This window comes from Drosophila yakuba, chromosome 2L (assembly GCF_016746365.2).
Source record: "Drosophila yakuba strain Tai18E2 chromosome 2L, Prin_Dyak_Tai18E2_2.1, whole genome shotgun sequence".
Classification (NCBI taxonomy): Eukaryota; Metazoa; Arthropoda; class Insecta; order Diptera; family Drosophilidae; genus Drosophila; species Drosophila yakuba.
In genome coordinates, this window is record NC_052527.2 from 14,821,379 (window position 1) to 14,961,216 (window position 139,838).

The window sequence follows — 139,838 nt, forward strand, 5'->3', positions numbered from 1 at the left end:
GTGAGCGTTTGACTGTTTTTCTCGGGTTTCTCAGTTTTTTTTCCCCACAGATCGGTCGTTGCGCCTCTTCCTCGAGTTGGCCATCCATCTACGAACGTATAATGTCTTGGCTTTCCGGTTGCCACAACATGTCAATCATGCTCCATGGCATATCAAACGCATTTCCCATTGATCGGTTTGATAATTTCTTGTTGACTCGCTTTTTTTTGCCATAATTTATTGTGATCGGTTCGTTTTGCAGCTCTGGCTGATGATTTTATAATGGGATTTGTGCTCATGGCGGCCGCTCGATGACGAGGCACGGTGCGGATGAGTTATGGCCGCAAAGTGTGACGAACTTGTCTTGATTGGAAGTAATTGTATATTTAGTTTAAGGAGAAAAACGTATTTTTCAAGATCATTAGCTAGCCAATGTATGCTTGGCTTTCAAAGTTAAAAAAGTGTACATGCTTAAAGTTTTTGATTTTATTATAGATAGCTAAAATAATATGTAATATACTTACTTATGGATCAATAGGCTTTAACATAGTCTACAGTATCAGATTAAACAGACATTATTTTAAGTTGAATTAACTGAAATGATGTTAAAAATGAAGACAAGATTCACTATACAAAAGAAATGCAAAAGCGAAAGGATATGTACAAAGTCATTAATCGAAAGCCCCCTTTACAAGCAAACCCAAATGAGAATAGACCGAATCGAGGAATAAACAATGGAATAAATACGGCATTCCAGATCATAAATAACCGAACATGTAAGAAATGGCGGAAAATGCCTCCGCATAATATCAAAGTTTTCGTTAAACGATTGCGGGTTTTGGGGGGCGAATAAACGCAATGGGGAAAATCCGTAGCCAGCCCAATCCCCCCGAGAACCACTTGTTTTATGGCCAGCAATATTTTTGCATGCTGAGGAGGGGGGGAAAAGCGGCGGGAAAAGGGGTGAGAAAACACCGCCGCCGCCTGAGAGCGACAAAAAGACGTTAATCACGTTGAGTTATGTGACATTCTTATATCTCTGCGCCACCAAAGTGTCACGTACGCATTTGTTCCAAGCCAACCGCTTCGGCGGCTCGTGTGTGGGTGTGGGTGGTTGGTTCAGTGGTCTGGTGGTTCGGTGGTTCAGTGGTTCAGTGGGTGGTTGGCAGTAGCTGTTGCTGCCGCTGTCAGTTTGCCATTGTTATTTGCTGCAATTTTGCAGTTTTCTTTTGCCTGCTCGCCGTCTCGTTTCTTTTCAGCCAGTTCGTTTGGGATTTTATCGCCAGGATAGCGAACAGAAACTGAAGTGAACTTCACTACTGGCAGTTTCATCTTCTTCTTCTGCAGCATATGTCACACTGCACAGCACTCTGCAGAAAAATTGTGTTTTTATTTTCCGCTCCTTACCCTTTTTCCCTGGCGAAATTTTCTGTTCTGTTCTGATTTTTCCACACACTCCTGTTACAAAACACAACACAACACGAGACAAAGGGGATTTTTCTTATTTCGCCTCCGACACGTGAGTGTGTGTGTTAGCTGGTTTGCTTGTTTGTTGATTTTTGCTGAATTTTGTTGTATTTGTTTGTTTGTCATTTCCTTTGTTGTCTCCCTGCTCTCTGCCATTGTCAACACTCTCTCCTCTTGTTTGCGGCTGTTTTGGGTGCAAATTGCACTTTTGTTGGAACAAATGCGATGGAAACAATGCCACCATTCAGAGCAAACGAAAGATAGACATAGGCAGCGGGTGTGGATCTGGGTGTGGGCCAAGACTCCTTTTCATTTCGCTTAACTTTTCACTTTTTCAACTCATTTCAAGCCATGGAACTTTACCCCTTCACCCCTTTACCACTCTTTCCACTCATTCCACAGGATCCGCTGCTGTTGTCTGATTGTCTGCCTGCCGCTGACAGTTTGACTTATGCGACTTATGCAATCTGGAAATTACTCTTTTAGTTGCTTCCCCGGTAAGTGACATTTTTCCACACAAGGGTGAATTTCCTTTAGGAAGCAATAAATTCTAAGGAGATCGGTTTTTGCAGAAAAACATTTATGTAAATTATGTAAATTCATTAATTCGTTAATTATAGTTAAATATATTATGAACAAAACAAATGAAATTCCAATCGTTTGTTTCCCGATTTTCCGCATCAAAGCGTGCCGCCAGTAGACGCTTTTCATATCTTGGTAGATTTGACAAATCGTTGCTCATCAGCGGCAGAAAGCGAATTGCCCCAAATGGTTTGGAAAAATGCCCGAGGCGCATGAAGTAAATTAATTACGCGCTTCAATCATTTTGAAATGTATCTTTTTCCTGGCCCAAATTGGGCGCATCATTTGTCAGAGGGCAATTCGCCCCCACCTTCCATAATTTGGGATCCCCGAAACATTTGCCTGTTCATGTCAGTTGGCCCAGTTGGTCAGAATGCGTCGATGGCGTCGAACAAAAATGGGAGTGAGTTAATCGAAAGCCAACAATTCGACGGCGGCAGAAGCAATAATCAAAAGCTGTAATTATGTATTATTTATTTTTTATTTATTGTGCATTACTCATGGCGAGAATCGCTACGAAGCCGATCGCCAGCTGATTTATTGTTGATAAATTTATGAAAAGATTTCCTTACCAACCGAGAACGACCCTTTTCTGGCCAGAACTTGCAGCGCGCCGGCAGGCTGGAACTCATCAATATCATTAATCATAAAATTAAGTATCATTTATATTAATTTATTATTGTGCCACAGAAATTTCAACAGAGCATTCGTTGCCGTCCTCCGCCGCCGCTGGCTCCACTGATTTATCATATAATGCTCATTATCGTCCTCATATTTATCATGATGATGTTGTGCTCATTTTCGTCAGTCTCACGTCTCTGTCTCGCTCTCACAGGCTACTCCATCTCTGTCTCTGTCTCATTCGCAGGCCATCATTAATCAGCGGCCAATCCCCCTCTCGCTCGCTCGCTCGCTCCTCATTAGCCCTCTCTCTCGCTCCTTTCGTGCCCAGCTCGAAGCGGTGTAATTAATTATGGTCTTTTGTATTCCGCCGACAATTTTCAGTGCTTTATGGCTCTCCTCTCTGCTGGGCTTATGAAATATTGTGTATAAATTGGAAGCACTTAATCATTTCGATTTACATTTTAATTAAAATATTATATATCAAAACGGGTCCCCGATGATCGGATTCCGGGTGCGGGCGCCGGTCGCCAGGGGGCGCTTAACCCAAAACATGTGTCGATGGGTAATGCCGCAAAGTGTCTGGCTTTTGCCATTGGGGTTCCCCATTACGGAGTAATTTGTAAGTTTTATTAACAGCCAAGAGCAGTCAATTAAATAAATAGCTCAAACTATGAATTTAATTCCACATCCGGCGTGTTTCTGTTTGAAGGACATTTTAATCTACAACATTGGGTGTCAAAGGGCATTCCAATGGAAAATAATAATGGAACCAAAGGGAACTCAAAGGCAAGGGCAGGCCAAAAGTCAGACAGGAGTCATTGCCGAACAAACAATAAATGGCATGAAAGGAGCGACTGTAAGCCAGAATAGGAGCCAATCTAACGACTGGCTAAAAAATTAAAACGAACTGCTTGGGCCAAGCCAACACGAATCGAAGAGGGAAAACGTCTGGGACTGGATCCTTGGCCAATTCACAATTTAACAAACTAATAAATATTTTGCTTTCGCCTTCCGGCGCTGCAGGCTCTGAGCAATGTGCTCGTCCAAAGGACATGGATTCCTGTGCCTGGAAAAATGGAGCAATTTCTTTGGCATCTCCAAAGTGCTGCGGCCCCAGGGGCGGGGGGAAGGCACTTGGGGGAAGGGAAAGGAGGGGCTGGGCGGAAATATATAAATCAAAGGTTGCACTAAACTTTAGCCTGCTCGATGTCGTTGCCAGGATAACAACAAGAACGATGAGTATTGCTGGTGAAATGCATCTGGAGATGGCAGCGTGAGTCGTGCAGAGGAGGTAACTTAAGGTGAATGAAAGTCAATGGTCTTGATAAACTTTGATTCAAACTCAACAATGCATAGATCTTTGATCTAAAGCAGTCAGACAGACTTTATTAAATAGAACCAATAACCCATTTAGATCCTATGCGATAAAGTGGGACATTTGAATGATTTTCTGAAAACTAGGAATGCTGTAAATTGTATCTATTTACTCCTAATCATCTAAGTCAAAAATCCCTAAAGTATATTCAAGTATGTATCAAGAAAGTTGCAATTCTTGCAATTGACTTAATTGGAAAGTAACTCAATACACTTATTATTCTCTGTGTATAAAGTGTGTTTCGTGGCACGCGGACATCGCCAATGGGATCAGCAGTGGGAAGCCTTTGGCTGCTTGATAACTTGATAGGTGCTGGCTGCATTGTTGGTGCCACCGTTGTAGTTATTTCTCCTGCTGTTGTTGTTGTTGTGCTGCTGCCAACAAGGACACTTCGGTGTTGGCCTCAAGAAGGAGCAAGGCGACGGGGGGGGGGGGGGCGGGATTGCGACTGGGGCTCCGGGATCCGCACATGGCTTGCAACTGCCAGGCTGTCGGATATGCACTGACATAAATTGCTTCAACTGACAACGCCAGCGGACAAGAGGAGCGTGGGGGCGAGACCTGCAGGATGGATACTGCCGTGCCCAGGACCTTGCCCCATGATTACTGCCTCTGTCTCTGTCTCTGTCTCGGTCTCGGCGCTGGCAATAACTTTTCTGTGTCCGGGGCCCCGTCTGCTGCTTTGGGGTAAAATTAATATTAAAATGGAAGCATCGCCTTCGCCCAATGTCCGACGCATTGCAATGCCAGCCAGGACCTCCGTTTGGAGGCACACATTTTGAAAAAGAGACTTTCTGAATTTTTGGACCTGTGACCAATAAATCGCTAGATAGAATTTCAAAGAAATGAGCTTGAATATTATTGATCAAGAAAAAGATCCTCCAAATATTTTTTGAAACAACACCATTACTTTTTACGACTGGTCCCCTTTTTTAAAATCATCTTTTCAGTGAACAAAATAATCGTTTTTCCCAGTGCCTTTTCGAATTTCCCTCTTCGTTGCTGATGGGGGCACTGCCAGGGCAAAGGACATTTCCAATTTATTTACGCTCAGAGGCACTTTGTCTGCTCCGCTCTTCTTGGCCAAACTCCTCTGATGCTCCTCGTGCACTACTTTCTCCTGGTCCTTTCCCGCTGTATATGACAGTATTTGTGTAGCTTGTCAGGGGGGAGCAGATTGGTAGAAAGGAGGGGGTCAGAGGTCGAATCTCTTTGCCTCTTTGCTTGTCTGCCTTTTATTTTTGACAGCAAAATGTTCCTTCTGGTCGTGTTAGCGTGGAAAGTGTTGAGAGGTGTGAAAATGAAAATTTACTACTTAGCCGTCAGGATTTATGCTGGCCAATATTTTCGCTTTTCCCTTTGAAATAGGAGCACGAAGGAAAGGGAATTTTTTTGAACCTATAGATGCGGAGAAATGATAATATCATAAATTGTATATCATCTTAACAGAATAATGTGCACTAACCACACACAAAAGTTGGAACATTAATGAACACACAACAATGATTTGTAATTATTTTCGCAAGTCACTCAACAATGACATCACTGTACTCCACTTAAGTAACATACGATATATTTAAGGATAAACCTTTCTTAGATAAAATGTACATGCTGCAACGCCTGTAATATCAATTTCCGCTTGCACACAGGATCCTTGCGAGTGTCCTTCCCCTGATTGTCATATCGATTGCCGGCAAGCTGATCCAATACTTCACTCCCGTCTGTCACTCGCACTGTCGTCGATTGGCATCCCGACTTGACATATCCCACAGCAGCAGCAACAAATCTTGTGTCAAGCATCCCGACACGCACTTGATAAATTATTATCTGCAGTCTGGGTGATGAAAGGCAATGAAGTTAGTGGCGAAGAACGGACGGAAGGAGTTCACATTGGTGCCCTCAGTGGCCTGCACTTTGCACTTTGGCGCAATTTATATTTAAAAGACAGGGAGTATTTGCAGTGCGATCTAAAGGATTGCAGTGCAGTGGAAAAAAGGGAAGCCATCGTTCCGGAAATTGGAACTGAACCCAGTTAATTCAGCCAATTCAGCTTAATCCAAGATGGACCATCTTACACTAATGATCTATCATTGGTCGATACTTTTAAATCTGCTTTTAAAAAACTAGCTAAATCAAAAAAGAAAAATCATCGATCTTTAAAATTCTTTTTATTGCGGTTGGAAAAATAAAGTGCATTTGTTTTCTATGGAAGAAAGCAATCTTTGAATTGCAATCGCAAAGCAGGGTGATATTGCTTAGACATCATTAATCTAAATCTGAGTGCAACATATTTCTTCGTGTTTCTAAGTAATGAAAAAATACATCAACAATTCAAAATAATCTCTTAGTTATATATTTTCTTGTCTGATTGATGTTCACAGTATTGATTGATGGTATAGTTTCGCTGAAGTCATGATTGTTTGCAAACATATTAAACACAGCTGTGATATTTGTTTCCAGTGCATCTAGGATGGACAACCTCTTGCAAGGACACGGGAAGGGGAAGGAGCTTCTGCAGGAGTGTCCGGAAAAGCGTCCAACATTTCTCGAGAGCGACGCGTAAGTGGAGCGGTAAACAAGTGACCCGACCACGCCCACTGGGCACCCACAAGGAGGCCGCAGGATGTTGGCAGTCGGAGACAGTGAAGGAATAAGGAATAAGGAATACGGAATAAGGAATCAGGATGCTGGGGAAGCTGTGGAAACTGTGGAAGCCGAGCGTCGTGGCCAAAATGTTGGCTGCAGTTGCTCAGCGGGCGGGCGCCATTTACCAAGTGTCAAAAGCAAAGCTAAAGCTATTGTCGACATGACTTTGGACGACAACAACAGCAAGAGGAGTGCTTTCCCACCGAAAAAGCGAACTGCTTTGTTGGCAATTGCCGAGGAGTTTCCCGGAGCAAGTCGGAGAACTTGCAGCTGTGCAGGATCTGTCCTCCTGCTGGAGAGGAAAGTGGACAAGGAGCGATGGCAGGAGCGGCAGCATGTGTCAACTTCTTTTCAGACCGAGAAAGGGATTTTCCTCTCCGGCGGGTCAAGACGAAGGCGGCCCCGATAGAAAAGTGGGTGACAAGTAACCGGAAAATGTATTTTATTGTTTGCATCCGGACATTTCGTTTTCCCGACCTCTGCCCTCTGACTGCTCGGTCATTTCACCCCGCAGCCTCGCCAACCGAAGCGACCAGAGGCTTGGACTTCTGGCACTAAATTTGTCGAGTAATTGATGATATTGCACTTTTTATCCGAACTCGTTCAAGAAGGAGAGCTGCAGATGTTCTGAGAGTTGTGGGCGTTATTGTGGTAATGTCCTGGCTGAGAAGAGTGACAGGGTAATGGAGGGAGATCCTATATGTAAGTACTCATGGATATTTGAAAAAGGAAATGCTGCTGCTATTGGCTACATGGAGTAGTAGGCATACAAACAGGCCGCAGTGGCTTAACAATGGTGTTTGAAGGAGTTTAGAATTCGATTTGTATTCTTTTATTGTAAAAATAAGCCAAATACTTTATTGCTGCATAGCAATAAACACCGATCTTCGGTGCTCAACGCCATGTTCTCTGTCTGCGTCCGCCTCCCACTTGCCACCCATTTGAACCAGTTCGAGTCAGGCCAACTTGATAGATTGTCTAAATGTGCTGCGTATGAATGAATGAATGAATGAATAAGCGAGTGCGAGTGCGAGTGCGAGTGGAGCCCCTTCTGCCAAGCAAACCCCCCCTTGTTCGCCAGCTGATGGCCACCTCGAATCCGCCCGTTGGGTCCGCCTGATGCTTCTGCGAGATTGATGGCCAAAATGGCTGTTGAAACAACGGCAAAGCGAACAGGCAGCAGTGACTGCCGCTCAATGAAGAAAAATAATCACCAACATCATTTATTTTCCGTTTTGCCTGCCGACGTCGTACAGCACACATCAATCTTTTGCAACAGCAACAGCAACAGAAACAGCAACAGCCAACTATCGACCATGACCAGGCCTGGACTCTGTCTGAAAGCAGGGGGATTGAGATTGGTAACTGGGAACGGGGAACTGGGAACTGGGCAGTGGGACTTTTGGCCGTGATGTATACTTTTGTGAGCCTGACAGCTTCTGACGTGGATGTGGACGTGGACGAGAAGCCAGGCTTCAGCTTGATGTTTGATGTTTGAAGCTTGATGGTTGGAGCCTCCAGGAGGTGGCAGGACTAGGGGGTTTCGGGACTGACAGACGACGACTTTTGACGTTTGCCTGCAATTAACGATGCCATCCCACTGGCTCAGTGTTGAAAAATGACTGCAGCTGCAGGTGAAAATGGCACGCCAGAGTGTTGGTTAATGACACGACAACAGTTCGAGTCAGCCAGTGAAGAGGAGAGAAGACAGAAGAGACCCCTTCCCCGCATTTAAATCATTAATCCCAAAGACAAGGACCCCACACACGCAGCCCCATCACTCAGCCAGAGTGATGGCAAAGATAGACGAGCAGCCCGGAGCAGCGGGGGATGTCTCTGGAAGTGGAAGTGGGATGTGTCCGGAGCAGGGGATGCTCATCCTCATAGACGGATCTGGGGTCGCAGTCGGAATCGGAGTCGGAGTCAGAGTTGGAGTCGGAGTCTAGGAGTCGCGTCCTCGTTTGCTGAGACTAATTTGTGGCTCTCTACTTCTGAGACGCCCACAAGCGAGCCTTTACACTGAGAGAAACTAATTGGATTTATGAAACGTAGTATTTTGATCCAATTTATATTCTTCCTCATTCATTGCTGAATTACTATTTTTATGGTTTTGTACCACAAATAGCTACTTTTCGATTTGCTTAATTTTAGCGTAACTAAAATGTACTTACAAGCTGATTTAAATGTTAGTACACAGAGCGTAGTATACTTTTCGGATTACTTTCGACTATACAAAACATCAGCATTTTGCACAGTGCAGCCACAATTTTTTGATCCTGGCTGAGGCTCGTTATGTGACTGGTGACTTGGTTTTGTTGCCAGTCACTTGAAAAGTCATTAATCATTTTGGGGGATTCCGCTTTTTGCGCCATTTGGGGCGTAGTTGTGCGCCGAGCTGTCGGAGTCGCTGGATTTCGACTCGTAGCGCTGCAGAAATCCATCACGCACCCAAATGGCAGCCACTCGCATCAGCCACTCGCATCAGCCACCACCCAAAACAGGCAACACAGGCAACTCAGGCAACCAACATTCAAAGAGGCAACAGCCAACAGCTAACAGCCAACATCAATGTCAACGTCAGGCGGCGGAGCAGGGCGCGGATGTGAGCGCGGATGTGTTCGCGGATGAAAACGCGGATGTGAGCGCGGACAAGGCGTCGGCAGCAACGTCTGACAGGCGGAAGAAAAGAGTCACCCATCAAGTGAGCTGGGCAAAAAGGACGAGGCGGGGCAACGCAGTCACTGAATGAAAGTGCTTTGTGATTAGGAGTCAAAGCATATGCTTTTTAATTTGCATGTCAGCTCGCGGTGCCAGATGATGTTCTACACGCGCGGCTTAGATTAGGCTGCCTGTCTATTCTACACTACCATGCCTGTCTACTACCCGCAAAATGGTGCTCTTGCCACGCGGGCTTTTGAGAAAACTGTGGCTTAAATGGATTCGTGAAAACTGAAAAGCAAAGGTTCAGATGGGCATATTTGTTGAACTGACATGCACATAACATGCAGTTGATCGCCAAAAGAGACAGCAAACGAGCATCAGCAAAACCATAAATATTTAGAGCAAAAAAACGTGAAAAAAATTGAACGTTTAGGTGACTTTCCCGGACATTACGGCTGGTAAAGGAAAACCATATAGTTAACTGAGTAAACAGCTATAAAAATCAACATTTCATATTTAAAAGACTTTTAAGCCCCTGAAATTAGGAATTAAATAAAATTTTACACACGCCTATTAAACATAATTTGGTTAAATTTCGAGCAAGTATCTAAGATATTGTTCACGACTCCACAAAGTCAGTTATCCAAGTATGTTTATCAATTATCGAATTCGCAAAGTGGCCGGTTGGACAAGAAACGAATGAGTACATTTTTTAAAAGTCTAGTCTGTTCATGTTTGGATGGATATTGAAAAGCAGACTGGGTATAAACCGCCCAGCCCAGTATTCCTGTTTAATAATGCAAAGGCTTCGTGTTACGATTTTAGAATTCGCTGTTTACTTTCACATGAGGTGGATTCTTTTCTATTTATGATTTATTAACCCCTATTTCTGGGATTTTGTCTTCCCTGGTACCCCAGCACTGTGATCGGATAGCTACCGCCTTGAGCGGCGTCGGCGGTGGTACTTGGTTGGCACTGCGGCAAGTTGCCGAAAACTGGAACGGCAGTCATCAGGACGACGGCCAAAACGGCGAAAAGAACAGCCTGATGAAATATATTTTGTGTTAAATAACAGCATTATTACTTTTCAGCATGTTAAACTCACCAACAACTTCATCTTGCAAGGTATTGATTTTAAGTATGAATTCTCTGCAGAACGCATCGCTTTTTATACCCACAGCAGCTTCTTATCGCTTTCACAAGAGGATCATTACTCGCTATGGCCGCGATAATCATCTGGTTCCTCGGTGGAAAAATAGCATCCATGTTTCTCAAGAAATGCTGTAATCAAGAATACCGTATTCCTTGTATTGTTTTGGTGGTTTTTTATGATAGTTAACTAAATCTAAACTAAAAATATGAACTATTTTTAATATATTACCAAATCAAATCATAAAGCACTAACACAATAAGGTAGGTTTTCTTAACTGAAGTCGGTTGTTTATAATCCAAATGTTAGAATTTATTTGGTGATGATCGGTTGATCCTTCCTCGACTATCAGATACCTGTTACTCAGCTCGAGAGAGTCCTCTCGAGAATTTTTTAAAGTATGCTTAGTTTTAACTTTCTAGCTTTTACAGTTCCCAAAAAGTCATCGCTCATACGGACGGACTAATTATTTTGGGTGTTGATTTGTGATTTTCTCTTTACCATACACAAAGAACTATATCTTTCTCCTGAGATGCGCTGTTTTATTATCACTTGAAGGAAATAATTTTCTTTCCATGATCAGATACCAAACCTAAAACGATTATTTATCCACATCGCCTTTGATCCAAAGTTCCTACCTTCTTGTTAGGTATGTTAACTATTTTTGTCGGCATTGCGCCAGCACATGTTCTTGTCTTTTGTTTTTTATATTATGCTAAGAGTTACATATTTAACTGAAATTTTCCATGTGGGAAATCGAAATTGACAACGGCAAACCGCTTACAGCCAATATTAATGTCAGTCCCACTAGAAACGACAAAATCATAGTTCTATATCCACTTTCCCCAATTCAGTAGAACTTATTGATCAAAGAATTTTATATGAGTGTAACCAAACGATATTTTAGGAACAATTTCATATAAAATTCATTCGTTTTACGACTGTTAAAGGAAAACCATCTAGTAAACCGAGAAAACAGATATAAAAATCTAAATTGCATAATTCAAAGATTTTTAAGCCCCTGAAACTAGGAATTAAACCAAGTTCTACGCACGCCTATTAAACATAATATGGTAAAATTTCGACCAATTATTTTTAAATAATATTCAGGACTCCACAAAGTCAGTTATCTAAGTATATAAGTTCTTATCAATTATCAAATTCGTAAAATGGCCGGTTGGACAAGAAAATATTTTGTTTTACTATGCCGAATGATTAAACTTTATTAAGTCAAGTCTTGTTCATATTTGAATGGAATTGAAAAGCAGACTTTAGAACCAACATACGTTTATGGGTATGGACCGCCCAGACCAGTGACTCTGTGTAATACTATTTATAATACAAAGGCTTCGTGTTACGATTTTAGAACTCGCTGTTTATTTTCACATGAGGTGGATTTTTTTTATATTGATGATTGATTAACCCCTACGTCTGGGACTTTGTCTTCCCTGGTACCCCAGCTCTGTGATCGGGTAGCTACCGCCTTGAGCGGCGTCGGCGGTGGTACTTGGTTGGCACTGCGGCAAGTTGCCGAAAACTGGAACGGCAGTCATCAGGACAACGGCCAAAACGGCGAAAAGAACAGCCTGATGAAATTTATTTTGTGTTAAATAACAGCATTATTACTTTTCAGTATGTTAAACTCACCAACAACTTCATCTTGCAAGGTATTGATTTTAAGTACGAATTCTCTGCAGAACGCACCGCTTTTTATACCCACAGCAGCTTCTTATCGCTCTCAGAAGAGGATCATTACTCGCTAAGGCCACGATAATCATTTGGTTCTTCGGTGGAAAAATAGCATCAATGTTTCTCAAGAAATTGTGTAATCAAGAATACCGTATTTCCTTGTATTACGGCATAGTTAGTTGCTGCTTATGCCTTGTATTCTTTTGGTGGTTTTCATGATAGAAAACTAAATCTAAACTGAAAATATGAACTTTTTTTAATATATTACCAAATCAAATCATAAAGCACTAGCACAATAAGGGCGGTTTTCTTAATATCATGCTATATCATTTAGGTTTCGAAAAACCTACCAATATTTTCTTATACTTTTAAAAATGTCATTACAAAATATGACGCCATCTAGCGGCAATGGACAGCAAGGAGCTAAAAGAGATTTATGTTACATGTAGATTTCAAATGGTTTGGCGAATAATAATTTACATTTAGCAAAGTTTCGAACTATCGGTTCATATATTGGCTAAATGAACTTAACGAAGTAGCAGCGACACCTCTAAAACTTACCGAAACGTTGACAGAACTGTTAAACTTCTGTTAACTGTGCAACATTTCATCCTGAAAGAAAAGAACAACCTTTTCGTAACAGAAATTAAGTTCGTTGCTGTGTTGTTTTGGGAAGAAACTCTTTAATTAAAGTGGAGCCTCTTAAAGATGAATAAAGGGAGAAAGAGACCACTTACTTAGAGAGACCACTGACATTCAACAAAAGCTGAGAGGAAGAATGAATGTCGAAAGACTTTGAATACCGGAACCGGAAGCTAACAATATGGACATGTTGTAAAATGTTATTTCCTATTTTCAAAGATTTAGGTGAACAAGAAACACAAGTTATGAAAATGATGATGAAAATGATTTGAAGGTATAAACATTAAGAATGTAAGTACAATATGAGGAATGCTTTCAAGTTATAAATAATGGCAGGTGACTTGTGACAAACAAAGTCACCAGAAACGTAAAGGGACTTAAAAGCTGCTGCTACCTGTCACCTGCCACTCGGCCATCGAAATGGTCAGCTAAAAGCCGGGCAATTAATAACGCGCACTCCCCCCGCCCACAAGAAACCCAAAGCCAGTCACTTAATGCTAATGATCTGGAGGCGCGGTAACTAATTAAAACAGCAGTTAAATTAGCAAAGTAAAGCTGGGCGAGTAACTGACAAATTGTCAGCCAGATCTGCATCTCCATCTCCATCTCCATTTCCACACAAACCAAACTGATGCTATTGGAATCGAAACCCGCCGCATCTATCAGCGGCGACAGAAACACTTTGCCTGTCGTCTGCCGGTTTGTAAGTTTGTTGGTTTGTTGGTTTGTTAGTTTGTTGGTTACTTGGTTTGTTTGGCTTGTTGGGTTGGCTTAAGCCAGCTGGCCGATACTATGAGTTGGCCAATTCTGCGCCATAAGATGCCGTTAAATGGACACGCAGCGCGAGCCACATCTGGACTCAACGAGCTAATGCCAAATCCAGACTCAGATTCAGATTCAGAGTCAGAGTAAGAGCCTCAGACTTGCTGCGAGTTCTCGCTCTGCGTAGCCAGAGATGCTTCCTGTTTGATAAATTTGAAAATCAATTGAAAATGCCTGAAAGGCCGACGCATCTTGGTGGCAGACAGACGGACACACACACACAAAAGCTGGGAGAGATTCGCGGAAAAGCAGCTGGAAGCTGTTCCGAGTGGAATCGGAGATGCTGCCCCCTGGGAAATGGAAACGCCATTCAGCTCTTGGCCAAGTGCACTGCTAATGTAGGACAGGAATTAAGTCGGATATTTTAAAGTAATTTGGTTTGAAACAGACTTTTGGAAGCTCTAAATATCTTGTCTCGTTTAATGAACTTCACATTCTGTAAAGGCAAAAATTAATAGCTGCCCAATACATTCAATACAAGCCACATAGTTAATAAACGTAATTAGATACAAACACCTATATTTTACTCATAGCAATGCACTGATCTCTCATTGCTATATGTATATGTACGATTTTCTCCACAATCTTTAAAGGCAAAAATTAATAGCTGTCCAATACATTCAATAGAAGCCATAATTAAATACATTAATAAAGGTAATTAGATACAAATAATTATATTTTAGGCGTAGCCATATAGTTAATAAAGGTAATTAGATACAAATAAATATATTTTAGTCATAGCAATGTGCAGTAGTTGAACTGATATCTCATTTCTATACTCTACACTGTATTAAAACTATAGTACTATATCAAGTGGTCACTTCATTCGATTCGCATCTCTGGCACTGGCCATAACCCAGAATATTTTAGTTTTTATTGATATTTTCTAGCCATCTATTTACCGCGGCTGGATCATCTGCCCCATGCTCCATGCTCCATGCTCGATAGGCGATGCTGGATCCTCCGCGCCGATCGATGCAAATAAATCACTATGGAAAATGCAGTCGATGAAAAAAAGCGACGCGTAAGTGCCGCCAAATAAATTTCGCAATTTATTTATTGCAGAGCCGCGCGGGCTGCCGTTCAATTTGGATGGTGATGGAGGATGAGGATTTGGATGGGGATGAGGATGGGGATGGGGACTTCCCCCTGCTGCAGTGCAACTCCAACTTCTTGGGGGCCAGCGTCCGTGGTCAGGTTTTTGGCTATCGGCAACAAGCAGGCGCGTCGCGGAAGAAAAGTATTTTATTTCATTGCCAGCAAATTGGCAATAAGTGAAATTTGTTGGCCCCACTCGGCAGGTGTGCGTATGCGAGTGTGTAAGCTGGCCAATGGCGATTGAGGGAAATGGAAATTTGAATCGCACGCAGATTCCCTTGCCGGGGGAAATTGGGTTAGCAATGCCAACATTTTTGGGGGGCGTGCTCGGGCATTTTAGCAGGTCCTAAAGAGCCACTTAATTTATCATCGGGCGGTTTAATTGGCCGATTTACTCGATTAAGCTGCGGCAGGCACCTGCGAAATTCCCGGGAAGCGCGAGCGTAACCGATCGACTCTGACCCATTTCGCCATTGTTAACATTCACTTTTGTGGCCGTAATTTATTGTTTTGCCCGCGCCTTCAACGGCGTCATTTTTGCATAAATAAATCAGCCAAATCAGCGGAATCAGTCGAATCAGTCGAGTCAGTCGAGCTGGCGGGCCAAAGTGCAAATGAATTAGCATTTGTATTCGCCCGATTCCCATACGCATCATTAGCCTAAGAGGCGGCATCAAGTGTAATTTAACCGTTAACAAAAGCCCATTGTGGGCTAACAACCCATTGTGAGGAGAGTGTGTGTGCGAGTGTGTGTGCGAGTGTGTGGAAAGCCTTTTACCCGCCAGCAGGCGGAGAGAAAAGAATCCGCGCAGACGCAAATTGAATGAACGCCGCGAAGGAGTCGCACTGCAAGATGCACTCGCAGCTCCAGCTGGAGATGGAGTTGGAGTTGGAGTTGAAGTCTAAGCGGGAGATTCTGGCTAATGACCGCAAATTAACACTGGCCAAGGAGCCGCAAGACGAGTGTCATTAACAGAAGTGTTTGCCAGGCGCTCGAGTGGCAGCCACTCACTTTGGTCTTCGGTTTGGTGCGGGCTTTTAGCATATCTTCTAATAGATCGCCAACTTGGCATACTTAACTTACGTTCGCAGTTAGTGTTTTCCTTAACTCTTTCTGGCCAGTTGACCGTGCTAAGTTGGGCCATAAATCGGCAGTTAACTCTGGACGATCTGCAGCTACCGTAGTCGCTGCGGGCACTCATAATTTAAAGATTCTTAAACTTCGGTTTTGGGTGGCGAGAAAAGTCTAGGAAAAAGAAAAAGTCTATCCATCTATCTGTCTGAATGCAGAAATGCAGTAGTTGATGCTATTACATTTTACTGTTAAATAATAACTCTCAATAAAAGTAATGTTTCCCATTTCATGAGTTGAGTGAATACAACATTCTGGAAATCACCGGAAATATTCCCAATATCATGATAATCCCATCCATATCCTGACTTTAATACACTCAACATCTAAGCCATGATAGACATTTATGTATGTGGGAAGTTTCACCAAACTAACCCAAATCTCGCCCAATTATCTTGCGCTATAAAAAGCAATTCAATTTGCAATTTGGAGGCGAAAATCCACCGAAAGTTCAGCATTTCGTTTGCAAATTGCTTGTGTGTAGGTTTTGGACAACTTTTTATTTCTGTTAGCATCTTTCTATTCCTATAATTACCACAGAAATCGCATAACAAGCTGCTGCAACAACGATAAAAAACGAAAAGTTCGCAATGGGGGGAGTAGCCGGGAAAACTGGGTCAGCTGTGTGGCATTATTGGTTTAGTGGATCAAACCCACAACGACTACGCAAAAGGCAATTTGAGTTGCAGACCAAAACGACATAAAACAAAAAGCATGGACCTCCACCGGCCACATTTATTAGATCAATGTCTCGGCAACCAGAGCGGCAGCCGTGGAGCAAAAGCTACCCACAAGACCAAGACTTGGACTGCTGAATAAATAGCAGAGGCTGTGGCTGCGGCTGCAACTGCGGCCTACTCGGGCAGCAAGGAAAACAAAAAACCTGGGGAAAACACAAAATCAAACGAATGACTAGCATGAGGCCAATATATAATAATGGTTAAACGCCCAGGCAGCGGTGCACTGCACTGCACTGCATTGCAGCAACATCTAATAACAGCAGCAGCAACAAGCAACATCTAACATCTGCAACATCTGCAACAACGGCCTCAAGAACAAGCAAACATCCAAACATCCAAACAAGCAGTGAGCTAGCAACTGCCCATTAAACGGAGCTACGGAGAATCCACCTCGATTGGCACTGGCGAAACAATTTAAATAGACTTCGCCGGCATCAATGGGAAATTCGAATTGAATTTGTTGCTGATGCATGTCCGCGTTGCTCCTGTGTTCATGTTCAATTTCCCAGCACCACCCAGCCAAAAAAAATCAGAGAGTGAAGATTATCATTAAAATATATTGCTGGCTAAATATGTGAGAGATTTATACACGATGCAGCGGCATATAGCCAAACTGCTTGAAATTACAGTTAAAGGAAATGGCAAGGCTATAGAGATTATAGTCTCCCAACCTGTGATTATCTACTTTAAATATAATTATTTTTGTTGTTTCAGTAATACCGCCTTGAAAGTATTTAGGATGGATATAGAATGGGTTACTTCATAGGCTAAGTACCTAGAAGCTTAGTTAATCTTCCATAAAATTGATTCCAAGTTTTAGTAGCTAGTGCGTAGTCAAATGGGACAAGTATCCATGGAAACCCCTTCTTCTTTTAGGGTAGCAAGCGGCGTTTGTAGGAAACGCATGGGCACACTTGCCGCAAGATTTATATGCATGCATGATCGGTATTAGAAAATTGTCTGAGCAAATGTTTTTGGCAAGCATGTTGCACATGTAGCTCATGCCACTGCCGCACTGCCACATACTTGTAGTTTCTCCAGCAAGATCAATAAAACCTGGCCGGCTACTGGCCTTGCCTCGGTCGGTTCCGCCTATTGCCGTTTGTTGTCTGCCAGCCAGCCTGCATATTAATTTATGTTTCGACATTTGCCTTGGCCCGGAGAATTTCCAAACCGCACCACACCAAACCACACCAAACCACACCAAACCACACCAAACCACACCAAACCACACCCAACCACAATTTGTTGCCTCCTGCATTTCGGCTGTTTGGTCAGTCGCCTGACGCCTGACAGGCGAAGCCTAAAATTCAATTAAAAATATTAAGGCTGAGCCTGGGCTACTACGGCTTATTAGACTTTTCGGCCGAACATTCTTCTTTATGGAAGCTGATTTGGGGTTCTTCCGCCCTGCCCTCGCCCCTGGGTCTGAGAACATTTTCGATCAGAGATACATATCTGATCGATCGACCCCTTAAGCCCCTTTAACCAATAGTTTGCTCGATTGCTTTGGCTACCGATCAACGACCGAAAGCATTCGCAAAGTGTATTTATCCCAGCTGAACCCTGAATTATCACTGCTCGTAAAGAAAAACAGCTAAGTTTTATGACTTAATGGCCAGCAATCACTCTCACAATCGATGCCCAAGATGTATTTCAAACTAAAATAAGAACAAGCGCATCCTAACTACACTGCTTAAGGATATTGGTATTTATAAAGACTCATACCTTGAATGATAAACATTTCAATTGGTTAAAAGATAGAAGGTACTCATGAAGTCTTATATCTCAACATCGAGTTAACTAATATTTAATTTTTTTGTTAATCATTTTGTTGTGCCATCTGAATATATAGAAACAATATGGGGCATTTTCACCAACCTAGAATAAGTATTTCAAGCTAAAATATGATCAAGCGCATCCTAACTATACTGCTTTAGAAAATTGGTACTGATAAAGATTTATTCCTTGAAACATAAACATTTCAATTGGTACTTATAAGGCTTTAAAAGATTAAATGTACTCATGAAAAGGTAAGCATTTTGTTGTGTCTGATTAATATTTAGAAACACTTTGAGACATTTCCCCCAACTTATCGCCTATAGAAGCTGTGTATTTTCGTAAGATTTACCCTGTTATTTTTCCAGGGACATCTACCTCCCGAGGGCTCCTCACTTCGCTTCGATCTTGAGGCCTTATGACTCGCGATGATCTTGACCATGTTAATTCCCTCGGGGTGTGTGCTCTGTTACGTTAACTTTAGCTACAAGCCGAAAAAAGACACGCACTGTGCGCTCTCCGTTAACGGGCCGAAACGAGAAACGGTCGACAAATTTATGACTTCACAGTTAAGCACGGCCGGAGATGCAGATCCCAGAAGGGGGATCTTTGACTGTGTGCCCAACTACCGCGCAATTTACGATCGGTTCATTTAGGTGGCCCATTGTCCACCGATGCACCGATGTTTATGCAATGTTTTTGTGATTTCATATCGGCCAGCTGGGAATTTGTAGCGGCAACGCCTTTGCCATCGCCATCTACATCGCCATCGCCATCGCCATCGCCTTTCATTGTGGGCGTTGGGATCTGGGATCTGGGATGAGCTCCCTTTTCCCCCAAGACTTTGGGCATTTCAGTGCCATCTCCGTTGGATCTTTCTCCACTTTTTATTCGCTGCTTATTCTGGGAGAAGCGCACCCTAGCCAAATATGTGCGAGCCAAAAACGTGAGCCGAACAAATTGTTACTGCCTTAAATAGCAAACAGATTTTGTCGTTCATTCCAGCCACGGCCAAAAACGGGCTCTGCGTATTACGGCAGCGACAGGCAAGAGCAAGAGCAAGAGCAAGAGGCTGGATTCGATTCGATTCTTCCCAGCCGATTCCCAGCGGGTTGAGCTGGGTCAATCCTCGCCAGAGGTCCCCAGGAGCATTTAAAAATCAATTTGGGCGCATTTATGTTTCACACGATGGCCCAACCAACCAAGTGGAGGAACCAAAACAGAAACGTCGCAATGTCTGAGACGGGGAAGTCTTGAGTTTGATGATTATCTCGGTTTGTGTGACTTTCGGTTTCCAAGCTCGTGTACGATCCATGTAGTAGTATATGGTGTGTGCCTGGAAAATGGATGGAAATGTGTGTCACCGGGTCTCTGTGTCTCATCCTCCTCCTCCTCCTGGCTGACTGGCTGGCAATCCTCCAGCTTTAGATGCAACTCCCATTCTCAATCTACTGGCATAGCCTTTACCATTTCCATTTCCATTCCCAATTCGAAACAATTACCAATTGTTTATTTGTTCTTACAACTTGTTGTCGACTTCCCCAGTGGCCTGGTGGTGCTGGTGGCCCCACCGATCTCTCGGCTTCCCCTTCGCCCCCACGAATTCATCAATTGCCACACTATCTTGATCTCGAGTCGGCGCATAGAAGTTGGCTCTGTCGAATCGGTCCCAAGTTTAAACTTTCCTTGGCCACTTTGACAGTCGGCACTTTATCTTCGTCGGCTTTTAATTTCACTAATGACAATTGATGATCGTAAACGTCTATGAAATGGAAAACCTAATGAAACCGAATTTCCCCATGTGAGCTGAGTTAAAAAGACCTCGCTCAGTCCGCAGTGAATTAAATCAATCAATGGCTTTAAAACATAAAACTAATGTTTATTGGAATCGGAGGAAGGTGTGTGGATATTGTTATATCTTAGGTGCAATGTAATTATGTCGCTGGACTGCATTCTTTACAAGGTAATAAATCCACTTTTGTACATTACTTTATTTACTTTTGATTTATGTATATCCTGTTTTTCCAATTCAATCTGAATACATTATAATTTTAAAAATCTATTCAGGAGCCATAAGTCTTTTTAACATTTTTGCTACTACTTGCAACTTTGTTGGCACATGTTCTATTAACTGACTAAAAACATTTCAAAATGTTGAACTTGAACTCTCTCAAGTGCTTGGTTGGCATCCAATTAGCTCAGTTATTGAATAAAATGTGGCACTGCCACACACATTTGGTAAATGCTCGCGGAGGCATTTCAAGATCGCGGCACTCGTAAATCGCCGACCAGCCCACAATGCGATTCCAAAGACAATCCGCAACAGGGATGACTAGAAAAGTATGCCAGCAGCCTTTTGGACTCGGATTGTTGCTGCTGCTGCGGCGGCACAGAAGTTGTCATCGTCAATTAGTTTAAAGGCAGTATAAATTTATGTTAACAGCAAGCAAACTTAATATCCCCCGAGAGCCAGAGCTGCAAGCAGAGCGAAAACGAATCGAATCGAAACGAAACGAAACAATTTTCCCTTTTCACCAAGATCAACGCCAGCTACCGTTTCTGCCACTGTTGCAAGTTGCCAAGTTGCAGATGTTACTGCTGCTGCTGCTGCTGCTGCTGCTGCTGCTGCTGCTGCTGCTGCTGCTGCTGCTGCTGCTGCTGCTGATCTTGTAGTTGCGGCATTGTTTTGGGGCGCGCGATTTCGTGGCCGTTATAACAGGCCCAAACAGACCCAAAGAATCCGAGGCAGACGTTATGCCTCAATGAAGTCAGAGTTGAAGTTGCAGATATCTGGGACGGGGAAGCAATCCCCCTGCCCTGTGAGAAGAAGGCCAATTGGGTCGTGGCTGGGCCTGGGCCTGGGCCTTTGATGTTGTCGCAGTTTGTTAGAATCTGTTGCAGCAAGGAGCCGCAATAAGAAACAAAAAATTGCACACGGGCCCAGGCGTAGCATTATTTAATGTAATCGATCGTGATGGGACTGTTCTAATTTGCGGTGATTTTGTTTTTGGCGCTTGTTAAGAACTGCCGAAGTGAAAGAGCCAGGCGAAATCTTTTGAAGTTGGTCAACGATTTAGTGTCGTATCTTTTATGGTGTATCATAAAAGTTTACTGCCCGAGTTTAATTAGTCGAGGGGCATGAGTGCTTAGTCGAATTTTTCACCGTATTAAATTGTGGTTTATTAACTGGATTAATGAAAATGATAACCAGCTGAGAAAAGCCTTTCAGTCGCATTGCTTCTTTCCATTAATAATAAACATTACAAAATAAGTACTAAGTTCGCATAAGTTTAAGTTTATGTGTTTGATAAGCCAATTGGGGATTCTTTCTGGATATATTACTGGTTTCAGTGCCATGTTCCTGATTCCAGTTGCGTATCACAGGCTAATCAGAGCTCGAACCAGCATTATACATACATATGTATATGCGAAGACTTTTCTCAATTTCAAGCTGGAAAATTGCATGGACAACTAGATGGTAATTGCAGGTGTGCAACATGGTAATGACCACTTTGGCCAGCGGCCTGGTATTGGGTGGAAATGGAGGCCCCAATTGGGGGATGATTGGATGGGATGGGCAGGAATAGGGGACGGGGCCGGGGTGCGATCGGGAATTGCGTTGGGAAGAGGCGGACGATTTCCACGCAACCATGGTCATTACTTGGGACTTGTTGTGGATGCCAATGATCAGATCGCTGCTCGTAGGTGACCCAAATACTGGGCAACATATTTCTATATATTCGTATACATGTATTAGTTTCGTGTTACTAAAGAGCGTAAAATATTATCAAATTAGCAAATTTACCTCAACTGGCCAAAATGACGGTTCAATGACCTGCGATGGAATCACCTGCCTGCGCTTAACCCCGCTTGTCGATCGATGCCACTGAAGTCGGCCTGCCAATCGCTTGAATTAAGTAATTTCGATTCCGTCACGTCAGTCGGCAATCCACGCGACGGCAGCTGAGCGGATAATCAAATAAAATGCATTGTTAGCCGGGTTTCCAAGTTGAAAGAAAAGCGCCACTCGGGGGATTATTTGCTTTCCTGAGTGTCCCCACAAGGGTCAGGGACAGACTCAATGAGAAGTCGGCCAGAGCGGAAAAGCAGGGGAAAAGCAAACGAATTGTATCGATGGCTTGCCAATAAAGTGAAAATCGTGATTGCAAAGTCAAACAGCGGCCTGTAATTTTCACTAATTTCTACACGTTTTGTTTTCCTTCGTCTTGAATTGGCTTGCTTTTCTAGTTTTTCCGTCGTCAACATTTTGTCGAATTGCTTCCCAAGTAGCTAAAACAATTATGCGAATTAATGGCGAACGACGGGGGAATGAGTCGCGCAATTTCAATAGTCATTCCAATTGCCAAAAGTTCAAATCAATTGCGACTCATTTAAAGTGACGTCACAATCGCTCTGCTGCCGCAAAAGGCAATCGATCCGATCCACAAGGAAAACACAGGCCGAGTGTCCAAAGCAGATTTTCCAGAGTTCTCGCGAAAAACTCCATAACAGCAAACGCTATCTGCATTTTAAACTGGCCGAAGCAAAGGGTTTTTTAGTCCATCACAAGTCGCACGTCCCAAGGGAACGTTAGCTGACGTTTATGGAATCGGACTTCTGTATTCTTCCATCGCTTGACCATGGGCGTAGTCATGAAATTCTCTAATTCAAGAGGCTTGAAAAATGTTGTTTCTAAGTGTTCCCTTTATAAGCAACATACATATGTATCAATGATTTCTCTCCCCCTCCGAATGAAAATTTTAGCTACGCTCTTGCCAAGTTGATTTTCTTTCTTAGTTTTCTGAGATCCATTTGGATGCGGCAGACTGCTTGGAACCATCGACGTCTGAACACGCTTATTTATTCAGTAGTTTCTGTTTTTGCTGCAGCAGCAGGAATTACTCGAAATGGCATGTAATGAGTCGAGTTCTCGTTGCCCTTTCGTTTTTTGCCAGCGTCTTCAGTTTTCCTGGAAAGCTTACGCCAAATTTAGACAGCGCTAAAGCTTTATTTGCACTTGCGCATGGAGTGGCCGCCATAACAAAACGGATTATTAGCAGTCGCTGTTCAACTGGCTCGTTGGTCTAGGGGTATGATTTCCGCTTAGGGTGCGGGAGGTCCCGGGTTCAAATCCCGGACGAGCCCAAGAAGGTTATCTTTTTTGCCAATCTTTTGATCTTCTACTTACATATTATGTATGCACACTCATATCGAGGATTTAGAAGATACTAGCAAATTGAAAAAACACGTTTCGCGATTCACAAAATCACACCAATTTTGTGCTGTAACAGTTGGTCGTGCTTACATTTTCCATTAAAACATTTTCAAAATTAATATAAACTGGTTTCATAGCTACTTTCAAGGCTGGAGCTTTCTGTTGACCATGAAAGAAACCTGCACAATTCGTGCGGAAAGATGACTAGGCATTTTGACCGTCATCGGGCAACTGGCTCGTTGGTCTAGGGGTATGATTTCCGCTTAGGGTGCGGGAGGTCCCGGGTTCAAATCCCGGACGAGCCCAAGAGAAAAGAACTTTTTTGTTTCAAATTATAAACTTTGCTTATAGTTTTTATTTTTGTTGCACAAATAACGACTTATGGGTAAATAATATTAACATTTGTTGTTTTGCCCCGCTTATTTAGTAAGATTAAAATTGCTTTAATTAAGGTAAAATATATTGATTAATACCAATGGTTAACAAAACAAAAATAAAATTAGACGATGTATTGTTTGTATTTTCTTTATGTATAATGCATTTACATGTATGTAAGCTGAAAAACAATTTCGATATATTTAATACAAACGAAAAAAGAAGCAACTAAGCTTGATTCTTGTTGCTCGCTTCAAAGTTGACCTATGAACTAGATAAACATAAATAAATGACACATTTTGTGGACATAGAGAATTGGATAAACGTACAGTAGAATAACATACAGTTACATTGATAGAATAGACGATAAATACATAAATTTGGCCCAAAATTGTTGTGGTTTTTGTAGCTGTTGATGACGCAGTGTATGCTGCCGTTGTTACTTTTGTGGAGGTTAGTTTCCATTGCTCGACGTCCCTTCCACTTTTCGCATTGGAGGGGGGTGAGCAGTCGTTGTTAGCTAAACTCCATTCGAAATCTGAAGCTCCTCATATATGTGTGTATATATTTCACTTGCCTGCTACATCACCAACATCATCATCATCATCATCTTAAATCATCTTAGTTATGATCTTCAACCAGTTTTGCGCTCTGTTAGAGAAATGTTATTCGGATTATGTACATACATCATGAATGCTGTGCCGTTCGATTTTGTCTTGCATTTGGTTGCTGGTTTAATTAATATACTTTAAATAGTTATAATTATTTAGTTATTATTAGCACTAATTATTCTTTGGTTGTTCCACTGGTTCTGTTTGTTGTTTTCTTGCTCTTGGTTATTGCATTTCATTTTCGATTTTATTTGTTCCATTTGTTCATTGTGCTTTTTCATCCTGGGCTACCTGTTGCTGAATGTTAATGACGGCAGCCGTTTTAAACATTTGCTTGTGACTGGGCTTTTTTGGATCGGTTGTGGGTGCTGTTGTTGTTGTTAGTTCTGATGATGCTGGTGATGTGTGTGCAGCGGATTTCCTCAAACTCTTGCCAAACGTGGAACTGCCCTTCAGACCTGCAAGGAGTCGCAAAAGAAGGAAACGTATCTAAAGTTAGTTCTCTTTCGATTTTTGGAGCAAGACAGATATACAAATGTGTGTTGATATATTAACAGGAGCACTGGGAAAGGGCCAGGAGTGAAATACGGAAAGACAGAAGACAAAAGCAGAGACAGCCGTGATGTTTACGATTACGTGTATATAGAGTGTAGATAGAAGAGTGCGCTGTCCCAGGAAGGAATAGAGTGGATCGAGAATGGCGTTTTTGCGTTTACCTTGGTAGCTCAAACGATTCTGATAGATGGCAAATATATCGAAGGGCCTGTAGCATGGCTCGTAACCATCCTCGGGCCCATCGAGATCTCGATAGAGTTGGGATCTCTGACTCTGATCAGAAGCGTTTGCGGCAGGCACGAGGGAACTGTTTAGCATATGGGAGGGTATCACGAAGAGACTTTGCTCCATTTTCTCGGGTGGCGCCCGCGATGAATCGGCGGTTTCTCTATCTCTATCGGAATCGGGATTGGACTTAGTGTCGCTCGGGGCCGCTGATGTAGTTTTGGCTGCGGTTGTAGTTGTGGTAGTGGTTGTGTTGGTTGTGGCAGTAGTTCTTGTTGCTGTGGCACCCAATTTTTGAGGTGCAGGCTTGGGTGGTTGGTTGTAGTTGTGGTGTGTTGTTTGTGTTGTGTGTTTTATATTTTTTGTATTTTTTTTTTTTGGGATAGTGGAAGATGGTAACAAAGTGGATTAGTTGTTGTCTGCTGTTGTAAAGGTTAGTGTTAGTCACAATTAATACTAATTGATCTAGGGTTAATTAAGGGGTTCTAGGTGATACGAGTACCACTCCAATTTCTTACCTCGCTATCTTCGCAATCAGCATCTTCTCGAGCGTCGGAGGTCAGGCCCTGCACGAAGTGAACATCATTTGATGGATCCTCGGAGGCCAAGTGAGCTCGAAATTGTTTGTTTCTACAAAATGTTAGTCATGTAAAGATGCCCAATAATGTCATATCAATTAGCGTACCTCAGCTCAAGTTGCTGCATCTGTTGGAAATGCCTCAGCTTGCTGTTGGCCATATGCAGTTTTTCCTCCAAGGCCGCGTTTTCCACACACTTGATGGAATACTTTTCGGAAAATGCGAGAATTTCCATTCGAAGATCCCCGAGATCCTCCCTAAAGAGTAAATAATTTCAATTTTAGTTATTAGTGTATAAAAGGATTTGTTATTTGAAGGTACGTCTTTTAGGTATTATCTGATAAAAATTAGATTCTTTACTTACTCTTTCAGTTTGGCGCCATCCCCTCGCATTTGTTCGCCTCTTTGGACCTGTCGCAGGAACTCCTGCTTGAATCGAGCCACCTCCCGCTGCACCTCACTCTGGTGTGCTTTTCTCATCGCATCCAGAGCAGCCAAAGTGGCCTATAAATGCAGTAAAAGTATCGAAATATGTAAAGAAACCACTAAAGGGGGCTGTCTGGCTATGAGTTTTACCTGAGTTTCCTCGGCCAGGGCAGTTTCCTTCTCGGCCAGCAGGCGCTCAATCTCCATCTTGTGCTTCTGCTCAAGATCCAAAGTAAGCCGCTTATGCGAAGTCTCCATGGCACTCAATCCCTTCTCGCAGAGGGTCTAGAATGCACAGTATTGTAGATAGTTTTTAAACGAATTAAAATGTTATTTATCCATATTTATGCTGCACTTGTATAAATATGATGGAACTCACCCTCAGCTGTTCGATCTCAGTTTGGTACCGCTTTCGGAAGCTCTGCTCATCGGCTGCGTTGGCGTGTTCGGTGTGGTAGACCTCCCTGAGGCACTCCAGTTGCTTGCCATGCTCCCGCTCGAGGAGCTCCAGTCGCTTTTCCAGTCGCCGACAACGCTCCTGCTGCCTTCCCAGTTCCTCACTCAGCTCGCGACGCTGCTGCAGGAGCAGCTCCTGTTCCTGCTCCTGGCTGGCACACTTTTCCAGAGCTTGGGCCAGGTCACTTTCCCGCTGCTCCAGCAGCTGCTCACTCCTTTGCAAATCCGTTTCGGTTTGCTGCTGCAGGGCGGATAGCTTTTCCACACGCTGGCGCAGATCGCAGCACTTGTGACAGGAGTCCTGCAAGCAAGTCAGCTCCATCTGCTCGCTGACCATCACGCAGGTTTCGGCCAGAGCTCTTTCCAGCTGGCGGAGGCCATCTTTGCGATCGTTCATGGGCGAGACGGAGCGACGGGTTCTTTGGCCGGCGCGAATTTGTTGCAATTGGGTGAGACTCTGCTCCAGGCGCTCCTTGCTGCCGAGGAGCACGTGCTCCAGGCTGTGCAATCGCTGCAAGAGGTGGGCATTCAGTGGTGACTGGCTGCTGGATTCACTGCTGGAGGATTCGGGTGGCGTACCCTCCTGTCTCTCCACCGTTTCGCGTTGCAACTCGCTTAGTTTCAGTTCCAGTTGCTCTTTTCCCTTCAAGGACAACGAACGCCTCCTCTCGGATTTGGCCAACTTCTGCTTCAGAGCACGCACCTGACGCTCCGAACTGCTGTACTTCAGGGTCAGATCCTGAATACGGGCTGCCATCAGCTGCAGTTGAGCTCCATCCTCGTGCTGCCGCCTCTCCAGCTTCTGCTGCAGAGCAGCTTGTGCCAGCTCCAAGGCATCGTACTGATTTTGCGACTGCTTCAGTTCCCGCTTCATGGCTCGAATTTCGTTGACGGCCTTCTCGAAGCGGGATCTCAGCTCATTGTACTCCTCGGCCAGGGAGTCGCGTTGCAGGCAGTAGGGATCAATATCGCTGATGGTGGTTAGATCGCTCAGTGAGTCCATGCGCTTAATTTTGTGACGCTGCAGGTTGCTGAGAGTGGCACCACCACTTTGATCCTGAGCCTGCAACTCCCTCAAACGCTTGTAAAGTCCTTCGTTCTCCTCGATTCCCTGCGCCAGGCGGTCCTCCAGCTGCTTGATCTGGCACTGACTCTCGGTAAGCTGCAGTCCCAGATTGTGCATCAGATCGGAGGCACTCTGCTTGGCCTGGGTAAGTTCGCTATTCAGCTGCTGTTGCTGCTCCTGCAGCCGGGCGGTCAACTGCTGTTCGGTTCTTTGGAGGGTCGCCAGTAACTCCGACATGCGGGCCTCCCGCAGTGAAGCCTCCGCCCGCAGGGTGTCGCATTGTTGCTTCAGCTCCCTGCTATCGGTTGGCTGCATTTCCTCGGGCACTACCAGGAGGGGCAACTCATCACTGGCCACACTGTCCACCGTACTGCGCCGTGAGCTTGGTGGCGAACTGCGACTCCTTTTGTGCAAACTGGCCAGGCTGCGGTTGCGCAGGCAACTTCTTAAAACAGGTGGCGAAGGTGACAACGGTGAGCCCCAGTCCAGGCTATCCCGCCTGCCACCTTCCGAAGCCGTTCGGTACTCCTCGTCCGAGGAGAAATGTGGACCTGCCGGGGTGCCTGGAGTGACAGGACTCGACGACGGCTGTTGCAGTTGAGCCTTGATAAAGTCCTGCTCTATGTCTGTCTGCTTGGGGGGTGTGTCTAGTTGGGGCAATCCGGCGGCACTTCTCAGTACAGCCAGCCAGCTATTTCTCGAACTGGGCGACAAGCTGGCCAAGACCAAGCGCTGTTTGTCCCAAGTAGTCAGTTGGAAAGCGTGCTGCTTGCTTGCCGCAGGTTCGGCTACAACGCTGGTTAGACTATTAACATCCAGGACGCCGTCGAGGACACCTCTTTCCTCGCACAGGGGATCTCTGTAGTAGAAGAGCGCCGCACCACTCAGGGTGAACCAGTGCTTGGACCACTCACCGGTGCGATTGTCCTGCTTCATAAGCCAACCCTTCTTGGCGTTCAGCGATTCCTCCTTAGCCGGAGGCTTGCCTTGACCAGAGGATGACTTACTGTCCCTTGTCGCCTTGCCCACCGATCGCAGCTCATCTGTTTTGGCCATGTAGTTCACGCACAGCTCGTCCAGATTGCATCCGCCATCGGGATCGCCCCTCTCGTGCTGGTAATGTTTCGGTGACTTGAGGTGCAGTTGCAGCCTGGCAGTGGGTTTCGTCTTGTCACCCTGCTCCATAACCGTGGGAATCTTCTTGACTATGGCCGAAACAATCGCAGGCGTGGAGTTGGATGCCAGGGGTAGGGATTTCGGTCGCTCGCTGGCTGGATTTTGGGGTTTGGTGCTGCTGCTGCTGTTGGAGGACACCTGGAAGTCCGTCTCATCCCTGGAGGTCACTTGGTACTGGCCGTGGTGGCCGAAGTGATGCTGGTTGTTCAAGGCATTGTTCACCGCCGTGGACCACCGTTTGTTCTGCTGCTGACTCAGATTCGTGATGGTGTTGGCAATGTCCTTGATCGTCTTTTCATCACGTCGAATATCCTCGATCAGCAAGCATGTTGTGGGCTGCGAAACTGAAAAAATATAAAAGGAAGAATATTATTTTCCTTGATATAATTATTTAAAGAAATTAGGAAACAAGTCAAATTATCTTTAGCTTAGCTTCTTCGCCAACGATCAAAGCAAACACTGTTTAGTATTATTAATTCAATGAACCAAAATCACCATTAACCACCATCTAAGAATAAAGAAAGATCGTTGATGCAGATAACCAGGCAATTATCGGCATGTGAGCTTGGCGGTGATCAAGGATCATAAATTGTCCATGGAGCATAGCCAAAAACAAAGCCCAACCAGCAATCTACGCATTCTTTTCTCATAATTGGCTCAGCGTCTTCATTAAATACTTTGAAATATGAGCATGTTGGTAATTTCATTTGGCTGGCTGTCGGGTATCTCTCTTGGCTAAGCAAACCATATCAATGCCATTGACTGAAATTAACTTAGACACGGGATCGCGTGGACGATGGACGGTGGATTGAGGACTTAGGACTAAGGACTGAGGATTCGGAGTGAGGATTCACTCCACCCCTAACAATATTTATGTTCAGCATAGGGCCGTAAAACGCGCAGAGAGAGCCAAGTTATGTGCGGGCAAATATAATAAAATTATTAAAACGGGCACACGGTGTATTGTAAGGGGATCCGAGGGATCGCGATAAGCCAGGCCGGCCAGGAAAGAGATCCCGAGAGCGCTGCAGAGTGCCATAATTTTATTAACACCCAAACAAGTCGAGGAGGACGAACCATCAAGTACAAGGCAGACGAACGAGAGGCAAGCACCGAGTTGTCCCATAAAATATGTGATTACAAAATATATATTTAGACCTGTTCCAGCCAGCCGCCACATTTAGGTTTATTATGATTATGATACAAATTTCCGACTGGCCATAAAGTCGAGCGTCTGAGCACTGGACTGAACCCGAGCCTCGAAGACTCAGCGCATCAATTCGGTCAGTCGAACAGGTTGGTCGCTTTTCGGCTGCTCCAGCGGCGTTTATCTTGATTATTGAGCTGTTGCGAAAAGCGAAAGGAGGTGGACCAGCAGCCTCTGAACTCCAGCTGCAGATACGGATGCCAAAGCATCGGGATGTGGGTACTGGAGATCCAGCTCAAAACTCTGACAGAAACAGAGCTGGCCACTGACTGACTGACTCACCGAGCAGGTTCAAGGTTACTGTGCTAACAGCGCCAAGGAGCAATGGTGATGGTGATGACGATGACGATGGGCACGGGGTATGCCTTTAATTGGTCGACTTGTCGGCCCATCGCAGAAAAGCAAAGGCTGACCAAAGTGGCCCTGGCGACTCTTCGTCGATTAGGGTTTGGGGCCGGGACTATGTCAGCAATGGAATTTATAATGCTTATGATATTACACATATCCGCGGGAAAGGACAGAAGGACAATAGTACTTTACTCCCTGAATGGGGTTCATTATGCTTGCGACGCTGCTTTCAGGGATTCTCGAGCATATAAGAACGAATCAAGTTCAAGGTACCAAAAGGTCGAGTTTCAATGCAAAGGAACATTTCTCACTTGACCACCAAAGAGTTTTCTAGTGATTACTCATATAACAATACGTTTGCAATAAATCACATTTACAATCTCAGGAGCACACTTAAAACTATAAAGTTTGTGGAGAGACCCCTGGGTAGTAACCAAATAAAAATAATTTTCTTAAATTGTGTTCAAAACAAGGACCTTTGTGCAGGCTTACAGGTCATCCTTTATTCGATTCCTTGATTCCCCGCCGAACTGAACCATAAAACCATCCCCACTTGCTGCTTTATTATCTGTGGCTCTTTGTTTCGCTTTCGAGGCCTGCCCTTGATGTGTTTTGCACCATTTAATATTTATTGTGGCTTTTACTACGCGCTTTCAAGTTCAAGTTTCAAGATCAAATCTGAGAACACAGGCTTCAGTGGGGCGAACGAAATGAAGGCGCGTAAGGTGCTAAGTGTAATTAAGTTGATAAAACCAGTGTTCGCAGATACATGGGCTGTGACTGTGACCGTGGCTAGTGGATACATGGCTTGATGCCGCTGTTGATGCACAAAGCCCTATGATTATGGTTCAGTTGAGGAACTCAAACGATGGGACAATCTAAACGGGGAGAATCGAGAGGGGAGTTGAGATTTTCGGAATTGTTTGTGCTGGCGACTTTTTATTCACTTCTTTAATTAACAGCATTTGATTAATTATGGCCACAATTAAGCGCACTCAGAACAACCCACTCAATCATGGCCTGGGCTTCCTGCAAATAACTCCTGAACTCCCCCAAAACCGCGATCCCCGATATTCCGCGATACTTGGCCAACGAAGCTCCGCCTCAGACGTAATAAATAATCAAATTGCAAGTTGATTTACCTGCCCGGCTCTGCCTTTTGGGCGAACGAAAGCGAAAATTGCCTTTGGATTGGAATCGCTCCCGCCCGTCGGAGACCAGCCCCACCGCCCGAGGGCCCCCTCACACGATGACTTTGAAAAATTTCTAACTGGCTCCCCATGAAAAAAAAAAACAGAATACCATATACATGTATATATAAAACCCTGCCAGACCGGACCCCAGCTTGTTGCATAAATTTTGCTTTCGAGTCGTTACACTTATGAATATTGATTGGTTATAGGTGATGGTGGCTTCTACTGCCGGTGGTTCTCCTCCTTTCGAGTTTCAAAGCTTCCCAGTTCTGGAGCTCTGCAGTTGTGCAGTTCTGCAGTCTCGTAAATCGCACAACCTGCATCGTTAGCTGCCGAGACGCCTCCTGGCCCATCCACTGCTGTCATTTTGCATTTGCACAGAAGTTGTCCGGCCTCAATGGAGCTTGAGCTTGAGCTGGAGCTGGGTCCGTCCACCTAACCACGTTTGTTAACATGCTTTTTCTGTGTGGCTCATAATGGGGCTGCTCAATAGAAAGATAATGAATTCGCGGTAGAACTAATGGAACTCTCTTTGACTCTTTTACAAAGTTGCAAAGGGCTGTAATTAGCGATTGATATAGTATGAAGGTTAGCCACCGATAACACCGCTCGGCAGATAGTTCAAATGCAAGTTCTATGTCAGCAGCACACTGTGAAAAACAAACTTCAAGAATGTATGAAACCAATTTCGATTTCTGGCCCTTAAAACCCATTCTTTCAGTGCATCAGATTAATGGAATGCGCAGCTACTTTGTTGCAATCATAAGTAGTTACTTCTGCACGTCTCCTAGTCTCTTACAATTTGTCATTGTAATACAATCTTGCACTTAATTCTTGTGAAACGCAAACTTCTGCGGAAACTTGTTTGGCTGCAAAGGGCCCTAGGTTGATGATTTGATTGTTGGCCTGGGTTTTGTCTGGGGTTTTAGTTTTTTTGGGGCGTTTAATCGCCGGTTAGCTGTGAAGCTGAATTTCGTCACCTCTACGAAGAGTCTGCTGAAATTTCTAAACCCATCCCATCCACCGAGCGCAGCCTTTCCACACCAGACCCCGAGATTTATTTGCACTGTAATTATTCACTTTGCCGTGGAACTTTGTCCATTACAAGTCCCTACAGAGAGACACAGCCACATGGCCAGGGAAGCCACATGGTGGTGCACTCATGTCCAGAGGGGCTATCATGTAGCGCTGACTTGGAAAATATTTCAACTGGCCTCGGCCTGACATTGGCCTGCCGACGGCTATTAGGTGTAGACAGTTTATAATCTTTGTCGTTGTGCATTTTAAGAGCTTTTTCCCTCTATCCTGCATCCTAACACCCATTCAGAAAGTGCTCGCCCAGCCAACCTAGTCCAATGAATTGCCTCATTTGCCGCACAATTTTGCTTATTGATGGAATGTAATTAGTCTGTGTCAGCACCCAAGTGAAATGCCCTAGAGTCCTACCTGGTAACTGGTAACTGATCTCGGCCTCGCCAGACTTCCAGACCCATTACTAGCCAACGGTGCATCGCTAATCGAAAAAGGTGGCAAATGTGAGTGTGAAAACTGACCATTGCAGTGGCCCCAGAAGCGGTACTTTCCGCAGGTAAGTGCAATAATGAAATGCATTCTTCAGAACCATTATTATTACGAGTTGAGTGGGTAAATAAAATGAATAGTTGCAGCGATTCAGAACAAAGCTATTTTGCAAGCTTGGAGAGCATTTGAGTTGCATTCGTTCCACTTTTAACTAAGCTCCATCTATGTTTCTTAAGGTATACATCATTTATTCAAATATTTCCAGATCTGGGTTCACTATAAGCAATAAACCCTTGAATCAGTCAAGATGCTTGGTACATTTTCGCTTTCCATTTCGTGGGCTATGCAATTCGAACTGGTTCACGTCTTTAACTGGCGATTTATCAACGGAATAATGCCATTTGATGCGGATGCTGAGCCTTGAATTTGCAACCAAGGAGGGGAGTTGGTCCAGTCCACAACCACCAGCACCAGCACCACCACCACCCTCTTTGGATCCATCCGTGATGGCACAACAACGGATCTGAGGGCAGACACACTATAATTTAAGCGTGAATATCATTTTTCCATGAACAAGTATCCTGCAGCAATGTATGTGAGAACATTCACAGTAACTGCAATTACCGACCCACCAACCAGGCGATCCTCACAACGGACCAACTCCACTCGAGAGTCTGGCTGGGATCTAAAGAAAATTTATGAAGCCTACCATTATACGATCTTAAGTAGTGGCGAGGATTCCTCTCCAGTCAGCCAGCCAGTCAGCCAGTCAGCCCTGCTTCACGATTGTCCCTGTCTTTGTGTGTGAATTCAAGGTTAATTTCGTGGCTGCGGCTTTAACTAGCTGCACGCACTGACCCCCACCCCATCACCATCACCATCACCATCTCCTTCATTGCTTCCTTGCCCCGAATATACCGAATATAGAATATTCCTGCAATCCCTCAGCCTCAGTCCCCCGGACTCGCTGTCCGTCTGGGCCCAGGTTGATAATTTTGATTGCTGCAAGCCATAAATGATCATAAAAATTATAGCAGCCGATACGAGCTCAACCGAACCCAGTGCCTCCACATCCACGAAAGGCAAGCGGAACACAATTCGCGAAAAGGGTTCAAAATACAGAGCGAAAGATAAGTAAGCTGGCCAGCCATTTTCATTAAAAAGTAAAAGTCATATTCATCAACTGGATTGCATAAAGATAAATGCTGCAATGGCCCTACAACCACTTATTAAACAGTTGGCTGCTAAATTACTTGAGTTATTACTACTACTCAACCAAATTTGTTATTGACAGACCACACAATGTAACATGTCCTGTGTATACATTTTTATTTTTTAAATACAAGTTAAACAAATAAAATTCATTACCAAACACTTTCTAGAAGCTTTCTAAGGTTTGTGTTTCTGCTAAGTTATAAATTATCAGCTTTTCGCAAAGTTAGTTTCCTAAGCATCACAACAGATGTTTTACGCCCCTTTAAAAAATTAGTTAAAAGAACTTACCCCGATTTGTGATCTCGTTGCCGGCATTGCGATTGTTCTCGTCCTGGCCCCCAATGCTGACAGTCTTGGACTTCCTGGGCACCGCCGTCTCATCCTCCTCGTCCTCGTCCACATCCTCGCCAGTTTCCACTCCGTCGTCCTCCTCATCATCGGCGAGAGCCGTTTGCGTGGTGGTCAGAGGCGAACTGGCGGTCTTCGTGGAGCTGGGACCCAGGTCCAGGCTGCTCAAGAGATTGCCAGCCGACTGGGAAGACGTGAGGGTGTCCTTGTGATAGGAGCTGTGCCGGTTGCCCAACTTGGTGGAGAGGGTGAGGTCGCCGTTGCTCGATTGGCGTAGGCTGCCCACCACCTGACCACCGGGCAGGGTGGCGCTTCTCTTATGGCGACCCTTCGACTTGGGAAAGGCAGCCAGGATGTTGAGCCACCACTGGGACTCCTCCGAACTGGTGCCCTTCACAAAGGTAACGCGCTCGGGAGCGGTTATGGCGATGGAGTTGGGGTGACCTGTCACCTCCACGGCGCCGGTGACCTCCAGCACTTTGGTCATGTCCACGCACGCCTGCGGTATGGTTTCCGGCTAAAGGAAAGATATGTTAGTTATTGAGTAAGAATGTTGTTTCTTAAGATTAAATGTGACTTCGAATTAGAAGCAAACTTAAGTCTTAATCGGTAGTAAGCTGAACTCGGCATATTTCGTAGAAATGTACCCTTCTTTTTTATTTAAGAAGCTTTTATATTTAAGCTTATTACTTGTTCAGTACGTCACTAAAAATAAATCAATCTGGCAATTAAGAAACCACTTTAATTCTCCCACTTCATAAATAATCGCCTGGTTAAGGAAAAGTACATTTATTATTGTTTTGGCCGCCAGCACACTTATTGGTTCTACCGATAAGGTACAGTAATGCCATAGCACCATAATTAGAAGCTCTTTTGGGATTGTATAATATTTTACGAGCTCTGTTATCATATATTTTCAGACCACCCCATAACAGAAAGTTGTTTTATCTTTTTATTGTTTGCTATCACTGAAGAACCAACGAGGCGGTATTTAAAACCGAAATCGCAATTATGCTTATGGTTGGTAAATTATTATAACCTATAGATACTGAAACTGTTTAAAATATTTTCAAATCAATTACTTACATAATCATCAACCGAGTACGTCAGCTCGCCATCGTCATAGAGAACAAACCATCTTCTTTGCCAGCGCTGTAATCGAAAAAGAAGAAAAATATTACTAAATAGCACTAATATGTGAGTACTCAAACATCCAACTATTCGCAAGTTTCCATCATTTGATCTTCACTTGGTTGTAAGTCTAGGTCTATAGCCATCGGTCGATGAGAGTGATGAACTCTAAAACAAATTTGTATTGTCGCTTGCAATTTGCAATACGAAAGGTGGGACGAGAAATGGTGAGGAAAGACAAGATCGCAGGTAAATAATGTTCAACGCCCCCGACAGAAATCATAATTCCTTTATAATTCGTTCTTTCATAAATTTTCAGACGTTGTCATTCCCATGAAAGGCAACCAAGCCCCAACGCCTTCGCCTTCGCCTTTGCATTGGCACTGATTCGGTGTGGATCTGGATCTGGATCTGTATCTGAATAAGAATCTGAATCTGAATCGGAATCTGGATCTGATTTTCATTGTTATTGTTGGTTGCCAGAATCATAACAAACGTGCAACAGCCACAAGGGTGTAGGACTCAACGTGTGTCTGATATTTATGCAAATTGTTAAAAGTCAAAGCAAATTAAGCTCAACCTTCAGCGAAGATGACGTTGAATTCTGTTGCCCCATTGCGTTGCAAGTTGCTAGATGCAAGTTGCAAGTTGCAAGTTGCACGTTGCACCTTCCCGCAGTTGATTTCTCCTCAGTGGAGAGTGTGCGGGGAGTGCTGAGGTGTGTCAAGCGTATTATTTATAAGGCAGAGAAGAAGGCAGCTCGCACGCGAATAATCAAGCTTCAGCACCAATTTTTAGTTTATGGTCTAGTTCTTTATATGTTGTGTAATTCTTTATTCACGTTGGCTATTTTGCGATCGAATTCATAAATATGGAATCAAATCTATGGAGTGAATGTAGGAACTAACGAAGTGAGAGGTAACAACATGGTTTTGGGCGATCATAAGCTATATACAAATACATATCTGCAATAACTTGGTAAATACGAAACAAAATAACCTGCATTTGAATAAAATATATAATTGTTTACGTTTAGCAGAAAATCAAACGAGACAGTCGCTCTGCGGTTTCCCAAACCCCAAACCCCAAAGCAAAGTCAAGCGTGCAGGAAACCTGATCAGATCGCGGGAAAGATTCTCTGCACTCAATTACGTCAAACCAGGTTGATTTCCTCCTTTTCGCTGTCGAGAGATTGGCAAATGGGTCAAATGGTCAAATGGGTCAGGCGGTGGAATAGTAAATTAGATTATGTTTGCATCGAGATGCACTGCAAGCCGCGCCCCAAATAAACGGAACGTGTGCTAGGGTTCCCCTGGCCCCTTAAAACCCTTTCACCACCCGTTTTCCGCTTTTCCGCTCCTCTACACTTCGCATTTCCCACATTATTCTCTAGCACACTAGAGGTAAGCCGCTTAGACCCCGCCGTTTAGAAGCCCCAGTTTCGTCTCACTAGACAGACACTCGCAGCGGGAAGACAATGCCACCGCCCTAATCAGTCCGCGAAACGACATCTCAATGCTGGCGAGCGTGTACCGATACCTATGTATACTGATGGGCATGGGTGTGTGCTGGTGTGTTGGTGTGTTGGTGTGGGAGCTGGTGTAAATCGGTTGTGGCAGGTACGCCGCTGGCGTCATTACCCCCCAGAGGTTGAATGTCACCGGCGGCATGACTTGGGGGCCAAGCCGATAAGGCGCACACTGTCCGCTGTACAGGGCGTGTAACAAATATTCCTAAAGATTGGAGCGTAGGTTAAATACCCTGGCTAGCAAGTTTCAATTTTTAAAGTAGCTAGTTTCAATTTTTAATTAGCAAGTTTCAATTTTTAAAGTAGCTAGATTCAATTTTTTAAGTGCTTTGGTTCTTTCACCAAAACAAAACATTAATTTAAGAAATGTTATCACGAAGAGCTTTCGCAACTATAGAAAATTAAGATAAATCCAAAAATAAATTCCTTGACGTAGGTACGAAATAAGAAAAACAAATCAGACTTTATTTTCTTATTTACCAATTCATAATATTCGCACGCGTGAATGCCATCATTTTTGATCAGTGTACCCAATAAAAACAGTTTCGGTTCCCCCAAGCAGCAAGAAGACGTTAGGCACGTTTGCTGATAAGCAAAACTGTAGGCCAGACTAGGCCAGACCATATTAAATTAACGTTTGGAACGTCTGGAGGCGCGAACAGTCGTACGATGTTGTTAATATTACTTTGCGGTCAGTTGCCAAGGCAGGGGAGCAACCCGTTCGATTAGTGGGTCAATTGGGAAAATGAGCTATTGATTGTGGGAAAATGTGGAGCTGGAAATCTTAATAAGAGCCAAAAATTTCCAATCATGCATTACCCAAGTGACCATATTCGGATTAGTGATAACGCTCAGTGCGACCCCAAAAGATTATCAAAAATAAAATAATACAACAAATATAATAATATTATTAAAAAAAATTCAAAAAATAGATTTAACTTTTATGAATTTTTAAGCTGCCAGAGTACTTGGCCACAAAGACCTGATATCTGTATAGATTTTAGCCCATATATTTTCCAATTAGGTGCAACAATTCGTGTGCTCACATAAATAAATACATATATAGTTTGTTTATAGCTACAAACAGGTTTAAGTTTTATGCAAATTGAAAGCTTATTTCTTCCGCATGCTTATCTCTTTTCTTCTCATCATACATATGTATGTGCTATTGCCTTTGCAGTAGCCTCCTCCCACATCATATTTAACGCCTTAAATACACCATATTAAAAGAAATTATTTGGACACAATCAATTAGCTTCTAATGGTTTGGGTCAAGCGTTAAATGAAATTTAAATGAAGGAATAATTTAAAATACTAAGTATAAGATATAGGTAATAAAACATTGTTGGAATTATTATTATTATATTATCCTTTGTTTATATAAATCTAATATAATATACTATATATTTTAAATATATTATATTTTTTATTATATTATTATTCGAATTTTTTTTAAATTTTAAATTTGTGCTATTATATTATATTACAATACTACACCAATTGCTATTATATAACCATTTGGAATAAATAAGAAATACGAAATAAAAATAAATTCTAATACTAATGCATTTTAGTATGATAGACTTAATTGAGAAATAGTGATCTGTTGTGCGAGCATGGGTTAAGCTTAGCTGCATTTGAAACCGCTACTCCGGCTCGGCCACAAAGTGGGCTTGGTCCCTGTTGCGGACAAGTGAGATTGCTAATGAGCTGCTTTTAGGGGGCGTGTTGTGCTTGCCTTCCCAACTTTTCTAGATTGATTCTACGCTGCCTCCAACGGGCACCCCATCCCCTTCCCGTCCCGCTGGCCCGCAGTCCCAGATTACACGTATGCAAATTAAGCCGAAGTTCAATTGCGACCGCAGCAACAACACGAGCTCGGATCTTTCTACACTTCTCCTTGCTATGCTTGACATTCACAAGGTCAAAGCTCTTAGTATTCTGACTCGGGGTCTTGCACTGTACAAAATTTCTCTAGAAATAACGGCACTCGGAACATTAAATATACCCAAGATTTTAGGAAAACCGTTATTATGTCAAAAGTGTTTACACAAAATTTTGTAAATTTGCAAATTTTTAATGGTGATTGTCGATTTTTACAAATTTTAATAAATTACTTTAGTAAAGCTTTCATGCATTTTATGTAATAATTACAGGCATTTTTTCTCAGTGTTTATTCTGGTGTTCCATTTTCCATTGCGCTCTTACCCGGCATTTGTTTGCAGATCGCTCGTTTGCCTATTTTTATTGCATTTTACATATTACAAATTATATGGACGGCGCTGCTGCCGCCGCTGTCGACGTCGACTGCACTCGCCCCCACGAGAAAACAGTATTTAAGGAGCTGTGAAAGTCCAAGTCGTCGATTATTGTCTCAGTGCAGTTGTCAGTTGCAGTTCAGCAGACCGGCTAGCGAGTACTTGCATCTCTTCAAATTTTTCTTATTTAATCAAGTAAGTAGGAAAAGGAATTGATTATGCAAGTGCGAACAACAAAATACAAGTATTAAATGGAGGGACATAATAAACTTCCTATTTTTTAAACTTTAAACTTAAATTTATTCAATTTAAATTTATTAGAACCTGCACAAATAGTAGCAAACACAATTAATTGGCATCAAATTAGAATTTGGAGGCCTGTGCCTGTGCCGAATATTCGTCTTGGAAAATCACCTGTTAGTTAACTTCTAAAAATAGGAATTTTAACATAACCCGCCCCTGTTAATCGGCGCCGTGCCTTCGCCTTCGTTAGCTATCTCAAAAGCGAGCGCGTGCAGACGAGCAGTAATTTTCCAAGCATCAGGCATAGTTGGGCATAAATTATAAACATACAAGCCGAATACTAATATAGAAAAAGCTTTGCCGGCACAATATTCCAAACAAAAACAAACCGAGAGTGCCGAAAAATAAAAATAAACCATAAACGAGGCAGCGCTGCCGTCGCCGGCTGAGCAGCAGCTTGCGTACATGGCCGCGATCGCGTAACGGTAGATAAAGAAAAGCTCTACGTAACCGGAGCTTCTGCGGGAAAGATCTTCCTATAAATACGGGGCCGACACGAACTGGAAACCAACAACTAACGGAGCCCTCCTCCCATTGAAACAGATCGACAGAGCCTGCTCAAGCAAAAAGAAGTCATCATGGCGTTTACCTTGACCAACAAGAACGTGGTTTTCGTGGCCGGTCTGGGAGGCATTGGTCTGGACACCAGCAAGGAGCTGGTCAAGCGGGACCTGAAGGTAACTATGCGATGCCCACAGGCTCCATTTTGGATGGAGGTTAAATTTGATTACTCAATCCTAGAACCTGGTGATCCTCGACCGCATTGAGAACCCGGCTGCCATCGCCGAGCTGAAGGCAATCAATCCAAAGGTGACCGTCACCTTCTACCCCTATGATGTGACCGTGCCCATTGCCGAGACCACCAAGCTGCTGAAGACCATCTTCGCCCAGCTGAAGACCATCGATGTCCTGATCAACGGAGCTGGCATCCTGGACGATCACCAGATCGAGCGCACCATCGCCGTCAACTACACCGGCCTGGTGAACACCACGACGGCCATCCTGGACTTCTGGGACAAGCGCAAGGGTGGACCCGGTGGTATCATCTGCAACATTGGATCCGTGACTGGATTCAACGCCATCTACCAGGTGCCCGTTTACTCCGGCACCAAGGCTGCCGTGGTCAACTTCACCAGCTCCCTGGCGGTAAGTTTAATGAGCGGAACGCTGGAGTTTTCAAAAAACTAATTTCCTCAATGACACCTCAATAGAAACTGGCCCCCATCACCGGCGTGACCGCTTACACCGTGAACCCCGGCATCACCCGCACCACCCTGGTGCACAAGTTCAACTCCTGGCTGGATGTTGAGCCCCAGGTGGCCGAGAAGCTCCTGGCTCACCCCACCCAGCCCTCGTTGGCCTGCGCCCAGAACTTTGTGAAGGCCATCGAGCTGAACCAGAACGGTGCCATCTGGAAACTGGACTTGGGCACCCTGGAGGCCATCCAGTGGTCCAAGCACTGGGACTCCGGCATCTAAAGAAGTGATACTCCCAAGAAACACCACACATAACATTAGTTCATAGGGTTCTGCGAACCACCAGATATTCACGCAAGGCAATAAGGCTGATTCGAAGCACACTCACATTCTTCCCCTAATTCGATAATAAAACTCTCCATAAAAATATGGAAAAATAAATGAAAATTGAGAAATCCAAAATAGTGATAAGCCGCCTGCCTAGGGGGCTAAATTAATTAAAATAGATAAGTGGGAGTGGCTGGCATGGCGGAGCAGGCCCAGTTCCTTCGCCAATCAGTCGTAAAACAGAAGTCGTGGAAAGCGGATAGAAAGAATGTTCGATTTGACGGGCAAGCATGTCTGCTATGTGGCGGATTGCGGAGGAATCGCACTGGAGACCAGCAAGGTTCTCATGACCAAGAACATAGCGGTGAGTGAGCTGGAAGTTGGCGGCTTTGGGGTTCAGTTTCTACTCAGATCGAACTCAAAACTAGTCCAGCCAGTCGCTGTCCAAACTAATTAAGTTAATGAGTTTTTTATGTTTGTTTCGCGCTGAGCAACAATTAAGTTTATGTTTCTGGTTCGCTTAGATTTCGTTGAAGGACTTGGCACTTTCGCTCGCTTGCACTGATATTCAAAGAAATGCATCACTATATCGAATTTTCAAAGGTGTACAACTAACAAAAAATTATTCTTACAACTTAGGCGGTTATCATTTTTATGATAAGCATTTTGTCGTTTAAAATTTTCACTTATCTTCTGCTTTCATAGAAGATTCGATATTAAACCACCAATGAAGTCTATTTCTAACAGCCAGATAAGCAATATGTGTAAAGATTTGTATTCTCTATCAGGAAATTCAGAGAAAAGTGGAATTACTATTTAGTATTTACTACGAGCCAAAGAATTTCCTAACAATTTTGCTCTTTAGAAACTGGCCATTTTACAGAGTACAGAAAATCCTCAAGCCATCGCTCAGCTGCAGTCGATAAAGCCGAGTACCCAGATATTTTTCTGGACCTACGATGTGACCATGGCAAGGGAGGAAATGAAGAAGTACTTCGATGAAGTGATGGTCCAAATGGACTACATCGATGTCCTGATCAATGGGGCCACGTTGTGCGATGAAAATAACATCGACGCCACCATCAACACAAATCTAACTGGAATGATGAACACTGTGGCCACGGTGCTACCCTATATGGACAGGCAAATGGGAGGATCTGGTGGGCTAATTGTGAATGTTACCTCGGTCATTGGGTTGGACCCTTCGCCGGTTTTCTGCGCCTACAGTGCATCCAAGTTCGGTGTGATTGGATTTACCAGAAGCCTAGCGGTGAGTTGCATGCAATCTCTATATCTATATCTCTACCTCTACATTTTTTAATTATTTAATTCAGGATCCCCTTTACTATTCCCAAAACGGAGTCGCTGTCATGGCGGTTTGTTGTGGTCCTACAAGGGTCTTTGTGGACCGGGAACTAAAAGCCTTTTTGGAATACGGACAATCCTTTGCCGACCGCCTGCGACGTGCTCCCTGCCAATCGACATCTGTTTGTGGTCAGAACATTGTCAACGCCATCGAGAGATCTGAGAATGGTCAGATTTGGATTGCGGATAAGGGTGGACTGGAGCTGATCAAATTGCACTGGTATTGGCACATGGCCGACCAGTTCTTGCACTATATGCAGAGCAATGATGAGGAGGAACAAGAGTAAATTCGAATCAAATAAAATAATGCTTTACGCAAAAAGTAGGCAATTCATTTTCCGATGATAATAGATATGGGTCATCTATGGGGTGTGAAAAGTAATGACAAAATTCGGCGTGCCCGAAAGTATGCAGCGAATCTTGATAGGCGCTATAATTAGATGTGTTTAATTATGAGGTTGGGATTACTTTCTATATGATTCCGTTCCGTTGTGGGAATATTTACTATGCTGATTTTTTGGCATCAGTCGTTGATATGTTCTTTCAACCTTTGATCTAAATTGTAAGTGCAAAGTCAAGTCCAACTACCCAAGGCTTTTCACCATCAATATTCGTAGCGTTTCGTGCACATTTCTAGAGCGTCTCTAGTGCATCTCAACTATGCGAATGCATGTCGAAATTTCGCCAGAGCAATGCCGTGCATTGAACTTTGGCACATTTCCAAACGCACAGACAGCCAGTCAGCCAGCCAGTCAGGCATAGGAAACCCAATCGGACGACCGAGAATCGAATGCGAAAACAAACAAATCTGCCGACACATTGCCCAGGAATATTGGCACTGAGAGCCTACAGCTACACCAGGAGAAAAAATTCTGATAAATGTAAGTACGTACAACTTAATTTAGCTATTTTCGCTACTAATGCATCGCAGGAGCCTGCTTACGGACGAGTAACTGAAGCTGTTATATTTTCAATCTAATAAAAATGTCTTCAATATTGTTTTTGTTGCATAAATGAATCTACCTCTGTCTGGGTCAGTTTCTCACGGTGTAGCTATATACCAGCCATACAGTGGGGTGAGTTGTGGGCACGCCGCCTTGGCATACTTCCAATTCGAGTGCGTTGTCTTCCTTCTAGTCGTGGCAACTCGGTTCGTAAAAAATCAATAGCCACCAGACCAAAGAGAGCCACAATACCATCGGACATTGAGGACCCAACGCAGCGGAATGGAACCAACGGAATCGCATGGAGTGGAATCTGGCCAGGCCATATCAAACCATTTTTCCAGAGTTCCCACTCCCTGCCGTCCGCTGGCGTTGCAAGTTTGCTTTCCTTTCCATGGCGCAACTTAATTCCAAAAATCGATTAGTCACTGTAAGCGAACCATGCAATTGTCCAGCATTTTTCATTTATAACTCCTTTTTTTCGTTTAATTTTTGCTGGTCTCCTCCCCTTATCCACCTTCTTTTTTTTTGGCACACGCTTGATTAATTTGGCCAGCTGCCGGGTGGCAAAGGGGGGAGGACATTTAAAAATGCAGGAAGTAATCGATTGGCTAGGGCACAATGGCCAAAATGGGAGAGGCAGTGCAATCGCAAAAATGTTGGGGTAGGTTAGCCTTAAGGAAATGCCGGAAAACATTGAAAATTACGATACAAGATACATTGCTTGAAATTATAAATATTCTGTGCCGATAATTGACCAATCACACAATTATCTTCGACTTGATCTGTTTGTTTGTCCACTTCAAAGAACTATCATCTACACATTAATTTGTTTGTAGGTGAACCCCTGAATGGTAAGTTGTGGTAAATTATTAACAATTATTTTTAAACAAAACTATTATAGATAAAGAGTATTTGAGCTTCGACTAGTTCTAGTATTTAGCCCAACACAGTAGATCGAACAAAAACATGCGACCGACCGGTTGCCGGCAGTAGGTGGAGATTAATCAACAACAAAATTTGCGGAAAAATGGAGGAAAAAATTACTGATGCTTTTTAAATGGCAATACGTGCCTGGTCACCAGGTATTTTACTAATTAACCTGACGGATGCACGCCACAGCCGAAGAAGATAGTGATTATGCAACTGCATGGATCGCTGCTGTTGGCTGTGCATGGGCGTTGTGAGATAATGAAGCCCTGATCTGATGGGAGTTTGTAGCCAACACTGATAATGCACTCATTATGGAACCTAATCGCCATTCATTACTGCCTGGAAGATCAATGGTATTGTAGTAATTAAGCAAAGATTATCCAACCGATTTCGAGTGTTACAACAAAAGAGCAGGATGCCTATTTGTTCCTTATATGTTCTGCTCTAATAATTGGTGGCATCAAAAGAATCGGATATTCATTTCCATATCCATTATGTAAGTGATAAATAAGACGTTGTAACAGGTATACAAAATAGTTTAGATTTGCATGATATGCCTTTATCTTAAGGCACTACAAGAAGAGTGTTACACTGCGTCCTAGAATATGTTGTGTGATTTGCTCCATAGCTTGAATGCTGATGTTCTGATCTAGTTCCCCTTGGGCAGAGTTCACCAGTCTCGACTCGTTTTATAAGACATGCGGCAGCGTGGCAAAAAAGAAACACTTGAACACATGTTAGATATGGGAGCAAATACCCCTGGCCCGCCAAGTCCGCTCTCAAGCTCAGGCTTTGAAGCTCGGAAAGCCAAGTCCCATTTGTATGGCCGACTCGTTGTCTCGGGCCTGAAACTATATAACTCTGGGCCCGCGATTCAGATTTTGACTGAGACACCGATGCGGAGCTTGGAGCGGCGCATTAAGATTATCTATGGCCGCACATGGCACCAGGCGGTCAGACAAGATTATATGCGAAATGCGAAGCCAAATAACAAGTGTTACTCAAGGCAGCAAATTAATAGCCAACATTTTTCTAAACTAATCACGACAAGTGCTCCGGGTTTGAGGCTGACACAGAAAATCAAACAGCCGGCTGAAAAGGCAAAGCTCCAACTTGGCCAACTGGTGGCCCAAAAAAGAAAAAGACAGATAGATCTGAGCGTGGCTTAAATGCCAAAAAATGCAGTAAGCGAAAAATAAACATGAAGAAAAATGACAGGCAGAAACGTTACTTGCCCTCCGGGGGTCGTCGCTTCCACCTCATCCGCCCCACTCCGAATACAGCACCATTAGTCCCCCATGGACCACCATTCCCCATTTCCCATTCCCCACTCGGGAGTGGAGCGAACTTGAGCCGACGATCAGAGATTCCGACACGTGCCGGGCGACAATGGGAATGGTCCAAATGTCCATAACAATGGCGCTGGAGTACAAACAGCAAGCATTTTGTAAATTTGCGTCCATTGACACTCTGACCGATACAGATCTCACAGCTCTCGATCTGGGTTCTGATCCAGAGGGTCACCCTGTTTAACCGGGAGGGCCACCTAGCCGGCAGATTGGCCCACGCAAAGTTCCTACCCCTCCCAGTGCCAGCCCCCTCCCCCAACTGCACTCTCGTGGTACCCATTTCAGCCTTGGGGCAGCAACCACTTTGTGTGTACAAGAGACGAATGTGAAATGAAGTCGATGCACTGCGAAAATAGGAGCGTCGAACTGTGTAATCGGTAAGGAAAAATTCTTAATTTACTAAATAAAAAGAGATAATCTAACAATCGATAATCGAACTAAAAGTTATACATCTATGAACGGTTCTTTACGAACGGTTTAGTTCCCATTTCGTTTTTGCAGTGTAAAAATAAGTAATATTCTCAGGGGGGGAGTCGGAAAGGGTGCTGGCTGAAAGGGGGAGCTCGGGACCGGTCCTGGGTGCATGTAACACAATCAGGAAGTAATTTTTATGCTATGTACCCATAGCATGTGTCGCCGTCATCGTCGACGTAGCTGAAGCTGAAGCTGATGCTGATGCTGCTGCTGTCGCTGTTGATTTTGCCCAGTTTGTTGGTGTTGCCACAGCCGATGTGGACGTGGATGTGGATGTGGATGCGAGTGATCCGGCCAGTCAGCGGAGACAGTCGCTCAGGCAGCCGAGAAGATGGCAAGTTGAGCTGGGTTCTCAACTCCCTGCCGAGTTGTCGGGGGAATTGCATTCGAGCCCGAGACCGAGCTCGAACTTGAGCTCCCTTCTCTCCCTTTGGGAGGCCAAGTTGAGGAACTGGGTGCATTGGGGGCATTGATTGGCAAGATGATGATGACGACGATGATGTGAGGCAATCGCTGAATCAATCTTGGCCAGTAGTTCAGCGTTTACTGTTATTAGTTGCTGGAACATTGCATTTTGATCGTTCCCAATATGGTGTGCTCTTCGTTTTTTTTTCTTTTTTAATAGAAAAAAGCATGAGGCAATAAAATGGGTAAGCTATGGGTAACAATATATAAATGAAAAGGTGATCAGATATTTAATGTTTTTGACTAGTATGAGTGATCCGAAACAGTGATAATATTATCCGTATATTATCCTGATATTATCCGTATTATTAACATGAAAAAATCAAATTATTTATAGCCGATTTTCTAACCAGTTTCTTTTTTACTGCCCTGCAGCTAATTATGCCACTTTAATGAGCAGAAAATGAAATCGAAACCACTCTGGCTGAACAATCCAATCAACAACTCTATCTAAATAACAAGTATCTCGAATGCAATTTAAGCTGCCCCACGAAGACCTGCGAAATGGGAAACTAACTAACTAACGGAAAAACAACGAATTGTGAAATAATTCGGCAATTTCAAAATTGATGGCAAGCCTAAATTGCGGCCATAGAAATCGATTAGCGCCACGCTTCAGCTGAACAGCGAAAAGTTAAAATAGCATTAAAAACAAAGCTGCAGCAGAGTTGAAAAAAATTAAGTTATCGACAATAAGGAAAATGCTCAGTAGTAAACGGACTCGTGCGGAATGCGTTTTGGTCTACGCCATATTCTTTGAGTTTTCCTCTCCGGAAAACTCATTCAGCCATTAAATGCCGTTATCTGCTGATTACACAATAAAAGCACAACCACAAAGCAGCAGCAACAAATGCTACTGCAGCAGCGCCCAGAGCCAGGAGACCTAATTCGAGGCGCATCTGCAGAAGAGTTGCAGCAACAGCAAGAAAAGCAACAATAGCAAAAACAGCAACAATAGCTACATGCAATAATATAACGTAACATTCAGAACGTCTTTGTTGTTGCTGCTGCAACTTGTGCTGCTGTTACCCGGAGAAAAGCTGACCGAGAGAAAAGGCTGCCGCAACAATTTCTCGCAACATTTTGCTGCCTTGCATCATTTAGAGCTGCACCCAGAAAAAAATTGTCCTTTTAAAATGTAATAACTATATTTCAAATTAGATTGCTTTTTAATGTAGTAACAATAATGAAAATTTCCTCAATCATAGCATGAAGTAAAGTGACTAATTTTGAACAGAAGAATTAACGAGTGGGATGCACAGTTTTCCTCAAGTGTAAGCACTGCGATTAGTTAGATGAATAGTAAGGGGAGTGGCGAGTGCATCATGGAGAGTATGTGCAGCTGACTAAGAACTAAAAGTTTGTGGAAGTCGCAGCCGCAGCAAAAAAGAAGTAAAAAACAGATTGGCTTACAGAACAGTGGAAAGCCTTTCACCACGCATTTTCTAATGTCCACTCAAAAAGGTTTCTATGACATAACTTTTAGGATTTTGTTATTTTCGAGTTACTTCTAAATGTACAAGAATATATTACAAATAATATGTATACATATTTCATTTACCATGCATTTATGGTGACCTTTTTTGATATGAATCTTCATTCAATTGATTAGGGATCAACAGATTCACATGGACTATAATAGGCGCTTAAAGGTCTTTCTAATTAAAAAATCTCCTATATGTAAACTATCATACCCTTGAATAACGCTTTAATATAAAAAAAAATTCTTTTTGGATTATTTATTAATTAATTGTCGTACCCAGCTATAAAATTAATAAATATGTTCCATTTAAAAATTTCTTCAAAATGCCAAGTAAATGAAGACACACACAGAAGAAAGGGTATCCATCGTTCCCTTGCTGCCAGCTATCCTTTCTGGTTTCGGAGCTCGGAAAATGCGGTTTCTGTTTGCCTTCCAACCCGAGCTGCCTTGTATCTAGGTGCAAGAAATCGAGTCTCAAATTGCGCCAAAGCCGCAAACTGGCCCGCTCCGCTCTTGGCCATTAGTTATTAGAGCTTGGTCAGCAGCAGCGTGTGTGCTGTGTGGCGAGCGGCCTTTGTATTGGTGTCTTGGAATTTTCAACAAGTTTTGCTAAAATATGATATTACCCAAGCAGGTTGCAGCCGAAAAAACAAAAACAACAACAGCAACAGCGCGGCAAAAATATTTGTATGGATATTTGGAAATGGCGCCCCGTTCCCAGTCCGCGTGGATGGGTGAACAAACTCCAAAAGTGACTTTGGTTGCAAGAGTGGAAAATGCATAAATGAAATGCATTCGAGGGGAGAGGGGAGCGGGGAACCATGGACATCGTAAGTCAGCTGACCATTGATTGACGTTGATTGTGCTGGCCCGTTTGGTTTGTCGCGCGTTCAGTGAACTCATTTACAGATTCGGTTTCTTTTTGTTTTTTTTTGTTAAAGTTGACACGACATTAAATGTCAGCTTGAGTACCCCCAATTTTTTGTCAGCCAATCTGACAGCTCTGTGTGAATTGTGACCATGGCAGAAGCACTTGTGAAGGAAGATGGGTTGAATTAAGATAGAGTCATAGAGATATGCATGCACGTGGCCATTCGGCCAGGCATTTCGCACGATAATGAAGCTTATGCAAAGTGCCAAAGGTTGAAGGTCTTTGCTCAGCTTCATTTGTTGTCGAGATTTCCACGTTTGATTTATGAAAATTGCAAATGTTTTCCTTTGTGGAAACCAAGTGGGCAGTTAGGACTTTGGAATTTTAGGCAGTTCCACTTTAGCAACCATATCAACATTTTTTAAGCTGGAAAACTTCCTATTCGTTAAGTTTCTCTACCACCTAAAACCAGGCGTTAATTTTCTTTTTTAGCCGGTTTGACTTTGTTTTCGAGCTATGTTTGAACCGAAACACTGTACTAGTTCGCAAAAATTATTAGGATCCTATCCCTCAATTTTTGGATAGTGTAATTTAATTGCAGTAATATTTAATAATATTAATATTGCTGTAATATTTAATTGCTTTCGTTCGTTACAAAGCTCAGAATTTACTATTAAGACCAAGTACGCATAAGATCTGGGGTTATCTAGGGTTACTGAATAGATTGATTTCACATTTATTTCCATATTTTTTGCCTGAGCCTTGTGCACTATTAAAATCAATATGCCGTCGTAGTCAGTAACGTTTCAAATCTCGAGTAAACAGGAATAATTTTGCAATGGAGTGCAAGCCCAGTTTATTATTTAAATATTTTATTTTACTTTGGATACTCCTTGCAACTGTTCACTCTCCTGGCTCAGATACTGAAATCGCACTTGGACCCTACTATCCTTGGACCCTAACATACAGGCAACGAGGCAGAGCCTCGTCCTTAAAGCCACTTGAATAATTTTCATAATTTGTAATTATACAAAAAATGTACGAGAACTTTTAAACATATTTTTATCAGCTATGTTGAAACAAATATTATACATTTTTTCGTAACACATAAATGTTAGTTTTCCTTCGGATTAATACAGCTTAAACGTGAAATATTCATCCGTTTAAATAAGCTCACTTTAGATGACTTTGTCTTAGACGCTTGTATCAACTAGGGCAGCCCAAAGTTTGCGCAATTAACTCCCACAGTTCAGATAGTAATATGCCATAATAAATTGATGCAAATGAACTTTCGACCAACGAAGGTCACTTCAGGTCTTTTGTCAGTGTTTTTATATTGTTTGTTATGGTGTGTTGTCATAGTCACAACACAAATGGATAGATGGATGGATGGATTGGTTGAGGTTCCACGAAGCACAGATAAGCATTGGCTAATTACGAGCCTCCGGACCCTGGCAACCCCCCAGTGTACAAAAGCAAACTAATTGAATCGGCCAGAGTATCGAAAAATATACATATAACCAAAACAGAAACAGAAACAGAAACAGAAACAGAGGGAAAAAATCGAAGAAAAATGCCATAATGGGTTCACTAATTGCTTCAATTAGACATCGACTGGGGCTTTTGAAGGCAGCATACAGCAACAGGTGTGCGAAACGACCGACAAAGTTGTGCAATATCTATGGAGCTCAATTGCAGTCGGTCTCTCGGTTGGGGCCAAGTACTCGGATCTCTCTATTGTTTTCAAAAGTTCACGATATTTCTGTTGTTTTGCTTTTTGCGGTCACACCTTTGTGGATTTTTCAATTAAACGATCAGCTGACCTTGATACTTCTTGCCTCGCAATTGAGTTTATGCTTACACGCTTCCATCTCGGTATCTCGATTTATTCTGTACTCGATCATCACTCACCTGAAAGAAAAAAAATATTTGAAAATATTCATTAGCGGTTTATTAAATGCAAGAACACGGACTTAAGGAGAACAAGCACACTTCCTTATTGCCTACGGGGAGATGCCTAATCTGGCCAACCATTAAAAGCCCAAGAGTCCCTCACATACACTAAGAGAAAAATATAAGCCATTGGCTAATTTCAAGGCACCAGGATATAAATTACAATTAAGCTTTAAACAATAATATTATGTAGTGCTTGCATTTAAGAATTTCCCAAAAGTCTCTTAAACTTCTGAGTGCTCAAAAAATATTAAAAATAAAACTTAAAAAAACAAGTGAGAACGCTAAAGTCGAGTTCCCCGACTATCAGATACCCGTTACACAGCTAGTGGAAGTGCGGGAGAGAGTTTTCAACACTGACAGTTTTTGGCGGTTTGTGGGCAAATCGATCGAAATTTAGAAGACGAATACAAAAATGAAAAAATAAATGAAAAATCGACACACTTGCGCTGCGTCTATGTTTCTGGAGTGTGCATGCTTAAGCTCAACTTTCTAGCTTTTATAGTTACTGAGATCTCGACTTTCATACGGACAGACAGACGGACATGGTGAGATCGACTCGACTATTGATCCTGATCAAGAATATATAAACTTTATATGGTCGGAAACGCTTCCTTCTGCCTGTTACATACTTTTCAACGAATCTAGTAACGGGTATAAATACTAGCTGCATATTGTTTTCCGTGCCGTTAACTCCTTGATGCCTAAGAGATCCCAGAGAAGAGCTGGCTGGCATAATGAATTGTCAATCATTATGCAATCTTCGAGTGAAAAATGATGCAGCAGGTTCCCTGCTCTGCTCTCGCTGGGATATCTTTAAGCCGGAGAATGCGTGGGCCGCCAACATTTAGACAGACTTTGAGACTGGCGGACTGACGGACAGACAGGCGATCTTGTGATGTGCAACATGGTCTTAGATCTTTTGCCGTGGCATGTGGCGCTAGAGTGTAAGGCCTCGGAGAGAAAGAGGCTTGAACTCGAGCTCGAATCTCGACTTGGAGCTGGAGTTGGAGCTGGGACCCATCATTTATAACACGGACAGCTCGAAACGGCGTTCCTTACCCTTTTTCGGCTCGCTTTTTGGCATTTGTTATGTGGCGTTCTCGTTTGCATTAAGAAATACGTAATCGCACACACATACCATACAGCATAGTATAGTACAGCATACAGTATACAGCTTCCAAAAGACTCGGCCCTTTTAGGAGGCAAGACAAGTTGCGCGATGATGGATGCCACAAGCTGGGCTCATAAATTGAGCTTGTTTTTAAGTCGGGAAACAGAAGATGGAAAGATCTGCGGGGGCGTCTATTGGTTAGCCTTGTCAACACACCCAGTCTGAATGGCTATTGGGAAATGCCTTCGTGATCTGTGTTCGATTCCAAAGCTTACGAAAGAGTTTGATATGTTTGAAAAATGATAGAAAATTGCGTTGGAACACCATTCATTCATTTATTGATAACTAATGTGAATCGCTGTGTACTAAAAACGTAACACTTATTAGTTTTATGTATAATAAATATACATAAAATATTTTTTTGTAACTTTTAATATTAATGAAATTAATGTTACGATAATTACAAACATTAATTTAAATGTTTCTTTCAGGTTGCCCAATAACGACAATCGTTTTGTTATTTTTTTAGGCCGTTTAAATTTTATTTTGCCGCGAGACTCGGAAGTACTTAATTTATTTTAGTACAGTCTTAATTTATGTCTTTAAATCGGCTTGCCCATTGTGCAACATGTGAGACAACAAAAACACATAATATTTATTGACCGCTTGTAGCTTGCATTGGCAATTAAAAGTTGAACTAATAACCATCAGTAACCAATCAGACCCAATTCTCACCGCAAATTACTAAACAAACTGAAAACTAATCAATGCCATAATGATCAAATCCGATTGCCAAAGCACCGCAGGAAGTCAATTATTGGTTTAATCATTACCAAACAGCTCGAAGCTCTCATTTTCAATATTTGTAAATTGATTATTGCATTGTTGCTGTTCTCGAGTGACTGCAACTTCCTTTGGGGCGACAAAAGAGCACAGGCTGTGGTCATAAAAAGTTAATAGAGTTGACTATTAACTTGTCAGTGGGCAGTGGGCCCCACAGCTCACTTGTTGGCCGTTTTGCAAGTGGCGAGCATTGCGACATATCTACATACATACATAGGTATTTCGTATATGTACATTTGTAAGTATGTAAACTGGGGCTGGGTGAATCCAGAGTTGGCAAGTCGTCAAGTCACCAAGTCGTCAATCATTTTCATTTCGTTAAACGTGTCAAATGACGGTCGCGAGCGGAAATCGTTCACTAGTAGTTATTTTCTTTTATGGGGGAATGGGCTAACTGCCGGCGACTGGGAGAGCGGCAATTGGCTTATTAAATGCGCCTTAATGCGATACGTGTTAAACGGGGAGCGAGCAGCAAATGCACAACAACAACAACAACAACACAACAAAAAACAAACGAACATAAAAAAAACAATTGCAACATCACATTGGACACGCCCACAAATCTGCAGCTGCAGGAGGCGTTTTTTCGTAATTAGTGCGAACAAGACACTTTCCAAACAGAGCTGGAAAAACAATACCCAGACACAGGGGTAACACACAAAAAAAAGTAATTACGCGGAAATCAAACATCTAACATCTCCCTGGTGATTTTGCAAAAGTCGTTACCGTTATGATGAAAACTTTAGTGCGACCATTTCCACCGCTTTCCACCATTCTCCCCCAGTTTTCCCCCCACTCATCAGCCAGCGTATCCCCATCTCTTTTTGTTTGGCTGCACAATATTGCACATTGGCACAGATGACAAAAACAAACTGCGGCAGCGTATAAAAAACAAAAAGCACAAATGCCGGCAGAAACGATAGACGAACTTGCATAAAGCATCAGTCAGCCAGCAGCAAATGAAAAAAGTTAAATAATACCTTAAAGAGGCTGTGACGGGGGCTCAGAAAGATGAGTAGAGATCTCGTACACGTTTGGATTGCTGAGATTCGAACGGGGAGTACGCTAGGTCTAGAATATGCCGGAAGAAAGCTTTTTTGAAGAAACTATCTTTTAATCACATATACTGCGTGTTCTTTACGAACCACAAACACTAGACGATCGCCTGATTTTGATTATAATTTCAATTAAGAAAGTTATATATGTTTCGGTTCCAAACTAACTACCTAGCTATCTAACCAAACATAAATGCTGTTTTATATAATCTACTTATTATTCACATTTTTAGGAGTTAGCTTTGTCCTACAAGGAAATTTTTAATGGTGCTACTTTTATTCACAGTTTTACAGGGTATTTTCTGTTCAGATATGATAAATGCGCTTTTTTTTATTAGGGCTGGCCCGCTAGGCTTGGTGAGCACAATAAAACCACACCACAGTTAGAAATATAGCCCCTCTTTCCGCCGTCAGACAGTTCGTCAATGCAACCACACATGAGCTGCCACCACGCCCCCCGGCGCACCACTGCACCACCGCCCTCCGCCCATCGTTCCTGGCGGCTCCATTCAACGACAATGACGGCGTGGAAATCCAATACGCGATCTCCACAAGTCAACGTCATCGCCGTTAGACGCTCGGTCTACGTAAGCCTTGCCTTGTCTCCACTCAGTGTTTTATGTAATGGCAGAAGCAAAAAGCGAGAAAAACTCCGAAGGCGAAGAAGACCAAAGCTGGCCATATTCCATTGACCACATGGTACCGCGCACTGCACTCCAAATAAGACCCATTGAAACTGCATCGAAGTATTACACTCTCTTGTTTAGCTGCCCATTGGAGTAATGGGGGAATGGTGTTTTTAAGAAGTGATTATTAAATAAGAGGTTAGTATCGACATAAAAAAGATTAATTAGAAGCTTAGCCAAGATTAGCTTTCTAATTTTGTTTCAGGTAGTTATGGGATTACAGCTTTTGTAAAAACAATCCAATTGAAATCTGAAAAATATCTTAAAACGGTGTGTGATAGCAGATAACACTTAACTAGTTAAGTGTGAATTAATTTTATCATATCAAATACTTTCAATTATGTAATATATGTATGTGATTGTCATTTTCAAGTATGACTTTTAACGATTAGCACAAGTAACTCTCTTAGTCGTTGTTGCTGGCTGACAGGATAAAATGGACTTAAAAGATCAGTTTTGCTTCTAAACTCATTTTCTTCGTTTTGGCCTTTTCGCCATTGCATTCATGTGGCGTTGTTGGCCGCAATATGCTGCATTTACCGTTGGCAACTGTGGGCCCTGCAAGACCGGAGCAATCAATTAACACACCTTTGGGTGGCACAAACAGAGGAAGGGAAAGTGGGGAAGCAGGAGAAGAAGGAGAGGGAGGAGGCAGTGAGCACCCACGTCGAGAACTCCATCCACTTCGCTCCATCCGCTGCACTCCACCGTTGACAGTTGCAAATGCATCTGTCGGTCGCGAGTCGTGGGCTAATTTGCGGTTTCAGCTTGCAGCCCAACTAATTAACATATAAATTTAGAGGTGTTGCACTTTTGTATTTATTTATGAATGAAACTGACAGAGACAAAGAGACGTGCTTGGTCGTGGAGGTGGAAGAAGGGGCTGGCAGGGAGTGGGAGAGTTTCCAGTGCACTGCGAAAAAAAGAATTTAACCAGTCTAAAACTGCATTTACTCAAATAAGAAATGATTAAGCATGTATAATTAAGATAAAAGATACATTTCAGTGCTTAAATGGCTAAGCTTCTTTGAAGGCTTGCTTATATAATCCTCAAAACAGAAAATATTTTCGATAAATCAAATCATAGGAATATTAAAATAGAAGTGCAACTTTAATCTTATATTTGGTGAACGGAGTAGCTTATACTTTGGCCAACTTTTCTGTCAGTGTGCAGATCTGCAATATGCATCTCGAACTCATATGCAAGCCAAGGTCGATTTCAGTTCCGTTCAACTGCAGCAGCAGCATCGACAACAGCAGATTGCAGTTTATGGGAAAGAGTTTAGCCGGCCAAGATTTATTGGCATGTTATTCTAATTGCTATTTATTAGCGGTGGGAGACGGCAGAGCAGCTGCCTCGCTGTCTGACAGTCAGTCATTCAGTTAGTCATTCCATTCAATCGTTCATGCAGCCATTCTCAAGTTGGCAGGCCGTCAAGTGTGCAAATTAGTTTGTTTGGTTTGGTTTTCATGCATGTGCTTAACCCACTAGTACGCTGTGTGCTCAGAATTGATCACCATTAGGAAATTACTGCATATTTGCACAATGTCAAAAATAAATATTTTAATGCTGGCAAAGGGCTTGGTAAGCTAGATAGAATAAATTTACAAATAAAAAAAAACTTTTTTATAATATTTTTTAGTTTATGTTTGTCTGAGTTTGGTATCATTAATAAGCAATTAACACCTCTGAAATCGAATTTGTAATGTTGTAAATCTCCATCATTAACACACAATTAACAGCTACATAAATTCGTAACAACTCCTTCGGGGGCTATGGCATCGTGATCGATTCGCTTAGGGGTGATCGATCGTTGTTTCTGCCCGACCCAGACTGCATACTCATTAGTTCTAGATTACAGATCTCTCGCCTATTCATCCGCATCACCCACAGCCTCACCGGCAATTCATTTCCACTTCCAACCCATTGCGATCCGATTGGTACGCCCACAGTCGAATCGAACGACTGCAATCCGCCGAGAACTTAATCGATAGACGCCATTCCTATCATCCGTTAATTGCGACTAATGAATTTGCTTACGTGTAGACGATTTTCAGTTAATATTCTAATTTGCTTTCCTCACCCCAGCCTCCCCCGCGCGCCGCAATTAGTTTCGAAAGGAAATTACAAACGACTACGCACACTGTGGGCGTAGAGCGGAAAAATCGAAGCCACTAAACGAAATGGTTTCGAATCACTTTGGAGCTGCACAGAGATGTGTAAGAAGAGAACGGGCCAGGTCGTAAAATGTTGGATGCTTATTTTTATAGCGGATTCTCTCGGCTATCAAAATGCCATAAAGCGAGTCTGGGTCTCTAAGCCTGACCGCAAATCGCGGCTATTACCGCTAGAGAAACTAAATTAATATGCAGCATTTCGTGTAATTCGCCCACCAAGCCAAAACACTTCCTTAATAAAGCCCAGGGAGACCGACCGACCGCCAGGCCAGCTAATGCGTGCATAATTTTTAATAAATATTTTTCAAGATCCCCAGCTGCAGCAGCTGGGTTGGCAACTAAGGCCGTTGCCAGACTGCCTGCGGAGGCAGGCCGAAAATGCTTCCTGGTTTAATTAATAAAGCCCCTGAGAGAAGGCACCGTCCAAGTGCAAGTACGAGTCCGACTCCTGGCCAACTTGTCAATCAACAACATTCTTATTTTCCTTTAAAAACGGTGGCCAGAGCCATGACCGTGATGATTGTGATTATCAATTTCATTATCAGGCCCAGGCTGGAGATCAACCCGAGGCAAACACTTCCGTTTTAGAAGGGGGGCCCCATGTATACGACTAGCAGGTCCATTGAACTCCCCCCAAGGCGCGCCTCTCCCCAAACTCAACTCAATGCCTCCTCACGCAAAAGTCGTCATTATGAAAATATTTCCCCGCGTCCCAGCATCTCCAGCAAAAAGCTTATCGGCTGCTGCTCAGCCAGAGCTTATGTTGCCCACGTGTCCGTCTGTCCAATGTCTTTGGAGCAGGTTTTCCTTTCTGGAAATTATGCACTTTGTATGCAGAAAAGTTGGCGAGGCGATAAAAATCTGCATAATTCCAAGCCGTAAGTTTATTGCCGTTTCCTAGCATTCGGGCGCAAGGGAAAAAGATGCTCGACGGGCGGCAGAGAAAGATAGCTGAAGAAAAAGGAGCCCCCTCTGCTCTGGCCCTTTCATAATCGTAATCAATATTAAGTTATATGATAAATTATCGGATACCAAATTGCACCATTTAACTTGTCAAAGGAAATTATCGGAATTATGCTAAAAAGGGTTTCAGCGCGGCAGACGCGGTGAAATTACTTTCGGAACTCCAGATGCTTAACTTAACTGTCGATTTGTCTTAAGGCTCATAAGACCGTTCGGGGTATTCGGCCAATCTGAGAGCCACGTTGAACCAGTTATGGCAAGCAAATTGATTTGTTTACCAGTGATTATAATATGCGGCCCTTGTGCTGTATCCATGCTTTTATGTCAATAATATCAGCTACTTTGTGCGAGAATACTAGGTCTCAACTTGCTTCTCAAGTAAAGAGAAATGATTCATTTTCCATTTAATTAACTTGGATATCTAATCAAAATACTTTAGAAAATCATGTCTAGCACAACACCTTAAGGCCTCACAATCAAGTTCAGGTGCATGCCCAACGGACCCAAGGCAAAAGTCATACTAAAAGTGCCCATGCAAAATATCGAGACAATAAGAAATCGACTGCACCTGCACTGTTGGTGGGGTCGGAAATCTGGCGAGTTGGTTTCTGGGACTGCCGAGGACGTAATTGCCACACTGGAGCAACATTATGGATACATTGTGGCGGCAGGAAAGGGAGCAGGCACTGCCATAGCGGCAGCAACAGCGGTTCTTTGTGGGTAACCCAGAGCCCAGAGCTGTGGATCTGCTGGAGGCCAGGAAAGGAAAACCACTTGATGACTGCTCAACGGAGATTAAGAACTGATGGCCGATGGAGATATTTCCCAAGAAGTCGGGAAAGTTAGACAACATGATACACAGGACTTAAGTGAAATGGAAATTTAGTGGCGAATTGCCACTGCCATAATGGGATAGGTTTTACGAAGCAAGATTATTGCCTTCATTTAAATAAAAGCCCTAGTTTTAAATCCCAGTTATAAGCCATGTGTGAATATTGTATGCAGAACCTTGTTATCTATCAAATTTAACAGTAATTTGAAATTTGTGGGCCAGCCAAAGTTCTGTGAATTTTGTTCATTAATTCCATCACATATATGTACACATTCGCCAAAAGAAAGTCTCCGCCAAAGAGTGGCTAGTTTGCTTAAATTTATTTCCTTCCCGTTCCAGCACCACAATTAGCCCCGCCCTCGATTCCGAGACACTTGATGCTTGCCTTTCCCGATCGTTGGATCGTTGGATCTGAGTGCTTTTCCAGTGCTAGCACGACACAGCTCATGGCAGAAAACAACATCCGGTTTGTGAGCGCTGGAGATTGCGACTGCTTCTGCACAAATGTTAATTAAATACCTGTCCATCTATTAAAAAACATACGTAAATTTATGTTGTTAACAAGGAAGTGCGCTCTGCGCATGCGCACACTTTTATTATTATCATCAGCATCGCTGTCTTTTGCCAGAGTTTGTCGGAGTCGGAGTTTGGCCGTCGCTCAGCACAAATCAGAGGAGGCAGCGTGGCCAGTGGCCACCACTTGGCCATTACTCCCCCCTCCGCCAAAATGCCCGCCAAACCACCTGTAACTGTTTGCAGCCATTTGCATATGTCGCCGAACGTTTGCGTTGCGGTTTTAACGATGCGCTGCTGTCGCCACGTCGCTACGTCATTCGCTAATTGGTCGAGATACGAATCGCCACGAGAGAGTGAAGTGACGACGTCAAAGCCCCCAGTCCATAAGCCAGTCCAAGGCAAAGCCAAGTCCACGTCCAAGACCAAGTCCAAGTCTAAGCCCAGGAAGAGGATGAGGATGTGGAAGAGGCGTTGCCGGTGTTGGTCACCAGCTGATGCAACTGCGGGTGCTGCTAGCGGAACATGCACTGCAACCAAAGTCCAGTGAAAACTGTATGCCAGGTCTAGCACACATTTACCAAACTAAGTATAAACATTTGCTTCAGGTTGCCATATTGTTTTATGCTTTTTATCCAATTATTATCCAATTATTAGCAATGTATGTAAGAAATGAAACAAACCAGCGACTATGAGGCTATATTAAATTGATTTTTTCAAGTGTATCAAGTGCCAAACTGTCATCATTACCTTACCGCACCCGCCCCGTGTCACCTACCTTTCTCTTGGCCAACAACCAGCGGCACTTTCTTTGCCAACCGTCCAAAAACAAATCGGTGGCCGTGGTGCGTCGCCTCTGTCCCGCCAGATGCTGTCAAATATTTGCTCAAGTGTTTCTGCTTTTCACACCACCCCGTCAAAGCCACCAAGTCGCCACCCATGACCAGCGTACTCCCCCTACCTACCTCCAGCCCCCACCCAAGCTGGGTGGACAAGGCTGGCAATTTGCTTTATGGGATTTACTTGTAGTGAGGATAGGTGGTTTGGCATTTTTGGGAAAGTGGACATCGGAAATTTGGTTAGCCTTAATGCATTCAAGGTGTGATTTTTCTGTTCGTGTGCCCCCAAACAAACTGGTTCGCCAAGTGTGGAACTCTTGGGATGGGGATCTCTCTAAGTCAGTTAGTCGGAGAGCCATGGAAATGAGGTGCTACACTTGCAGCGGTCATTAGGTTCACCATGTATTAGCTATGAATCTATTTCCGCCTTTAAATGGGTCCCACCTTCTGCTAAACAAACAAAGTAAGAAGTAATAGGTATTTTCAAACAAATTTCTAAAAGAACTAGTCTTTTAGACTTAGGGTATCTGTTTTGTTTGGTCCACGTTTAATTTAATTCAATTTATAACATCATTTAGTGGCATTATAAAGAACAAATCTCTTTGTCATTTTTAAAGACGCGCACATATATTTTAAAATTATTTTAATCGTTAGAACTCACCTTTGTTCTGTACAATGGATTGCTAAAGTCCCAATCTGGCGCCACAAACAGATATCCGCATTTGGAGACCTTTCGCGATGCCTACAGATGATGAAATAGAAAAAATGGTTATGTTAATATTTTTGGTAAACAAAAGTGTCATATAAGACTAATAAACACATTTCAATGCTGATTGGTTTTGGAATACAAATTATATAATTTTGGCTTGAATGTCTGGTGAGTTATGAAAATAATTTCTGGCTATTTGCTAATAAATGATCAATAAATTACGAAAACTATTTAATCTTTATTAGCAAAACAAATTTATTCGGAAATATCATTGGCGAAAAATAATCGAAAAAGAAAAGGAACAGAGTTATCAAATCCCGCTTATCTCCCAACCGTAAAGAAAACAAAATTTATATGTATTTTTAATTAAAAAAACGCCAAATTTTCGTAGCCTCCTTTTGTGATTGGCTTTAACGTTGTCTGCTTATCGCGCACGTGTTACGTTGCCCACCTTGCCGCAACCAGGTATCTGCAGAAATGTATATCGTTTTTACACCAACTATTCGTCTAAGCCATGACTAATGTTAATGACGTGCGCCAATTTAACTGTCCGCGTGGTATTTTTGGATTTTTGCTTTTTTTCTTTTTGAGGGGTTAAAGCAAATAAAATAAATTACAAGTAGAAACTACCACGAAAACCAGACCACTTGGCTGCCACACATTGGTGGGGTTCCAGGGGGTCTTGGCCTTTGCACACCTCTGGTCTAGAGCAGGCGAACAATAAGCGACAATTGGGCCGCATTTAAAGTGGATTTCAGTCGTTAGTCGCGCCCGCCATTAGGCTGCTGTCGGCCTCTTGTTTGGGATTGTTTTGGTCTGGTTTGGGTGGGTGTATACTTATACTTGTGTACATATATATACTATTCTCGATTTGACAAAGCTGCAAATGAGAGTGCCAAATGGGGGATAGCACAATGCTCCCTCCAATTGAACCCAGCTGAACTGGCGTTTAATTTGAGGTAACTGTGACGGTGGCTTAAGGTCGCCAATCAGCTTCTAATTAAAGAAAGTGAGACAATCTTTCAATGAAAGCAATAAGTTAAAGAAACATATATGCTCATACTTATTGTTCAAAATATTATGTGATTGTGAAATTCTAAAAACTAAGAAAATATTTTCTATATTTCATTTATATTTTGTTTTTAGAATCCGTTTATATTAAGTAAACTCTTTATAGGCCACATTGTTTTAAATTTGTAGTTAACCAAGGTTTAACAAAGCAAAAATTACATATTGAACGCAACCTATAAAAATAAAAAATACTTTAAATCAACCTTTTTAAGGCCTTAAATTTTCTATTCCCACACAACATACTTTTGAATACGCTCACCAATTAAGTCACCTTTTGCCATTGGCCAAACGACTTTAAGTATCGCCTAGGACTCGATCCCGACCGACCCCGATCATGTCTTGTAAGCTGACACCATAAAATGTTTACAAAACAATAAAATAACAAAAACGAATACGAAAATCAAAGCCCAAAAACGAAATGTGTAATACGGTAGTTCCCGGCCACTCACTCGCCTCCAAAACTATCCAACAACTTAACAAAGTTGGTCAAAAGAGAAAAAATGCCTCCCACTCCTCTGCCACGGAGGTCTAATCGAGGTACTCTATATACATTTTTCTTTTTTTGGGGTCTCCGGCTGTCTGGTTTGCAATTACGCTGGCTAATTTTATTTATCTGGCTTGGATTTTTTCCTTGCATTTTATGATATTCTCTGTGGTTGGTGCTGTTGTTGGCGGTGGTGCTGTGGTGGGTCGTTTAAATGCGCCATTAACATTGATTTATGTGAAAAGTCGCACGTTTGTATTCAAATAACTGGGGGAGAGAGACTGAGTGAGAGACTTGCAACCGTTGCTGCAACAGTAGCTGCAATTGCAATCGCAAGTTGCAGTTGCAGTTGCAGTTGAAGTTGCAGTTTGCAGCTGCTGTCAGGCTTTCATCAGGCTAAGTCAGTCGACACGTTTTCCACATAAATTTCAATGGGTCCGAAAAGTTAAGTGACAGAAATAGGTTCAGGTTTAGTAGGTAGGTAGCACCTTCTAAGCAACGACCCGTTTTTCGATCGGGGGCTCACACGATCACCAAATTGCGATCTACTTTTGTCACATTACGGCCACCGCTAAACTGTGCGACGTGTGGGGACTCCGATGGATCCGCTGGAAAAGGGGTTTTTAAAAAAAATACCGTTGGCTACTCGTAATACCCGACCACGTAGTCCACAAAACTGACTCCACTGGCACTGGCAGACATTCGGATATTCAGCCATTCAAACATAAATTATCAATGCCAGCCTGGTTGCTGTTTTGCTTGTTTGAAAAATAAATAAAAAATTTACGAAAACTACAGGCGAAAAAAATGGACAAAATTCGTGACTAAATGAGTCACAATTGTCTTCTAAATTGTGCGAACTGTTTTCCATTTTCGGTGTCCCCAAAAAAATTGATCAAACATAAGAAAATTGTTTTGCTTGGTTTATATGGATGCCAGTATACTCTCAGTAAACAGTTTTAATAATTGTTTGGCAGTTCATACGAGTAGTTGTGGGAAAACAGTTGCTGCTCATAAGGTCAATCATGCACTACGATTAAGATTGTTGGTTCAGCTTTGGAAATAAAACATTGGAAACTAAACTGGCAGTAAGTTATGTAAGCTAAAAAAACAATAAGACTACAGGATCAGAAGAAGATGAGCTGTGATATGTTTCGCCAAAATTAAGAACGGAATATGCTAATTGTATTGCTCTGTGAATTAATGTGTTATATTTTTAAGTTGTGGCTACCTGCTTCTTAGTAATTTCTTGGCTTTGAGACTGAGAAGCCAACTTTAAAGCCCTAACCCAACCCAACTTCTGGTTTAAGGGTATTTCAAATGAAAACCAAGCCACCAAGCCATGCTGAATATTTATGCATCGCGCATGTCGCTGCTGACACACAAATGGGAGATTTTCAAATGAAATGGGGCACACTGCGGGGAGCGAGGGGGCTTTTGGGGCTGCGCGTGCAGAATTTTGAGTGAGCCGCTGGAATGGTGGGCGTGGCAACGCCCCCAGGCGCTGGCTAATGAAGCAAAGTGCGCCGTGCAAATGTGGACCGACTCAGACAGAAATAAAACCACGGCCCAACTGATTGATCGCTCCGAGTGAGTAACTCAGCCACAAATACGAATGCTAATGACAAATCAAAAGGTTGTGACTGTTGAGAATCGCGTATGTGTTCGGCTTCAAGGTAATTTACCTTGTTCCCAAAAAACTTTTAATTGAATACCATTACAAATCTAATAGATTTATCAACCTATCAACCTATGTTGGAGCACTTCTAAGCAAACTACATTTTCGAAAAGGTTTTTTTATATAGAACCTGTAATAGTTATAATATTTTGAGCTTAAGATTATTATTAAAGCAGTAATATATTGTATTATATTCAATATTATGGTTATGTAAATATGTGTGATGTGTTTTGAAACCCAAAGAGATATGCAAAACGAAATGCGAAACTCAATAAATTCCAGTAAAACTCAAAAACTGATTTATAAAGGAATCACACACAGAAAACACTCGATATGAAGTCATGCAAACACAATTATGTATGAGAGACACAGGTAAGAAAACTATAGGCGATCGGGGGATCTTAGATCATACTTATCCGCAGTAAATGCAGTCTTATACTTACTGGTTCTGCCAGATTCGACGAGGTTCGCTATTGCGCAAGCGTGCAAGATACGAATAGAGAATGCATTCGGTTAGTTGGTGAATTAAATAGTTATAGAAAAAGAGAAGGGGTGAAGAAGAACGAAATGACTCAATTAGCAGCGGGGAAGATGCCGCAGATGAGAGGCTGATGCATTTTGACATTTAGCCACATTTAAGATGACATTCAAGCCGCTCGAGATGAGGCCGAGCCCCAGCTTACCCACAGATGAAGCGGCAGCCAAATGAATTTAAATAGCATGAGACCGAGTTGTTTTCGATTTAATTTGATAAGAAGTCCGTAGTCGTCGCATACTTATGACTGTGAAATGTCAAATCAAAAGTCACGTTTTTCACTCACCGCCATGCTAGCTGATTTATTGGCAGCAGTCGGGGCTATTAACTGAATCGTACCGCTGGCCATAAATCGGCTGCCGGCTGAGCTCCACTTGCAGAGTTGTGGAAAATTTCACTTTTGCTGCCGCAGCGGCTAATAAGCCAAAAACCGATTGACAAATAAACAATTTGTGGCATCCCCTCCACATATCACATACATCTATCTGCACATCCATACATATGTATACGAGTATATACCGTGTTTAGTTAGTGAGCCGCACGCACACGTGGATCATATCCAAGTCCAAGTCAAAGTCAAACCAAGTCAAGTCCCAAACCCGCTTCGACTGCGAGTTGGAGTGGAAAGTTGTTTGCAGCTTCAATCTCTTGAATCTCGTCGAATCTCTTGGGCTTTTAACTCAATTTCAGCCTGCTTTAGCTGCTTTAGCTGCCTAGCTTTGTTTGTTTATTTATTTTTGTTTATTTATACATGTGTATTTTCAATCTTGCCATTGCAGTTGTTGTTTCGCTTCGAGTTTCTAAGTTGCGGCTTAATAGGCAAGCCACAACAACCAACATCCTCAACCACAACAACAACAACCGACTAAATCATCATTAGCCACATCCATCCAGTTGGCAAAGAGATGGCAACAGGTTTTTCAAACATCCCCTCCATGCTACAAACAGTTTTAGCTGAAGTTATCGAATAGTATTTTCAATTTGATTTCCCATTCAATGAAGCCATTAAATACAAACATTAAAACACGCGCACACTACAAATAATTCATTATTAGAAGTAACATGATTAATGTTCTTTGATTAAAAAATACAAAAAAAGGCCGTAAAGAAATAATTTGTTTTTGTTTTTGCAGCTGTTGAACATCATCTCATGCTGCCTTTTAAAAATTGCGAAATCTTTAATTAGCATTTTGGAATTTTCAATCATTTCTGTAGAACTCTAACACGATGCTAATTAAGCGAATTCCATGAAAATAATACGTAAACGAAAATAAAATATTCACAAAAACCACTGGATAATCCCCGAAGTTAAACTTAAAAAAATAAAAATTTCCCAATAAAACGATTCCACAGAAAGCGAAACCAATGCGGCATTTTTGGAATTTCTTTGGCGTAATACTTATGTATGGGACATGAAAATTACAGGCCATCAATTCTTATAATTGAACCATCAAATTGTAAAGTGGATGAAGTCCAGCGAAGTCTGGGCTTTTGTCATACAGTTCATACCTTCAGTAAAGTGGGCCAACAATCGAGAAAAGCAAGATTGAGTGAGACAATTGGAATTACTTGACTGGCCATCAATGAATGAAAACAATTTTTACCAGAAACAGTCTTTTTTCCGGTTATAAATCGTATCAATCAATCGATGGGGAGGTTCCGGAGGAGCATAATTAATGTGTGAGAACAACTTTCTTCGCTGACCATGAATCGAAGCGCCTCAGTGATTCGGAGTCCGCCACAGACTGCGTCTGAAATAAAAATGAAAGTGGTCCTCGATTTGTTGGCCAAAGGGCCGTCGCCGATCTTAGGCCCGATTAAGTCAATGACGGCTAATCTCTTCTCATTCATAACATATATATACGTATGTACACATATGCCTTTACACACCATGCATGAAAGCGTCTCCGACATGAAATATGATTAATAAGTTTCGCACGATTATTAAGTCCCCCAGACCCTGATCAAAAAGCAAGAGGCAACGAGCTGGGAGAAGAAAGTGGTTTGCGATCAGCCGAGACACAGGTTGATTGACTTCAAGAGGGTTGGGACAAGGGTTAATGCCATCAGCACATTTATACACATTTCTGTGGGTAAGCTTTACTAGTATCGGCGTAGTTTAAAAATAAACAAGATGGGAAAATATGCAATTTATACAGTTTACTGTGTAAAAATCTCTTTAGAATATAAAGTTTATATACATACAACATAATTGAATAGGAAACCATTAACCATAATAAACCATCAGCAAAATAGGAATATTATTTATATTATTATATTTATCATATTTATTATTATAGTTATAAATATGAAAAATATTATTTATTTTTATTATTATGAATACCGAACTTCTAAAGCAACTTTGACAACTTATTCAAGGGTATGGAAAATCGAAAGTACGAAAGAAATCGAAAGCGAAACTGCGCAACACAAACGAAACTTGCACAGAAACCGAGAGGCCGAACATCAAGTGCAACAAACCGATGAACCGTCGAGCTGAGAAGGGGCAGATCCTCGGCGGAAGGGGGTCCCAGTGGCGTGGAGTGCAGAGGGGTGCAGAGGGGTCCGAGTGGCAAGTGCATGGCACGGCATGGCATGAAAATATGGTGTGCTATGGCACTGGGTAGCAAGTGTGACTGACCAGCAGCTGAGAGGCAACTGCAGTGGAAATGAAAGCGAATGTCGTCGCTTTAGCGGTTGTGTGTCGACGGTTTAGTGCACCGCAGAAAATAAATCGAAATTTTGTAAAAAAGCATTGCAATTTCAGTCATATTAACTGTGTGAGGAAGATAAATTTACCCTATCTGTTCTGTGTATGCAATTAGATTCGATAACAACAGGAATGAAAACTATGTATACAAATATGCGTTTCAATTTGGATTTTGTAATTTTTCTCAGTGCAATCGCTCGATCATCGCCTGCGGTGCGCGGTCGCGCTTCAAGCTCCATTTACGAAAAAAAGCGGATCGAAGCGAGGGCCAAAGAGATACAGCCGTCGCACAGGGGACACTGAGGAGAGGGAAGGCAGACAGTATGTCTGTTTGTCCGCGAACCGATCCGATCCGATCCGGAACCGCTGGCAGCGATCGAATCCGATTCGAGGCGAGTCAACGTATCCCCAACATCCGACCAGTTCTGCATTGCATGCCAAGAATTTCGACTGCACCGCCTGCATCAACTGCATCGCGCAGCTAGAGTGGGAAAGTTTGGGGCCCAGCAACAACATTGTTGCAGTCCCATCGGCGGCATCAGAGTTATTAACATAACATAATATTGACTTGGATGGGCGTTCGTGTGCATTGTGTAATATTTAAGAAAGACAAAAATATTGGAAATTTCGATTTCCTACACCTTTCGTCTTTCGTCTTTCTTTTTCCAGTTTCACTTTCGTTGCCCGCTCTGTGGGAAGTGCATGTGTGCATCATGCTGAGCGCGAATGGCATCGCATTGGATGAGATCACCTGCATGGGTGACATCGTTTAGGACCGATAATTAGTCTCCATTATGAGTGGAGAAATTGACTAAAAAACTTAATAAAGAAAAATATATAGGGATAGGATTGCTTATAAGTTTTCTCTTCTTTTTATTCTTCTTCACATATAATTAGCTCTATTAGCTATCTATATTATCTGATTGCCAGGAACCCAGCTCTTTCCCTTTTGAAAAACAAACATAACATATATTTATGACAATCAATCCCCCTTCAGGTCTTTTTGTAATGGATCTAATTGCGCTTTCCGTCGATTTACGCATTATGGCAACCACAATTAAGGAATAACCGCAAATTCACATTACAAACCCATAAGGCAACAATAAAAGTCAAGATTACAATTGCTCAAAAGGAAACCTCGACCCGACCAGACCAAACTAATTAAAACGCCAGGGGTAAACCGTAAAAGCCAAGTCAAACAAGTCATAATGAAGTAAATAAAATAAATGCTATAAAAATCTAGTCATTCATGCGGTGGCCACACACTAAGGCGGAAAACGCAATCCTTTTACTTTTCTGATGCACCGTTGTCTAGGAAATTACAATAGAAAAACTGTCAGAAATTGATTTCCAAATAGGAAAACAACGCACGGGGCAGCCACGAGAAAACAAAAAATTACAAAACAATAGTTTAAAGGCAACATTTCACTTTCAATGGACCGCGTTGAGATGGCTGAGGAGGTTGAGGAGGTGAAGAAGGGCTAGGTGAAGGCTTTTATTGGTAGCTTCATCATCTTTCGCATCTGGATTTGGAGAGACTACTGCGTGGATGGATGTGGATGCTGCTGCTTGGTGGTTCCCTCTTCATTTGAAAGCCCGGCATTTGAAATCGACGTCCGATGGTGGAAAATCGTGCACATGAATTTCAGTAAGTAAAAGTAAAAATCACCTTCAACGTTTTCGGCTTCTTGTGCGCCGCAGCAGCAGCATATGTTTGCATTTGATTGTGTTTCTTTTTTTCAGCTGTACGAGTATGTATTTCTTCTTTTTATTTCGTATTTTTATTTTTATTGCCGCACATGAGTTTGCAAGTTGCCGGGGACTCAAACCCAAACTCAACTCCACTCTTTTCGACTTTTGGGCGATAGACATCGCACATACACTCGCTCGCACAGGTCGTGTCTGGCAATCTGACTTCACGTTGGCAGTTCGACGAAGGGGCAGACGGTATTACAATTCATTTAGAAATGCATTTAAAAATACATAAAATACCCTCGGCGGGGAGTGCGGAGTCAGTGGTGGCAAATGAAAATGAAAGCGAAAAGAATGCCGAAATGAAATGGAAAGTTTTCGCCAAGTTTTCGCAGTGTGATCTGTGCTGTGAACTGTATGCATCATATGTGCAGAAAAACTGGAGAGACTTTTGCGTAATAGCCTTTATGAATTATTTTTAAAAACAAAATTTAACATTAAATGAACAATAATTAAATTAAAAGCAAAGTACTTGACGTTCTTGAATTTGTTAATAAAACAAAATAATATTTATGTTATTACTTGACTTATTCTATCAAGGGCAGCTTATTACTGATCTAAATTGTGTTAAATAATAACTGTGCAGCATTTCTTAAACAATTCAAAAAAAACACCATGAGTACATGTTTCGAAATTTCAACAAGTTATATCAAATCGAAGCTAAAGACCTGGCACAGCAATTTAATCTCTCGCCAAAACGCCGCTAACAGATTTCCCAACTTTTCAAAATATATGCAATTACATGCAATTGCAGTGTGGCCAGCTTATTTAGTTATGCACAGGACAATCAAGATTTCCCCAACACTTGCCGCTGGTTACATTCCCAATCAACAGCAATCATCGTTATTTATGAGAGTTGCACAACGATGATCTGTAAGAAAACATGGAAAAAATGCAAGACCCAAAATAAAGGGGACCAGAAGGACCACCTGGATTGATTGTCTTTGGGTATCCCAAATTAATCATCTGTCCGATTTCAAGGAAAGTCCGCGATGAAGGGCATTTTGGGAAGGAGGGGGCTGACAGATGACCAACAGCAAATGATTCGTCGTCGTGCCCTTGTGTGTCAAATTCATCATTAAATGTCAACGCTTCGGGGGACCTCATGCGAAACTCTCGCCAGAAAAGCAAAAAGCCAAACCAAACCAAACCAATCCAAGATCGAACTGAGGGGGTAAATCGGAGAAGGTGCAGCCAAAAAGGTTAACAACTCGATGCCAATTGAGTAACTTAACAAGGAGAGCCACAGGGCGCTTAAACGGAGCAAAACAAAGGCGGAAAACTTGACAGGGCTAGGATAAATAGTAGGAGTTCGATTTGCGGTTACTCTGCACTGAATAATATTTTATGCAAGTTAATGGCGTGAATATCATTGAATATCAAATAAAACATAAATGAGCAAATCCTTTTTGGATATTTTTTAATTTACATCTTTCATCTTAGAAGAGTAATTAGTACTGGATAATTTTATAATAAGTAACTCCTTAAAAATAAAATGTTGAGTTTTGCCAGTTCCTTTGTCTATATGTATTAAGTTCACCTGCAAGTCATTAAGCCCTTATCAATCTCCTAGCCTTGACAACAATATTCCGCTTCCTTACATACTGTTTCCTTGAAGATATACTCCTATAAATATAAATATAAAACAGGCCCATAACAAGGCGTCTTGCAACGCGAGAAAACTTGCAGCAGGGGAAAAAACGAAATAATTGCGCGACTGCATAAATTTTCGCAGGCCAAAAGACGGCCAGACAGACCGACTTACAGCTACTTTCGTTTTTAATTTAAAAAAAAATAAAAACAACAACAAAAAGTTCGGTACTGAAGGAGGAAAAGCGCTTTGCGGTTGTGTGTATATATTCAAGAGATCGTTGATCGTCGATCGCCGTCAAATGGCAACGAACCTTCGACAGACCGCAGCCAAGTTTTGCCTTTGCACATAAATTTCGTGTGGCCATCGCAACTGGCGGGGAAAAGTGAGGAAAACGAAGAAAAACGGAGGAAAACTGAGGGAAAAGGGGCAGTATAGGGTACGGTACTGCCGATGAAGATCGATGATTGTCATCGTCATCGGCTGCTTTGCCGCTTGTTGCCGCTGCTGCTGTTGACACTAAGTGAAAGTGAACTTGATGGGGCCACGTCATGATCGCCGTCATTCATGATCGACTCCGTTTGATCTTAGGTTTCCTTTTTGGCCACAGCAGCTCTGCATTTTCCCATTTTTCCCCCCATTCATCCAATTAGAAATGTTTGACATTTAACATTGTTCCGGGATACGCAATATGCGGCGGACAGCTCGCAACTGGGCGGCTTAGATGAAATCCAATGCTTTTCGCAATTTGAATGGAATTTTCTCTGTATTTTCCTCATGTGTGCTTATGTGTGTGTCCGCTGTCCATTGCCAGCAATTTGCGTTCGATTTTGGCCAAGAAAAAAGGTGAAAAGTGAAATATGACAAGGGGTGGTGGTGAGGGGAGTGTAATGTCTTATCTGCAGCTGCAACTCAATTTCTGGTTGTATTCAAACCCTCCTTTTTCCTCCAAATCGATGCTGTATTTTACAATTTGGTTTCTTTTTTAGTTTTCGGCCAGTTTTGATTGCACTTGGGGAGATTAGATAAGCAAATGTTAAGTTATGCGATCGTAAACTTAAGCTGCGGGTTTTCCTTTTTTCTCTCCTATGTGGTTGTGGATAGTAAACCATAAAAAATCGCCGTAAACGGCTTAGAGGGAAAAATGTTCGAGAAAATGATGCAGCCTAAATAAGCCATTAGTGAAATATATTTCGAGCTTAGCTTGGGTGATAGGAAGAGAAAAATCTTTATTGGCATTTCGTGCAAAAAAGTGATTATAATAATCTAGTTTACTATAAAACCAACTAGGTATGAAAATATTTATTTAACTTAGCTTTGAAAAATCCTTGACAAAACGTTAAAATCTAAAAGATGTTATAATAAGATATTTTATAATCACCCATTAAATGACCTCTAACTTATATTAAGAAACTGCCACAACGTTTTTTAAACCCTTACCAAACAAGAATTTTATCTCAAATTTTTAATTATCAACAAGCTTACGTATGTTTTTCATTTTTGACCGACATAGATTACCATTGGAAATGGCTTTATCGCTCGGGAGTTTTGGTTGTGTGTGCTTACCTGCAATGAGATAAAGAACAAGGTAGAAAAATTAGTACGGTTTGGCTCAGGTACGATAAATACAACGTTTTGTGCGGAACCACAGCCAACAATCATTGAGCAGTGCATTGAGGGAAAAACTAGCACAAATGTCTTTATTCGAGGCAGTATTCAGCAAAACAATGAACACACACAAACCAAAAAGGTTGGGCTATCTTATATGGTTTTGGGGCCGATCCGGACTCCGTGCGGTTGTTGTAATTACAAAATTGGTTCGGCAAGCGGTAGAGAGAGTTTCCCGGTTACCCCGCTCAACCCGCTCAACCCGCCGGCCATTCTGATGATTTTTATGAATGAAAACAGAGGCCAGAAACGGTGTTCGGTGTTTGCCTGTATATGGATAGGCAATGCACGGCTCTACTCGTCTATTCCTATATAGACTTTGGCCGGTTTCACATTTCATTCAGTGGAAAATCAGTTGCTCAATTAGCGAGAATCGGAAAAGTGGGACATAACCGCGTCGGCGTTGCAACTTCCTTTTTGCCTTTTTTCACTCCTCCACCTTATTGTCACATTATTGTTAAGGCAGAGAAACCAGCAAACCAGCGAAACAAACAACCAGCAAGCGAACCAAATTCAAAAGAAGAAGTCACTTAAGTGCCAACGTAAAAACGTTTAAATGCCATTGCGCATACGCCACGTTGTACGGCCGAGTTAGGAGAAGAGGTCGTCAGTTGCTAAGCTATTTAACATAATTTGGTCATGCCATTGCAAGCGTTATTACTTTTACGGCAAGGTCTGTATATCTTGCAGAGCTTTTAGCTCACTGGTAAAAGATTTTCTGGTTTGCATTTGAGATATTGCAAATATTTAGTGATTAAGGTGGGTGGTGAGAAAAAATTAATTTTAATTGCCACATACATAGACAACATTAAGTTTATGTGTTCATAAACTTATCCAACATATTGTGTAATTTTTAACTTTAAGAATCTTTAGACTTAATGCTCGATAAAAAATTTAGTAAGACATAAACATGATTTAATTCGATAATGACTGTAGCTATATACATAGGTATAACTTAAAATGATTTAAGCAACAGCTGTTCTCTAAAGTGAAGTTTAACTGTACAAAGCAACGAAAACAAGATATATAATGACTTCTTTAGCTTAGCTAGGGCATTCCTCATTCTAAGTTGGAGTTTACTACCCCTTTTCGCGAGAATGCCAATTGGGACTTCAGGCCTCAATTCACTTCGCTATGTGACACAGATGGGTTAGGAGTGTGTCTCATTGTTGCCTAGGCAGTGCTGTTTTTTCGGAAAGTTTGTGTGTCAGGGGGACAGCGTGTAATAAAACGCAACTGCTGCAGTTTTTACAGTGTTACTTTTATGGACTTTTGGTTTTTGGCTTGAGTCGATGCAATAAAGCCCACGTCGACGTCCAGTTACATAAAGGCCAAGCTTACTTTGCTATGGTTTTTGAGTGTCGAATGCATCGGGCCGAAGAGAAATAAAATTTTGGAATGTGGGCGAAGTGGACTTATACTTTCGCTGTTATTTACGACCCCTTACTAATTTTCGAATCTTCGATGCCATAAAGATTAGAGGGAGACGGACACCGAAGGCTTGGGAGCTGGTCAAGTACCGCTAGAATGAAGTTTGCGCGCGCCAAAACAATTCCAAACCGACAAGAAGAATCGCAAAAAGGAGCCAAGACGATGGGGCCAGGCAACAAATTCGCATGACTTCCGTCATTGACATACAACATGACAGTTGATTTCTGTATTTGATATCCCAGTGAATTTACCACTGTCTCGTGTGTGAGTATGTCCCGGCAAAAGACACCAAAAAAATCAACGAAGAACGAGGAATCTCTGGAGGAAAATGTGTGATGAGTGCCAGAAGACCCGGAGTCATCTTCTGACTACGTGCAACGTTAAAAGAACATTTCGCTGAGCCAGCAGCGGCACCACAGACTGTGACTTGGAGACTGGGACTCCGACGCCGACTCCACTACTCCCGGCATCTCGTCTCGGGCACTCTTCTTCGGGAACCGTTAAATGGTACAATATTGAAATTTATTTTTATGCTGATGCTGATGATGATGATGATGATCATTTGGCGTTGGAAGAACCGGTTGCGATGGCCCTGCTCCTGGCCATGCCAATGCTAGTGCCAGTGCCAGTGCGGAATTGCCTGGTTCCAAGGAACGCTGTTTTTGCCGTGTCCCAATGCCAATTGGCCAAATGTCAAAGCAACGCAAATTCATCATCAAGCCAGTGACAGCGCAGACGAAATGGCAGAAAAATACTGGATGAACTTTAAATATGATGGGAACTTAGAAAATTAGGAAGGTGAGAATTTTTAGCACTGACTGGGCGTTGACTTCAATAGAATTATAAAACAAAAATGGGAAATGTATTAATATAAGTATAACGTATTTGATTCTTCAAAAGTAAATGAACATTTGAATACATTATAAATTATTTGTAGTACCTTTTTAGGATTTGTCTTTTTGGTATGAAAGAGATGATATATTTTTTGAGGAATTCCTCATTTATAGAATATTGTAAATATATCTCAAAATATGTAGAGGAGTTTACTATCAAGTTTCGTTTGCCAGGTCAGCAAGTTCTGTGAAAATATGCACATTAGCCCCGTCCTAGTGCAATGTGTCCCACAACCCGCACAGTGGCTGAAAAACATTACCAATCGGGGAGAATTGTTGGTGCTGTTGGCTGGCACTGCGTGCTACTTATCGCCGTCACTTGGCCAGCCAAGAAGTCGAGAGGTGGAGGAAGAAAATTCAAGTATAAATTACCAAACCAAGCTAAGAACCTGCTACCAAGACTTATGACCGTATTTGATATTGCCTAATGGTCTGCAGGCTGCCTCGCCGGTTGGTTTTTCTATTAAATGTTTTTCTCTTTCTGCAGCGGTTTAAGGAGAGAAGCAGCAGCAACTTGGCTACTTTTCAACTAGAAGTAGGAGTTGTTGACTGGAATTGCTCAATTTGTGTGTGCAGTGGCAGCAGCAGCAGCAGCAACAGCAGCAGTCGCACAAACAAAGCCAAACAAGCCAACTTAGATGATGCTGACGTACATTCGGAGCTCGTCCGCCTCACAGACCGGCGTCTTACCAATCGAAGTCTTTTGGCTCGTTGGTGACGGCATTTCCAGCCAACATTGTTGTCCCAAACAAACGGCAACACCAACGTAGCGCGTAAGCAACAACAACCACGGCCTCAACTTGGCAATTGCAAGTTGTATAATTTATTTATTTTTTCTATTTCTCCTCTATTGTATACACTTGTTGAAAATCGGATTCTGCCGTCTAACAATGCAGTTTGCTTCGATTAGAAATAGGGACAAAAATCACTTTTGAAAATTTATTAAGACTCATTTTAAAATACACTTTTTTGTTTATGGTTGTTTTGAAACAATTTTTAATTGTATAATTTATTTAATTTTTTTAATTTACAAAAGGAATGACAAAGTAACACGTTCTGGCTTCTAATAATTTACATAGATTGTAGGATTGATGAGATATTTTGTATAAAAATTTGCTACATATTTGATGTGAGTGTAATTGATTTTCGAGAAACTTGTGTAATTAGTCAGCCGCCTATCTATTCCTACTCGATTCTGCTATTTTTTGTTCGACTGATTTTTAATTTTAAATTGTAAAAAAAACCTGGGGGCTGGGGGCTGCCTGAGCAAAGTGCTGTAGTTGCAGCCGTTGATCGATCCAATGAATTTAAAATGCATTTAACTTGAAATTTAGGTCAAAAGTAGTGGCTGCTATTGAGGCAGTTGCAGTTGCAGTTACTGTCGCAGTAGATGTTGCAGCAGCAGCCAGTAAAGCTGCTGCAGTATCCACTGCACGTTCATCAAGTCTGAAATATTCTTTGCGTGGCATTTGGAACTTGCCAGTTAGAATTGTTTTTGCTGGCAGTTTTGCAGCTAGATGACTGGTTTAAGTTGAGCATCGGATTGGGTAGTGCCGGAAAGTCGGTAAAGCGCGGGAATGCCCTATGCCATCTATTCCACACTCCCCGCTTCGATTCTAATTACGATCTTAGCTGAGTCGAGCTTTTACCCCGTTGCTACCGACAAGTTAGCTCAGGTGGAATTACTTGAAACAAGTTTACACTTGACTACTTGTTGCTAGTGCAATTTGTGGTTTGTAAATATTTATGAGCATAGACTGGCCAATGAATTCAACATGCTGGCATCATAAAATACCATGGAAAACTAAGGCAAACTAATAATTCGCCGACTTTTCAAGTGAAAATCATCTAATTAGACGAATTTCAAGTTCTATTTGTCTTGGCCAAACTTGAATGTAATATATCAAAGCTAATTAGTCGACATCTGGCTTCTGTTGATGCTGATGCTGCTGCTGCTGCATTTACCACGGCTTCTGGCAACTTTCAAACTTTCCATTTTCACACTCGGAAATTAATCAAAAGAAAAATTAAGCACAGACGACTATTATTTATTTTTATTTTTTTGTGTTGCTTTTAGTTTGTTTTGTTTTTGATTCGTTGGAATGCTTTAAATGCATTTGAAAACCATAACAAATATTTTTATTGTAAATTGTTTTGGGCCTTAAATGGGGTGAGTGCCAAGCAGCAAAAAGAGTAATACAATGGGCATTGTGGCCAAGTGGAAAATAAAACAAAAGCCATTGAAACCGAATAATACATAAATAAAAGGGGATAGGATTTTACTACCAAATGAATTAGAGATAAGGCTAGATGAAACGTAATTAGATGTAACTAAATGGTAAGTACACAAGACTAACTAACTAAACTTCTTAACTAATATCTTTAAAAATATTTTAATTTTTGAGCAATTCCAAATTGCTTTTTCCGCTTTTAAACACGTGTAAACCTTGAAAGCAACACCTAGTGTTTTGGAATCTGGCTTTTGGGCCTGGAAGTTGGCCAGTTGTGGCTTATTGCATAGATCACTGCACACATGCATCGGTGGGGCTGTCCCCACCACCTTATGCATCCCACTCTCACCGCCAAACATCGGACATAAGCTAACTGCGGTTTTCACCAGAACTCTTTGTTCAATGGAAACAATGCTTTGAACTGTTACCGAGTCCAACGAGAAAAAAAAACAGCTTGTAAATGGGTTGAGATTCGGGGGCGTTGTCGTGTGGACAAATGTGTTTTGTGTCGAATCCCAAAAGGCCAACTGGGTCAGTCACACTATCACAAAACAAAAAAAAAAAAAACGAAAAAATGCAGAATGGGGTTCACATAAATGAAAAGTATTCCAGAAAGAAGCTGAAGAAAAACTTTCTCGCACTCGAATCTAATGACTTCAGATGTCTGGACTCCCGAGGAATTCTAAGCCGTCAGAGCAGGAAGTAAAGATGCAGGAATCAAACGGAGACAAGATCACTTTTCTGGACTGGCATTATCAAAAAAGAAAACAAAAAGAACGGGGGACTGGCAATGGACTGCACCGACTTGTCAATCAAGCGATTGACTTTTGCGCAAAATCCGCAGACAATCTGGATGCCAATGGAGTAGCGAGGCCCACGAAGACGACTACTACGATGATGATGATATCTAAGCTGGGCTCAGGCTCAGGCTCAGCTCTCCACAGACCATCGATGGATCGCAGTATCCAGTATCGAGTATCGAGTATCCAGTGCCCAGGTCCTCCCAACTAACAGTTGAGGAGCCTAGCGTAGTTGTGGCATTTTAGCTTGGCCTTAAGCGAAAAAATTATTCCTTTGCCTAATTTGGTTTAAATGGAAATTCCGCACACCATATTGTACCAAGGACTTTAAATGACTGAACGACGACGAGGGCCAAGAACCCAATGGCGGGGCAATGCCAAAGAGAAGACTTTGGATTCGTGTCTTGTTCTAAGTGAACTATTTTTGGTATTTCTCCTCGTAGCGGAAAGTTGGCGATTTGGTTTGGGGTCTCCGACCGAAGGGCCAAATTGTACTGGAGATGCGTCCAATCACTGCGAAATGATTTACGATCACGATAAAGAGATTATTGCGGCAAGAGTTCCCTCAACCGAAACTCAAAGAAAAAGCGAAAATAAATGAGTTTGGCAATCAATTTAAACCAAGAACGAATGCCTTTCAGATTGGAGAAGTTAGCTGCAAACTATTGCACTTGTAAAATATTCTAAGGTATACTTCGCATATTAACTAAATCAGTTTACAAGCAAAACAGTGCCGAAAATGCACAAAAAATACTTGTATTCTTTTGAAGACTAAAAGTAAATAGTTTACCTAAATTTAAATTCATTTATTCGATTTATATAACTCCACTGCATTCAGTTTTTAATCCTTTCTCTTGGAACTCATCCTCCGACTTACGATAAATTCGCCGCAATAAGCCGGATTAAATATTGCAGGTCGAGTCAAAGACCAATAAAAATGCATTTAATCCCCCAACCATATAATTTATAACATTCGCCGAGCCAAAGGCAAAAGGCAAACAAAAGTAAAAGTACAGAGGTCCCCGCCGCAGAGCCTATAAATACCGCATACACATACTATATGGCATGGGTATGGTATGGGCCTGGAAAACCCGACGAGATTGAGATACCTTCGCGTATATAAACTCGTATATATTTAGGGACACAACACACGGATTGCAACGACGCATGTGGCATGGCGGCTTGGTGGCATGGTGGCATGGGGCACTGGCACATTTGAACTTTAACACACGACCGAGGCACAATAAAAATTTCAAGTTTGTCCAAGAGACATATGGGCAAAGATCCGCTGATCCGCGGGGTCAACGTTATAAAATCGCAAGCGGCAGCAGCAGCCACGGCAACAAAAAAGGCAGCAACAAGCAAATAATTTATGGCCAACTTGATGCATGGTGGCCATTTAAGTTATGGACTTCTTCGAAGGGAACCGTCGACGGGGTGTGAACTGCCCCATCAGAAATTGCAATTGCAATTGCACCATTTATACCGGGGTATACATATATCTATATAAGTGTGTATATGAAAACAGATGACGCATCGTCTGCGTCTGCAATGAATGCACTTTTTCTGCAATTTGACTTTCGTCTAAAGGCAGACCGAAGACAAAGCAGACGAGCTGTCTTCTCGTCTGCGGATCGCAGCTTGGGGATCGGAAATCGGGAATGAGGGGGTTTGTTTTTGGCTTCTTTTGTTTTCAGTTAGTTGTCAAAAGTCGGAGGCAGAAAGGGGTTCCAAACTGACAGACGCAACTGACTCGACCCCTCTTCTTTCCCAGCCGAAAAAGAAAAAATAAACTAGTCAGCCATCCAAGTGGGTGTGCCAGACTTTACTTAGACGTACTCAACATTTCGTAAGACAACAATGCTGCAAGAAAAATATTACAAAAACTTTTCAGCAAAAAGATGATGCTCTTTAAAAGTTTGCATGTGGAAAGTTTATAAAAACATGTTAGGAAAGAAAGCTCATTGTGAAAAGTGTAAATATTAAATATAAAAGTCAAAAAGTTCAATTGAAAAGTTAAACCAAACAAGTAAACGAGTGAAGTGGCAAGAAAATTAACCAAACATTTTAAATTAACAAATATAAATTACTGCCACTGATCAAGCGAACTTAAATATGATTAATGGCTCGATGTCCAAGGGATTTAGTAAATGACTCGTCATCCGCCTCTTCAGCCTCATTTTGCTTCTTTAATTTTGGGTTAATTAGCATATACGCATAAATGCATTTCACCAACCAAAAATCCGAAATCTGTGTCATCAGGAATGATGGGGCTAAAAACTTTTGGCACCAGAATCGTGCGCAAGAAATTTACCCAACTGCAAAATGTCTGCCCAATAAAAATAAACAGCTCGTCACACAAAACCAAACAAAAAGCGAGAGACGGGAAAAAAATGCACATTGATGTTAATTATTTTGGCAGTTGAATGCAGCAGCCAGCAGCAGCAAGGCATAATGTTTATTTTTACAATTCTCCTTCTTATTGTGAAATGGGCGCAAAGTGCATATTAAAATGTCAGCCAGCAGACAAAGATGGAGAGGACAAACTGAAAGCTGCAGGTTAAAGAAATAAAAATAAACAAAAATAAAATTAAAAATAAGATGCGCAACTTTTCAAAATTACCAACTGCCAGCGTTATTTTTCGCAAAATTTGCCAAATTCGGCAGAAACAAGGCAAAAGCCAAAGAATTGAACGACACAAAAACCGGAGAACAAATAAATAAACAAATTCAGTGCTGCGTTGAGTGCGCTCACTCAGAAAACAGTCGATTCAGCAGAAAAAATATATACCAAGCAGAACCGAAACAGTTTTTGATGCAAGATATCAAGTTGTGTCTGGAGGTAACCTCCTCCTCGGCCGCCGAAGCTTCCAAAAGCTGGCCAACTCAATGCAATGGCCAATGGGTTGGGCCCTGGCCAAAGTAGACCCATTGTCGACATTCATCTGTCCGTCTGTCTTTATTGGATCCGACGGCGGCCTCGGAGCGGCCCAATTAACCCTTATGTCTTGGGGAAACATCCTTTAAAATTGAATTCCATTTTGAGAAGCCCTCATAACATGACAAATGAAGTGGAACATTAAGATTAATCGCTGCAGTCGGCAAATTGTATTTACACTACATATTCAATGTCATACAAACTGTTCAATGATTAATGCAATAAACAACAGCTATTTATTCCCTAACAAATAATATTTTATGTAATGTTATTTTTTCATTTCATTTTTTTTTAATTTCAAAAGCTCAAACTAATACAAGCTGTCTAATTCGGATCGTTGATAAACTTCAACTAAAAACTCGAATTCTTTGGCATCTTAGGAAGTCGTTTGCCCCATATGCATTTTAATTAAAAATGGCCGAAAATGCATTTCGGCCAAGTTCTCGCCCAGTACTGGGTTAAGGCATTCCTTTTGGCTAGTCAAAAGACAATCCGACAATGTCGTAACTTGGCGCTAAGTTAAGCGGCTATGAAAGCCAGTTACTCCACCTCCTGATCGTGTCGCTTTTGTGGCCATTTGGCCACTTGGCCCGGTGGCAGTTCCAGTTTTTAGCTGTTTTGTTTTTCTTACTTCACTGCCAGGAAAACAGAGAGCCAGAAGAACTGTAGTCTCCGCTCATCAATTGACAGGTAACCGCTACGCCTTGGACATTGATATGATTAGCGACTTTTAATTTAACGCTTCTCTGAAGCGCGTTAGAGCAGCAAGACCTTGGATGCCTATGACTCCTCCGGGCCAGATCAGATCTGTAGTTTGAGTTTGCATTTCCGCAACCAGATGCAACACAAAGTAATCGAGTGTACGGGTATGGAGTCGCGTAACCGAAACTCTGGCGAGTTCCATGCCCAGGCCCGAGTCGTAATTTGTCAGCTTTTAGTAATAACTTTGGACATTTACCGTAAGCGACAGCGATCGCGATAAGTTTTCAACCTGTTGTCTTGGGGCAGCCGAAGCTGAGCTCTTTGCTCTCCTGGAGCAGATAAAAGACCAGATAGCCAGCCACGATCCACCATCCTCGATCCCCGGATTGTCCACGAGATACTTTTCGAGTCCGGACTGCGCCTAATTGATTTTCGCATGCGACGTGACGGCCTCCTTGGCTGCCTTTCGGTATTTTCGCTTGGGATTTTCTTATTTGGTGGCATAATTATTGTCATTCATAAATTGTGGACTCGTTATCTATAGGCCAGTGAGTGAGTGGACTGACGCCAAGTGGAGTGGAGTGGGAAAAAGTGAAGTGGTTCAGTTCGGGAGATAAATGTGCAAATGATTTGCCAACTGCGATTTATGCCACAACGGCCTCTTTCTCTCGCTTTTTATGACTACCATAAAAGTGTTCCACGAAACAGTTCCACTCACCAAAACTAAATGACAAGATGATCGAATTCGCCAGCGGACCAACTCCACCCATTGATATATATTTGATAATTTCATAAGATCATTTCTTTAAGACCATTTAGTCGTGCGGCAGATATTAACACTGATCTGTAAACTGGCCGCTAGGTTTTAACTAAGCGTAGAACAAAATTAAATGTTTCTTGCAAAAACTTGGTAAAGTATTGAGCAAAATAACAGTTGAACTTTGTATAAAATGTTGTAACACGAAAGGGATAACCCTTACACTTTCTGCAATCGAAAGCAAAGAAGATTATTCTGTTAACGATTTCCCTTTCTTTCTTGCTGTCAGCCTATAATTTGTTCCCTACGAAATGATTATAGCATTTTCTGTGCGAAAAAAGACAGCCAGTTTGTATTACTCCCCACTTTTTATTGTCGGTTATCGCTGAAAGCTCATCGCGATTACACAATTCGCTGCTCAGCACAAAAAACCGAAATTGCAATTGCAGCAGCAACTGAAAAACTCCAGACTCCGAGGGTTAACATTTTGTAAATATTTGCTGCTGCATGTGAGGCTTTCTTATTTATTGAGTTCGGCTTTTTGTCTGCTCTGGCCGCCTTGTCTTGCTGCATTTTGTGTTTTGGCCGCAACTCTTGTTAATTTCAATGTGAAAAAGAAGTCAAGTGAGGTCGAATCTGGGTATGAACATTTAGTCGTTGGGGCTAATAACAACAACCTCGAAAAGAGTCTGCGACCCAAAGAGGTGGGTGAGATGTTGTGGTTTTTTCTTCTCGTTTTTTCTTCTTGCTTGAAAACTTTTAAAATTGTTTTCTGCTTGTTTTGGCTGCTTGTAATTGTTGTTATTATACAATTTGCAAAAAGTAGCAAAAAATGCCAATAACAATGTAAACTGCTAAGCAACAATAAAATTTTACAAGCTCCACCAGTGGCAAATTTTTTTTTTTTCTTCTTTTTTTTTGGTGCACTTCTTACTGCATATTTGACATTTCACTTGTGCAGCTGGTAAAGTCGCAAGTTGCAACTGAGGGGTATCTTGAGTTTTATTTATTTACTTTTTTATGTGAATTTCAATGATATTTTGTCGAGATTTTTCATGGCAAAATATTTCTGATTTCTGCGATAGATTAAACGAATAAAAATTACAACAATAACAAGGACAGACTCGAGGGCCTTTGTTTTGTTGTTGTTGCAGTTCCCTGATTTATTGATTTTCCAAGCAGATAATGTGTGATTTTTCTCATAGACTCTTGCAATTGCAGTTGTTGTTATTGTTTCCTAATGTGAGAAACTTGTGTGTCAAGAGAGCTTTACCTATTGTTGCATAAGCATTTTGGCGCCCCCTGAAGCCCCCACCAAACCTAACTGAACCCCACCGAACTGAACCGAACCGAACCCAGCCAACCTACGACGACGTCGGTGCAACTTATATCTCATGTGAACTCCAAACGGCGGTCTCGGCATGTTGAAAAGAAGAAAAATGGAATGAAAAGATACAGAAACGTTTTAAACAGGCTAATATGACAAAATTTTCAGACAGCTTGTCTGCAAAGTTAAATAGTTGGGGGCCCTACAGTCGAGGGTGGCCTGAATATTTGGCGATAATGTCAAATCAGCGGTTTATAAATATTTAAATAAAAGTTCTGGCTCAGTACCTTAGTAAAATATATTTATCAATAAAAGCAAATAAGTAAATATTTAAATCTCTATAGGTAATGTACATGAAGCACTACATTACTGTTTCCATTTCCTTATAATTTATAAATGTTTGTTTATTTTTCGTCGTTTAATATACAAGCTTAAATTTAAAATACTATTTAATCATTAACCTTTTTAATGAATGTTTCTTATGTGTGTAGGCAAACTTTTCAAACGCCCCTCGCCACCTGCTTGGGGGAGTAACCTAAGCTGTTGGAAACTATTTTTTTCAGCCTGCAGCCAAGTAACTTAAGCATCGCCAAAAGCCACCATAAAAGGTAATTTGCATAATTTCTAATTAAAATATTTTTAAAGCTCTAGAGGCAAAGCAGCAAAGACTAAGAGAAGGCAGGCAAAGTTCCATTCGGTTTCAGGTTTTCTTTCCTTTTCGGAAAAACCCTATTAGGCGTCTAGATATAAATTTAAATTAATTTAAATTTGATTTTTATAGCCATTCACCTGCAGGAGTAGAAAACGAGCCGACAAAAGACTATCCAAAAAAAAAAAGGTTTAAAGTCAGTCTATGCATTCGTAATTAATTAAAACGCTTTGAGCTTGATTTTTCGCTTTTCGATTTCAAATTAGAGGAGTGGCATTTAAAGGGGCGGAGGGGAAAAGACTTTTCTTTTTGTCAATTATTTGAAGTGGGAACGTGCTGCGGCAATGAAGTGAAAGTTGTTTCAATATCGAATCAAACACTGTTTCGCGGGAAGTGAAAAAATGAAGTAATTTTTCAGTTAAAAATAGAAAGAAAATAATAATACGAAAATACAAAAAGTTATGGGTTTCTCTGTACATTTTTAATATAAAAACTTGTTACAGTTTAGTTGTGTAAAAAATGCCGGCCTTACAATGAAAAATAATAACAAAGAGCTGCGGCCCGATCATCACCACTTCACCTGTTTTTCGTTTATTTCTCATTTTCATTTTCTTATTTGTTCAATGCTATAATTTCGATTTTTTTTTTAAGCAGATCCCATTGATAATGATCTTGCGCCAGTCACTCATCCGAACTTGACTCGTCAGCCGGTTTTCGTGGTGTTTTTCATTGTGTGATCGACTTTGTCCGTTTGTCAGTCGCTCAGTTGCTCAGTCAATCAGCCAGTCAAGTCAGCCCGTCAGTTTGTCAGTCTGTCAGGTGTATTGAAGCATTCAAAAATGGTATCGAATTATAGACCCCAACGTACTGTAATCAATTTGACTGGACTTGAACGCAAAGATCATAAAGAAAAATAAAATATCAAATGTGATATGTGCGCATCTGGATAGTTGATGTCGCTTGGATTTTAGATTGCACCATTGTTCTTAATTCATATATAAGTTAGTTTTGATACTACAAGTGAGTTATTTCAACAAAAGCTAAGTAACCAATTACCTAATAAGACTCGATTTTATTGCAGGTTATGGCTTGAATCTCTGACATCTCAATGAACCTGTAAACTGTTTTGTAAAAACTGACCTAATTAGGGTATTTAACCTTCGTCGGCAAAACGTTTCAACCTTTTTTGCTGCCCGGCCTGCCATAATAATAAGCGCCCCTTTTTTTTTTGCAATGCAACACAATTTAGTACTTCTGCCTCTCCGCCTGAGCCCCAATCTCTGGCTCCGTTTATAAATCATTTCTCCGGTGGATCAGCAATTACAAACACATGGCAGATGTTTAAGACTGGGCGAGCGGGAGAGAGAAAACCCCTGATTTTGATTACAATCGTCGGATAATGGGCAGATACGTACAGATGTACGGGTACAGACATATAATTTAATAGAATTGTAGCAAAAATGTTTACCCAGCGCGGTTTGAGGTTTTCGTTCCGATTGCATGAGTTAGGTGGCCCGATACGTAGTATTCAGTTGTCAGTATATTCAGCTTTTACTACGGCTAATGATAATGCTACATGGCATGTGTATGAAATGCCAGGTACGCGTACGAAGGTTGCCTCAACTGAGGAAAGTCCTACACGATTTGCATGTTTAACGGCGGTTTCGCCGCTCCAAATATGGCCAAAAGAGTATCTGCCAACAATGGTGAATGTTGTTTAACATCCTACGATTATTTATTATTGCCACTTGAGACAATAAAGTCAATAATTCAATTGCACATTGTATATCGCACACACGTGAAAGTGCAGCGGCAAAAACATTTTGGCGAAAGGCTCGGCCCCAAAAATCTAATTAGTAATGCATTAGTGAACCCAAACATGGTGAATCGGGAAGTGGAAAATTGTAAATGGTAACTGTATCTTATTATTTTCTATTTTCCCGACCATGTTTGAGCCGCATTGAAATCAAAAGTAAAAGCTCAAATTCCCAGAAAAAAACTCAACACAATCTCAAAGTTTCAAGCCGCATTTAAAAGAGATCACTGATCAGTGGGTGTTCCTCCATAAATGGGTCATGGCTATATCCCTTCAGACCCCCTGTTTATCCATATCTCTTAACAATAATTGGACAGTTGGGGGGGCTCCTCATTACACCCGCCATGACACACTTTCGATCGTGCCAAGAGATCGTGAAATGGGAGCACAGCTTTTGTTTGATAAAACTCGAATTGAAAACGAAATGAAATGATTGATTGATTCAATGATAATTGAAAAAGAGAGTAGCGAGATCTGTGATAGCGGAAAAGAGGCTGAACGAAGTGGAATAATGAGATCTAATAGGGCATTGATGTGATGTTCTAAATAAATAGTTTTTTTTTTTGAGAAAGTAAGCTCAAGCGAATGCATGAAACTGGTGTAAAGAAAGTGCATTTGATTGGTTCTTTGTTTATCCCGCGAAGGGAGTAAGGCTTGGGCTTAAGCTAGATAGATTAATAATCCAATTTCCGAAGACGTAATCTATGTTTAACATCATTTGAGACTCAAACCAGAACTATCGACCACTTGCATACTTGCATGATTGCAACCATATAATAGTTTCTATTTCAATTGGACTATTTTCGATTTTTCTAGATTAAGTTACGTTTCCCCAACTCTCTGAGAACGTCTCTATCGCGTTGGACATGACAAGTCACAAAAGTGAATAAGCAGAAAAAAAAAAAGTAGGAACCAAGTTATTACAATGCCCAAGACCTGGGCTTTCGAAAATGTCGATGGAGACGCACCGGCACAGGCGGCAGTCGCAAACACAATGCATTTGATTGAATAATGAAGCCCAAGTAATGGCAAAGCCAAACAACATCGACAAAGAGACACATACCAAATAAAACCCGATTTCAGCTGAATCCAAGGCAAAACGCACTCGTAAGCATGGCAAAAGGCAAACGGGCAAAAGTCGAATGATAAACAAATGCAGATATAAAGGAAAATAAAGAGACCAAAAGAAAACATTCGAATACAAAATAGAGTAGTTACAATTTTGAGGAAATTACATAACATTAGGCATGAGCATTTTGAAGCAGCCGCGCTATTGTTGGGCAAGGCAAAAGTCATCGCGCGAATTAATGAAGTGGAAAATAAACAAAATCGTATAATCTACGTAAGGGGGGGAAACTCGAGTGAGACAGCCTAGTTCTCCCCTGCTTGCCGACAAGGCTGACGGAAAATGAAATTAGCCTCGAAAACACACAGAGACAAAAGGCGATGACAATTTTCCAAACGTTACATAACTTTACTTCTTCTGTCATTAGGGCTTCCTGCACATATTCCATTGTTTTTCGCCCTGGTCACTGGCCCCCTAATGGGGTTTTCGGTGGGTGGAGATGGGGGGCAAGGTTCGCCTGGTTGTTCTGGCAAATTACCTAACAAATTGCCAATGTTACACTTGTTAACTCGTTTCGATTTGCTGAGCAAGAAAGTGAACTCCGGCGCTGTAACAAAGACATTTCGTGTACTTTTTGAGCTAAACAATAAGACTTTTTTTTTGTTGAAAAATGGTGTGAAATTAACATTGGGCTTTGAATAAGAAAGGGTTGAGCATTTCTTTCTTAGGCAAATAAAACCAACAATTGAAGATAACCTTTTAAATACATTTAATATAACATAATACTGCAGTATAAGTACATATTAGTTTTGTTAAGGTAATAATACAATTTTTTAAACTTAGGTTAGAACGCGATTTTATAATTTTGGGAGCATTCCTGCTTCTAGTTGGGCGACGTTTTGCTGATCATTCAGAACACGCAATGGAATGGGGCATATAGAAATGAGGTGGACTCTTCAGTTCTCAGCTTTCTTCAAACGCTTTTATTGCTTAACGCTTTGCCACGACGAGTCTAACTGTCATAGACAAACCGAAACGGGACGGGACGGAAATAGGTAAAGAAATTGGGGGAAGACTGGAAGAGTGCTTCGCGGCTTCTCAATGAGTTTTACAGTTAAATGTGTTTATTTTCTCCATTATAATTTCTTTAAAATACGAAATGGGAATGGGTCAGAACTCCCGCTCCATTTTGACCACGTGTACTATTGGCTGGGGAGAAGGGAAGGCCTCTGACTCCAAAATCACTTGCTACATGCCCCTCCTTTCGACACGTTTTACTGATCGTGCCAATAAATCACCACTTTTTGTCTCCATCTCTTTCGCATTTCGGCTAGCCGTCCCTCTCTGTTTTCGCCTGCTGCCAGCCAAAGCCAATAAATCAAATTGCAACCGTCAATTGCTGTTAATTTCCTTGGCGTTGCATGAATGTTTTGAATTTACTTTTATCTTTTTCATTTCGCTTGCAAAAATATATTCGCACATACATTTTTCCCACTTTTATGTGTGTCAATATATAAAATGCATAAATTATTTATTGCTAAAAAGCAAAATGTCATAAGTGTCTGTCCACAGTGGACACTGTGGGAACCTTTCGGTTGATATTTTCTGCATGAATTTGTTTGGTTTGGTTTTTTTTTTTCCTTTTTTCATGGGACCCTCTCTTTCTGCGGCTTGTGTTGAAATATTTCGTCGTTTTGTTGTGTCAATTGGCGGTCTATTGCAGATAGATCGCTCGGACACTGGAAACCCCAAAAAAGAGACCAGCTGGGCGGTTTTGTTAGTCATGAGGTCCAGGACCCGGAAAGCTTGTTGTAAATTTTGATGTATTGATTAGAGTAGATTCAAAAACCCACTTCCATCGATTGACCAGAGGGTGAGAGGCCAGACTCTGGCAAAGACATAAATTCAATAGTGGCCTAATGCAGTGAACGGAAATAGAAACCATTTATTCTCGAGTGATTTTATTATGCATAAAATGTCACAAAATGAATGCAATTTTTCGTTCTTTTGTTCAGCTGCAAAAGATACTGTTGTAGAACCACTAATGCATTCTATTTATTTTCATCCCGAATCAACACTTTCTTCTTACTGAAAAATAGGAAATTCCCCACAGTTCTATTCTTGGAGCAGCTCGTATTAAAATTAATTGCTTCACATGTACGGGAAAAACCTGTTAGCGCCGCTCTGGCCGGCTTTTTGAGCCCTGAAACGGCAACAAACAAAAAAGGTCAGCACTTTTTATTGACCCAAAAAAAGACAGCAAACGAAAAACCAAAACAAAAACAACTTGAACGCCAACGCCAAGAAAACTCAAGCATTTCTATGTACCTACATATACATACATATATACAAGTTTTATAGCGGCAACAAACTTTGAGATTCCGTTGATAATTCTCAGATGTCTGTGGAAAGGTCATTTAATAGACGAGGGATCAGCTGATAAGAGCACGATGTCGTCGTGAGTCTTCAGAGGTCTGTCCGGCTATTTGAATTCAATTGAATTAATTTGGATTTTATGGTTCATTTAGATGGGCCATTTTCGGGCGCTAATTGAAGAGCCAGATCCGATAAGCTCGTCCAGATGTGCTGGGAAAATAAATAGAGCACACAAGTGACTACAATTTGAAGAGGGAAACAAGTAATTACTTTCTTAAGTGTCAACGTAGATAACGGGGCTTTCGTGGAGGATCAATTACAACCTGTCAATCAGTGATTATATTTGAAATATTTGGTATATGCAAGTTCGTATGTTCGGAAGTTCAAGGTTTTGATAAACACGATAAATTGGGGAATTTCAAAAGTTATGACTTGTAAAAGATATTTATGTGATCGAATTCCCTTAAAATTAAAGTTCTTAACCCTTAATTTTCTGATCGTACAGCAAGCCCTAAAATCAATATTTTGTCCTGCACGCAACGAAAAGCAATCAAGATGAATTACCAGAAAATGCTCGTTTATAAAAACACCTTCCAAGTGCAGAACACAATCTTGTTTTCGTGTTCTTCAGAGCAATTTTTCAAGAATTTCGCATATTTTGGCATGAGAACCGAAGTAGGGAGAAACCTTATGAACGAATAGCATCACCTGGAGTAATCATAAAAATTTGCATAAGGAAAATAAAGCCGTGTGTAATAACAGTAAAAATGCCTGAAATAAGAACAACACAGGGCCCAAAGAAAACATGAAAAAAGCGAGTAGAGTACATACATAATAATAATATAATTTTCTATAATAGAACTCAATGTGGCGAGTGAAAGAGATGGATAGAGAACAAACGAGCACAGCAGCAACTGATTGAGGGAACACAACAATAATAATAACAACATCAGAACACACAAACACACGAGACACACTCGGACCAGTTCAACAACCTCTTTCTCTGAAGGAGCCTGTGAAGAAAATCAACAACAGAGAGACAGTACACAGAGAAAACAATGTGAATAATGATAATTAACAAAATTTATTTTAATAAATACTGTGGGCACTAAGAATTATGTGACTAGTTTAAAAGTACTGTATATTAATAAAATACTAAACTTTATATTTTTCTGACACATCGGTAATTTCTTCAACGAGATATCTATGAGATTGGTGTAAAATCCCATTTACAGAACCCATTCGCACCGACCAGCTCCTTCTTCTTCTTCAAACTGTTGTGAACATAAGTAACACATTTGAATTAATTTAAATTTGTGATTAGCCCTATCTATTGTCTTTCGGTGTAGAAGGAGAGAGAGAGAGAAAGATCGATTGGGTGGGGGAGAGCCCAATGGGGCGATTACTACACTCACACCACGCATTCGGGGCATCCACATCCACATCGATGATGATCATCGGAAAGAATCACAAGAAACTCAAGAAGTGCAGGGAGAAGAAGAAAAATGAGGAGAAGACTGGGCGAAAATTGCCCACAGAAGGGCGCCAAGAGAAACCACAATAACAACAACGAAACGGTACCTCGCAGAGAATCTTGAAAATTTCACAAATCAAATCAATATAATTGTTTTTTTTCCTACTCACTTTCCAGCTGGATATTGATATATGAATGGGGTGGATGGGGCTACAATTACCTAGTAAACATGAGAAAAAAGATTTTCAAACGGAAGTTGATAGCTAGCTGCATGGCGTTTGTTCTTTTACCGATTCAGTTGGGTAAAATCATTTGTATCTTTATTTACCTTCAGTCGTCTGCTGGGTGCGTACTTTCTATTTGTAAAGTGCGGAAGCCGTGTTCACTATCAGATACACAGATATTAACTCTTGGATTGCCTTGCCCTAGGTTGTCAGTCATTTGCATTTGACGATGATTGCGCCATGAACCGTTTCATGAGTACTCATTCACACTCATTCGCACTCACTTCAGTCACATTTCCAATGACTTTTTGTCCGCCGACTGGCGCGTGCAAGAAATCGAAAATGACTGACAAAATATATATTCATATTCAAATCAAATGTCCAACTGCTCCATCTCAACTGACAAACGGGCTGCACCTAGACCTTGTCAACGGGTTCGGTAAAAAAGACCGATCGCAAACTCAAAAGCCAAACTTCTCCATGCGCGGTTCAAATTGAACGTAAAAAACAATGAGAATTGATTTGAAATTGATTTCAAGCTACCAATGCGCGAAACAAGACTTATTCAACAAGCTTCAAGATAGATTTTATAAAGGTAAGTTTCATGATTTAAGAGTAACAGCACTAGATCTTACAAAAAATTTACCTTTTGAATAGAGCCTAAAAAACTCAATTTTATACTAAAAATACTGACTCTACAATATTAAAAATATTTTAATTTGCGAAATTTTTTGCAAATTTTAATTTTTTTTAGTATCCTGTGAGTTTCACGTTTACATGGTCAGCGTCAATTTCTTGTCTTTTAATTTAGTCTTACACCTTTTCAGTGTATTTCAAGTTTCCATTTAACAAAAGTGCTACTTTTTCATCTTGTTAGTGGATTTTTATTTTGTTGTTTTTGCTACTTCTCCTATTGCTCGAACAAGCCACTCGGGCCATAATCTAAACGAATTGAATGGAAATAAAGTGGGCCACACACACAAACAGCACACTGCCACATTTGTCAACTTAAATGAAAATGAATGAAACGCAATGAAATGTATCGAGTGTGTGAGTATATTTGTTGTATGTACAACCGCATCAAGTCAAAGGCCAAGCCCACCTAACGCCTCAAAAGTGAGTTGGAATTGGAATTTCTGTGTCGGACTCAACCTCAATTAGGTCTGTCATTGTCGAGCCAAGAATAATCATGTTAAATGCAAAATAATTTGATTAATTAAATTAAAATTACTTAATTTGTGTGAAGAAACATACGAACTGTATGTATATGGAGAGCGTCTGACTTTCACACGAAATTTAGCTCAGCTGATGAAGCGACGACATTAGCCCAATTCGCTTTGATGATTTATTAGATTTTTCTAGGTTCTTTAAATTATTTTTCTGCTTCTATTTCTTCATTTTGACCGCTTTGGCAGCAGCAAAAAATTAATTTCTCTTCTTTTCTTTTGACGGAAGTGGGTTAATAACTGATAACGCTGCGAAAATGTAAACATGACTAAAAATGAACGTGCAACTTTGCGGACGAAATGGTAAAACAGTAAAATAAAAAAAAATATCGCCTAAAGAACTTGATTTTATTGGACAATTAATTTCCGGCGAGAGACTAAACATATTCATTTCATTTTGCGGATAAGTCTTCTTAAGGAGCGATTATTTATGTGTTTATTATACGGCTTTGTAAACTAAAAAATTGCCTTAAATAAAATTAATTCCAAAAATCTAGCTCATATCGCACAGGAAATATATCATATATCGTACATTGTTGTACATTTCATACTTAAATAGACAATATCTGTATCGAAACTTATATTTAAATGCTTTATATTAAATGAGATATCTTATTAAAACAAGAGAGGCTGAAAAGTTCAGTATCAACCTGTTGAGAAAATTTGTCTTTTTATGTCAACTCTACTCTGTACGATATGTTAAATCTAACAGCTTTACGAGGCCACCTAGGATTTATGACTTTTGGAAATAACTTTAAAATATTTGTCAGAACAATACTTCCATTTATTATGCGCAAACAATTAGCATAATGCTAAAAATACCTTTGTTCACAAAATAGTCTTCCACAGGGTTCTCGGATAAGCGTATAATATTTTATGACTTTTCGTTTTCGTACATACCTGAAACGAGAACAAGAAGAGAAACGTAAAAATAATTTAGTAAGGAGATGTGAAAACTTAGTAAACGTGTTTGAAAGCCCCCCGGTTAAATATTTCTGCGGGAGGGCAAGAACTGGCTAATCACCATATAACGCCAAACACATCATCAGCATCATCAGTAGCATCATCAGCAGGTAAACCCGTAGAGACAAAGCCAAAGGTTCTTATCTTAAATGATTCATAATTGTGCAGAAAGAAAACGTGTTGTTTCCCTTTTGTTTTGCGTTTTTTTGGGGTCAAATATTTGCTTTCGAAAAATATTGTTATTTAAAACTTCAACAACAACTAATTATGCCCCGAAAATGCCTATTAATGGCCACCGTGATAAATGGTTTCGGATAAGGGGTAAAAAGACAAATTAGGGCCGCAATTTGCAAGTCAACATTTAGGCAGCCGAGTGGCAGTTAATTTTTTTCTTGCCTCTCCGAGTTTTCGGTTGCGGCATGCCCCACATCACAACAATTGCAATCGCACTCGGAATCTAGCTGGCCAAATATGGCCAAACAAGAAATATATCTAAAATATCTTTAATTAAAAGTACAAACGTACAAATTATGCAAGACGTGCTCAAATATGGCAAACACCTAAATATTTCATGAGTTGATAAATTGCACGCATATCGCCGAGCCAAAAAATGCCGCAACCCTCGCACACCCGCAAACAAAACATTTCCGCACATACATATCTGCGGTCTGTTCTGTATGTACATGATATCTGCAGGCGAAGCTCGCCCATTTAAAGCCCAAAAGATAGAGATACCGAAAGCTTAAGCCAAATCGACAATTCCACTACGACCCACGTACTGTGGGAGGCTAGAAACAAATCGAAGACAAAACATAAACATTGCACATGGTGGGTGACTGTCTTGGTGGAGCCGGGCTTATCGGGGAATTGGGTGGCTCAATGGATTTGGTGGTTTGGTAGTTCCAATACAAGTACACCCACCCGTTGACATCGTCACAGCATGCGGAATCCAAATCTTTCTGTTAAATTGCAGTTGTCTTGGGTGCTTTTTATTTTCCTGCCTGCAGCTATGTTAAATATTTTAGCTGCGAAAATTGGACCAGAGTTTTGACAATTTCTTGAAGCGCAAAACAAAGATCTATATTTCACAGTCTGTTTTGCATATTTATTATCTGTGTGCATAAAAGGAAGTGAACATACTGGTTGATATATGAGTTCTCATTGATAAACATGAGATGGTTGATTTAAATGTAGTTTTCTGTTACTCGAGCAAAGTCGCTTTCAATATTCTGTTATATAATATATTATCCAAACAATATGTCGTGGTAATATTTCTGCCATATTGCATTAAATTCGTGTACGTCGGCTTTTTATCTTAATTAATTAAAATCACAATGAATCAAGCCCACCTCCCCTTTCTCTCTCATTGTAAGTCCATCGTTTCAATTTCTCCCTTAAAAGACAGCATGGAATTTTGCGCCCTATTGGCAGCTCCATTTAAACGCCTTCTTTTCCGACTTTAAGCCCTCTTTTCACCGAGTTTCGATCACTCATCATTTGCATTGTAGCCGCCACAAATTTACAGTAATTGCAGACTGAAATCGCTCTTTTTTGGGCAGCAAGACAACAAATTTATTTTATTTAAATGAAATTCCCCCCAGGGCAATGGCGGCGTTGTTTGCTATTTTGTATTTTATTTTTCAGGGCGCGGCTTGAAGCTCGAATTTTTTCTTCATAGGGGGCTGTGTGTTCAGGGTGTCTGCAGCGAAGCGAAATTATCATGTCCACCTACGTAATTTAGCATGTGTTGTTGCCGTTGTTGCAATGGCTAAAATGATTGGTTATAAATAAATGCTTTTGCCATTGTCGTCGGCAACGGAGTCTGGGCCTTGTTCATTTTGCCTATTTTTGGCTCTGTAATTGCCAATTTCTTGGGTTTATTGTTTTTGCCCATGCTCCCCTATATAAAGCAACTCTTCGTATCAATTTTTCTTATTTTGGGACTGTCTGGGCAGGTCTGAAATCATACCAAAAGATCTTCAAACGTCCATTGTTTCGAAAACGACGTTTCCAAGAAACTCACGAAAAACCCATGCCCAAAATTTTACGCACAAAAAATCACCAGAGAGCAGCCAAATTCTAAACTGCCAAATAAATGGAATGTATTTTAGATGATTTATCTAGACGAAAGGCAACAACGCACAACAAGCAGGGGAGAGCATCAAATTGAAACTTCTACCTGGAAGTGTTAAAGCCCAGCTTTATAGGCCGCACCCGGTTCGCTTCCTCACCTGCCCGTGGATTCCTATTGAATTTCGACTTGACTCGACTTCAACTCGACGTGGCTTGATCACCTTGACCGCACACCAAACACAAAAAATAAAAACACAGATACTGAGAGACCGAGAGAGAGAAAAAATTTACATATCGCCTTTTGCCACGGCCCCAAAACCCGAAGAATCTTAAAAACGAGCTAAGCTCAAAGAAGTACGGTGATCAAAGCAATAAAAAGAAATTGGCAAGGCGAATTTTCGCTTGGAAAAGCTAAAGAAAACCCATGAAAGCATCGAAGATAATCATAATCATTAAAGTTGTTAAGGTGAAATGGGAGATACTAACAATCGATTTACTGATATGCATAAGTATCTTAAAATTGAAATGAAAATCAATCTATATTAGCCTTCTATTCAAGAACTATTTCAATGAAAAGAAACTTGCACTGTATACTTGCTTTCACATTCTAGTCTTCTATTCAAATTACTCTTAATCGTTGCAAGTAGTTTTTTTGATTTCATTAACAAGATAAATTAAAAAATACAAGATTCGTTTTCAGAGTTTCCTTAATATCATTCCACAATAATAACTCATTAATCAAAACTTTAGTCGCAATAAAAATCTTCTGGCTCATGGCTGATTGCTATTTGTACACATTTTGACAGGTGAGTTTTTGATTTATAAGAGCTGTCTTATGTTTATTCATGAAGCACAGGCATTTTTCACATTCAGTAACCCCCAAAAAACTTGACTAATGCATACATAAATATTTATCTATTTCGTTTTAATACGAATTCTGTGTTAGTTGTACAGGAAATTAGCATTTGATAGTTAATTACAATCGCCGGAGGGGCTGATATTTTTGTAAAAATCTGTACTTTTTTTTGGTTAGCCCGTTTCGATGCTAAAATATGCGCACCAATGAATATTTGGCCAGGCAATTTGCAATAATTGTGCCGACGAGAGGTGTGGAAAAGTGGAATTATGGCATGCAGTTTGGACCGCGACGAGTCTAAACTAACGATTTCTACCGAGCTCTGCAAAGCTTCCGATATCGTGCAAATTACTTTCCAATTAAACAGCAATTTCAATGGTTGAGGAAGAGAAAGAGTGGAATAGTGGAAGAGTGGAATGGCAAAATACAGGTTGCAGTCGTGGCAAAATCATAATTATAAACTAATTTGAAATCAAGATGCCCTTCTCAACACGTCATTATTTCAGGAAAATGCCAAGGCGCGATGCCCCATCCCCGAGATCTTCTCGATCCCCTGAATCTTCCACGGCCACCGACTTTATCGCCGGCAATCTAATGGTGTTTGCCCGATGTTACCCTTTTCCCCTTTCCTGAACCTGGTCTTATTATTCCAACTCTATCTCTTTCAAAGCAATGAGCCGTGCCCAGGGGCAGGTGTAAAGATGCCATAACTCAGAAGATTTCGCAGCGCGCCATTTGAACTGGAACTTGGGCTCCAGCCCGGAGTTGGGTAGTCCAGTATTGTGTCTTGATTGAGTGAGCCCGGCGAAGAGAATAAGAATTCAATTATGCAGCAAAATGTCACATGGGACGGCTGGCGAAGGGAACAATGGACGGAGGCAGTGCATCTCTGCCCCTTTTCCTCGGCCTCTCCCTCCGGCTGATGATGATGGCTGATGTATGAAGTGGCAAAATCGTTGCAGTGAGGCAACAAGTGAATGTGCAGGCTGGGGATCTACCTGGACTTCTTTCTTAGCCAAATGCCGAGACTGCCGGGAGTAGCAGTAGATGGATGACTGGATGGCATGGCTTGGAACTGCCGCGGCTACTGAACAGAATTAGCTTTCAATTTGAGCACCAGCAGGAAGCAGGGCTGCGGTGATAGATTGTGCGTTTGCGTCTTGCCACAGTGGTTAAAATTAGATCTGCAAAAATGAATTAATTGGCAGATCCAATGTCTAATCAAAAGGAAAACCATTTTTCGTTAGTATTACCCAGAAATTATAAAATTCTTTTTGCATATGCAATATGCAATTTATTCATATAAAAACAAAATTTTAGGGAACATACATTTAATGTATGTATTTAATTTGAGTCTTAACATTATATATTACTTTCAATATAAGTATTTAATAATAAGACATGATATACATTTGCATATAATTTCCCAATCGATTTTTAAATAAGTATAATCTTTGAAATTTGCTGAAAAACGATAACAGTGTTTTCCCCTTATCTTATCCCACTGTTTTCGAAGACCTGAAAAGCCGACTTAATTAAGGCATAGCCAAGAGATAGAATAGGTAGACGAAAAAAGAAATAAATAAATAAAATAACGCCGCAGCGGAAGATGTCGCCGGGAGTTTATAAACTAAAGTCTTGAGCTCAAACTCAATCTAAAGGGGAACCCTCAACTAAATCCGCGGATGGGGCTCTTATTTTCTACATCTTAGTCTTAGACTTTGGCCGACTTCAGCTTGTTTTTATGAGGAAATCTAATAGCTAGGGCTAGAGATGAAGCTGAAGCTGAATCTGAATCTAAAGCAGCCGCAGAGATGAAGCTGTTGGCGTTAAGAAGTCGATTTGGTTTTGCCGCTGCTGTAGATGGTTGCTGGTGGAATGGAATGATTGATGATTTGTTGGCTGTGTATCGCGATAAGGTTGGTGGGCCCATTTGTTGTTTGCCCCCATAGCTGAACAAAGGCAAAAAGAGCGCCAGAGATTGGAGAAGAAGCAGCCAACTTTCTGGGCATTGTCTTCGGTTACCTCTGCTCATGTTTTTGAGCGACAGAGAAGTTCGTGCTGATAATTGTGACACGGCCCCATGCAAAAAAGAAAGACAGCGCAGAATCGAGATCCAAAGTGCAGAGTGGCTGAAGAATATTCAGACGATGCCCCCTGCTAATTGCAACCACAGACGGGCAACTCCAGACAGACAATAAAGTACAAATAGCAGCAACAAAGTTAGATAGATAAGCTCCACCGCAAGTCGCGTGAATTCTTAACTTATAGGGAGGTGATCTCTAGATGCTCTTCTGTTTTATGAATATCTTAAATAACTATGTCAAAATATGTTTTTTCCAAATACTTGTAGACACAAATTGCGATAATAACTTGTGGAGCTTTTTTAATACATTTTAAAATAAGTGTTTCTTGCAATATCATATAATAATATGATATTAACAGCTGAAACATGGTCGAGCACCTTTTACAATAGATTAGAACGAATAGCTTTTAAATAACAAACTCCAGTAAACAAACCTGGTCAAGAATATTGACTTCACAACAGAAGAGTTGACTTCTCGACTTCTCTTATCTGGTTGATGGTGCTTAGAATGCGCAACTGCCAACTTCTCAGTATCTTGCAGACTGTCTACTGCAGCTGAGTGTATCTTCGAGATACGTGTTTGTTTCCTTTATTTATCAAGTCTTTAGCCAGTTCTTTTGTTTTCACACTTGCACAATAGTGTGCCTTGGCCTTATCGCTTTAAAGTGTTACCTTGATGCTTAACAATGCAACTAACCAACTATAGATTTAGATAGCAACGAGATGACCCCAAAAGCGATGGTGGATGATGCAGGTGACTGGTGAGTGGACGGGTTCAATGCACTTGACTCCGCTGGGTGGGATATACACAACTAATTAACCTAGAAAATGCAAATTTCTGCAACACACCCACTTCACATACCTATGTACATAGAAGGGGGCCCCAAGAGCTGGGAACAATTTCTAAGCCAAACAATCAATCAACGTTGGTTGTTGGCCACTTGAGCACGTTAAGACTGGAAACGAGGATACACGAAGGTATGTATATATGCTATAGGTGCGGGGATGCATGTACAGGATGGGTGTGCAAAAGTAATATTTATTATGTGTATACTTCTCTGACAAACAACACAAGAACTTGGCCGAGGCCCAGGCCCAGGCCAAGGCACACTGGCAGAAACTGAGAACTAACTATCCTCAAAGGGCCAAAGGGGAACACGCGAGACCGAGAGGCCGAGTGAATGAGGTCTATAGCGACTCCACTGGAGACGGAATGGTGTACAGGATGGTACTGGGACTCCCAGAACGGGCCTCGTCTCCTCTCCCATGGCATGCTGCCAATAGCTCAATAACACCCCGGGGACCAATTGAGATCTTTTTGGTGGGATAGGCAGGCACCTAGGACACCGATGGCCAACCGTCTAAGACAAACAGTGAAGCAGAGAGGGTAATACAGGCGAAAAGGGAGAATCACACACAAATACTCAACGGGGGCACACAGCTCGAAAATGACACCCGCTGCCTAACAGTGAGTCAATTTTGTTTGATTCAATTGATTTTAAGCACTTTTGTCATAAAATTGGTTATACAGAAAGGTGGGATATATTTTTAGACCTGCAAACTGTGAAATATTATTTTTTAAAATTAAATAGTGCCAAAGTTTTATTTACATATTTGTTTATATTAAGTGAAGGCGTTGTTTTCCAGTTTTAAATAACTTGTTGTTTGGCGGTTGTAAGCAGAGAAATTTGTAAGCTATTTTTGTTGGCAATGATATATATAACATATATTTTATTCTTGTGTACAATGTTTTTATTTCTACAGGTTCCTTGGCCCACGGTGTCCCTTGCCAATTGTTTTGCCAGACAAATAGACGGCCGCCGAAAGCGGCAAAAAGTCCACAATTACTGCCTATAGGTTAGACCTCTTGGTGGGGCCTCAGCTTCAGTCTCGGCTTAAGTTTTAGTCTAAGTCTTAGTGTCTTAGTGGGGTGCCCAGTCACGCGGCCGGTACAAAAATGAAAAAAAAGGCCCGAAAGATGAGATTTTCTCGGGGTTACGGGCTGCTTTCTTGCGTTTTGGGCCACCAGAATCTGAAATGCTGCAAGCCTTTGACCTGACCTGTCAACATGGCACAGCCCCCAAAAACACGAGCTTCATCTTTTCAAATATAATGGGTTCTGAAGTGGATGGTCCCTGTGATAACTGCAATGTTCCGCTCCATTGACTTGACAATGCATTCTGACATCCGTTTTGCACCTCGTCGCTTTTTCTTGGCCTTTGTTTTTTGTTGTGCTCATTTTCCTGTCTGTGTACCGCCAACTACAAAGGGAACCCCTAACGATAGGTGGTCCTATGCCAGGCCATCTCGACCCATTCGATCCCATGGCCAGGTAATCCGAGAGCCGTGTTAGGGACGCTTTTGCCGGCTTCATTAGCCTTCAGATCGGCGACAGACAATGCAACAATTATGGCCCAGCATTTATGCACTAGTCAAAACCAAGGCAGAAGACAGGCGAACATGGACACTCTTCTCGAGAGCAAGAAACAAAAGCAAAAGTGTTGCTAAATTTAGAACGACTGCCAAGAAGAAAATCTGTGGGCCTAGTCGGGGGACCAAGCCTGTGAGGTCTGTCGGTTGAGTAACCGCAAAAGGGGACCGCTGGAGGGGCATTTTGAGGAGGGAGTCTTGGGGGGACTGACTGCTGCCGACGCCTTCTAATTGCCGCTCGACGAGCGGAAGCCAAGAGTTGAGTTCTATTTTTACATACATATACATATTAGCTGCGGAGCAACTGCATCCACAGGAAGGGGGAGCCAAATGTGGAACACACTGAACCGAAGGAGTGTGGAGCACACGGTTCCCAGATTTGACTTTAAAATGCCTGCAGGCGGAGGGGTTCCTGAATGACAGCCGTAACGATGTCCCAATGATTTAAATATACACACATAGTTTCTAAGACTTTGCATTGTTGCATTCAAGGTACAGGCGTTTTCAATTATTGCTAAAGCTTTTCAGTAAATTGAAGTTACGAACACTGTTTGCATTAAGTATGTCGTAGTTTCCTAAACTGATTTCACAATAAGCCCACACCTTAACGTGTTATAGGAAACAGTTGAACAGTTGAATGGTTTATTGGTAGGGTGTTTAACCTTAGATCTGCCTACTTATGGAAAACTTACCCCTGATGTGCTCTACTTCCTCTACCACTTCCCGATCCCCACCATACCCATTGACTTGTTGACACAGTTGTTCTACCCACTGGCTATTGACTCAAATGACTTTCACACTCAAATAGTAAAGTTTATTTATTTTCTTCTTTGTGAACACTCAACTCCAACGCTTCGCTCAGCTCGGGTAATTCAATATTGTAACTCGAGCTATTTATAAATTAGGAAATGCTGCCAGGAACAGCTAAGCCAACAAATCGATCAACTAGTTCTCCAGTTTATGGATCATTTACATTCATACCCCCTGCACGCCACACTATCATTTCTAGATGAATTCTATCCCAAAGGCGACACTTTTCACGGCTGTCAAGTGCTGTTTGCCTGCGGCCTTTTTAGAGGGCATTTCTCTATGAGTTCTCGTTGTTTTTCGGGTCTGTGACTTCCTCAATAAATGGTTAACAATACAAGCGTTTGTGAGCGTTTTGTGCTAATTTCATGGGGGTCATTCTGGCACTGTTTTTTAAGATCAGTCACGCAGTTGAAGTCCCCCGGCTCACGGACACATTTGAAGCATTTGGAAAACAAAAGTTTGATTTCTACGCGCTCTTAGTCCACAAAAAGCACCACCAATTTTTGCCTGAGGTCAAAATGCGCTAGAAATCCCTCGCGTATGCGAGTCATTTTTGGGTGATCAATTAAAAAAAGAGCCATTCCAATTTGGCAAGCAGACAAGCAGCGAGCCAGAAATTGCTTTTGACAATCGCATAATTAATTTTTGCAGGCTTCTCGAAAAACCAGGCGCTTGCGGCCGTCGATGTAATATATCAGAAAAAAACTAGACAGAATAAAAAAACATTTGTCGACCTATAAAACTGCACAAAATTCCCTGTCAACAGAATTGAGAACGAGAACGGCATTAAGAGAAAAACCAGATCAGAATTTATTAGGGTCAGTTGTGTAAAAATACATTTTCACAAAATTATTACGAAACAAGAACAAAAATTGTACAAATTAATAAACGATTTTACAGGGCAGAGGAAACAGAGAGAGCGGGTTAAAAATAGAACGGTGAAGAGAAATGTTGCCTATTTATTTATTTAAATCTTAATATTTTTGTTTTTAAAATATTAACTTGAGTATAAATCAAAAACGTGTTTGCTAATATATGTTTATTTCGAGCCACCATATATAAGCACATTCATATATGTATGTTACAGAGTGCAGCAGCGCTTCTTTTTATTCTCAATCTCAACTCGTTCTTTCTAAACACTATCTTAATCTCCAAAAGAAATAAGATTAGATATTGTCGGCCAAAATGATGCTTAATCTTGGACTTAATCTTTCGACAAGTGTTTAGAAGCAGTTGACATATCTTTCCCGCTGTTCTTCTACCACCTTCATTTGCATAGTTCAACGAAAAATCCAACTTTCCCAATGGTAAACTACTCTTCTGGTTTTAGTTTTCATACAGGCGGCTCCGTTTTCTTCGATGTTTTACGACAGCGATTTTATGTTTATTAAATACAAATTCCAAAACTTATCATGCGGCTTATAAGAAAGCAGGTTGGCCTTTCAGCTCTGACTTCAGCACGGTGGGCATGGTGTTTTAGTTCGGGGCGTTGTATTGTCGTAAATTTTTGGTAACCCAGCCCCAACACAGGTAAACATAATAAACGATTTTCACTTTTTTCTTCGGCTGCCTGAGCGAGTGGCAGTTTGGTCTAGGTGGGTTTTTATGTTTTCTATGCTTTCATTAGGTTTTGTTATTTTAATTAGTTTTCGGTGGCATTTTATTTCGTATCGTTATTTTCTATCCCGAATTCTAAGACTACAAGACTCCAGTGAAACGAGAAAGCGAGAGTTTTCCTTTGTCGCGCCGCAATTTTGTTTGTTGTTTAAATGATGGTTGTCTTCTGGCGATTTTTGTAACTTGATTGGACGAAAGTTTCAAGATTAGAAGATGTTTTTGCCCGGGGGAACGATGCTTTAGGTCAAATTAATGAATTAATCTTGGTCAAAAAACTGAGGTTTTTTTTTAGAAGAAGTCGTTGTAATCAAACTAAACTGTGTCAGCTCCGGCCATGCTTGCCCATCAGATTATGCTGTCTCATTTAAAAATGTTTTAATTAAACGAGCGAACGTTCTGCATTTCTAACTTTCTGACTACCTACAGCAAAAACCTAACTGCAAAATGTTGAAACCAATAAAATATCTATAAACTGTCGTGTTCACAACCAAGTTAATCCCAGCAATAGATATTCTCCATAAATTTTATTTAAAATCCCAAATGTCTCCCAAAATTGCTGCAAGATGCACAAGAAGCCTGAGATAAGATGAAAAACCAAGTGGAACTATAATTTTCCGAGCAAAAGAAAAACAAAGAAAAGCCCGCACAGAATTGGAACTAAATAAAGATTTATTCAGCGCACAAAACTAAATTTATCCTATAGTTTTTTTTGGGTGGGAACTTCCCTCAACTCCAAGTACAGTGAATATTCATTAGGCAATTTATCTTAACTTTGGAGAAATGGACTTTCAATTTGTTAACAAATGTAATGCACTGCACTGCTTGAACTTGCAAAGTCTTAACAGCAAATCGAATTATAGCTGTATTATAACAGCACTTTGAATTTAACATAGTTTTAGACATGATGTATTTTGTATCTCAAACTGAATTTTTAGAAGCGTTCTAAAAACGTATCTAAAACTTCCCCAAAAAGTGGGAAGTCGCAGACTCACCCTATTGCATTCCAAGGCGGCGGCCGAGTGCTCCTCCCGCTGCCGAAAACAGTGGCTGCACTTGCTCTTGTTGAAAATGTTTGGCGTGAACTTGCGGCAGTCGGCGGTGCGTGCGTTTGTTGTTGCTCCTGCTGCGCCTGTTGTTGTTGGAGTGGGTGGTGCCGATTTGGAGGTGGCGGCAGGCACCATTGTTGTTATTGTGGTGGTTGACATTTCGCTAGTGCTGCTGCGTCGGTTCAACAACAAAAAAAAGTGTGGGGAAACTTGCAGAGGAGAGAGAGAGTGCGGAAATGGTGGTACTTTTAAAGTTTTCGCAGAAGTGGCATGGCTATAATTTTGAACTCAATTTGTTTTGTTTTTCGATTTCTTTTTGCAAGGACGCGTTGTTACGTTAACCAAAACATTGGCTTGTTTTTGTTTTGGCTCTAAAAGCCAGCCTTTCGTACTATCTCACACTCCAGAATTTACCAGCTTTGATAAACTTCTTATTTTCGGGTATTTGGTTACACGCTCAGTGAGAGAGAAAAAGAGAGATGGGGAAATTATTCAATTTCGCTTTGCACTTTGATTCTTAGCTTTGGCACACATGCACACAATTACGCACAAAAACACACACGGACGCCCGCGTAAGCCCAACAAATACACATACACTCGCGCACGCAGAGAACCGGGGCAGAAGTTTTGGGCTTTTTCTTCTTTGGCCTTCTTCGCCGCCTTTTGTTTTGTTTTTTTTCTTTCGTATTACTCGGATTTTTCGCTATCTAGCTGTTGTTATTTTTTAGTTGTATTTTCGTCGACCGGTATTATTTATATTATTCTCGCGCAGAATGCGCGCTCTTTTTTGAAGCACCGTTCGCGCACGCTGCTCAAAACGGAATGAGCAATCGCACCGATTCAGACGAAAAATACCGAATAGAAATACCAAAACAGGCTGAAACAACGAAAAATACCGCAAACAAGAAACGGTGGAGAGACTTCTGTGTGAAGTGGACGTCTATATACCCTTTCGATTAATAGATAATATAACAATATAAATAATAATAATGCATAATAAAATATAATATTAATATTAATTAATAATATATATAACAAAATATTTTGATTTATTATATTATATAATTATATAATTGATGGTATATAATTTTATATATAATATATTTTAATTTCTTTTATTTTTTATGAAAGGTCTCTGTTGCATGTTATTGGTAGGTTATTGTATTTGGCGAAATTAATTAAAAAAGTTTGTCATTAGCAAACATCTAGTTATACTATAGTAACTTTTCTGAAGAGCATAACATTCTCTCTCCACATGTAATCCGAATCGGTTCATGTTAACCGGTTGAATCTCTGCGCGCAATGTTAGTTTTGCGCTCACAGTTAAATTCCTATACTAGTGTTGCTAGATACTCATGCACTTGTTGCTTCATGTTGCAAACTCAAGCAATAAATGTTGCTGGCGAATTTGAAAAATAATAAATATTTCCCATTATGACTCGTGAAAAGATTCCTGAATCTACGCCCACAGAATTAAAAGGTTTAAAAATAAAGTGTTTTGGGCTTATGCTATTCATATATTTTATATAAATATTTGAAATCTTTAGCAGTTTTCAACTTTTTCCTTAGCAACATGCTGCTAAGCCTGCCACACGAATGTTGCCACACTTCCGTCTTGTAATTGATGAGTTTTTTGACTCTCGAACTGAAAAAATGAATTATGCTGGTGGAAAAATCAAAGCCGGCAAAGGCAATCATTTCATGCCACAAACAATTTGTTTACAGATTCCCTAAGAAAAGGGCAATGCAACAACAAAAACAAGCGGTACCAATAACAATAACAATTTACTGCACACTTCATTAACAACCTCGGTCAACAAATTTTCGAGTGCGATGCAGAACAGAAGGAGAAGGCAATAGAGATAAACCCTTTCCGGACACCAACAAATACAAATACATGGCACTACACTGCGGAAAAAAAGTATATTTATTTATAGCGCAACTTTCGAAGTGCGGGTGAGAAATTAAAAAGCAAATAGTTTTGTTTGTACATTATGCTGAATTTATAAACAGGAAATTGTTTTTACTTTAACATATGTCATCTATTTGCAATGCATTTTCGATTACCGTAATTAATTTTTGGGTTCTCTTTAATTGCAATGTAAAATGTAACAATAGTTTGACAAGAACTATTAATTCTTATCAGCGCGTTCTTCTCTGTGTAGAACAAAAATTGATTAATTGCGCTTGTCAAGGGTTCTGGCATTTGAGGGGCTTGCGGGGAGGGGCAAAGGCCGCAGGGAAAGAGGTAAAAAGGAGTCGGCCCTCGATCAAATATTTTGACTGCCACCTACCGTATGTGTGTGTGTAATGAGGGGAAAAGTGGGGTTCGGGGTTCGGGTTTCGGGGTTGGGGGTCTTGGAACGGAGACTAATGTCTGGCGCTGCCCTCAAAGAATTGAGGTGGAGCCGTTGAGAATAAAGGTAAAATGAAGAAGCGACGTGAGGCCCAACATAATTGACTTCCATGCGTTTTATTGAGTTTAGATGATTAAAGTGCTATACATGATATTTTGTGCATATACCATGATATAAAAAAATACATATGAAATTAAAAACAAAAACATATAAATAAAGAAAGGGTTGTATATGCACATAAGTATACATCTATATCTTTTATAGAACCGTAAGTTGACTCGTTAGATGGTTCTAAAATTGCTTTATGTTACTTTCAGATTTCTGATGTTAAATATTTTTATGCTATTTTTTGGCAAGCAGTGAGTTCATTGACCATTTCGCTTCATGGCCTGGCATTTACGGTAATTAGTTGATTTTGAATTTGATTCGGATTTGGCTGCCTCTTGTGCAATTGCCGAAAATGCTTCGATTGCATTGGCAGCTGCCGTGCAACAAAACGTTGCATGATAATGGCTTCTTTTTCGGGTCCATTGTTGTGCTCTCTGTTGTTGGTGTTGTTGTTGTGGTAATACCTGCATAGCCGAAAAATGCATTACCGAATATTGATTTCGACGTGGACGGGGGACACACTTTGTGTGCGAGTGTTTCTTTTGGTTTTATTTTTGGTAGCCACCGCCACTCGTTTTGCACATTTTCCACTCTCATTCAAATGTCAATCGAGTCACGAGTTGAGTTGTCCCCTTTAAACGCCCCCTCCACCCCGTCTCTGTCCCACTCCTGACACTCCAAATGAATTTAAAGTAATGTGGAAGACAAACAATGAAGAAGAAAAACCTATTTCCCTAATGTTTCCATAGTCCTTACCGCATTTGGTTAAAATTCTGCGCCTTTCAAAATTACCCAAGATGACTTCATCAGTTTTCGGACTTATGATGGAATCAGTTAAACTATCTTATACGTCATTCGGCATCTCATTGGTTTGAAATTCATTTGTATCGTGGTTTTTCATCGCGAGTAAAGTACGAAACATTTTGAGCTTTTTGAAAGTATTTCAAGCCCATAAATGGTGAGTTAGCTCAGACGTGTTTAGCAAATGTTTCCCAAACATTAAATTTCATGTATCATTTACTGATCCAATGGCAATTAGTGCGACGGACTTGCCCATGGGACTGGCAACCAAAAAAAAAAAGGAAAACATGCAACATGGGGCAGGAGCAACAACAAGTGCATCCGATCCCGCCTTCGGGGTGTGTGACCAACAACTTGGATCACGCTTCTTGTCGGAGCACTTGGGTTAATAAGTATCTCGTCTAGCCATGCAAATCGTGAACCGAATTGAAAATCAAAGCACTGAACTTGAGGCAATCTGAGCAGTCAGCTCCACCGCCGCCGTTAGTTCCGTCGTTTCAGAGTTTTTCATAAGCTGCGCGTGGGCCGGCACTTTCCATATCGCGTCTAAGGCATTTCCCAAACAAAAACAGCCTTTAAAATTCGAACAATTTTGCGCCCTTTTGACAGCCAGCGAGTCCCGATTCATGGGTAATTTGGAGATCTGGAGAGAAGAGGGCGAGGTCTAAATGCTGCACATGATGTCTGGCTTGGTTGTTGGTGCTGCTACATATTAAATTCATTGCAGCTGCAACACTTTCACTTTTTCCTATGCTAATTTTCTGAGCAAGTTGAAAAAAAACGTTTTAAAAGGATTTTCATCTGAACAATATAATATATTGTCGCTACGTAGTCAATGTATTCAGGAAAGATAAGAAACGAGATCATTGTATTTAAAATATCCATTTTAACCTATATACAAAAAACTGTCACCATATTATTGAAAATTCTTCTTACTAATTGTAAACTAATTATAAATAGTTTAAATTGTTTATGCGGGTCAAAATAAAAGGTTATATGTAGTTTCGAAAACAGGCCAAGAATTCTATAAATATTTTTAGAAAAGACAATGATTTATGATAAACTTGCCAACAAAATTCCAATCAAGCGGTAAGTCTAGACTTAACTCACAGATAAGTTATGAATAGATAACGTGGGATGAGTCGGAAATAGAACTTGATATATGGCATATTTATGAAGACATTAGAGTTAGACATTTTATGACATTTTTGGTATTTATAGTTTTTATTTTTGGGGAACCAAATGATTTATTCTTCAGAGGTATTATCATGACATGATTCTTACCGAATCCAACTCTTTATTTCAACAAAAAAATAATCATTTTCTAGTTTATATATGCCATTCCAGAACCAGGCATAAGCTTTTTCTCCACATATTCATTTCCCTTTCAAAGAAATGAAAACCATTTCCTATATACAACAAGTTTGCGGTTGAAAATACGCAAATGTATTTACATGCAGCTATGTTTTTGGGCGTCAAAAAGACTCCAAAATTGACCGAAGCCAACTGAAACCTATAACGAAACCGATCCAAGGCCCCAACTAACGGAAACCACCTGCGAACAATTTTCATTCGGCAGCAACAAAACGAAGAAAAGCCAACGAAAAATGCCGCAAATCGACGTCTGACAGTCTTTGGCTGGTACTGGTACCAATTTGGCAGCGATTCGCGGACTCACGCCAATTCCAGGGTGTGGACCCGGGGGAAAGGGGCTGAAAGACATGGCTGGGGGAAATTGGGGAGCACGGGGTGCTCCAAACGTCCATAGACCTTTTTGTGAAAGTGAAATTTTTCGCAAAATCCAAATCCGCTCCAGAGTTTGGCGAGTGTCGGTGTGTCTGCCAGCCGACTGGCAGTTGGGTTTCCTGCACTTTTAATTTGCTGGTCTCACTCCTCTCAGGCAGTAAAAACGCAGTTTTGGGAGTAAATTAATTTTATTCAAGACAACTAATATATTTTAATATACTAAAATATTTTTTTATCCAAGGTGGAGTTCCACTTTGGTTCCTTTCTGGCTCAGGCCATATATTGGCATGTTGCGGCTTAGAAAACCTTAGTAGGCTGTGTGTACATCTACAGATACAGCTTTAGAACTAAAGTTCACTTCCTTTACTACCAGACGGTAGTGAAACCGCAGTGGATTGGCTTTCCATTCTTTAATAATGGTAAAAACCCATCGGCATCCAATTGTCTTTGCATCCTTGGACAGGTCGCTAACTTTGACTACATGGCAGCCTTTACGGAAGTGGAATCTCTGAATTGGTCATTGCCGGAAATTACTGGAAAGTCAGTGCGAATGATTTTTATCCTAACTCGGATCTGACTGTATATCCTTCAAGTTTTTCCTGAGCCTCATCATTTTGGGCGTAGTTTGTTCTTCCTTCGGTTTTGGGTCACTTTTTGGAATCCAGCGAATATCCGCAGCTAGCTTCGTCTCGTCCTACTGCCAAAAATCCAAAAACACTCTCATTGGCTATTATTTAAAGTATGCAAATATCCTCCATGAGCAACCCTGTTTCGATAACCAGCCTTCGGCTTTTCCCGCAATCTGGGCCTTTATTTTCTGTCGGCTTGGATAATTGACTTTAAGCGCGTGAATAATAACAACCAGCAACGGCAGTAGTTGCAGCCAAAGACGTCAGCGGCAGCAGGCTGCTAGGAAATCGCGTTTTATTAACATGGAAAAAGGAAAATTGAAAATTGGGAAGGGGAAGAGGAAGGAAGGGGAGGGAAAAAGCGTTGCAGCCGTGACGGGAGACGAGTGGCAAGGAAAAGCGTTGCAGGCCGGCCGTCTAACACTGCGTATACTTGTTGCGGCTGCCAAACTTATCTATTCAAGTTGTCTTATTTCTGTACGTTTTTCTCTCGTTTTCCTCCTGATATAATACCTTTCGTTTGTATGTTTTTCGGAAAAGCAGAAGGAAATATGTTTTTTATACTTTTCATTATGTTTGTTGGTTTTCTTACGGGTGACCGCGACAACATAATTTACCGTTAACTCTTCATCAACGCAGCTCGGCACGCAAAGTAATAAAATTGTGGTGCGAGGAGTTTTCCATTTTCCGAGTCTCCCATTTGGTCGCTCAGTTTTGTCGTGTCTTATGATTTATTTGACATGACAGCCAAACGAACAATGATTTATTTGTCAATACAGCATTTTTAATGAATTTTATTTTCAATTATTTTTTTCTACTTTTTTTTGTATCTGTTTTTAAAGCATTCTTTTTGTGTTTGCTGTGCAATCGCAAAAGTCCAGATGCAGACCAAACACGCAATTTCGACGCCCAGTTGAGTGTGAGCCAAGTTTTCTACACTATGAATGCGCAAACGTGGGTTTCCTACCAGCACCAATTTTGTGCACCTGCTGACCAGACATCAATAAATAAAACAAAAACCAAAACACAATTAAAAACAACAGAGAACGTTGTGGTCGATTTCCTCGACTATTAGATACCTGTTACTCAGCTGGTGGGAGTGTTGAAATTTGTTTGGCTTAGTAAAAGAAATTGGTAAGAAATTACTCAAATAAAAACTAATATATATATGTTTATGAGTCGGAAATGCATACTTCTACCTGTTACATACTTTTGAATGAACCTGGTACACTTATTTACGCTACGTGGAATGGATATAAAAGCACGGAAGCACTTATAAGTAGCAAAACAGAAATCAATTATGACTCAGTTGAGTTAGCAAAACCAAAAATTAAGGAGTTTCAGTACAGCACTTTCGTACACTCTGTGATTGAAAGCATGTAATAAGTTTAGAGCTATACAGATTAGTTCTTAAAATCACTATATTAAACGTAATTATAATTTTACACTCACTCATTAAATAACTTTACTTAAGAATAGAAATGCACAAAATACATATAGTAAGAAATCAATTATAAACCATTTGAAACCTGTGATATATATTTTTCATAATAATTAGTTATTATTAGTAAGCTAGAGTATTTTTGAGGTTTTTGCACAAACTAATCCGACTTAAACGATGTGTGCCCAAGTGTATCTCGCCTCAGCAAGGGCGAGCAAATATTAATTTCACTTTTGACTGCACTTGACCCACTCTCTTTTTAACTCAAAGTGAAGTGCATCTTGGCGAAGCTGCATCGGGCCAGAGTAGTATGCAGATAAATCATATAATAAACAGAACACAGCAGGATATCACTGCTCTGGGTAGGATGGTCGCAAGAGACTTGAGACAAGATTTGATTCGATGACGAGTTTTTCCCACTTGCAAGCGAAGATATTCGCGATGTGGTTGCTTTGCTGCTGAGTCACGGATGCTGAGGAAGGAGCTAAAACAAATTGAAAGCCGCCATAAAATTGCACAAGAAATCGATAAACTTAAAGCTGTAAAACAATTTAAATTATGCTCTAGAGGATTTAAAAACCGAAACTGAAAGGAAAAGTAAAAGTCTAGGCCATAAACACTCATTTGATATGCGTATTTAATTGAAACTTTTTTCGTTCGCCGTTTGCTGTTGGTAAATTATAATCCCAATGCATTTTGCCCTGTGGGTTGTCGTTCCTTCCCCTTTTTCCCTTCCCCAGCCAACTTATAACTCCAGCTTTTGCCATTTACCGAACCCAAATCTCCTGTTGGATATATCTCTTTTTCTATCTTACATAAGCCGAACGCAAGTTGCATTTGAATACAATTAGCAGTTTATGATTTTCACTTTTACATCATTTTCAACATGAGGCAAGCCCCACCCCACTCCTTCCCATCAGAGTCCATCGATAAAGTGCATTGGCCATTGGCGGACAACACGTGTGTTGTTTTGCTGTTGCATTTGCTGTTGCATTTGGTGGCCATGGTAATTTCGACTCGAACAACTCATTTTCGGTTGCGAAACAAGTGGCAAAAGGGCAGACATCGGGCATTGGGCATCCAGAGAGGTAGACAAAAACCCAACTAATAGGACAATTGATTGCTTTGGGAGTGTTACAAAAGCTGGAGGAAAAAAACACCAAATGTAACCAATTACAACTGGGAGGGCAGGAAAACAACGTTTCAAAGTGGAAAATGTAAAATCAAAATGATGCATGAGCATGTGGAAACTTTTCTGAGAGCTTCGATCGGACATGCTTAAGTTGGCAAAACGGCGCTTGTCTCTTGAAATTATTTATTCATATTATTTCGTTGCTTTTTTTTTTTAGAAAACACTAATTATGTTGCATTTACAAGACCAGCAAACAAACCCGCATCAAGAAGAAAACGAAAAACACTTAAGTGTTTGAAAATTGTTTTGTCCATTAGTCCGTCGTCAACTTGACCCAAACACCTCATCAAGTCTGAAAGTATCACTTTAAAAAGATTTACAAATTACGACTTAATCGCGTGCCAACCACAAAAAAACCAAAAACTACAAGAAAACTACAGCAGAACAACACGAACGACGTCAGCAGAAACACCGTGAAGTTCAAAGTAACAAACACAAACAACAAACTGAAGGAAAACTCTGTTTAGAACTGCTTTGTGGATGGGGTCACTGGAATTCGCTGGTCTTTGGGTTCTAAACCTTAAACTTAAAGAGCAACGGGAGGAATTTTATGCTTTCAAATTGTCATAGCCTGTCAGCTTCATGAAGAAAATCCACTTTAATACGTGCATTTTATCGAATTAAAGTGTTTTTCAAAAGCTGTGCTTCCTTTTTGACTTCGAAGATCCAAGAGCTTGACCTTGTCTCTGAAATTTTAATGGAGTTGGCAGCTGAAAGGTGACTTTGATTACTTGATTTGATTTTAATAATTCTAATTGCCATTCGGATGCATTTCCTACTCATTCAGGCTCTTGGCATTGATTGATGAAACGTAGCTTTGACTTTGAAATTGGTTCTTGACGTTTTTGTCGTTGGCGTGCCAAAAGCCTCATGGTCAACTAATACAGACCGCAAAAAGTCAACGCAAACAACAATTTAATAAGAAAAGAGAAAATTCGAGCTTGATTGCTAGACCATTTCACTTGTCGAAAACAAAAAGAAAACACAAGTGTGAGGGGAAACTTCACATGACAGCGAATGGCGAACGGCAATCAAATTAGAACACCACATGAATATGAATATTCGATTAATGATGAATGCACTGTATTTCGCCCCCACCTACAGTCAAACCCCCTTGTCGCGAACACAGACGTGCCAAATGTATGAATGACTGGTGGACTGAATGAGGTGCAAAATAAACGTGCCTGGACAGTGGGTAAAATAAGTTTGGTCCAAGACTTTATTGTCTTGATACAAAAGTAGTACAATAAATGAAAAGTCAAATACATTCCTGCCACTTTTTATATTTAATATTTTACTTCTTACTTCATCAAACTGCTTTTCTCGTAGATTGATACATTTAGTTGATATCCAGAGTATAAATGGGATTGTTTTTAAACCAAAGGTAATACTTTTAGCCAAGAAAAGAGCTGTCTTCACCCATAGTATTTCCGCCAGCTCGTCGAGTAGGAGTCAAGTGGAAGTGGAGTAGCGTAAACTGAAGAAGTGTAAGTAGCAGTAGCCTCTGTCTTTCGGTTGCCTTTGGCTTCTTGGTGGCGCAGCTGTCGCTGCCACTGGATTTTCGCTGGCTGACATACGCCAAAAAATGCCGGTCCCCTCGGCAGCAGCAAAAAACAGAAATCGTATTTTGCTATAATTTAATCAAAATTGGAAATGTGGCCTGTCCCACGTGAATATTCCGATGGGGAGAGTGTTTTTTTCTCCTGTCCTCCTCCCTCCGCAATATTTGCATTCGTTTTCATTCGGCGATTCGCTTTTGACAGTGTAACGGCCGCAACTTGTCATAACAGATGGGGTATGGGGTGAAATAAAAATATAAAAAATAGCAAAACGAGCAAGGTACAATTTATGTTTGATGGACATTCGTCGGATTGGTTGGGTGAAATTTTGATGGTGGCGACGACGTTGATGACGTCCACAGTTGGACATTGATGGGAGTGAGTGTGCTCTTTACTCTTTAATTAGCTGCACACAAAAACACCTGGGCGAAAAAGGAAAACTTTTGAGCTCGGCTTGTCGACACTTGAATGGGAAAACGGTGTTCGAAATGCATGGCATATGGCATATGGTTTACAATCTGATCGCAGCTTGTAGATTAGCCACAGCTCAACACATTCAGCCAATCTGTCGACACTTGTCAGGGAGTCATAAAAAGGCCACACCCAGTCGAGCTTAGGCACCCATAAGTATTCATAAGTATTCATGTTCCAAGCTCTAAACTCTACTCAAAGTTGGGTTCATGTTTTACATACATCAAGCTTTTTATGCACTTGGATTTTCGGGCTAACGTTATTCTAATTTGATGTTTATAGATTTTCCATAGTTGATAACGATAATAAAAATGGGTTTCTTTACAATATTCCAGGTATGTTTGTGTCGCATAATCAAGATTTGATTAAATATTCTTCAGTTTGTGTTAAATCAGATTGTAATTGATCTTTCATGGCATTCAAGAAGATATATATTTTAATAAATTAGCTAGAAATAGCTTTATAAATTATAGAATTTTATGAAAAATATTTCAGCTTTGAACTATGTCTTTCGATAACAGATACATCACTTCTCGCACAAAGAAATGACTCAGATGAGTAAAATATCCTTATTTAAAATGTTTAAACCTTTTCTCCCTATCCCCACAAAATTCTCCCACTCCATTAAGAACTATAAATAAACACAATATGCGCATAAAAAGTATTCACATAGGCAAATAGAAATCTTTAGCGCGGCTGCATAGAATTAAAAACCGATGAGGGAATGATTTGAATGCACGTGTGGTAATCATAAATTTTAAACATGTTTCAAATGCATTCAGTCGGCGGTGGAAAAGTGGACAGGAGTACTGATGGACAGATGGACAGTGGGACAGATGGATGGATGGACGGACTGATGGCTGGAAACGATTCGGCGGTGTCGGCGTCCAAAAAAGCGAACGCAGCCATAATAAACGCATGAAAATATGCCTGAGGCGTGCGCCAAGCGATTTCACCTACAGATATATAAATATAAATACATATGTGTACTCTGCAGTGGCGGCACAAAGGGGTTTTTGGGGGAAAAGGGGGGCTGGTCGCAACCACGTCGACTTGTCACTTTTTTGCATAAACGCACCCAATTTTCGATGCGTATATGAGTGAGAGCGAACGAGACTTTGGCTTTGCATTTGGTCTTGGTTTCGGTTTGGGTTTGAGTTTTGGTTTTGGTTTTGGTTTTGGCCACATGCCAGTGCGTAGTCGGATTTTCTGGTTAAAAGAAAGGAAAGGGGGGCGTTAAGAGGCTGCCGCGCCTCAGTTTCAGTCTATTAAAAGAGCTGCAAGCTGGGCTCGGTGGTTGTCAATTTTATTCCATTATTCTCCCCCCACTGTTTTTTTGAGTCTTAATGCTCTTGTAATGGGCCAACAAATTGCCATTGGGGCCGTTGTTATCCGAGGTCTTTGCGCCTGATCGTGTTGTGAATTGGCAATTCGGTGTGTTTTCAGCCAGCTACAGTGGCAAATGTCACAGAACTCTGCAAACGTGATGGATCAACTGGGATGGAACATGCCACGAGTGTTTTCAATTAGTTTTTCCTTTATTTAAACTAAAGAATTAACTGATTTGCGCGAGTCTTTACGTTATATCTTAACTTTCTATAATATAATATGTAAGAGGTCAACAAACAGTTCTGAAACAAATATTATTTTACGTTTAACAGCTTATAATTATAATTTAAGTTTTCTCAGAGTAAAGACATATGTATATTAGATTCGATAGAAAGTATGGAACAGGAAGAATGGAGCGTTTGCACTCTATAGTTATTGGTTCATAGATCGACTGTAGTCCGTATGAAAGATGAGATCTGGAACTTTAAAGTCCAGAATGTTGGAAATTGGTTAATACTAATACGGACCGATCATTAAAGAGTTATGAACAAAAGTATGCAACTGCATCTCCTAAGCTGAGAAACGAGTAAATGATATAATGATCTTTAACAGTGTTCTTATCTCATTTTCCTTATAACCAGGAAATGGTATTATATTATATTATTATAATATTATAAAATAATATCCGCTTTAAGAAACAAAATTTAGTGATATTAAAATCATACTCATATCATGCAAATAGGATTCACAAAACAAAACCTATGTTACTTATATGCACATGCATATGACTTTAATTATAGAGTTTCATTTTTGTTGGGATGAAATTCTTCTGGCTGAAAGTCTTCATACAATTAACTTTTTTGCCAAACCACCTATAATTATAAGGCAATGATTTCTGTTCGAAAAAAGCCCTAGTAATGTCATTTTTATAAAAGAAAATTCGCGCTCTGCCAGAGACAATGTGCATTTTCGCGTGCAACGGTTTTGCTCTTTTCCCATTGTGAAAATGAAAGTAATTGTAGGTAAGTTTTTCTTGTGATTGCATTTTTTTTGCCACAGACGGTGGACAAAACGATTTTCAACAAGTTTTGAGAGATTGCATTGGCCTGCACATTTCCACACTTCAAAGTGAACGAAAGAAATTGAAATTAATTAAATACATAAGCAACACGAAAGCGGCTTTTCCCCCTTCGTTTTCCTATCACCTGCGAGTCACTCAATCAACTGTGACGCATCGTGAACAAAAATGGTTTGTCAACAAATTGGAGCGCGACCAAGCCCACAACAAACAACAACTAAAAATGCAATTAAAAAATCGAAATGGGAAAACAATAAAATCGCCAGAGAAATATGTGCTTAAAGCATAAACATGAACCAAGCCAGATGGAGCAAAAAGCGAACAAAATATTTTACAACACTTTCGCTCGTTAGAAGCGGGCGGGTGCAGCCTCAGCCTGAGTCGCAGTCTCAGCAATTCGGCTACAGTGCTGCACGAAAGTCCACTGTTCACTCTGGGATGCACTGAGAGAAAAGGTCAGTGACAAATCAAATTTAATTCGAGGAAAAATGTATAAAACAAATTTAATGGCTAAGTACTGCAATGTGATTATCTGATGTGGTTATAAGCTTTAGAAAAAAGGGGTTTGAATGTTATTCATATTTAGTTCTTAGCAATGACTAAGATATAGTATGTATATATGATAAGGCTTCTAGATTTTTGCCAGTGTGACTATCTGTCTCCCCTCCATGCACTCATTGCCGCTTTAATTGCCCGGTGAAAATGTGCAGCAACTGCTGCAGTTGGGGCGCAAAGCACTGCAACAGTGCAACACTAAGGCGCTTACCTGCCGCTCTACTCTAATTACCCCAAAGCTCTTGGCAGTCGATGCCTCTGATCATCTGTGATCCCTTTCTGTAAGATTTTTGAAAGATGCCGCCGTGCTGGGCGAGCAAGTGAAATGCAAGTGAAATTAATCAAATTTGTTTTGAATTTAGGTTGAGACGCGGTGCGATTTGTTCGGGCGAGAGGATTGTGTTGCTCGACTTCGGTGTAATTAGATTGCAGCCAAGATTGCTAAACCAGTGAAATTTGAGGGATAATTAGACTAGTTTTATCTACAGCATTTGCGACAAGCATTCAAATAGATAAGATTATTTGTTACCTAACTTGAGAATTATATGAAATATAATTAATATTTATGTATATCTTCGGAGTCAAACACATTAGTGAATTGCCTATGAATTGCTCTTCAGACAGCTTCGCATATAAATAAGTCCCACAAATACTGATAGCCACATTAATTTTTAGCAATAACAATTCATCAAATAACGCCCATTCAATGCCTCAATTCGCTGAATGGCGAGGCCTTTCTTCTGCCGTTGGAAACTGAAAACTCAATTTCAATTTGCTGCCAACTCCCTCCGCGGCCAATTGACAGCTTCTTGGGCCAGCACCTTGGCGAAACTTGGGTCAATTGGTTGCCATAAATCTTCATAGAACATTGTTGACTGCCGGCGACAGTGCGAAATAAAAATACGAATTTCATTACAATTTGTTCCTGCACCCCGCCGCTGCTCTCGCTTGCTATTTCAAATTATAGAAATGTAATAAATCAAAATCTCGTTAACTCGCTGCGACGTTTAAATTTGTTTTAGCTTAAAGTCAGTGGGAAAAGGAAAAGGTATCAGAATCAGAATCGGAATCGGAATCTATTCTAATTAAATAGGTTTATTCGAATGGAATCGACGGATGACTGGCTGCAGCGAGGAGGTCGCTCTGATGAATGCCGTCGAACAAGATAATGACAAGACAGCAACTAGACAACACCCAGAACCCAGAAAACCAAGCAATGGATGGGGTTTTTGGGGTGGTGGAATATATGCGAATCTCGATCAGTCGTGTGTGCAACTGCAACAGTAACTGCCACAGCAACAGGTTGTTCCTTCGTTGGCAGTGTTGCATGCAACCGATGATTAAAACGGGGCAGGCCCCAAACTCTTAATTCTCGACCATTTTCAGTGAAATTGTTAAATATAATTTCAAAAGAAATTCTTTCTTTCCTCCGGCCTGCCTGCCAATTACTACGTTTCTCTTGTTCATTTTGTTTTCTTTTTGTATGTTTATATATACACATATCTTTTACTTGCTTTCATTGTGATTTTTTCTATGCTGGCGCTTTCATGCGCGACTTCATTTAACTGTGCTTTGCATGATTATTGCTCCAGTTATCAGCTCAACGACAACAACGGCAACAGCATGATCATGAGCATGAACAACAGCTTCTGGGACGGCGGCCTAGCGAAATTATGTGCAACAAACTGCTGCATGCTACAAATATGGGCACTGGACTGGGCCGTGCAGAAAAGCAAAAAGAAGGTGCAGCTGGGCAGATCGCTTCGAGTTTTTTCGAGCAGAAGATATGTTTGCTTTCGAGTCTAGGATGCATGGGCATTCATCTAAACAGTAAGCACTCCAGTTATTCATAAAATATTCGCAATCATAATACTTATTTAATATATAATGCGTAATGATAGCCCACAGTTGCTATGTCTCATAATTAAATACAAAAATTAGTAGTATAAATTATTTGGATATAGATTAAGAGTTATTTTTTTGCTTTAAGATTGATTTTATAACATACTTGCATTACTGTCGAATTATACATTGATAAAACCGTGTCTCAGTTGGTATAAATAAATTGGCATTTTATGTCCAACTTTGTAAGCTTTTAGCTTTAGCTGAAATGATAGCAAGAAGTTGATTTGAAAACCTTAAATGTTAAATGTTGTCAGAAATGTTAAATGCCTTGTCTTAATTTCGCAGTTTATCCGCACTTATTTTAGAAATGTGACCGACTTGACTTCCACACCCAGCTGCAATCAAAATCGTAGACGGCCGAGCACTTAATTAAATTTACATTGCTGCAAACGTACTTCACCCGAGCCATGCCCAACTTAAAAGGGGGACCATTTGTGATTTTACATTTTAGATTTTTTCGCCGGGCCATTTGAGGGAAACTCGCTCGGGCTCACCTGCTGCTCGTTATCTTCAGTATTTATGTCATCGTTAAATTTGGCTTCCAGCTGCTTTTACCTGGACTCGAAACAAGTGCACACGAAGCGTTCCTGTTGCTTTTTTGCCTCTTTACTTTTTTGCTATTCAGCTTCTCTGCTCGTGTCGCTGGCATAGGTGTGGCACAAAATATTTAAACACAGCATAAAAATTAAAAACTAGTCTAATCACAGGCCCGAGCCAGATCCCAGTGGCCAGTGGCCAGTGTCCAGTGTTGGGGCTGGGAAAAGACCTCAACCGAGATCATTTACCGTAGGCCACGTGATCTGATACCAAAAGGAAGAGATAAATTTTAAGTTAATGGCGATTTAAGGCCATGAAAGGATCCACAGAGAGAAGTGTTGTGAGTGAAAGGTTGAAAGTGGCATCCATAGGTGTGTTTCTACGCATTGATTTATTGCCATCCATTTTAATTGACATGACTCTAATCTGTTTATGTACCTGTCGATTTGCAATTTAAGCTCACTAAACTTAATCTATTAGGAAATTATTTGGAAACGGAGTTAAACTTCCGTTTATGTCTAGTATTAAATAATTATGGACCTTGCTAACAAACTTTTGTTCAATTCATTGATATATAACAGTTTACCTATTCCTACCACCTCTGTATGTAAAAGATTATTTAAGGATTATGCTAGATATTTTATATTTTTAAAGCCGAAATATAGGTTATTATTTTTTGACATATTTCCCAAAACCCACTTCTCACGATAGTCAAAATCCGACTGGCGAAGGCGCGTCTGAAAATGGACCATGTGCCATTTATGGAGAGCCATGAAAATCTGATCTGCGATTAAGACATCAAATGCATACTAATCCCTGCTTTGGACACTGGAGACCCCAGTAAGGTTTTGCCAGCGCTTCCAACTCTCAAACTATCGTACCCACAACAGGTGTAAATGATTCCGTCGAATGAACACGACGTCGTAACCCCCTTTGCGCCTGACCAGTGCGTTCTGAGCAAATTCAGGTGTTTTCCTTAAGAAACTGGTTGCTTTGCCGAGTCTTAGTACGTCGTATTAAGTTTAATTTGCATGGCGAACTGAAAATGAAAAAACAAAAATGGAAATACTTTTAAAAGACCCCCAGGCGCCAGCGACTTGACACATTTCTGCGGGCCATGAGAATGAACTTCTTGCAATGCAAAATGCTTTTCCAATAGTTGACCCAATTGCCAAAGAGTCTGCGGCAGAGGCAGAAGAAAGGGCGACCCGCGGATTGACATCAATCATTGCACTATGAGACATTATTCTAAACGTCATCCTCCTTTAGCCGTCCTAGCTGGGTCAATTAGAAATGACTTGGCAGCTTTTGGCTTTTGGGTAAGAGTGCCAGTGCCAAGTGCAAGTTACTGGGCGAGGGAGAGCCCAGCAGTACCCACTCTACCCATTCGATAGAAAAGAAAATCTGTAGCTAAACGACAATCGATTAGGGTCAGCCTTCGTTGGGCCTGGAAAGTTGCCCCAATGAACGCCCAGCAAGTGGCGCCCATGCTGAAAAACTGCAGTTGGTAGCCAAGCGTAGCCTAAAAAAAATTCACACAGAAAAAAATGGGATCAACGAAAAAATCCTTTGTCATGCTGATAATTTAAACTTTTGGTAAGACTTTTCATTTTTGTAACTAGAATGTTCAGCCGTAACATATTTTGGTTTTGAAGTTTGACATATCTTCAAAAGTTAGATTACTATTTTTTAGGTAAGCATATTACTTAAGATATTTAACCATTGGTAAGTGCACATCAAAGAACATAATTATAATTATATAATTATTTAAATAAGAAGTTCTCTCGATTTGTTAAGATCAAAAACCAACAAATCATTTAAGACGCTTTTGAAAAACATTTCCCGGTGCATATAAGCCATCATGCGCGAGTTCAGTGGGCCAAGGAGTAAACAAGGCTTGGTCAAGTGGCCGGCGGTTGCGATTTGCATGACCAGTCGATTGCGATAGGTGTGCGTGCGGCGATCCCCGAATCGAACGTAGTGGATCCCGCAAAGAGGAGGATCGAAACTGGAACACTTCAATGTGCCAGAGCAATTACTGCCGCAGTTCCAACTTCTCAGTTTCCCAGTTTCCCAGTCATGCAAGCGATTTTTCCGGTGGGCATGGGTATCAGGTGCACCAGAGGATCGGAGGGAAATGGATTTTCTTTCGGTTGGGTTGCGTTGTCTATGACTCCCATCGCTGGTTACGGCTACACTGGCCTAGTAGCTGGCACAGTGAGCCAATTGATCATTTGACCATAGCATTTACATACAGTCCATGGTGGTTATCACTTTTTGTGGTTTTGCCAATGATTGGTGGAGGAAAAGAAATTTTCAACCAGCTGTGGGACGCCCGTTCAGTCACCTTACCAATGCAGTTCTTTAGAAATATGTCTACGTAGTATTAAATCTTATACATTGAATGTAATATTTGAAACGTTATAAACGAAAGAACTATAGCACCACCTACCGGAAATCGGGTGAGAATAAAAGCTTTTAAAGCTCCGGTAAGCGCGACATCTGTTGTCAAATAGTTACAAGTGCTTAAGTTGTCTTTTATTAAAATGCTGCATACTTTTGAGGATACAAGATAATTTTTGAGCAGTGTCGCCTTCTAGCGGATGGCTACTAAACTGTAACTGTTACAGCGACATCTATAGTTGTACGTAAAAACTATTTCAAATTTAGAATAAATTTTGTTGCAGCAACTGGATAAAAAATTAAACTTAACTTAATTGGCAATTTATAAATTTTGTGACAAATATCTAAGAATATATTTAAGACCTGTGTAAGCTTGCATATATATTGTGTCAGGCGGGAATTAAAATTGATAACAGCAAACCCCTTATTCCTGCCACTACAGTATACAACAGGCTAAATTTTGATAGGCGAGCATTGAACTGTGTCACTGAGATTGTAAATCTGCGATTAAGTGCTGTATATTGCCATTCAATGGAATGTGAAGTCAGTCTTCATTCAGCATCGTTTGTGAACAAACAGTTTCCAGCGCTTAAAAATAACGATTTTAATCAAGTAGATTTGGAACTGAAATAATGTTTATTTATACATTTATCGTGCTAATAATAACTTCTTTTGTTACCATATCTGTAGAGGACTTAGGGCTCGCGGAGGGACAACAGGTAATTGATATTTCATTTGTACTTTACTGGAACAAAAGCAGGAATGAACGGTAAGCCGGAGTGCGTCGACTGTTAAATACCCCTTATTAACGTAAGGGAAGTTCTATGCTCTTTAGGCACTTGTAGATATGCAAGGAGAATAGCGAGCAACAAATTACTATATTCTACATACCCTGTGTATTTCCAACAAATTTTGGTTTATTTCATGCTATTTTTCAGTCTTGCGTTTTACCAGACGACCAAGAAGACAAATGCAGTACCATTTGCTATCCAACTATAAAGCCCTTGTTAAAGCATGTGGCATCGTGCCAGGAAAATAAGGAAGTAATTTCCCAACTCCAAGACATAATTCGAGGACAGAAGATTGACATAAATAGATTAAAGCTTGAATATGATATTATAAAAGATCGATTGGAGGAATACAAAAAATCTGCTGTACTGAATAACCAACTGAACAAAGCGCTCGACAATAATCGAAATATTGTGAGAAACTTAAATGCTAAATTAAATATGTTGATTAGGCTCAATACGACAGACGATTCCATCAGGCAACTAAATGAAGAGAATTTACTACTAAGACAGAGAAATCGTGAACTCGAAGAGATGGCAAATGAAAAGGAAACCCAAATGCAGGACATTCCCAGCAGCTGTTTGGGTTTTGAGGAACAAGGTATAAGGCAAATCAAGGTGCCTGGCGAACCCATAGAATTTAATGTGTTGTGCGATTCAAAAATTGCGGGACCCGGTTGGACAGTCTTTTTGCGCAATCTGGGTGATGAGAATTTCAACCGTAACTGGACGGAATATGAGTATGGATTTGGTGACTTGAAATCCACCTTTTTTAGAGGACTAGCAGTTCTGCATGTATTGACTCAATCGCAGCCCCATGAATTGTACATGGTGGTTTATTCCAAAGACGGTTCCGAGTTTTCAAATTATTTTGATAATATTCTCGTCGGCGGCGAGTCTGAAGGCTATAGGCTCAAATCGATTGGCAACCCCAAGACCGACAACTTTATCTTTATTAAAAATCAAGTTAACGCTATGTTTTCGACTTACGATCGGAACAATGCCAAAACTGAAATTAATTATGCTGCACAGAAACAAAGCGGATGGTGGTACTCGACAGGCAGTCAATTAAGGTAGCATATGATTATACTCTTGCATTTCTTTTTATTTCAATTAAACTTCCTTTTAAAGCCTAACAGGTTGGGATCCGAATGCTAAACAAATTCTGATGCTAATTCGGCCAAAAATGTAATATTTTCTGGAACTGACATTGTATGTTAAATTAAACAAAGACTGAGAACCATTAAAGAACAAATTTTAAAAGATTTAAATTTTGTTTTATTGTTCCTAAAGAAATGGTCGTATAATACTATTTACACTCACTTCGTGTTTTTAAACTTCCAATTGAGATTCAGTACTATGTACTATGAGTACTTTAGATTTTCTTCTCATTAAGAGTATGAAAAGAATTCAAAAGAATTGTTTTTTGTTGATGCTGTTGTGCTATTAAGCAATTATACATCTAAATTAAGAAGTATATCAAAATGTGAAAGGTAATTTATCAAGTGCCACCCTAACCAATAGAAATGCCCAAGAATGCTTGCAAGTGCGTACATAGATACTTATCAAACATGCCCCCATTTGCTGGGCTTAGTGAGGCGAATAATTCATGTCAATATCAAAACTCATTTACCTGCGGTTGCCTCAGTCTCTCCCATCAAAAAGCCTGTGACGCAAAAACCAACTAAGAAGTAGATCAAACGAGGCTGTGGAGCCGAAATCCCAGGGAGTGGGTGCATGGCAGTACTAAGGCCAATTGAGGAAAATGCGTTCAAGCGAAATGCCGCTTATAAGCCATCGTTGACAACCCAGCCTGCCTGGCGTTGGTGACTAGGAAACGAGTGTTTCGAAATCTCGATTTGAAATATGGAGAAGTTTTTGTCTCAACTTGCCACAGATAGGCAATGCCGAGCCGAGAACGAAGCGATTTTAATTACTTTCCCCCAGTCATTCATTCATTTCCACTTGTTGCCCATCAGTTAAAAGTCAAAAGAGGAAACTCGCCAAATGGTAATTCCATTTCCATTTCGGACATTTCACGCTTGAAAGGATTTCATCCCACACCGACAACCACCACCGACCACCGACCACCGAAACTGATGTCTATCGTCCTGTGGCCATTACAACTTATTGCTACTACTGCGGCTACACTTAATACACCAAATTAACTTTTTCGTGGGGGTTTTTCTCGGCCACCGCCACTGCCACGCCCCCTTTCCCACACTGCCAAGCATGGCGCCCACTCGAAGAGCAAGGACGCGTTTATCTGCCGGTTATCTCGCCTTTTGTTGATTAATAGCTTTGCGGTAATTAATTTGCCATGAATGAGGTGCATTTGTATAGAACGAGATGGATTGGTATGGAAATGAACTCGAACGGTGGGTGCGCTCATGGATGTCAGTGTGATTATTATTTAAATCAAGAGCATGTTTGCGATGTATTTGATCTAATGAGATATGATTTACTAGGTGTTAATAATCTTGGCTCTGATATCGGAAAATATTTTGTGACGCAAGTTAAGAAGTAGCAATAATTCAATAAGCTGGGATGATTGTGAAACGAATAATTGGTGCAAAATAAAAAATATACTTCCTCTCGCAAATCAGACATTTAAAACAAGCTTATGATGAGGATGTTTATCCTGGAATATATTTACCCAATAGTCCTTCATCCCGGGCAGAGTCCTTGCATTACCTGAAACTTTTCTCATTATATCTGCACTTGCACAGCGACAAACAGCGGGAAGCGGCGTACTCCAGCGGCAGAGCGAACTTTCAGCCCGCCCACAGCTTCTGGTTTTACCAATGACTTCCGTCATCACCGACACACTCAAAGTGTAAATTTGCATTTGCTTCTAATTACGAGCGGGAACAAGAAATTGCCCAGACCTGAACCTCAGGCCGGAGAAGGCCCGCATTTGCAGCAATTCCAGCATTCGAAGCATCCCAGCATTCGAGCATTCGAGCATTCGAGCATCCGAGCATCTTGGCAACTCGGAAACTTGGCATCTGCAAATGGAGGAGCACTTGCGGCAATTGCAATTTAGAATTTCAATTATATTTATATTTTTTATGGGGTTTTAGGGTACCCAGGTAGCTGGGTGGAAAATGCCCGCACACACGGAAGCGCTAGAAAACTACAAATCAAGTGCCACGCACGCAAATTTCCTTTAATTAAAACCAAACTTTTAAGAGCCCCTCGTCTGCATCTTCTTCACGTTCCTCGGCCGCAGATGCATCTTCACTTGGTTACCCAACTGCAAACTACTCGGGCTCAACTTAAGCGAATCCAAGGCGACATAATCTTCGAGTGAGGCCTAAAGTGCGGGCCGCTTTTGTTGGTCGCAGGGCGAAGGGATTAAAGGCCAAAGTTTGCTCAGGTGAAGAAATACAATTAGCGAGTGGCACGAGGACCCTGTGGCACTTACACTGTGGGGGCTGCAAGTGAAGTACCGAAATTCATTTCAAAATGTCTTGTCCTTACATTACATCTAAACTTGCATGCTGTTCTCTCAAATTTCAATTGCACTAGATCACTAAGGATTCGAAATCACATGCTTTATCGCAAATAAGTTAAGTTAAGTTCTTGATTTGCATCAGGTTTTCATGTAAGGATATCATTTAATGCATAGGCAAGTGAGAAATACTGCACACTTTTATTTAATGATGACAATATATAATTATGTTTCTTTTATTCACTAGTTAATAATAAAATTAATGTTTCTTTTTTAGGGCTCATATATTTTTCTTTACTAATCATATGCGAATATGCCCGAAATTAGCTGGAGTAGGGGAATGACACTCCTCATTGGAGCTATGAATATGAAGTCAAAGCCTACAAAATCACTTCCAAGTTGGGCTCGAAATTGCCCCGCACAAACATCCATCAAGAACTAAAATTCAGTGTTCCTCGCGTTCCAGCCGGAAGTGCACTTAGTATAAAAAAAAACATGGTAAGGCAAAAAAAATGGGCCAAAAGGCAGTAAAGAAAACTTCGCCGCCCCAGAGAAGCGATGCGAGTGCAGTGGGAAACTTTTCTAACCCATATTAAAACATATTTGCGCAAAAATATGCAGATGCCCGCAGAGTGCAAGGAAGTTATCACGAATATATCTACATACATACATACATAGCATATCTATATATGGGCAGCTGGCGGTGGTGCGTTTGCGTTTGCAGTCAATTGCTCATTGACTTGGCTCAAAAATTGTTGAGTGTCGAGTTCTAAGTCCTAAGCCCCTGCTAACATGTTGGCCAAAGTTGCCGGCACCAGACCAGATACGGAAGAGCCGACATCTTCCCCTTTGGAATAGCATTTCTTTCGGGTTTAGTTTCTAGTTGAGTTCACGTGAGCTTGGATTTCAAGCTGTGCGCGCACATAAGTTTGCGGCTTAAGCATGTGAAATTCATGTGGATGGATATGGAGCCACCCACTCGCCGCCCCACAAATTCAGCCCCACCTGCAGTGGGGCATAAAATACTGCCTGGGCTAATGCATTGCCAGCCACCCAAATAACCTAAGACATTGCGTCGACGGGGGTGCCGAAAAAGTCAAGCCAAGTTACTGGCGCCAAAAGTTTAAAATTAAACGTAGCTATATCCCGAAAACCCGCTTCGTTGGCCCAAAAACGTGGGGTGTTACCGAACTATATATTATGAAGTATGTCCTTTGGAAATAAATAAAGATTGTAACAAATGAGAAATTGTTTTTTATTGATACCAAAACAAAGTTTGCAATGTTGTAATATATTTTTTGAATATCTTACAACAAAACCTCCTTAACAAAAATCAAGATGTTAATATAGTCAACAGTTTGTTGTTTACCTTTTTTGTGACCTGTCGGAGACGCAAATATTCAATTATAAATTCAGCTTGATTAAAGTTTAAAAGAGCAAAGAATGACCGAAAAATTTTGCGTTGTAAGCAAACGGCTAATTATGTTTATGCAAAGTGTTTTTGGGACTTTGAACCTAATGGAATATAATTTGAACAAAATTATTGAAAATTGGAGGTAATTGAAATGAATTTGAACAAATTTCAGTGCACGGCTTTTGGTGTCGTGTTGGGTGTCGTGTTGGGCCACCATCAAAGGAGTCAAAGAGCGTTGAATGTTGAATGTGGAATATTGCAACTTTGACACGCGACGAAGACGTTGGCCCACAGGTTTTTCCCCGGAGCTCTGCAATTTGAAGGGCCTAGGCCTTCCGAAAAGGGTTCATTAGACATTTTACCGAAATTACTGCACATTTCCAAAAAGCAACTGCTCTATGATTAGGTTTGAAGCGGTGGTTTATTTGAAGTAGAGTAGTAGAGGGCTTACTTTGATGTAAGTAAGTTAAGCGAGTTCGCGTTGTAAGTTACTTGAACATTAAACGGATAAAGTCACTACTACCCCCACTAAACGGCTTAGTTACCAACGGGAAAGAGGGGACTTGTGCCCGACTAAACACAAATTCGATAAAATAAAAATAAATTAGCTGCTTTAAATGAGCCAAATAAATTCATTTAGGGCTTTATGCGCTCCACTGAAGTGCGCCAAAGGCACCGTCTTCGTCGTATGTATCTTTCGCATCACCCTCCTTTCGGATGGCAGGGTTAAGAGCCAAGTTGAGGGCAACACGTATTGCCAAACTCGATTGCCGCTGGCGCCGCACACCAAATGCAATTTCACTTCACCCTCGTCGAGGTACGGAAAAATTTCCAGGGTCTCCGCTCGCCAGTATTCCCCACTCGCTGCAGGTGATTCCCCATCGAGACACTTACGAATATCTATTGAGTGCTCTTGGCTCGCTTGGTTCGCTCCGTTTGGACCAAAAAAATAAGAAAACAACAAAGTTTCTTTTGATTATGTCAATGGAATTTGTTTATCTTAGCGAAATGTAACCGAATTGAAAAAATATGCTTTTTGTTGTCGCTCATTTGCATTTACTTTTGCCCGGATATAAATGTTGCAGATGGAAGGGGTGATTTACAAATGTCCAGCTCAGTAGATCTCAATAATTATGCATACACGCAACACATTTATACGTTTCTATTGTAAACATGGGCTTAAGGAAACAACGGCCTCAATACCGTCAAGTAGCAGCTCTAGATTTGGCTTAATATATTGATTCTTGGAAACGTGCCTCTATGAACTGAATAGCTTAGTCATAAATTCAAAAAATGCTATTTAAATATAAAAACAATTTAAATTCAAATCAAAAGCCACGCACCTGGCGCCTGTTCCCCAAAAGAGAAGAAAAAAACGGAAACCGGTCAATAACCACAACAAATTCAAAACCGGTTTGAAAGAGAAACGCTGGTCAGCTGTGAGGAAAGCCCCTACGTCTGGTCCAGTGTCTGGGACAAGTTTTTATTTCAGTGTGGGTAAAGAACCTCCGAAATTCAAACATTATATGACTTCGAAAAAATCGTATAAATAGAGAAAGACCCGGCAGAAAGGGCACAGTATCGAGTGCAACATCGAAGCATCCTCATCTTCTGGGATATTACAACAAATCGAATTTATTTTCCAATTCAACATGAAATTCTTGGTAAGTGGCGTTTCCTGAGCTACACCTCGCAGGATTAGAGGACTATATAATTTTAAACGCCTCTTCATCTTCAGGTGATCGTCTTTGTGGCCCTTATCGCCGTCGCCTCCGCGCTGCCTCAATTTGGATTCGGAGGATTCGGTGGATTCGGTGGCCAACAGCAGCAACAAGAAGGATTCGGAGGTGGATTTGGGGGATTCGGACAACAGCAACAACAGCAGGAAAGCTTCGGAGGATTTGGAGGATTTGGAGGACTTGAACAGCAGCAGCAGCAGCAAGGAGGCTTCTTCTAAGTGTGTTATTATTTGAGTACGACAACTAAAAATTAAAATAAATTATTTGATATTTGAAAATACTTTTAAAAACAAACCAAAACTGTTTTTTTTTGTCAAAAAGACCCATTCAACATTTTGGCAATGTTTTAGATTGCCATATAAAACATTACTTATGAGTAACCTAAAGTAACTTCGTTTGCTTATAAAGACGTATGGATTTTTTATTGAATACAAACATACAAAATTAGAAACAAAAAATGAACATTTTCATACGTAATTTATTAATTGAATTTATTTAGCCGCAAAGTCTCAAGATGCAAGTGGCTAATCGAAAATCACTTCATTTGTTAATGACATATGTTTAGTGTCATTTCGGGAAGTAATATTGTGCTATAACAACATTAATGTAGTAAATGAGCAAAAATGACTCATTCAACATTGTTAAATCCAAAAAGTTCTGACAGTAATAATTTAACAAAAAACCTAATTTGATTAGCGAAGAGCAAACGCCGAAAAGAGTTGATTGCAAACCTGTATTTTTAGTGGGCCCGTCGGCTCCAGATGCTTGAACATTTTCAACAACAGAAAAAATCCCCTATAAACACAAACGTGTGCACAATGATTTGAACAGGGAAGTCCGAGCGGCGATCGCTCCGTGTCCAACCAGTTTGGATTGGGTATGGGCCTAACAAAAATTCAGATAAATACTCACAGCCAGCAGCCGAAACTCAAACAGTTGATTTTTGCAATTCGGTGAAACAAGATAGTTGGCTGGAGGAGTAAGGTACAATACACGAAATGAAATTCTTGGTATGTATTGTTAAAAATGTACCTTCTAGATATCCGAAACTTACATAAACTTAGCACGGAAGAATTTAAAAAAATGATCACTCCATTTTCAATCGGAACATACAAATATTGTCAAAAGGATTCCTGCAAAACTTATTACTAAATTGTCCTACCTTTTCGTATTATTTTTGCAGATAATAGTATTTGTTGCGCTCTTCGCCTTTGCATCGGCCCAGTTTCCGTTCGGCCAAATTGTTAGGGATATTGAACGATTCGAAGGCGGTTTCCAACAGCAGCAGCAGCAGCAGCAAAGCGGCTTTGGCGGTGGTCAACAGCAGCAGCAGCAGGAGGAGGGTGTCATACTCAGAGGTCCTTTTGGCGGCGGAGTGGAGTTCTTCCAGGGGCAACAACAGCAGCAGCAAGGCGGTGGAGGTCAGCAGCAACAGCAGCAGCAGGAGAACTTATTTAACTTCTTCGGCTAATGCTCCTTTATGCTCCTTAAGAAGGACATCTAGACATAGACTGACCACCATCTAGAGAGCTCAGAAGCCATCACTTAAAGCCATGCTCATAGAGATAAACACAACATGAAAAAATACTTTTAAAAATACACGATTCTAAACAAACAAAGAAATAATTATCATTTTCTGTACAGATACTTTAGACATTTAATTTTAATGCTTTATTTTAGTTTAATAAAGCAATAACGTTTTGCCAAAGAAAATTACGTGAAATCAAATAAAGGCAATTTGTTTACGAGGTCAAAGAGCAGACAATTTGCCTCCTATTTGGATGTGAATTCAGCAATGGCTTCGCGTTTTGTGTCAAAATCGCGATGATGGCCATGGCCAATTGTTATGGCCAAAGTTGTAAGCCAAAAATCGCAAAACTCTAATGAGTGCTATCGTTGAAATCAGAGGAGAGCGAGTGGGAGTGGGAGTGGAAGTGGGAGGGTCGGTGGAATCTTTGGTTCCTTTATCCGAAAGCAGCGAAACACCATCAAAGTCATTAAGCGGAAAACCCTTTTGGCTTCTTTTCCACGCATTTTCATTTCGCCTTGTAATGACTTCATCCCGGCTTCAGAGTCTTTGGGGTTTTGGTTCTGGTTTTGTTATTGGAGACAATTTCGAAGCCATCCTGTCCCGTAGTTGCCAGTCTGACAAAACAACGCCAGTCAGCGTTGGCTATACAGCCAGCCACCCGCCCAGCGACCAAGAAAGCCAAGAACACCAACACTCGTAACTACAAAACAACTTTTTAATTGCAATTAAATACGTAACAAGTTTTTAGTTGTAAGTGCGACTCCGGAGCACACAGGGAACTTAGCCGTGGCAGTAGTGCCCATTGGTGCCGGAATATTGTTGTTGTGGGTTACCCTTATCTATCCCCTGCTATCTGCGGAATATATATATATATATATATATGTATATGTATCTATGAGATTGCCATTGCAGTGTTTGCCTCACCCGCTCTCTGTGTGTATTGCAAAATTGAGTTGTGCGCTTTGGGGTTTTAATTGTTAATTGTTGGCTCAGCGGGCAGCGCTTTTGACGTCGTTGATGACAGTCGACTGTGGAGCCAGAACGATGTGGATTGGGTCGTAAGAAAATCGCACTTTGGGGATTATATTGAAGTCGGTGGAAAGTGGAAAGTGGAGAGAGATGAAAGATTCGGGCCCAATCCCCTGCGAGGAGGCGGAAGAAAAGGATGTTGCGGATTAGGGAATTAAATTGAAACCCCTAATGATTTTCGGCTTAAGCGGGGAAACACACATTCTGCGGCAACTTTTAATCAAATCATCAAGTTCATCGAGGCATACGTATCCAATCATTACCCGAACAGCTTTATGACTAAACAATTAAGAAGAAAAGGTTGAAAACTGCTGGTAAATTTGCTTAATAAGTTACTGGGAAAGTCAGATGTGAAAATATTATAGCATATAGAATCATTCGAAATAGCTGAGCTCCGATAGCAGCAGTATTGTGACAAGTTATCTGTTGTTTTACTTACAAGTACAAGTGCATTTATTAACAACGATTTATTTTATGCTGTTTAGATACAATCGGCAATCGTATTATGAGCATGGAAGGTGGAGTGCAGGGCAAATTAGCATTTTCCATACATTGTTAATATTTGATATGCCATTTCATTTGAATGCAAATTAAAATTTGATGGGGCCACTGATGTTGTCGCTTACCCACTTACCCACTTACCTTTTGCATCTAATGGATCTTTATGTGCACCCACTTGGCCGGCGGTTAAGTAATTCTCCCAAGGCCAAGCTGGAGCTGGAGCAGTAACCTCTAAGTGTCTGTTTTTCTTCACCTGTACCGGGATTCGGTATTCCTTGACTCACTAATTTGGCCGCAATTTACATAAAGGACGCGCGGCCCCAAATGTTGTTAGCCATGGTAATTTTCCTCGTTTCTTCGTCGTTTTTTGTTGTGTATTTCTTGAAGCACCCGCCGAAAAAGAAAGCGTAATTTCTTTTGCCATTCAACTTGATTAAATTAGAGTAAAGGGAGCGCGGCATAGCGACTGTGTACTAATGAGAGCCAGCTGCAGTTTAGTGCCCGCCCGAGAATATTATACAACTTCCCAGGGCTCCGTTGCCATCTCTACTCACCAAACAGTGACAGATGTATGACTTGGCATTTATAGTTTTGAGCCGCAATTTTCAGTGATTTATTTATGCATGAAATGCAAACAAAATCTGAATAATTACCAACAAAAGCCAACCGAACTGACAGTTAGACAGCCAGCCCAAACAAAGCAAGAAATGCGATACGAACCAGGACCGACTATGTGCGCTAAGGATAGACAGGACTACAGGCAGCGACTCTTGAGCTGTCAGAAAGCATCTGTGTGGGAATATTATAATATTTGCAATCTGCAAAATGCTATTCTCCCGTATTCATATGACGAGAAATGAGCGGGCTCAGACAACAAAGCGGCACCAGTGACATGCTCAAATATGACGGAAGTTGCAGGTCTTTGTTTTGACCATTAAAAGTACTTGACGTGCTTGGAAAACGTTTGAAAAATATTATGTTCGCAGTACAAAATGATAATATAGCCGAGTCATGTGGGTAAAACTTGATGTACCTCAATGATGTTGAATCTTTAACCAAAGTGGCTATGCATCAATTAATTTGCAAGTTATGAACTTTAAATAAATTTATAAATTACAAGAATAATGTATATATGATTATATTTAACATGAATGTATGATAACAAGTAGATGTTACTTAAAGGTAATAGTATGTACTATTACTAAAAACGCTGGCCAAATTTTATAATGAATTTAGCTAATTTCAATTAAACTAAAACGCTGAGAAGTGATTTATAATTAGTTTAGTGCGTGACATGAATAACAGCACACTTCATTTCCGGCCAAAGATCATTGTGTTGAACTAGTGGCCGCCGGCAATCTAATAACAAAGTTTGCGCACTTAAACACTTTGGCCTTTTGGCTTCAACTGGATCTGGCCACGCCCTCTCCGGGTTCCGCCCCCGAGAAGGAAGTGGGCGGAAGAGGAGGAGAGTAGGAGAAGTCCCTATTATACCGCCGACTTTCTATGCCTTTGCAGTGCAGCAGTAAAAATGACTGCACACAGCTGTGCTTCATGGCTGCGATGGCGAATCTGGAGGAGGCTGGCGCTACTGCGGCAGTAAGATTTTATTAGCGGTGGTATTAGCAGCGACAGCAAGCCAGAAAGGAGCCCATCCTGCCACTCACACCCACTTCCCCGTGGACAGCCGGCCATCTACAGTGGTTGGCGTTGCATATTAATGCAGGCATAAAAATATTTACAACTTTTTTATGCAGCAAACATTTTTCGCCTCCAACGCCACCAACACCGCCGACGGGCGTTTTGTTCGTTGGCAAATTTAATATAATTTCTGGTCGTTTAATGAGGGTCATTCAAAAGTGGTCGTCGAGAGAACTTCCATTTTCGCCGAGTAGCCGGCGGGCACAACAAGTGTGCTGGCCATTATGAGTGACCCTCAGTAGGGTGTCGTAAAAATCGCTCAACAACATTATGCAAAATTAGAGATGCGGCCATAAAGTGAAGAGAGTCTGGAGCTCCGAAGCCCCGAAGCACTGGAGCACTTGAAGTGCGAATTGGACCCACTGTACCGGTGATTTGCGGAACGGCATTGTGAGCAGTGAACAGTGGAATCCGCATTTTGGAGTCGCCTCCGGTTTTTGTCTTTCGCTTAATCCCTGCGCCGGCTCGCAAATTCCAATGCTGGTTTCTGTCATCCCCAAAAGTTGCTCGGCCCCCCCACAAAAAGGATGCGGGTGTCGTGGCCCATAACCGAAAGGATTATACAAATAAAAATAAAAAATATATATAAAGAAGGGGCCGTGAGTGGGTGAGGTGTTATAAATTTGGGACAGCAGGTGAAAACAATTTGGTGCATAAAGTTTTCGCTTAGCAGCTCAGCGCGTTGGCGACCCAAGGACCTCGTGCCAGGATATGGCTCTGACTTCTGTTTTGTGGCCCAATGCGGTTTGACACAAAACAGAGAAAACAAAAAGGGGCCCAAATAAGAGAAAATAAAAAAACCTGAAGAAGAAAAACATCAAGTTCAGGAAAAGGCATGGCAGGCATATTTTTGCTACGATTGTCACGAGGGAAAAAAATGGCATGGAAGAGGATAAAGAAGATGGGAATTTTCAGTAAGTATAAGTTTTTCTTAATCAAAATAATTATTGCATAGCTATAAATATGTATTACTTATGAGTATTCAATATTAAGTGGGCATTTTGTAGTAAATAATGTGTTTATCACACCAGAAACTGCATACACTCAAGTATTCTAATCAAAGGAAATATAAAAGAATAATCTGTGCCATTACACCGCCATGGCAGGAATAAGCTTTCCTGCCAAAGCCTCTAATGCATTTCCCCTTCTAGGTCCATGGTCAATGCAGCCACTTTAGGTGGCTGAGAAGAGAAGACCAACCGGCAATGACAGCGATTTCTCATGTTAGACGTGCCTTTTTATGTGGCTCGGAAATTAAAGTAATCATTTTTTATTGCGCGAACAAACAAAGGCATTATACTTTACAGCTCTGGCTAAGAGGGAGAGATGACAAACACAATGCAGAAAGGCGAATGGCGAATGGTGAATGGAGAATGGAGACGACCACAAAATGCACTGAAGGACAATTGAGTGCAGAAATATGGCCAAAAGCCGGAGAGAAACTAGCAAACGGATACGCTGTCCGAGCAGGCAAACCAAACTGAAACCATCTAGAAACAACAGCAGCCACTAGCAGTGATGTCGAATATATACTTTGGAAAAAAGAATTCTAAGCTAGCCTTAAATATTTCAGCTTTTCTCAATGAAGTTTGTAGCGAAAGAATGCATTCTTGTAATTTATACATCAAGTGCTGTTATAAAAACAAAATTAATCTAGGAGCTTCGACTAGATTAGACTATATTTATATTTTATTTAAGTAAGACGAGGTATTATTTAGGAGGTGTAATAAAAATATTCTTTAGAAACATTTAGCATTAGCTAGAGAGGAGAAATGGTCAACACTGCCCACTAAATGTAACATACCAGCGGGAATGGACGGACTTGGACCCGAACCCACTTCCACCTCCCAGCTCCCACTTCCACCTCCATCCTCCCAGATCTCAGCTAACTATTTGCAGCTCGATGCTCGAAGCTTGAAGCTCGGACCCAACACCACTCGACTCGCACCCTCGACGGGCCAAGAACAAAGGCTTTGGCAGCTGCGACAATGACAGCAGCGAAAATAAAAATATGTACACTCAAACATACGCAGAGAGTCTGGGGCTGCAGAACGACCACCCCGCCATTGAGAAAATTGCATTAAAATCTATGGAGTGTGCATAGAAAACGGAGGAGGATGTTCCGCCCAAAAAGGACCAAGGACTGGCCGGGTGGCGCCGGAGAGCCGGAGTGTCGGAGTGCCGGAGTGTTGGATAGTTTCAGTTTTTCGGAACTACGAAATGGCGAATTCGTGAAAAATTAAAGGAAAAAGGATATGACGCCACATTGCAACATGAACGCAAAATTGCAATTTTATTATATTTTAACAATGCACTTCGTTACGTGATTCCCGTCAGGAATTGTCCTCATTCCCACTGCACTCCAAGTAAAGCCGAGAGACAAACTCTTACCTTCTACGCTCCTTCCCTACAGATACACTTTATATCTATAGATATACATATATATATATAAAGCGTTTTTTTTATTTTGGTGGTTTCCCTGATGGTTTTATGCATGCAATCTGAATGCAGGACAAATTCACAGTTAACAGTCATATTTTATTGAGTTTTTGTGAATCGTAGTCATAAATTCATTTAGATTGTGCATGAGGAAATGCATTTCGCATGCATTTGTTGTAAAGCAAATGTGCTTTCTGAGATTTATTTCGCTTCGAATAAATAAAGACGTGTTGCATAGCGAAAGTACAAGGGGACACAGAACAGAGAAAGCCATTGGGAAATAATTGAAGTTGAAGTATTTAAAAATATATTTACCTAAATGTCGATCAGAACTAAGAGGTTCCACTTTAAAGCAAAAAAATAGTTTTATAAGAAAGAAGCTCTTGCATTTACACATCACTCATGTTTTATGACATGGGCTTGGCCAAACTTGTGTCTCTTATTTAAATATTGTGCTTGCCAAGTAATTTTTCAAAATAGGCTTTGTCAACTGATTGCTGGCTGTTTGCCCTTTAAATGCCAAAACAACTAAAGCCGTAAATAATATGTATTTGCTGTTTGGGCCTGTTCCGGTGTCCTATGGTGCTTGCTTTTCATTTACCCTAGAAAAATATTATTTACACTTTATGATTTCTTTATATAGCACTAATTGCTGCCTTTATTTTACGTTTAAGCCCTAAGCTCGGCCTTTGCCTTTGGCAGTAAAATAAAATGCTTACAATGCAAAGTCCAGGAATAAGAATACGGAAAACAGGTCAAGACGGAAAGTAAGACAATGGAAATCAAGTGAATGAGATAGAAAACTTTGACAAAATGAAAACCATTTTCTTAGTGGAAATATATTTAAATAGATTTGCGCTGGAAAGCCCCTTCCTGGCCATCATTTGGCTTAAAAGTACAAATGAATTATATAATATACTATATCAATTCAAAATAAGGATGTGCATAAAGCGGTTATTAATTGTTATACACATTTCTTTTATTTTGGGAAGAGTTAAAGGTTTGAGAGCCGTCAGATGCAAAGCGTCTTCGTGGTCCTTCGTGACGGATACTCAGGCATTCGAGAGTGATCTGCAAAACTCAAATATACACAAAACGCGCACACATATTCATCGCACACACACTCGCACGACGTAGTCAGATAATATAAAAAGTTTTCCCTTCTTCGGATTTATTTTTATGCCTTCTGCCTTAGCATATGCTTGTTTATAGCCTCTGCTGCTTATGCCACCGTGCATCCTTCGCCTCTTCTGTTTTTGCTGGTTTGGTTGCTTTTCTTGAGCGTGTAAAGTTTATTTTTGTTACTTATTATTATTATTCTGGCGTTCTGGCTGTTCTGGCTGTTCCTTGTGTTGGTCCTTCTCCTTCCTATTATGCGTCAGTATCCGGCCGCGTATATGTGTGTATACATATCTGCGTACTTATTTTTCGTAATTAATTTCGTGCTTCGAAACATCTGCAGCTGGATTTTTACTGCATCCGAAATTACGCATACGCCCCATGTAATGCAGACTTGATGGTTTGCTTTCAGTTACAGCCACAATCTCGCGCAAAACGTAGCTGCAAACGACTTCGTGTTTGGCTTAAAGCCCTCTCTCTGTCACACTAAAAATGCCAATTTGTTAAGCAAAATTTAAGGCGGCAAAGCAGAAAAGGAGTATTTGCCAACTAGGCAAGTCAGCCAGCCAGACTTGAAATGCGGGGAAGAAAGTGGGGTGCATGGGTGCACAATTGACACAACGAATTCTTGCAAATTTTATAGGCAAAATACCGTCAACGGAACTCCACTGCACCACATGGCGTATGTGCAATGCGTTGGTGGATCGGGAATTGGCAGTTAGAGAGCTGGGAATACCGCAGACGACGACTTAGGCGAAGTTCCACATAAACAGAAGAGTTCATCTCAGGGCATATGACATAGGATCGCTTGTCCTATGATATTGTTTAACAAAAATATTGTTAGCAACTACTTAAAATGTATGAGAATTATTTAGCGTAGGCTTGAATACATGACCAAAACACACAAATAAAATACATAATGTGTAAAGCTCACTGCACTATAATGTGTTTTTAAGTAATAATTTACTGCTTAGTTGACGTATTTATAAATGGGTATGAATATGAATAATACATATAATTTATACGTTTTCTGTAAAATAATATTAATTAGATTGGACTTTAACAAGATATTTATCATGTCCATCGTATCATCGTATCATCTGACAGTCACTCAATCGAAATTTTCATGTCTTTTCTTATATTTTTTTTCTAACATTTGCCTATGAGCCACTGCAGTGCCGCGTCTTTGCAGCGTAAACAAACCGGTGGGAAAATGGTGGAAAGCGAGTATGGGGCTGAAGGAAAAATGTCAGCGATATACATATATATTTACAGACGGTTATCCTCGGGGGATTGCTAGAGTTGCAGCAGCACCTCAGCTAAACTTTGCCTTAAATAGAAATTTTTGCTGTTTGCCCCGAGAGCAAATCTTTTTGAGCTTGAGTCCCCAACTGCCGGTTTTCAACTTCCAAGCTGTGAGCATAAGCTGAAATATGTCGGCCAGAAGCGAGTGTGTGCAGCAAATCAGAAGGAAATTTTCCAAACGGCAACAATTTTCAGGATAACTAATCCACTCACA

The 139,838-nt window shown here is 41.1% G+C and overlaps 8 protein-coding genes, 2 long non-coding RNA genes and 2 other non-coding genes across 14 annotated transcripts; 9 read left to right on the forward strand and 3 right to left on the reverse strand.

The window, feature by feature from the left end:
- Window positions 1-10,147: 10,147 nt before the first annotated feature.
- On the reverse strand, window positions 10,148-11,269 carry LOC6528248. Its single transcript, XM_002089267.3, has 3 exons — window positions 11,123-11,269; window positions 10,440-10,615; window positions 10,148-10,378 (listed from the first exon to the last, which is right to left on the reverse strand). Exons 2-3 carry the CDS (start codon window positions 10,494-10,496, stop codon window positions 10,211-10,213), a joined length of 225 nt encoding a protein of 74 aa, XP_002089303.2. The 5' UTR covers window positions 10,497-10,615; window positions 11,123-11,269; the 3' UTR covers window positions 10,148-10,210.
- Window positions 11,270-11,838: 569 nt separating this feature from the next.
- On the reverse strand, window positions 11,839-12,242 carry LOC6528249. The gene is made up of 2 exons (XM_002089268.3): window positions 12,132-12,242; window positions 11,839-12,070 (listed from the first exon to the last, which is right to left on the reverse strand). Exons 1-2 carry the CDS (start codon window positions 12,141-12,143, stop codon window positions 11,903-11,905), a joined length of 180 nt encoding a protein of 59 aa, XP_002089304.1. The 5' UTR covers window positions 12,144-12,242; the 3' UTR covers window positions 11,839-11,902.
- Window positions 12,243-23,459: 11,217 nt separating this feature from the next.
- Trnap-agg lies at window positions 23,460-23,531 on the forward strand. The gene has a single exon. It is a non-coding gene; the product is annotated as a tRNA-Pro (tRNA).
- A 303-nt stretch (window positions 23,532-23,834) lies between these two features.
- Trnap-agg lies at window positions 23,835-23,906 on the forward strand. The gene has a single exon. It is a non-coding gene; the product is annotated as a tRNA-Pro (tRNA).
- A 206-nt stretch (window positions 23,907-24,112) lies between these two features.
- Window positions 24,113-105,316, reverse strand: LOC6528252 (protein outspread). Of its 3 annotated transcripts, XM_015198959.3 has the most exons (12): window positions 104,440-105,316; window positions 64,890-64,916; window positions 61,166-61,246; window positions 35,988-36,053; window positions 34,842-35,418; window positions 26,751-29,413; window positions 26,522-26,656; window positions 26,310-26,449; window positions 26,053-26,202; window positions 25,886-25,997; window positions 25,304-25,673; window positions 24,113-25,045 (listed from the first exon to the last, which is right to left on the reverse strand). In XM_015198959.3, exons 1-12 carry the CDS (start codon window positions 104,650-104,652, stop codon window positions 24,852-24,854), a joined length of 4,728 nt encoding a protein of 1,575 aa, XP_015054445.2. In that variant the 5' UTR covers window positions 104,653-105,316; the 3' UTR covers window positions 24,113-24,851. The 3 variants fall into 3 exon arrangements, with proteins under 3 accessions (XP_015054445.2, XP_002089305.1, XP_039227433.1); XM_002089269.4 differs by lacking the exon at window positions 64,890-64,916; XM_039371499.2 differs by lacking the exon at window positions 25,304-25,673 and having other exon boundaries at window positions 24,838-25,045.
- Window positions 36,095-37,047, forward strand: LOC120320811. The gene is made up of 2 exons (XR_005560381.1): window positions 36,095-36,281; window positions 36,352-37,047. It is a non-coding gene; the product is annotated as an uncharacterized LOC120320811 (long non-coding RNA).
- LOC6528253 (alcohol dehydrogenase-like) lies at window positions 39,868-41,758 on the forward strand. Its single transcript, XM_002089270.4, has 4 exons — window positions 39,868-40,013; window positions 40,665-40,798; window positions 40,863-41,267; window positions 41,333-41,758. The coding sequence occupies exons 2-4, from the start codon at window positions 40,700-40,702 to the stop codon at window positions 41,597-41,599; spliced, it is 771 nt and encodes a 256-aa protein (XP_002089306.1). The 5' UTR covers window positions 39,868-40,013; window positions 40,665-40,699; the 3' UTR covers window positions 41,600-41,758.
- On the forward strand, window positions 41,875-43,357 carry LOC6528254 (alcohol dehydrogenase-related 31 kDa protein). Its single transcript, XM_039371500.1, has 3 exons — window positions 41,875-42,008; window positions 42,510-42,914; window positions 42,979-43,357. The coding sequence occupies exons 1-3, from the start codon at window positions 41,913-41,915 to the stop codon at window positions 43,294-43,296; spliced, it is 819 nt and encodes a 272-aa protein (XP_039227434.1). The 5' UTR covers window positions 41,875-41,912; the 3' UTR covers window positions 43,297-43,357.
- LOC120320810 lies at window positions 61,241-69,217 on the forward strand. The gene is made up of 2 exons (XR_005560380.2): window positions 61,241-68,284; window positions 68,361-69,217. It is a non-coding gene; the product is annotated as an uncharacterized LOC120320810 (long non-coding RNA).
- Window positions 105,317-123,168: 17,852 nt separating the features above from the next.
- On the forward strand, window positions 123,169-124,636 carry LOC6528255 (microfibril-associated glycoprotein 4). Its single transcript, XM_002089272.3, has 3 exons — window positions 123,169-123,323; window positions 123,543-124,465; window positions 124,524-124,636. Exons 1-3 carry the CDS (start codon window positions 123,237-123,239, stop codon window positions 124,582-124,584), a joined length of 1,071 nt encoding a protein of 356 aa, XP_002089308.2. The 5' UTR covers window positions 123,169-123,236; the 3' UTR covers window positions 124,585-124,636.
- A 5,178-nt stretch (window positions 124,637-129,814) lies between these two features.
- Window positions 129,815-130,293, forward strand: LOC6528256 (heterogeneous nuclear ribonucleoprotein A1). The gene is made up of 2 exons (XM_002089273.3): window positions 129,815-129,924; window positions 129,999-130,293. Exons 1-2 carry the CDS (start codon window positions 129,913-129,915, stop codon window positions 130,215-130,217), a joined length of 231 nt encoding a protein of 76 aa, XP_002089309.1. The 5' UTR covers window positions 129,815-129,912; the 3' UTR covers window positions 130,218-130,293.
- Window positions 130,294-130,913: 620 nt separating this feature from the next.
- Window positions 130,914-131,759, forward strand: LOC6528257 (cyclin-dependent kinase 8). The gene is made up of 2 exons (XM_002089274.4): window positions 130,914-131,009; window positions 131,183-131,759. Exons 1-2 carry the CDS (start codon window positions 130,998-131,000, stop codon window positions 131,468-131,470), a joined length of 300 nt encoding a protein of 99 aa, XP_002089310.1. The 5' UTR covers window positions 130,914-130,997; the 3' UTR covers window positions 131,471-131,759.
- The last annotated feature ends 8,079 nt before the right edge of the window (window positions 131,760-139,838 follow it).

What these genes read in the sequence shown, in the direction of transcription:
- LOC6528255 (XM_002089272.3), top strand. Translation starts at nt 123,237, where the DNA reads ATGTTTATTTATACATTTATCGTGCTAATAATAACTTCTTTTGTTACC. An exon ending in GGCTCGCGGAGGGACAACAG is followed by an intron (nt 123,324 to 123,542) that starts GTAATTGATATT and finishes GCTATTTTTCAG; the next exon opens with TCTTGCGTTTTACCAGACGA. An exon ending in TCGACAGGCAGTCAATTAAG is followed by an intron (nt 124,466 to 124,523) that starts GTAGCATATGAT and finishes TTCCTTTTAAAG; the next exon opens with CCTAACAGGTTGGGATCCGA.
- LOC6528253 (XM_002089270.4), top strand. Translation starts at nt 40,700, where the DNA reads ATGGCGTTTACCTTGACCAACAAGAACGTGGTTTTCGTGGCCGGTCTG. An exon ending in TGGTCAAGCGGGACCTGAAG is followed by an intron (nt 40,799 to 40,862) that starts GTAACTATGCGA and finishes ACTCAATCCTAG; the next exon opens with AACCTGGTGATCCTCGACCG. An exon ending in ACTTCACCAGCTCCCTGGCG is followed by an intron (nt 41,268 to 41,332) that starts GTAAGTTTAATG and finishes ACACCTCAATAG; the next exon opens with AAACTGGCCCCCATCACCGG.
- LOC6528248 (XM_002089267.3), bottom strand. Translation starts at nt 10,496, where the DNA reads ATGCGTTCTGCAGAGAATTCATACTTAAAATCAATACCTTGCAAGATG. An exon ending in CTTGCAAGATGAAGTTGTTG is followed by an intron (nt 10,379 to 10,439) that starts GTGAGTTTAACA and finishes ATATTTCATCAG; the next exon opens with GCTGTTCTTTTCGCCGTTTT.
- LOC6528252 (XM_015198959.3), bottom strand. Translation starts at nt 104,652, where the DNA reads ATGTCAACCACCACAATAACAACAATGGTGCCTGCCGCCACCTCCAAA. An exon ending in CGTCGAATCTGGCAGAACCA is followed by an intron (nt 61,247 to 64,889) that starts GTAAGTATAAGA and finishes CATCATCTGTAG; the next exon opens with GCATCGCGAAAGGTCTCCAA. An exon ending in CCCTGGCCGAGGAAACTCAG is followed by an intron (nt 26,450 to 26,521) that starts GTAAAACTCATA and finishes CTGCATTTATAG; the next exon opens with GCCACTTTGGCTGCTCTGGA.
- LOC6528254 (XM_039371500.1), top strand. Translation starts at nt 41,913, where the DNA reads ATGTTCGATTTGACGGGCAAGCATGTCTGCTATGTGGCGGATTGCGGA. An exon ending in TCATGACCAAGAACATAGCG is followed by an intron (nt 42,009 to 42,509) that starts GTGAGTGAGCTG and finishes TTTGCTCTTTAG; the next exon opens with AAACTGGCCATTTTACAGAG. An exon ending in GATTTACCAGAAGCCTAGCG is followed by an intron (nt 42,915 to 42,978) that starts GTGAGTTGCATG and finishes TATTTAATTCAG; the next exon opens with GATCCCCTTTACTATTCCCA.